Here is a 144,179-nt window from a genome sequence, read left to right as displayed (position 1 = left end):
TTTTAAATCTCTTTTCAGGGTTCAATAGGTGCCTGTTATAAAATTGTGCTTCCCCTGCTCCCAATTCACATATTGAAGCCCTAATGTCCAGTGTGGCTGTTTTTGTAGACCGAGCCTCAAAGGGGGTAATTAAGGTTAAATGAGGGGTGGGGGTGTCGACTTGAAAGATTAGTGTCTCTGTAAGAAGACACATGAGAGCTTTCTACCCAACACTCACACATTCCCCCCCCACCACCTCATGTGCCTGCACGACGTAAGGCCGTGTGAGAACACAGCAAGAAGGAACCTTCTGCACAACAGGAAGGGAGCCCTCCCCGGAAACCAGAGGGGCCAGAACTTTGGCCTGGACTTCTCCCACCAGACTTGAGCAAATGCATTTCTGTTGTTTTAGGCACCCCGTCTGTGGCAGTCCGTCTTCACTTTCTGCAGTTAGCGTGGTATTGTCTGTATATCTGGAGGTTGTTGACATTTCTCCTTGCAATCCTGATTCAGATATGCAGATGATACCAGTCTAATGGGAGAAAGCAGAGAACTAAAGAGCCTCTTGATGAGGATGAAAGAGGAGAGTGAAAAAGCTGACTTGAAACTCTACATTCAGAAAACCCGAGATTATGGCATCCAGTTCCATCATTTCATGGCAAACAGGGAAAAAAGCAGAAGCAGTGACAGATTTTTATTTTCTTGGGCTCCAAAATCATTGTGGACTGTGACTGCAGCCGTGAAATTAAAAGACGTTTGTTCCTTGGAAGGAAAGTTATGACAAACCTAGACAGCATATTAAAAAACAGAGTCATCCCTTGGCCAACAAAAGTCCATATAGTCAAAACTATGATTTTTCCAGTAGTCATGTACGCATGTGAGAGTTGGGCCATAAAGAAGGCTGAGTGCCAAAGAACTGATGCTTTTGAATTATGGTGCTGGAGAAGACTCTTGAGAGTCCTTTGGACAGCAAGGAGATCAAATCAGTCAGTCCTAAAGAAATCAACCCTGGATATTCATTGGAAGGACTGATGCTGAAGCTGAAGCTTCAATACTTTGGCCATTGATGTGAAGAGCTGACTCATTGGAAAAGACCCTGATGCTGGGAAAGATTGAAGGCAAAAGGAGAAGGGGGGCGACAGAAGATGAGATGGCTAGTTAACATCACTGACTCAATGGACGTGAATTTGAGCAAACTCCAGGAGACAGAGGAACCTGGCGTGTTGCAGTCCATAGAGTCGCAGAGTTGGACAGGACTTAGTGAAGGAACAACAAAAATGAATTAGCCTACTTGGAATTGGCTTACCTTAATGTAAACTAATCATTTGTGGATTTCTAGATTCCCTGAAATAGACAGAAAGGTTGCACTTTGAGGGGTGGACACACATGTCTACGTAGACTCTGTATGGAAGCTTCCGTCTAAACTGTGATCTTACCTCCCTCTCTAAAGGTCTCCACTGCTTTTAATACCAGACGTGTTCAGCTATCATGTCACGGTGCCTTGGCAGAGAGGTGAATTTATATTTGGAAAAAGCTCATGTGACAATCCTGTGATATGGAAATAGCCTCTATGTCATCAGAAGAGTCTGTTGGTCCGAAAGCCCATTTAGCAGCTGTATTGGGGGGTGGGGGTACTATTTCAGTATCTCTCCATCCACTGAAATTGACAATCTGTGTGCCTTCAACGTCTCTGTTAACTTTGTTTATGAGTACTGAAAAGTCCCTAAAATTTCAAATAATAAAGGAAGCAACTGATGCAGTGGAAATAATAGCTGTGTATTCACTAATAATTTGATAATGGACTTTTTTTATTTTTATACCTTGGTGCAGTGTTTCCAATAAAGCAATTTTTAATCAACTTCGTAACCAAATCTCTGTGTGTCAAGAAGTCCAATCCAGAGGAGACAGCTTTGCCATCTTCCATCTGTAGTTCAGTAAACTCTGAGCATGAAGAGTTCTGGGGGTTGTGGGGTGCCTACCCTTCCCTTCCTTCACCTGCTCCCCAAATGCAATCCTCTGAGTTCACTGGATCCTCGTCTAGATCCTCCCTGCACTGACCCCCACTCCTTAGCAGGCTTTATTTTTTCCATCGTGTTATCCCCATGTCAGGTCGCATGAACATTTTGCTTACACACACGTCCTTTTCCTTCTCTCTATTCAACTTCAGAGAAGTGTTTGCCTCCTGCAGCCTGAGAACAGAGCCTGCACGTCGAGAGCTCTCAGGACGTGTCTGCTGAGCAGATAAACACACGTTCACTGTTGGCTATGCATGCATGTTGTAACCTCTCCAGGCTGCCTAGTTACAAGTGAACAGGAAAGTTGGTGGATTCTAAGCCTTCTCCAGACCTGGGGTTTGGCTTGTCTTCTGTCTCCAGGCAGACACCCCTGATTCCCCTCTAGGGGGTCTCACTGGCCTGGTTCACTATTCTGAATCCCAGAGGTATAACATGGTTGGTGGAAAGTCTTGGTTCGAAGACAATATTGGATGCAAGTTCATTTACCCAAACTCAGACAGCCCGAGAAAGAGAAAGAGGTGTGAGTGGTAGCAGCTAACATTTGATGAGAAGCATGATGGATTCTGTTTAAATGTTCATGTTATTTTAACCCCCTCTCCTGCTTGCATGTAATTTTCATTACTGGTAGCAAGTGACACTTGCTGGTAAAAGCCCATCTGCTTTCTTCTGCCTTCCGGAGCAGCTGCTAGAGGAAATTACAAATCCAGCCACCTGGTTTCACTTTAGATTCACGACCACAGACCTGAACCCAGGCTCAGTGCAGCCTAGGACTCCTGTTCTGGATCTTCCACAGGTTAATGCTCCCCCAGGCAACTGCTTCAGACAGTTTCCTCTTTTCTAATGTATATATACTTGTTTCCCTGGGACTCCAGATGCCGAAAACTAGGCAACCTCCCCTTTATTTCTGCTACTGAGTCCATACACCTGCTGGGGTCTCTTCGTCCTTCCCGTCCTTCCTGTCATAGAAGTGACAGGAGAAAAAGTGTGTTTCCTTGTTATGGCCTGAATTAGTCCACCTCCACAATTCATATGTTGCAGCTCTGAGCCCAGCAGGTGACAACGTGACTCCTATAGGCTGACTGTTTTTGTCCCCCCCGAGCTCCCCCAGATCGCACAAAACCTAACACCCAATGTGATGGGGTTTGGAGGTGGGGCCTTTGGGAGGTGATCAAGTCATGTAGGGGGCAGGGTTGGGGGGTGGAATATTCCCCCTCCAGGCCCTTGAGTTCTGGAGCCTGGATGAATAATAAAGTTGACACACAACAGCTGAGCAGGAGAAAAAGAAACCGTGCGCACGCAGGTTCCATAGAAATGAGACCTCACGAGTGGCCACAGTAGGCAGCTTTATACTTTCTGGAAAAGAAACAAAACCCTGGTGAGGAATTGACAGGACAAAGAAACTTGGGTTTGGTGCCCAAGTGGTGAAGAATGTAAACAGACTTTGGGCTTGGGGTAGTTGATTAAAGAAGTCACAAGGCTTGTTCTCCCAGGCTTCTTGGCTGGATTCCCCATCCCTAGTGATAAAAGTTTCCTTCCACTTCTGCTTGCACAGGGGCCCGTTTCACAGGGGAGATTTATTTTCTGCTTCAGGGAAGCAGAAGGGAGAGTCAGAGTGTCCCTCTTGTGTTGGCTGTTTCTTGACTAATTTTAATTCTCAAATAACCAATATGCCATTGTACACATTTGAGGGCAAACTGCCCACGTCCCCAGACAGTCACGAGAGCAGAGTCCACAGGAATGAAATGAATGTTTTTGAGAAGAAACCCCAGGGAGCCCTTACTCCATGAACGAAGGAAGAGGTCTCATTAGACATCAGATCTGCCCGAGTCTTGATCAGCTTGTACTTGCCAGTCTCCAGAAGAGTGAGGAACAGATGTTGCTGAAGGTATTGAGTTTCTGGATGTTTTTTCAGGTGTGTAGATTTTATCCCCACAGAGACAACACCTGTATTTGATTACAGCCCCAACAGCGTCTAGACCAGTCATACTCTGTAGACTCTAGCTGTTTCATATTTCGAATTCGGGGTCAAAAATTCTGGTGAAGCTGCGATTATTTCTCATTTCTGTTACATGAAATGGATTAAGTTTTCCATTAGGGCGTTTTCCTCCCCAGGTAAGGAAGAAGAAAGTCACAGGTTTTTTGGGACTTCCATGGCGGTCCAGTGGCTATAGGACTTACTGCCCCCAGTGCAGGGGACCCGGGTTCCATCCCTGATCAGGGAACTAGATCCCACATGCCACAGCCAAATAAAAAATAAAAAGTAAATAAATATTTTAAAAAAGAAAGTCACAGGTTTTTCATCTCTCCAAGCCAAATTTAATTTTTTTTTTTTTTTTTTGAGTTCTCCTCTCTTTGGGGTTAATGGAGTCCTTGGCTTCCTACATCTTCCAGAACACTAAATGCTGCTGACATGTTCACTGTCTGAGTCTGGAAGTCTGGGAGCTCCAATAATTCTGAACTAATTTGATGATGAGATGTTTAGTAAAGCCAACCTCCAGGAACACCATGCACTTGTTCCCCTAGGGACATCCACTGTCTCAGGGTCCCATCTGGGAACCCCTCAGATCAGGTTCCTCCAGGCCCCCTGCTAGGCAACCCCTCCACCCACCTGCAGGTCTAGGTAGACTCTGCTAGACCATCCTCCAGGGCCTGTTTTAAAAATAGGGATATCCCCTGGATGTGCCTTCTCCGGTAGCTCAGCTGGTAAAGAATTCACCTGCAATGTGGGAGACCGGGTTCAATCCCTGGGTTGGGAAGATCCCCTGGAGAAGGGAACAGCTACCCACTCCAATATTCTTGCTGGAGAAGCCCATGGACAGAGGAGACTGGTGGGCTACAGTCCATGGGGTTGCAAAGAATCAGACACAACTGATACGACTGAGCACATAGCACAATCACCCTCTTCAGTATTCTAGGGCTTCCCTGGTGCCTCAGCTGGTAAAGAATCCGCCTGCCATGTGGGAGACTGGGCTCGATCCCTGGGTTGGGAAGATCTCCTGGAGAAGGAAATAGTTACCCACTTCAGTATTTTGGCCTGGAGAATTCCACGGTGTTACAAAGAATTGGACACGACTGAGTGACTTCCACTTTCACTTTCTGGATGTGCCAAGTGCTTCTTTAAATGCATTTGAGGGAAGACAAAGTTCTGGGAGGAAAATATCTACATTTCATTTCTTTCACTGGATGTTTAGTAAGCTTTTCAAATCAGGAAGCCAATGTTGTTCCTGACATAAACATTTCTTGAAATTTCTTATTAAAAATCTCCTCCTTTGGGACTTCCCTGGCGGTCCAGTGGTCAAGATTCTATGCTTCCAATACAGGGGGTGCAGATTCAATCTCTGGCCATCTCTCCAGCTGGGATCTGCTGCCCCCGGCCCCCACCTGCTACCGGTCGTCCCTTGTCTTTTCTCTCTGGCATCTCCTGCCTCTTGAATCACTCTCATCTCTTCCCTGCTTCTGATTACTCTGCATGCATGTAGACACCAGCCCGGATCCTGTGTGCAGCCACCTGTCCAGATTTCGAGTCTACACACACCACCTCTTCATTCATCTTTGCTGCATCAAATCTACCCTCGCTCTAGGCTCGGCCACACCCAACGCCCGTCTTGGTGTCTCGGTTACTCTTTGCGGTGGGAACTGGAGCCTTGTCTTGCACACTCTCTCGGTAACGTGAGCACAGCCAGGCTGTCCTCTCCCAGGAACTCTTCCCGGAGCTCCCAGGACCCCACCCTCTCCTGGTTTCCCTCCTACTTCTGTGGATCCTCCTTAATCCCCTCTCTTTTTGCATCTTCAGGATTAATCCTTTCCCCTTCTCTGAAAAAGCCTCTGAGAACTCCTTCTTCAAGAATAATTGGTGCCCTGGACTGTAAGAGATTAGCTGCCCACCACCATCACCTCTGCAACATCACAACTGGTATGAAAAACAAGACAACTTCCGTGTCTGGGCCCCCAAATAATTATATGAATACCTAATGTCATGACAATGTGATTCCTCGTTGGGAATAGGTAGACAAATTCTGGACAAATCCATGGACGTTGTTCTTTGTATGACGCTCTCTCTCATGAAGTGAAAGGCAAAGCCTAGCTTTGCCATAACAGCAAATCTCAGACTTAAAAGAAACACCTGTCTTACCCAGATCATCCAGAACTGGAGCCAGAAGCAAGGATTAAGTTGCTAAGCTTGTTTAAAGAGGTGCAAGCCCAGAAGGGTGAGGTAAGACTCAGGGGAGAGGACAGGCTGTGTGTGGGTGACAGCGTTTCACACCCACCAGTCCATGCAGGACGCTGAAGCGGCCACAAGGGGATGGGGGTGGGCAGGATGAGGGGTGGTATTTGCCCAGCTCCCTCCACCCAGTCCCATTCCTCCCTGTTCAAGGCTCACTCCCAGGCCCTAGGGAGTGAGGGCCCTGGGACTGGCCCCACCCAGACATCTAGCCACAAGGAATGGCTCCCATGTCACCTAGAGCTCTACCTGAGTCTGCAAGTGGAGGGACTCAGCCTGGGAGGGACCCCAGCTGACCGGGAGGAAGGGGCAGTCAGGGTGCCTGAATAGAACATCCCGGACCTTCTATACTGCCTCCTCACAAGGCACTCATCCAGGCCAAAGTTTAGCACTTCCAGAATTAGCTCCTCCTTTCATCAGACATCTTGCCTTGAGCTGAAACCTGACTCCTGACGGCCAAGGTGGCCTTGCTGCCGCCCGTGCTCTTCTTTCTGAGTCCAGGCACTGCTCACGTGTCCCTCCCACAGCCCTGTGGGGTCAGAGGGCAGTCCCCAGGGCACAGAGAAGGAGCATGATGCTTAAGGACACCTGCCAGCAGGGCTGAGCGTCCATGGCCGTCGTGAGGTGAGCTGGACGTGAACCTGAGCTCGGACTGAGCCGGGCGCTGGACAGTCACCTGTCCTGCCCACTGGCCCTTAATCCCAAAGTGGAGACACAAAAGCCCTGTTTCCACAACTGTCCTGGGAAGCCTCCTGGGTCACACAAGGTTCCCTGAGGTCACCTCGGCTCACATCCCGCCATTTCCATCCCTCCATTTCCACCCCGCAGTGCAAGCGAGGGATGAACAAAGTCCTCTTGGTTTCGAGCTTAATGTGGTCTTTCTCCAAGTAACATACACATACACACAGACACACACAAACACATGCACCCACATAACACACAAACGCACACATATATACAAATACAAACACATACACACATATATACATACACACTTATACACACACACACACACACACACGCATACACAAACTCCACCCCTAAAATCTTCCCCCAGGCATCTGGTATGGAACCTAATAAAGGGAATTCACAGCTGCACTTCACAGCTTACTTTTCAGCATTTAGAAGTGTTTTTTGTTTTGTAGCAGAGTTATCAAGTGTTACCCTATTGAATTCATTTACAATGTTTCTATTCTGTTTCCAGAAAACTCTAATTTCTCAAGGACTGTGTGAAAACTGATGCAGAAAACTGACTCACTTGAAATGACCCTGATGCTGGGAAAGATTGAAGGCAGGGAGAGAAGGGGACGACAGAGGATGAGATGGTTGGATGGCATCACTGACTCAACAGACATGAGTTTGAGTAAACTCTGGGAGTTGGTGATGGAAAGGGAGGCCAGGCGTGCTGCAGTGCATGGGGTCACAAGGAGTCGGACACAACTAAGCGGCTGAACTGAACTGTGTGAAAACTAACTGCCAAACCATGGAAAGAGAAAATTAATATTAGGATACTATTTTTGTTCTGCAGTTTTTATTTGAAAAGTTGTGCATTCTGCATGTCACAGTGTTCACTGATGAAGTCTCTGACAGGTGCAGGTATTAAGTCACTCAAGGTGGAAGCCCGGGGAAGCCTCTGTTGACAAGAGCAGCATGAGCTCGGTTTCTGGGCAGAAGGTGTTGGGGATTTGTCAAAGGAGACCTGCCATATGGAGGCATGCACTGTCACAATGCTCTTAGGGATGGCAGACTCAGAAAGTCCCCGCTGAGCACACAGCCCGCTCCCTGGGGCTGGACTGTGCACTCAGACCCCAAGGGTGGGAGGCAGGGGGTACCCTGTCCAGGCTGCTGGCCTATCCGGGCAGGAATGAACTTCTGGTGTCTCCTGGCCAAGGCTCCAGTGCACAGTGTCTGAAGGGCTTTGACTCCCATGCCGGACCTTTGGCCCAAGTGCAGGGTGTCCCAGCACAACTCAGGTCCCCTCCTCCCCCTGCTGCCTGCCACTCGGTGTCCCACTCAGAGATGTGTTTATTGGTAAGAATGACATTCCCAGTCTCATTTAGGGCAAAAGGGGTAGTTGTTTCTGACTCTGTGACCCTGTGGACTTTAGCCCGCCAGGCTCCTTTGTCCAGGGGATTCTCCAGGCAAGAATACTGGAGTGGCTTGCAATTTCCTCCTCCAGGGGATCTTCCCAATCCAGGGATCAAACCCACGTCTCCCACATTGCAGGAAAATTCTTTACCGTCTGAGCCACCAGGCCAACAAATAGGAAAGCGGCCCACAAAATGAGGACCAAAGTTAATGTCTCAACAAACACATTCTGCAGGGTTTTAGTGACTGATCCTCCTGCCTGTGAAAGGTAGAATGCTTGATTCTGAGACCCTGGTGTTATACTGGGGGAGGAGGAGGGGGCAGGAGGGAGAAGAGGCGCGGAGAAGATGGAAGGTAACCAGAACCGGATCTCAGAGCACACATCACAATGAAAAGAGGGGGTCTGAAACCCAGACCTGCTTGAAGTCCCATTCACCCCATTTAACCTTATCTCTATCAACTTCCTGTTTCATTAAACAATCACCTCCTCTTATCTAGTCTGTGTTTACCCCACCCTGGTTAAAAAGCGAACTTTATGTACCTGATAGCTGACATAAAGGAAGATCTTTATTAACATATATGAGCCTTGGCCAAAACTCATGTAGAGGTAGGGCTGGGTGTGTCGTCTGATCCACGATGCTGGTGTCTCAGGAAGTCAATGCTTTACTTGAGGTCTGCATGGAAAGGAGAGGTGGGGGAGGTGTCATCTGACCCACCAAGAGGCAAAACCTGGTAGCTATCTCTTCTGTCTCAGCCGGAACCTCCCTCTGGAGGCGGGCAGACCCAAGGCCATCAGTGTCCCAAAGCGCTGACAGTGTAAACATTTAGCTTTAGAGTTCTTTAAAGGGGATTTGGCTTTTTCAATGAGCTAATTGAAATGGGAAAGTGAAAACAGGAAGAATATAATTTACATTATCCATATAGTATACAAAAATGCTGTCCTCTTGTGGAAATACTTTAAAGTCTCATCTCTGACTGATACATCCTACAGTCGATGCACACTGAGGAAAGAAACTAATAAACTAGTACATAAACAAGTAACCTTGGACACAGAGTCTACGGGAAAGCTTTGAAGTTGTCCCTTAGCCAGCCCACTCAAGTAGAACATGAAACGAAATGTTAGGCTGCTACTTGGGTTGTTTCAGCAGCACTGAGGGGCCAGGAGCCATGTGGAGTGTGGTTTTTCCCTCCAGTATAACATTCACCGGGAGGAAGGACCAAAGATCCAGGGTGATGTGCAGGCAGGTGCTAACAGCTGCGGGGCCTTTGGAGCATTTTAGCCCTTTAAGCAAACATATCTCCTGGGCAAAAGCCTCTCTTACCTTCTAAAGAAGCCCTTTAAGAACCATCAGAGTGTTTCAACATCCACTTTGCTCTAAATGGGTGCTCAGTCGGTCAGTTGTGTCTGACTCTGGTGATCCCATGGACTGTAGCCCACCAGGCGTCTCTGTCCATGGGATTCTCCAGGCAAGAATACTGGAGTGGGTTGCCACTTCCTTTTCTAGAGGATCTTCCCCACTCAGAGATCGAACCCCGGTCTCTTGCACTGACAGATGGATTCTTTACCACTGAGCCTCCTAGGAAGCCCTTTAGCTCTAAATGGCAAGAAAAATTGATGGAAAGCTTGTCAGAGACCTTAGTGGAAGAGAGCTGGCAACAGGGGAGCCCAGAGCTGTGTGTGGTAAGGATGTATGACCCCAGTGTTGCTACCAGGCAGCACGATAGGAATATCAGTGGTGATGCACTCACCATAATCATCGCTAAGGCTGGTCAACACACTCCTAATGCAGTGACCTCCATGGACTCCCATCCAAACACGCTGTGTCTGAAGCTGCACCATGACATGAAGCTTCTAGTGCTTTCAGACAGGCCTGGTGGGCACTGAAACGTGATTTATGCAAGGAGAAATCACATCCAAATATGGGTGTTGTAATGCTGGATACCAAGTGCTTATTAATTTAAACAGTCTTTGGAAATTGTTGGCAATAAAATGTTAATAACTTGTACAATATTAACATTGAATGCAATTAATTTGCTAATAAAATTAGTATCCTGAGTGACTGTACATGAAAGAATGTAAAAATTTTGGTTTCAAAATATATTAATGGTGCTACATAATATTTTAAGATCGTAAAAAATAAAACATGAGGTTGGAGAGAGAAGGAGAAAGTATACGGTTAATGATTCTGAATGTAACTCAGTCTACAAGCCACTACACGTCATGAGGATATTCTCTATGATGAACTGGATTTTCTGCCCTAGTGAGTTCTAGAAATAGCATCCTCAGTATCAAGAACAAGAACCAGGCGTGCTGGTTGCATAACTTCACTGAGGAGGTGAGAATGAAAGGAGAGTTTGGAAATGGAAAAATAAGGCCCCGAGAGTGTGAATGACTGGTTCAAGTTCATGCAAGGGTCTTGAAAACAAGTCTCAGACAGGTGCTGGGAACCTTCGGTGGTGCCAGCCTGGCTGCGATGAATTAAATCGTTCCACTTGGAGACACAGCTGGGGAACCCCGCTCTCAGTGAGGAGCCAAAGCAAACAAGTGACACAGGGTGGAGCAGCGGCCGATGTCTGGGACACCAGCTGAGTATTTGTGATCTGACTCCCATTAGAATATTTTCACTGGGATTTTTAAAACTTTGACTTCAACCATGGCCCACACCCAATATTTGCAAATCATCTATCTGATGAGGGATTAATATCTAGAAGATATAAAGAACTAAAACTCAACAACAGCAACAACAAAAACCCATCAACTTAATTTTTAAAGGGCAAAATTCTTGAATAGATATTTCTCCCAAGAAGACACACAGGTGGCCAATAAGCACAAGAAAAGATGCTCAACAACATTACCTATTAAGTACATGAAAATCAAAGCCACAAGGAGAAATCACTTTTCATTAGGATGGCTCTCATGAAAAAATAAAAACAGGAAGCTGCAAGTGTGGGCCAAGATGTGGAGAGACTGGAACAGTTGTGCATCAGTGGTGGGACTACAAAAAGATGAAGAAAAGTAGAAACCTGTATGCCAATTCCTCAGACAAAATTTTTTATTAATTAATTTATTTTGGTTGTGCTGAATCTTTGTTGGTACAAGAGGGCTTTCTCTGGTTGCGGTGAGAGGAGGGCTACTCTCTCATTGTGGTGCATGGGCTTCTCTTGTCGTGGAGCACCGGCTCTAGGGCTTTCAGGCTTCAATAGCTGTGGTGCACGGGCATTAGTGGTCCCATGGCACGTGGGATCTCTCCTGACCAGGGGTCGAACCCGTGTCCCCTGTATTGGCAGGCAGATTCCCATCCACTGTACCATCAGGGAAGCCCCCATTAGACAAAATTAAACATAGAATTACTATGTGATCCAGAAATTCCACTTCTGAGAAAGTACCCTGAAAGAATTGAAAGCAGGAACTCAGACATTAGTTAGTACACCCAAGTTCACAATAGCATTAATCACAGTGGCCAAGAGATGGAAGGCAACCTAACGATCATTAGGGATAAATGGGCACACAAAAGGCAGTATGTACTTACAGTGGAACACCAGCCTTAGAAAGGAAGAGGGTTCTGAGACAGGCAAAGACATAGCTGAACCTGAGAGTGTTATGCTGAGTGAAGTGTCTGTCACAAAAAGACAAATATTGTGTCTCACTTGTGTGAGATACAAAGAGTAGTCAAATTCATAGAGACAGAAAGTAAATGACCAGGGACTGGGGAGGTGGAGTTAGCATTTCACGGGGACAGAGGTTCAGTTTGGGAAGATGAGAATGTTCTGGAAATAATGGTGGGAATAGTTGCCCAACAGTGTAAAATATACTTAGTGCTACTGAACTGTACATTTAAACATGGTTAAAATGGTAAATTTTATATTCTATGTATTTTACCACAATTAAAAAAAATCATACAAAGTAAAAAGAAAAGACCTAATACAATTCTCTTTTGAATATTGTAATAACAAATAGTGACCAGGAAAGAATGAAAATGAGGTCTTATGCAATATGAAAGGGGCTTCCCAGGTGACTCAGTGGGTAAAGAATCTGCCTGCAATGCAGGAGACACCGTTTGATCCCTGGGTCACCAGGATCCCTTGAAGGAGGGCATGGCTACCCACTTCAGTATTCTTGCCTGGTGTATCCTAAGGACAGAGGAGCCTGGTGGGCTACAGCCCATGGGGTCACAAAAAGTCCAACATGACTGAAGTGACTTAACACACACACACACACACACACGCAATATGGAAGATAACAATGAGTTCTAAAAAGTTTTGACACTCACAATTATTTGAACAGAAGACTGTCCATTTCCTGGAAAAGAATTCCTTTCTTTAACTTTTAAAATACTTTAGCCATTTCAAAACATGGCTTTCTGCCACATTATTACAGATGCTGTGGGAGAAAGATCTCTTAGGGCCCTATTCAGGGACCTATTTGCTATGTCCAGACACTTTTTTCTGTTAAAAAAGTCTTTCTTCTATTTAAACCAAATGTCTCCCATTGCAATTTAGCCTCATTTCTTCTTTTTTCAATCTCCAGTGGATTTGTTGTATTTAATTTATTAGAGAGGATTCCATTTCCACATTTATAAACAATGCGGCAATTGAGCCATCTTTCGGGAAGCAATCTACATCTTAGGTTTTCAAAAACTTTCATTTCCTTCACAGGCAGAAACAGTGCCGGGGAGGGCCGAGCTGAATCCCTGAGACTGAAGCCTCCTTTAGGAGCTCCAGTCCATGGCAGCCACAGTGGTTTGGGTCAGTCCCTGTGATGTTAGTAAAAGAACAAGGACCATCTGCTCCCAGCCAGCAGTCCATCCTGGTTAGGGAGCTGTGTTTACTGGTTATATTTAATTAAGTAATAGGTTTAGCTTTCTGTGACCAATCCATTCTGTAATCAGATAACTTGCTTTCTTGATGTACTATTTTTTTTTTGGATGTACTATTTTTTAAAATTTTTTATTAATTTTAATTGGAGGCTAATTACTTTACAATATTGTGGTGGTTTTTGCCATACATTGACATGAATCAGCCGTGGGTGTACATGTGTCCCCATCCTGAACCCCCCTCCCACCTCCCTCCCCATCCCACCCCTCTGGGTCATCCCAGTGCACCGGCCCTGAGCGCCCTGTCTCATGCATCGAACCTGGACTGGCGGTCTATTTCACATATGATAATATACATGTTTCAGTGCTATTCTCTCAAATCATTCCACCCTCGCCTTCTCCCACAGAGTCCAAAAGACTGTTCTTTACATCTGTGTCTCTTTTGCTGTCTTGCATATAGGGTGATGTACTATTTAATTAATGAATAAAAGATAAAGAAGAGGAGAGTTTTCGGCCACAAAAAATAAAATAAAATAATTCCATTTGGAGCAACATGGATGTATCTAGAAACCATCATACTAAATGAAGTCAGACAGGGAAACACAAATATCATGATGATATCATTTATATGTGGAACCTAAAATATGACACAAATGAACCTATCTATGAAACAGAAACAGATTCGTAGACATAGAGAAAAGACCTGTGGTTGCCAAGGCGGAGGGGGTGTGGGGGAGGGAGGCTCTGGGCATTCAGGATGAACAGACAGAAGTTTTTACATACAGAGTGGATAAACAACAAGGTCCTACTCTATAGCACAGGGAGCCATATTCAATATCTTATGACAAACCATAAGGAAAAAGAGTATGAAAAAAAAAATATATGTAATTGACTCACTTGGCTTTATAGAAGAAATTAACAGCATTGTAAGTCAACTATACCTGAATAAAATAAATTTAAAAATAAAGAATGTTAGATAATGGGGGAAAAATGGATTTCATGGTTCCTTCACCTAACTCCTACCACATCTCACACACACACACACACACACACACACTAGAGGTTTGAAAGTTAAAAATATGTATTTTTATAAGTTTTCCTTTTGGAATTCTCAATCACAAAGTATATCCAATAGAAGCTTTTAATATCATTGCAAATAAAATAAACTACACCAATAAATCTGTATTTCTAGGATAGTTTCTCTCTGGTTAAATATTTGCATAATCCAGAAACTGGAATAAACATTCAGTACAGAACTGGAGGTCAAGCTTTTCCTGCTTCTTATCTATTTCCTCATTCCCCCAAGTAATGACATGCTGCTAAAATTTACAAAAAGAAAAAGCAGAATGCAATCAGTACATTTTATAGGTAACTTCATATTTTGATCCATGAATGAGAATATAAAATGTTTCACAGATATATTCTCAGCAAGGAGGCTGTTCTAATTCGTGGGTTATCAGCATTCATTTCTCTTAGTGTAAATCATTCTTTTCCCCATCTTTTTAAAGCTTAATAAAAAGTGACTTAAGAAGGCAGAACTAATTAGGTAATATGTGTGACCACTGAACTTAGTGGCCAGAACTCCCGAATAAAATCACCCACAGTCTGGAGGTGCTCACAGAGTCTGGGCCTTCATGCTGTTTCATTTAAAAGCACCTCTGTCACCCCCACTTACCACTGCCTCTGTGCATCTTCTCTCTCTCCTCAGATTATTTTATTTTTTATCTAATTCATATACATTTTAATATGAATGATCTATGATGATCTTTCTTTTTTTCTTTATTGCCACTCCACATGTGGGATCTTAGTTCCCTGACCAGGGATCCAACCAGCTCTCCTTGCATTGGAAGCTCAGAGTTAACCACTCAGCTGCAGGGAAGTCTCTCAGACTGTGTTAAACAAGAGGGGGTCACAATTTCTCTCTGCCACACAGTGTGACGCTGTGGTTGCTTTCACACACACTCCTTACTATCTGTTATTTTCCTGAATTAATCCTTCTAACAAGGGAAGGATGGTCTCAGCTTACTAGAACAAAAGAAACTGTAAAGGCCTGTTATGATTTAGTGGAAGACAGAAAGATGATTTTCTTTTCTTTTTTACTAAAAGGCATTTCTTTACTTTAGGAAAAAATATTTCAAGGAAAGAAATATTGACTTTTTCATTAGTACATTCCTTCTGGTTTTCAACAAAGACACAAGGAGGGTGCTGGGCTATAACACATGGTGACTTTGAGCATTTCGAAAAGGCCAGAGCTTTCACAATCCATTACCAGAACCCAAAGTCCCTGTGTGTAACCACCTACTGGCCCATGGGCTTATCTGAAAAGGCACAACTTAGAAGGAATGTCGAAATTTAAAAGACCATTGTCCTTGGTATAGACAATGACTTCCTAGAATTCAACAGTCCCGTTTCCTGTCATTTTCATCTTTGGGAAAGTCATGATTTCTGTGAGATATGACATTTATTTGTGGTACTTTTTAAAAGTGTTTCATATGAGTTATTTTCTAATAATTACATAAGGACAAAGTTAGAGGTTGAACTTCAGGTAAATTTACCCACAAACACACCCACATTTATCGATTCAAAAAAAGCACAAAACACTCTTTCATGTACTATTATATAACTTATGGCTAAAAACATTTATCTTAAAAGCATGATCCATCATGAATTATTTTTCTTATTTTTGATATAACAATTTAAAACATTGTTGGACTGTCTTTCATGCTGATTGCAAAGCAATGAACAAAATCCCAATGTACAAAATTGTACTCATTGCAAAAGACTGACAACTGGAATGCATGCACCTCAGTTGTTTGAAGCTTCTCAGTCAATTACAAAACAGATGAAGAATTCAGGACTCTAATGTGAAATTAAGGAGTAGGTGAGAAATGCTAAATAAAGGAATCTGCTCCTATTCAAAGAACATTTTGCACATTTTGTAAAAATGTGCTGCATTTTATAAAAATCTAGCATCACTAAGTTCTTTTTTCTCATCTCATCTAAAATGGCAAAGAATGAAAAACTTCAGGTACTTTATTCAATTAAACTGTGATATATTTTAAAAGTTCTGAGTTTGAAATTTAATAAGGGACTAGACCCTATTTCTCAAAACTCTGATCCTCAAACCATCTGCATCAGAGTTATCTGAGTTGTATTTTTCTCTTAAGGCCTTCAGCTGATTGGATAAGGCCAACCTACCTTGTGGAGGGTTCTCTGCTTTCCTCAAAGCCTACTGACTTAAATGTTCATCCCATCTTAAAAATACCTTCACAGCAACATCTAGACTGGTATGTGGCCAAATATGTAGGAACAATGATCCAGGCACTTGACATTTACGATTAACCATCATACAGTGGGAAAGTAACATTGAATTGATAAATGCTTTGTCAATATATAAATATTTCCATTTTTAATAGAATGTCAGAGTTGGAAAGATGTTTAAAAATGAAGCATCTTGACATCAGAGATGCTCAGATCACAGTTGACAACTATCAGAATCACAAAGAGCTGTGTCCTTCAGTTATCTGCTGCTTCCCTAACGACAGACACAATCCTGGCACTCAAGGATGAATTAGTGAATTCCTAACACATGCAGCACCATCACGTGTCAGGCGCTGTTTCTTCACAAGCATCATTAAATCCTCATGACTGTTTTGGGACATGGGTCCTCTGTGACCCCACTCTACAGATGAGGAAGCAAAGGCGCAGAGACACTGAGGATCACACCCAAGCTCAAGCTGCTGCAGGAAGCAGAGCCAACACTCACATCAGCCACTGTGACGCCTGTGCACGTTTGCTGAACTGACTAATCTAGCAGTCCCGTGAGCCCCCAGAGTCCCAGAGGAACACAGCTCTCTATGCAGCTCAGAGCCCCTCCTTTGGGGAAGTGGTCCCAGCAAACACCAGCTCTTCCCCCAAATTCTCCCTCTTGCCTCTTCAACCCCCACCCAGAATTCCTCAGCATCCTTCATGCTGCCTGGGGTGGGTGACTTGTTAGTGTTGGGAGAACTCACTTCACAGCATCTGGTCAGTCCTTGGGGAAATGTTCGAGCACCGCTTTTAGGATCTGACAGTCCTTGACATGTGTTTTATAGTTTACTATTTTGAGTTCTCTGCAAAGCCCAGATAATAGTGAAAGTTGTATTGATTAATATCATGGGGTCTTAGCAAGGCTTACAAGACCCGTGGTTCAGTGTTAAATTGAAAGTTCTGTGAAAAAGACATAATTTCATAATATTCATTTAATTCTGTCTGCAAAATGTGAAATACTTCTTCTCTGTCTACTCATTTCTTCCCAACTTAATTCGAGTCCCAGAGTCAACTCCTATTTATAGAGGTGTTTTCTCAGACCAGAGTAGGCACCCAGGGATCCCTACAGAATGAGATCCTAAAGAGCTTTTGATGAGCCTTGATTGCAGAAGTAACTCACATGCGTCAGCTCAAAGAAATATGCTCAACATAAGAGCTGTGAGATGTTTTATTCAAGGTCTTATTGAGAACTGTGGGCTTCCTTGGTGGCTCAGATGGTAAAGAATCTGCCAGCAGCGCAGGAGACCTGGGTCTGACTCCTGGGTTGGGAAGATCCCCTGGAGAAGGGAATGACAACCCATTCCAGTGTTCTTGCTTGGAGAATCCCATGACAGAGGAGCCTGGTGGCCTACAGCGGATGAGGTCACAAAGAGTCAGACCCAGTCGAGCAACTAACACACACACACACACACACACACACACACACACACACATTGAGAACTGTAGCCTGAGAGGCAACCTCTCAGGATCTCTGAGAAGGAAGCTCTCTGATCCAAAGAGTGGGAGTGGGAGGTGAGCTTATTAATTCTTTCAGCTGGGGAATACATACAGGCAAGTCTACATTGCAGTAAAAGGTTACTGACAGTCACACAGGTATCTTAAGTTAATGATTTTAGTTCTTTTCTCTGATGGGAAGATGCAGAACTCTGGGTTCATCACCATTCTTTCTGAGACACACATCTTACTTTCTAGTGGCCTGTTTTTCTCACACCATCGCCTTAAGCCCCTTTGGCTGAAGCAGAGGGCACAGGCCTACAGTGAATCGGTCCTGGCACAGGCTGGGTTGTGAGCCAGCTCCCCATACTCCATTTAAAGCAGGCTTGCTTAGAACTGGGATTAAGACCCCAAGACAGTACAAGTGCCATCTCAAGAAGACAGGCAAAGGCCCTCTCAAATAGCTTGCCAGGGGCCCCAGGTGGGCAAGTCCTCGTTCTCAGACAAGAGGAAGGTGAGGTTCAGGGGCTCCATCCTGGGACAAACGGGAAGGTGGATTCGAGATGTTTGAGGTAAACTGATCTCTCAAACAGCCTCTGACTGAGTCCTGGTACACTTGTTTCCTGTGTTTCTGGAGAAGAGATGCTGTGGGCTACATTCCTTTGGAGGAAATTACAGAAAAGTGTTAAGTAGTTAAACAGTAAAACAAAACAACAGGGTCTCTCAGTTCTTGCAGCCACAGATGTACTGGCACAAAGAAGGGCATATGGTCGGCCTTGGAACACTGTTTCCACTGAATGATGCTGTGAGCTTGTTAGAAATGCAAACCCAGGAGGCCCATTGAGATCTTCTAAATCAGAATCCCCAGGGATGGAGCCTGCCAAGCTTCAGCTTGTGCTGCTGGAAAACATAACTTGTTCTACACCAGGAGGCAGGAGAGTGGATGGTGGTGAACACCAGCCACCCTCACTGAGCCAGCCTGCTGCAGGCACTGCCCGGATTCCGGACACAGAAAGATAGAAGGCCAAAAAAGTGCCTGTGTGCACAGAGCTCACCTTCTATAGCGGTTTCCCAAGAGGCGCTAGTGGTAAAATCCCCCCTGCCAAGATCCCCTGGCAAGACACCCCTATCCCAATACTAATGCCTGGAAAATCACATTGACAGAGGAGCCCAGTGGACTATGGTCAATAGGGTTGAAAAGAGTCGGCCATGACTAAGTGACTTAGCACTCATGGACGCACCTTTTAGAAGGGTGAGTTTCATAAATGCATAAATGGCTCGATTTCCCATGGGGATGAGAGCTACAGTGAAAATAAAACAGGGTCATAGGGTAGAGAGTGACTAGCACAGGCCTAGAGGGAACCCGGCTCTGAGAAGTGGACATTTGGATGAGAAATAAGAGATGGCAAATGAGACAGTAAACTGTAAGCTGCACAAATGTGTTATAGTCTGTGTGTCCACAATAATTATGATTATTAAGATTCGGGGGAGCAGATACCCATAATTAGTAAAAGAAGACTTTTTGGATTATGTAAAACCTGAATCAGGTATTTTGCCTGCCCTGCAAGACATTCTTAGAGGTTAAAGGAATTTATTCATAGAAAATGAAACCTGGAGTGACTGGAGGTACAAATGCCTGAGAACAGCTTAAGTCACCCCTGGAGGATCAGCAAGTGTGGAATAAAACCAGGAAGCAGGTCCACTGGACCCACAGAACGAGACCAGGAAATCCTGCAACAGACTGACCCAGCTGGCTAAAGCTCTCCACAATTCTAAATAAAGAGATATTCAAAGCTCACTTAGAAGAGCCAATTAAAGCCCATTAATCTATGGTATGCAAAATTTGTGGCAAGAAATTATGCATGCTTGAACTGTAAACTACACAATCCTCATTCTCTAGTCATTCTTCTCATTAAGTCCTTTTTTGAATCTATGGTTATAAAGTCCCAGGTGGAAGAACGCTTCTAATTTCACTATCATTATAATTGTATTACAAATATAAAAAAAATGATAAACTTGAGAGGTCGCAGAGGTTGTAAACTGGGAAGGGAAGAGGTGCAGGGTCAGTGGAAGGAAGTACGAGGCTGCAACAGGAGACGAGGGCTGACACAGATGGTCCTAAAGACGGAAATGGTGGTAGGAGACATAAATGCAAAAGAGTAAACGCATGGGAGCAGCAGTGAGGTAAGTGAACCATCTCCATGTCTGCTGTCAGGAGAGGATAACAGCGTCTGCCTGTGATCATCAATGAACAGCGGTTTATGTGTGGTTTTAGAAAAAGAAATGAGTGCCCTAAGCATTTTTAAAGGAGTGGTGAGGACAGTGGGTCAGGGATAAGGAAGGATGGGTGAAGGAACTGTTGATGTTTTCAGTTCTACAGCCAAGATTTGGCTCTTATTCACCATGACACGCGTGACTTTGATACAATTGAAAAATGCAAATTATAAAAGCCTTTCCAGAGACCGTTATAGATGAACCCCTGGGTGAGGAGGATCTGATGATGAACTTCAGGGCGGCTGCCACGCTCCGATGCTCACAACGAATGAAGCGCAGTTCTGGGTTCAGACTGCCGGCTTCTTTGTGTCCTCACACGGCAGGCAGGAGGCTGAGGGAGCTCTGGGCTTCCTTGGTGGCTCAGATGGTGAAGAATCTGCCTGCAATGTGGGAGACTAGGGTTCAATCCCTGGGTCGGGAAGATCCTTTGGAGAAGGAAATAGCAACCCACTCCAGTATTCTTGCCTAGGAAATTCCATGGATAGAGGAGCCTGGCAGGCTACAGTCCATGGGGTCACAAAGAGTTGAACGTGACTGTCTAACACTTTCACTTCTTCATTAGCTAAGTTAGGGGCAATACATATACATTTACGCTGGATGCATTTCTGTTTCATGACTTTTTTTGTTTTGTTTTGTTTCATGACTTTTATTGTTCCGTTCTCAGACTGAAAGGATCTTGAGTCATATTTTCAATTTTTTTTTTTCTTGTCTGCTGCTGCTTCTTTAACCTGTTCAGTGGCAAACAAAAACTTAAACCCTCTTATCTTGTCTCTGAGAACTGGGCCTGGGATCCTCATAAGAGCAGCTGTTACTAGAATTGTGGTTTAGCGTGAAGGAAGTGGCTAAGAACTCACCTTCCCATTCGAGAGCACATTTCTCAGCTTCATAACACAGCAGTAAACAGGATTCCTGGGCTTCTGGCTTGAATATCTAGCAGGGAGACTTTTCACACTCATATTCTGCTCTTTTCTTCTTGGAAAATTACTGCCCCCCATCCACAACCTTTGCCAGTAGCTTGAGCTGTGAGAGTAATTCTGGCCAGCAAGTTGGATTATTCATCTGCTGGCATGAGACAGCTGAAGAGCTCTCTCTCGCCATGGTAAGGGTCGTGCAGAGCATATGTTGATATGGTGGGGTCTGGAGTGCTGAGCCAGCCCACTGAGGACAGCGACCTGGAGCTCACCTGATAGACTTGTGTTCTGGGAGCCAGTGCAGTGTTGTGTTGTGAGAGCGGCCGTCTCCCCTGTGCAGCTTAAGAGTAGTAGAGAGGGTTTTGTATCAGGGAGCTACACAGTGTCTCCTCCATATCTGCACACTTGACCATGAAAGGGTTCTCTACTAATAACCATGATGGAAGGACAGTCATCACCTGGGACGGCCACAAACAGACCAGGATGTATGGTTATCTTCAGCCTGTGGCCTGAGAATGTCTGACCACCAGACAGCTGCCCAGCAACATTCTCCAGTGGTATGCTGGAATGCAGTTCAAACCGCAGCAGATTGTGCAATTTTAGAGCCTGAGTTAAAACAAATATTCTTTCCTAGTCAAGTGAATTTTGAGTGTGAGCTGATAATCTCTGGAACTACTGAGAAATTTCAATTTGAACTACACATTCAGATCTCCTGTGTCCATAAAGGGGCTTCCTCGGTGGCTCATCGGTGAAGAATCTGCCTGCAATGCAGGAGCCACAGGAAATGAGGGTTTGATCCCTGGTTAGGGAAGATCCCCTGGAAGAGGGCATGGCAACCCATTCCAGTATTCTTGCCTGGAGAACCCCATGGACAGAGGACCTAGCAGGCTACAGTCCATGGGGCCACAAAGAGTTGGACACAACTGAAGCAACTTAGCATGCATGCACATGTCCATATAGATGAAACATTCTGGGTTCTTGGTGAGGTCAAATCCTCGAGGTGGCTCTCCTGGTCGGGGGCCGTCATCTCACAGTGCTTTCTGCCAAGATGCCCATTGTCCCTGCTGGTGTGGACCCTTCACTCCTTGAGGTTCTACTGAGTCCATTCTACCCTACAGGCATGAGAAAACGTAGTGAAGCTGGAAATGTCAAGCGTAAAAGACCAGCCTCTCTAGCTATACTGTGCATCCATTTCCTCCGAGGTCTTGTCCCCTGCTTGGTAAAAAAGCTTTTGTTTTGTTTTGCTGCTCACTGGACCCGGGTCATCTGTTTCATTCCCATCTGGGGAAGCCTTGTGGTGTAACTATTATGCAAACAAAATCATCTTTCTGTCCTGCCAACAACTTCATCTCTGCAACAAAGTGAGGAGCCACGTGACTTGGCTACCTGCTTAAACAGATCAAGGGAAAAGGAAAAGATGCAGAATAAAAATACAAACCAGTATCAGAGATGTATTTCATCTTTCAGCCATTTAAGCAGACATTGAAGGAAGCTCAGAAAACAGAAAGCCCTCCTCCTGTAACCTTCTGTAGGGGCTTACTACTGAGATTGAAGTCCTCTGTGATTAGAACTCTGTTAGTTAATTCCTTTGTAAGGATTCTAGCTTTTTTCAACAGTTGTCTTGGTAAAAATACTCCTGGAAGGAAACCAAGTTGATTTTTGTATGTGAAGCATCTCGATGTGAATCCCTTTATAGTAAGTTTTTTCAAACACAGTGCTAGTTCTGGGGCCAACAGGACATATCATGGAGAAGCAGAGGGAATATCAGGTTAAAACATCACACAGTGGTGGAAGGTGTGGACAAGGCCAGGGAGGCGTCCACTCTGGGTTCTCCCAGTCTCGGGCAGTGTGAGGGACCAGGTGGAGGAGAAGAGCTGAGGTGCTGCTTGTGTCATGTACTGGTTTATGTCTCATCCTGGCAGGGGGCAGTGGGGGCCATGTGATCCAAGCACCTGTGCTTTTGGACTGCCTCCGTCACCTAACCGTGACCTCCAGATTGGGCTACACTGAATACTCGTCCAGAGTGTTTGGGGTGGACCAGACTCTGTAAGTATCTCCTTGAAAAAGCATAGAATTTAAATCATGTTCTGATTTATCTAGCATTTTTGCTAAATGGAATAGGTGCTTGATGATTATTTAGGCCCAGGCCTTGTTTTAGGATTTTTCACTTAAATTCTCTGTTCTGCCCTAATAATGGATTTGTTGACATAACCCATATTTTCAGTATTATTTTTAGCAAACTATTCCATCTAATGACATTTTTAAAAACACTCTGTTCAAAGGCCAGTTGGTTCTAGTCAATTCCTCCTAATTACTGTGTTCAAGATTATCAACCTATTTAGAGCAGGAAGAATCTATAAATACTAGTTACCACTTCAGTGCCTAGACTACTCATTGCTATGGTTCAGTTTTGGTCAGTAAAGATAGGCTTATTGACCAGGGAATTTATCCTTTTCTTTTCAGAATTCAGATGCCAAGTCTCAAACACACACACACACACACACACACACACACACACACACACACACTTTGTTTTATACTGTGACTCACTGAGGCAAACTCTCGGATGATAATAAACTCTCAAAGCAACAGTGACACACAGTAGACTTTTTAGCTCTGATGGGAGGCTCTGGGGTCAATGGCACATAAAGAAAATGAACTTGGCTCTTTGTGACTGTGAGAATCTAATGACACCAAATTCAGCTGCAGTCAGACTTAGTCCCCTTACCCCTTTGTACCCTACGTTCAGATGAGACAATCTCTGTTCTTCAGAAGCACACCATGAACAACCTGTTAATATTTCAGTGTTACTCTATGTTACCCTTTGTCCTAAAATAACCATTCTCATTATCTTTGCAGTGCAAAATTCTCTCAATTTTGGATTTTTTTTTTAATGTTATTATGCGGCTCTTGACTGATGTTGTTTTTAACTTTTCTTGGCTGTATAGCTTCTGGGATCTTAGTTTCCTGACCAGGGATTGAACCAGTGCCCCCTGCATTGGAAGCATGAAGTGTTAGCCAGGGAGATTCTTTACTGTCTGAGGCACCAGGGAAGCCATAATTGGCTATACTTCAGTGCAAAATAAAAAGTTTAACAAAAAAAGGATGAGGGTTAGATTTCTCTTCTCTTAACGTTTAATGAGCTCTAAAAATGGAATAACTTCCTGTTTCTATTTATTAGTGCCTGACTGCCACAGTAGAAAAGATGGTGAAAACTTGTCTCCTTGGAGAAAGAAGGAGAGGAAAAAGAGCTGAAAGTTTTCATGGAAATAGAGTATCTAAAGTGTTATTTTTGTCAACAAAAATATCTTCACTATATTATGTTAGTAACTTAAAATATATAAACCTATGATATAAAGTTAGCTTATTATGGCAATTTCTTCCCTAAACTTATCAACCACATAATGATACTTGAGTTCCAGAAAGCAGCCTGTTTTGCAAATTTTGAAACTAAGATAAAATGTAAGTATTTGTCATAAGGAAATGATTCTAACTTCTGTAATTCAATCTATTAGAGAGGGGCCAAAATCTGATATGTGGAGGAAGACAGGTTCCAAGGAAAGTGAAAAAGGAGGCAAAGATAACTATACAGTCATTAAATAATTATCAATTGTTTAAGATAAAGCAATTTATGTCATCACTTCAAAATAGTTATTTCATCTATTTAAGTGTTTATGGTAATAAACTATTTTATTCATCAACATCTTAGATCCATGACATAAAAACATATGAGCATAAATACAGCAATATCTTAGGTGATTTTAGAAATGAAATTTGCTCCTTAACTTGGCTCTCAATTGTCCTTTTTTTCTTATTCTTATTTTCACTGAATCTATCAATTTACTTATTAATAAAATGGATACATCACTTTAAAAACCATCTGGCCAATTTAATATTACATAGTATATAATTAGAGAGGTAGGCATATGCAACAAGATAGGTAATCCTAAGACTTCTCAGTTTGGGTGGTCAAGGGGCTAGCTGCATAGCTTTCTTTGAGTATAAAGACTTCCAAACCAACGGAAAAGAGAAAAAGTGTTGATGTAGGAATCAGTAGTCCATTATCAGATAAGTTATTTTCAAGTAAATTCTTGAAAATTTGAGCAAGGAGGCCTAAAACAATCATTTAAATGTCTTTGGTATTTTTATGTATTGTCAGATAGAATGAAAGGCATCTACATATAAAAGCAATGTAGCACAAACACATGTTGTGGCTTAATATAAGAGATTAAATTTCTAATTAAAATTCATTTCTATTTGGATAGTCTGCACCAACAGGTTTCATTCTTAATATTAAATAGAGCAGAAATGTTGGAAGTGACTTTGGGAAGGTATTTTAATTGCACATACAATTCCTTTATTACTTGGATTTCAATGGTTACTGAATTTGAGAAGCTAAAAGCAACTTTTCTGCTTTTCAAGTATTTTGCTATAAATACTTCTGGTGCAGGCAGGTGGGTGGACAGAGCAAGGTATGTGTTTTTACATTTGTTGTTTGGTCTCAAAAGAATTAAATTCCTTACTGTTCCAGGTTTTTTTTTTTTTCTTTAACACGATCATAAAGTAACTTTACATAAACTTTGTCAGTTTTTTTTTTTTTTTTTAAAACAAAACAGTAAGAAGTTTCAGAAAATACAGACTAGCTTTGAAATGCTGGGAAACTAATGGAGTCTGAAGATCAGCTTGGCATTCTGCGTGGGTAGTTCAGAGGGAAAAATGAAAAATAAAAAACAGTCACTAAAGGTTGGGGCCCCCAGAAGCAGCAGTGGTGCACAATTCCGGGTGACTTTCCTGTCTGGAAAGGATTGTGGGAGAAGTCTTTCCTTTCACACCCTCAGTCACGAATAGCATCTTTGAATGTGAACAAGAGCAACAAAACATCAGATCATGGCTCAAATGACTGAGAAAGCCTCATGAAGGAAGAAACCCTTGGGAAGGTCCATGAACAGTAGGTACAATTTCCTTAGCCATGTGATTTACAAACATTGGGAATACCAGGAATGGAGAGTTTTCACCAAAGCAAGTCTATTTCCACCCAGTTTCATATCTACGAATTATATGTAATTTAGGGGGGAAAAAGTACTGAAAAAGTGTATTTTCAAGCTTTCAGCATTGACCAGAATCGCCCAGGTGACTTCTTAGCTTGGGGTGGGGCCCCTTGAATTTGCACTTCTGGGAAGTGCCCTTAAGATTTGATGTCTCTGGGCCCAGACCACAGTTTGAGAACCACTAATTTAAACAAAGTCTATTTCACTTTTTTATTAGAGGATAGCCACCTAGATTGTCATAGAGAAATCCCTAATTTTGACTATGATGTTTCTTAGGATGTGGAGTTAAGTAGTCTTTAGTGACTATGGTGGGACATAACACCAAGGAGATGCCTTGTAGTAAGTGCCGATGGCTGTAAAGACTGTCACCAAGTTCAAAGTTCCCCTTTCACCTCTGTCAGCTCTGAAGATGTGTTATAGTTCCTCAATTTGTAAATTATATAGATATCATTTCTCAGGAATGTAGGGTTAGATGCTTTCTTCACATTTAAATTTAGTTCTGCTCTAGAAAATATTGCCATCTTCCCAACGAACTACATCAGTATGGAAATGCCACTGTGTTGCCCTTGTTTTTCAGGGTAAAATAAGTACAGTTAAACTAATTCTCTTTTATTAGAGAGCAAGTATTTATTTTTATTGTTTTTTTTTTTTTTGTGGGGGGTGGGGAGAAGGCAATGGACTTGTAACTGTACTGAAAATAGTACAAGGAAATAAAATTGCAGAACAAAACAGTTCCATATTTAATAGGATTTACTTCTGGATTTCCCCCAGATATTGCAGGTCAAATGAAAGATAGAAGGAAATTCTTCCAGGCCTCAGACCAGACTTGGCACTCATTATAAATCATAACCAAGGCCCGTTATGCAACAGAGGTGTTTGCAAATGACTAGGTGATTTAAGGTTAATCTGGGCAACCCACAAAGACCTCCAATTCCCAGGCTGAAGAAAACAGGCAACAACTCTTGTCATGACTTTGGGAAATGTGAACTTCTAGGATGGTTACAGTAGTTTGTATTCTGAATTTGATTTCGTTTAATAAGCATTTGTTGAATGCTTTGCCAAGTACAAATTGGCACTTGCCATCTATCTACTTCTACAAAGATTAAATCATGAGCCCTTGCAGCTGCTGACCTTCAACATCCCCTGAAAGGAGTTCAGGGTGGAGATCAAGAATGAGCAAACTTGTGCTCTGGGAAGAACCCGTAGAACTGGTCTTCAGACAGATATTTTCAGAAGATTTTATAAGCCCAATTCCTATATCTCCCCATAGCTAGAAAAGTACTAAAAGCATCAGTGATGACATCTGCTCCTTGTGATTAGCAGCAAGTCTGCCAAAATGCCTATGTACCCCATCTTCACTAAAATTACATGCAACACAGACCTCCATCCCTACCACTTTGGAGTAGTTCTTCAGAGCTAACTGAAATGCTGTCTCCTGGGCTATAGCTCTCATTTCCTCGAATAAAACTTAACTCACAATGCTCATGTGGTGCTCCCCCCAGTCAACGGCCTCATGTGTGCAATTAGAAATTTTTTGATATCACAAGGCTCCTGCCTACCCAGGGTTCTGTATTCGCAGTGTATTCACTCTGGTTATCTTGTGCTTAAAGTTAAAACTGAAGCAACCTGGTGTGAAGAATTAATTTATGAAGGCAAGGGAGCAAGTGTTACTTTCTTGTTTCCAGGGCCAGACCTGCTGCAACTACAAGCCAAGAACTCTAGGAATAAACTGTCTTGTGGGAATCTAGATTAGTAAAGTCCAAATAAACTTCTAAATAATTTCAGATGATGGGATAGTTTAAAATTCTATTAACCATTCAACAAAGGCAGAGCACCAGTCTTGCAGGAGACCCTGCACTGGGCGCTGAAGAGCAGCAGAGAACGAAGAGGGCCTGGGCCCAGACTTTGGGGATCACATAGCAGTAGTGTTAGGGGAAGCACACTGATTGAAACCGCCCACCCTGGTCAGGTACCATAGTAACCATTTGCATGAGTTGTTTTATGGCAGGAGATCCTGATATGGAATACGGAACTAATAGGCCACCACCAGCCGGAAGAGTTCGGGAAAGATCGAGAGGAGACACTACCTGTCCGTCCACTTCCCAGAATCCCTCTTGCTAGCATCCATCTTGGCTGAGCGATGCGTGCGCCACCAGGAAAGACTCTGAATTAGAATGATTGGCCAAAGACCACCCGGAAACTAATCCCATCACCATAAAACCCAAGACTGCGAGCCACGCGGCAGAGCAGTTCTCCTGGGTTCCCTTACCTACTGCTCTCCACCCGGGTGCCCTTTCCCAATAAAATCTCTTGCTTTGTCAGCATGTGTCTCCTCGGACAATTCATTTCCGAGTGTTAGACAAGAGCCCAGTTTCGGGCCCTGGAAGGGGTCCCCCTTCCTACAACAACTGGCGACCACGAAGGGACATCTTCTTCGCTGAGACTGACGTCCTGACCACTCGGGGTTCTCAGGGGCCAGCTTGCCTGCCAATGGACCAGACCCAGCGGCCGCAACTGGGACCCTTTTGTCCCTGGTCTCCTCCTGACGCGGACAACTGGCCAGAGTGCCCCGACCGGTAAGGAACAAGAGACTTTATTGACCTCCCTCCTCTTCCCCCTCTCTTTCCTCTCCTTAGCCCTTCCTATCCTTCCCGTTTTTCTAGTCCCCCGGTCCTGGACGCAGGAATCTGGTCGAAGGGCCTCAGCTTAAGCTGAGGATTGGAGACTGATCACCTCCTCTTGGCAGAGAACTCGAATTCTGGTTCTGGTAGGGCCGAGTTCCAGTCCTCCCTTCTCTGGAAGCCCAGGGAAAAGTCCCGTAACGCCTGGGTGTCTGCAGGTGGCAGGAGACGTCTGTAAGGCCACCCCTTTTTTTTCTCTCTCTCCCCCACTCCTAGACCTTCTGTCTCGTCCCATTCCTTTTCTCTCAACCTGGCCCTCTTCCCTCTCTTTAAAGACCCAAGTTATTTCCGCTTACTCTGTCTGTCAATACTTGGACCTGAAGTTCTGGGTCTTTATAAGAGATTTTCAGAGAGGCTACGCCCTCTGCTCCCCATCAACTGTGCTTTCTGTTCCTGGGGAGACGATCGGGCGTTAGAAGCCCTCCATCGGGTGCCCTGTTTCTATAAATTCAGCCATTTAATTGCGCATTTGGCTGAGTGCTTCCACGTAGAAGTGATTGACGGGGTTCAGTATAGTCGCACCGGGTCTTGGGTGAAAATTAACACCCTAGATACATCCTTAGGGGTTAATTTACCTTTTGGGACCAGCCCTACAGCCCCATTGATTGTGCTTACTACCGAACATTTCCTTTGGTGCTTATACAATCAGGCCCTTTGGGACCAGGAGAGAGCTTACAATCTCTCTAGAGTCAGATATAGAGGCATCCGCCCCAGTACTGGTCCCTTGGGAACGAGATATAGGCTATACCGTCGCTAAAATGGGAAATAAGCCTAGCTTCCCTCTAGACACCCGCTCGGTTGTCTTTTGGCCAACTGGGAGGGACACCAACTGGGAGGGTTAAAAAAAAAAAAAAAACTTATCAAATACTGTACTCAGTACTGGCCTACTTACTCCCTGGGAGGAGGGGAAAAATGGCCCCAGTCAGGATCACTTGGACACAACACCATTTTACAGCTCAGTCTATACTGCAAACGTGTGGGTAAATACAAGAAAGTTCCCTATGTTCAGGCCTTTATGGCCCTCTACCAGGATTCTGAAAAAAAGGGAAAATATAAGCTTGAGGACTTCGATAAATGCTCTTCCAAAATCCTTTTAGCAAGGCCTGAAACAGAAGATCCCCTTGACCTTCTCTTGACCTCCCCTGCTTCAGCAGAGAGGCCACGAGGAAGGGAGGGTCAGACATGCCCGGAAGTCAAGAGCCTGGGCCCGGAAGACATGAGATCAGAAGGGGAGTCACTCCCAGTCGCCTCGGCTCCTCCTCCATATGTCCCCTCCCCCATGGGGTTACGATCAGGAAGTAAGCTTTGTCCTCTACAGAAAGAAAGGTCATCCTCAGACAAAATCTGCCCCCTAAGAGAGGTACCAGATGGGGAGGGGGGAACTATGCACGTTCATGTTCCGTTCTCTATGCAAGACATTACCCAATGCAAGGAACAATTGGGTTCATATTCCGAGAACCCCCAAAAATTTAAAGATGAATTTGAGCGTCTTAGCCTTAACTTCTCCCTCACCTGGAGGGATATAATGGTCATCCTCACCCGGTGTTGTAATGATGAGGAAAAAGCTCGAATCCTAGATCAGGCTAGAAAAGTGGCTGATGAAAGACAGCGGGTAGATGTCAGTCTGGCCCCTGCCGAAGAGGCAATTCCCTCGACAGAGCCAGACTGGGATCCTAATACAAGGGCAGGAAAGGAATCCTTAAGACACCTCATTACTTGCCTACTACAGGGAATGACCCAGGGTGTGCGAAAGGTTGTTAATTATAATAAGATAAAAGAGGTTACACAGAGAGAGAATGAAAATCCAGCTCTTTTTTTGGGCAGACTCACAGAAGCCTTTAAAAACTTTACCGAGACAGATTTAACAAGTATGGAAGGACGAGTCCTGTTGGCCCATTCCTTCATAACCCAGGCAGCTCCAGACATAAGAAAAAAATTACAAAAACTAGAAAAAGGACCAGAGACCCCAATTTCCGATTTGGTGGAGGAGGCAAATAGGGTGTTTTTGAACAGGGACCGGGAGGAGGAAGCAAGAAGGGAGCAAAAAAAGTCCGAAAAGATAGGAGAATAGAGAGGCAGACCCAGGCCTTGGCCCAACAACAGGCTAAAATCCTGGCCTTGATTCATCCTGCCACTATGCGAGAGTCCCGGGGAGAGCAAGGAGGAAAAAAAGATCTTAACAATCCACCGCGGCTGAGCCGCACCCAATGTGCCTACTGCAGAGAGGATGGACATTGGAAAAGGGAGTGTCCATATCGCCCTAAGGGAAGGCGTATGGCGACCCCTACACCTGCTCCCTCTGTGTTAGTTCTGGGCGACCAGGACTGACGGTGCCCAGCGGCTCGAGAAACCCCCGCGAATGGTGAGATCCAGATCACTCCTCTCGACCCTTGGGTGACTCTACAAATAGAAGGTAAGGATGTGAACTTTCTTCTAGACACGGGGGCTGCCTTCTCCGTTCTTCCTTTCCGATTAGGACCTTTAGACTCCCAGACTAAAATGGTGATAGGGGTAGATGGAAAACCCCAAAGCCGGAATTTTACTAAGCCCCTCCATTGTAAGGTGGGAAATTGGCAAGGAACCCACCCCTTCTTATACATCCCTGGTTGCCCTGCTCCCCTACTGGGGAGAGACCTTCTTTGCCGCCTCCAAACCAAAGTGACTTGGGGAAAGGTAGAAGTCGATAATTTTCTTTGCCTAGTGTCTGAATATTTACAGTCAGAGGTAGAAAAGGAAGAGTCTGTCCCTTTCCTAGATGAGGTCAATCCCCAGGTGTGGGATGTCTCCAGCCCTGGTTTAGCCATAAATGTTCCACCGGTAAAGATTTCTCTGAGGCCAAATGCTCCCTACCCCTGGAAAAGACAATATCCCTTAAAACCAGAAGCTCTTAAGGGTCTTAGACCGTTAGTTAACAAATACCGAGATACTGGAATTCTAATCAGCTGTGAGTCCCCCTGCAATACTCCAATCTTGCCCGTTAAAAAACCAGATGGATCTTATCGATTCGTCCAGGATCTAAGAGCTGTTAATGAAGCTGTGGTTCCCATCCACCCCATAGTCCCAAACCCGTATACCCTCCTATCCCAAGTCCCAGGAAAAGCCAAGTACTTCTCAGTCTTGGATCTTAAAGATGCTTTCTTTTGCATTCCTCTCCATCCTGAATCCCAAAAACTCTTTGCTTTTGAGTGGCGGGACTTGGAAACGAGGGAGACCATACAACTCTGCTGGACTCGACTACCACAAGGGTTTAGGGATAGCCCTCATATCTTTGGGACTTCCTTGGGGAGAGAACTAAGGGAATTAACTTTAACGAACAGTAGTCTAATACAGTATGTGGATGACTTGCTCATAGCTAGTCCAGATTTTACCAGCTCTCAAATGGACACTATTAAAACCCTAAATTTCCTATATGAAAAGGGTTATCGAGTATCCCCCAAGAAGGCTCAGATTAGCTTAACCCAAGTAAAATACCTTGGATTTATAATTACAGAAGGAAAAAAAATGCTTGACCCCGAGAAGAAATCCCTCATCTTAAATACCCCGTACCCCCAAACAAAAAAACAGCTTAGGGGATTTTTAGGAATGACCGGGTTTTGCAGGATCTGGATTCCTAATTATGGCAATCTGGCCAAACCCCTATATAAAAAGTTAAGGGGAAAAGAGGAAGAGCCACTCGACTGGGATGAGACCTGCAAGGTGGCCTTTAATGCCCTAAAAGAGTCCATCACTACAGCCCCAGCTTTAGGCCTCCCAAACCTGGAAAAGCCTTTTAGACTCTATGTTTCTGAAAGGATAAGAACTGCTCTTGGGATGTTAGGGCAGATGATGGGGCCCGTATTACAACCCGTGGCTTATCTCTCAAAACAACTAGATGAGGTGGCCAGAGGGTGGCCCACTTGCCTCCGGGCAGTAGCAGCCACCGCTCTTATGGTTAAGGAGGCATCTAGGCTGACCCTGGGTCAGCCCACCACAGTGTATATGCCTCACCAGGTGCAAGCAGTCTTGGAAACTAAAGGGGACAGGTGGATGACAGGGGGAAGGATCACCCAATACCAAGCCCTCCTCCTTGACACTCCAGAAATAAGGTTGAGGGTCTGCCAGACTTTAAATCCAGCAACCTTACTGCCAGATCCCCCTACTTCCCCTCTGGATCACCAATGCATACAAATCATAGACGAGTTATACTCTTCTCGCCCGGACCTATCAGAGACACCTTTATCTGACCCAGAGGAAAACTGGTACACAGATGGCAGCAGTTTTGTACAAAAAGGAGAGAGGAAAGCAGGATATGCAATAGTGAGCCTAGAAAAAACTAAAGAAAGTGGGTCTCTTCCCCCAGACACCTCAGCCCAAAAAGCTGAACTTTTTGCCCTGACAAGAGCTTTGGAGTTAGGAAAAGGAAAGAGGATTAATGTGTATACGGACTCTAAGTATGCTTTCCTCATTCTGCATGCCCATGCAGCAATTTGAAAAGAAAGAGGGATGCTCAGTGCCCGAAGCTCTCCTATTAAACACAAAGAGCTCATTCTCAGGCTCCTGGAGGCAGTCAAACTTCCTGCAAAATTAGCTGTCATCCACTGCAAGAGTCACCAAAAGGGGCAAAAAAAGAGGCCCAGGGAAATAGGAAAGCTGATCAAGAGGCAAAACGAGCTGCCAAAAAAGCTACCTCTGCCACTGCTATCTGCCCCCTTTTCCCCAAGAAAACCCTGACTCCAGATTATACCCCAGAGGAACATTCCCGATATGCTGAGCGGGGGTGGGAGATTGGGTCACATGGGTGGTTTCAGACTGATCAGGCCCAAATAATACTCCCTGATTCTCAGGTTTGAAAAATTACTAACTCCTTACATAAGAGCACCCATTTTGGAAGAAATAATCTAAAAATCTTGCTTAAGTCTATTCTCTACCATCCCCAGTTAGCTAAGGTTGTTAGACAGGTCACACAGAATTGTGATACCTGTCTAAAAAATAATCCAAAAACCAGACCCTTGCCACCTCCTCTAATTAAACCTGTCCAACATAGGGGATTATACCCAGGAGAGGACTGGCAAGTAGATTTTACAGCCATGCCAAAGACCCAAGGGTTTTCTTATTTGCTAGTCTTTATTGACACATTCACAGGATGGATCAAAGCGTTCCCGACTAAGAGAGAGCTACAAAAGTCTGTAAGGCTCTGCTGAAGGAGATAGTGCCTAGGTTTGGGCTGCCTCGGTCACTTCAGAGTGACAATGGGCCCTCATTTACAGCCACGATATCCCAAAACCTAGCCGCATGCTTAGGCATAAAATACCGGCTCCACTCATCCTGGAGGCCTCAAGCTTCAAAAAAGGTAGAGAGAGCCAACCAGACTCTTAAAAGGGCTCTGGCTAAGCTATGCCAAAAAACACATAATAAGTGGACACACATAAAAAAAACTTCATGCCTTGGTACCAGCAACAACTGTCTCTATTTACCCCCTTGATGACATCTGCAATCCCACCTGAGCCCTTATTTTCTCTCTTGTCTATATCTAAAGGAAAAATGCTGTTTTTATTATAACCAGTCTGGGCAGGTCCAAGAAGATATCAAGGGGCTTTTGGAACAGGCTACAAAGATCCGGGATTTAAGTTCAACAGGTGTATGGAGTTCTCCTTCTTTCCCTTCTTAGCTCTTACCATTCATGGGTCCAGTGATAACTATCCTATTAGGCCTCCTATTTGGCCCTTGTATACTCCAACTCCTTACGAAGTTTATCTCCAGCAGACTCCAGCAGTTCCAGGCCAAATTAATGTTACTACAAGGGTGGGAGCTGGTTTCAAATATAGAACACCCCAACTTAGATCAGGTAGAGAGAGACTTCTGCTCTGCTAGGCAGGCCTACGCCCCGACACAGCAGGAAGAAGTTACAGAAAAAAGAGACCTCCGCCCCAATTCCCAAGAAGCATCTTGAGTATGAAGTCTCTCAGGGGGGAGTTGTTAGGGGAAGCACACTGATTGAAACCACCCACCCTGGTCAGGTACCATAGTAACCATTTGCATGAGTTGTTTTATGGCAGAAGATCCTGATATGGAATACGGAACTAATAGGCCACCACCAGCCGGAAGAGTTCGGGAAAGATCGAGAGGAGACACTACCTGTCCGTCCACTTCCCAGAATCCCTCTTGCTAGCATCCATCTTGGCTGAGCGATGCGTGCGCCACCAGGAAAGACTCTGAATTAGAATGATTGGCCAAAGACCACCCGGAAACTAATCCCATCACCATAAAACCCAAGACTGCGAGCCACGCGGCAGAGCAGTTCTCCTGGGTTCCCTTACCTACTGCTCTCCACCCGGGTGCCCTTTCCCAATAAAATCTCTTGCTTTGTCAGCATGTGTCTCCTCGGACAATTCATTTCCGAGTGTTAGACAAGAGCCCAGTTTCGGGCCCTGGAAGGGGTCCCCCTTCCTACAACAGTAGGAACGCACACTCACCAGAGGGAAATCACGAAAAGTGCTAACTGGAGGCATACTCAGACATGGTCTGAAGATGGAGAACCCTGGGAAGACCTTGCGCTCTCCCCCGATCTGCTGTCTGCTGTCGAACACCTCACCCACAAGAACAGCACTGGGTCCTGTTTGTTAATCCTCACTTACTAGCAGTCTTGTTACAAACGACCTGTGGTCAGCTTTCAAGCAGTTGCGAAAGAAGAGAAAACAAAAAAAGAGGTCAATTACTCTGAGAAATTCCTATAGTAGACTGCAGAAAGTAAACACAGAAAGAAATAGAAAAATCAGAGAAAATGCTCTGGCAGGTGTTTCATGATTTCAGCAGTTTTCCTAACCTGACCATTTTTAGTTATCTAGCCCATGGGAGGAGATTTTCGGGTGCTGAAATTCCTGCTTGGTATGGCAGAAAGGGAACCCTGCGAGACTGCTACTTGGGCCCGTCACAGCTGGGACCTGGGGCCGGGCGCCGCAGATGGAGCGATCCTGCAAGAGACCCAGGAGGGTGGCCGCTGGGCCTGCATTCATGCTCCGTCCGCTGCAAATATAGCAAACGGGACAGCAACCGCTCTGCTCGCTTGCGCTCTCGCTCCTCGTTCTCGCAGGTTCTCCGCCAACAGTATCTGACTTAAACGCTTCCGTACACGGTCAGGGCGGCATCCCGGGAGCCCCAACTAGCCGCTCACCCGGAGACCTACAGCAGGGAAGGCGCACAGCGGAGAAGGCCCGCGGACACTGTCCGCACGTTCGCAAGGCCCGCAGCTGGGACAGAGCCCTTCCGCCGGGCAGCCCTCGGTCCCGCCTCCGCTCCCGGCACCGCCCGCCCTGACTGACGTACAGGCACCCACACAGCGGCGGGCACCGCGGAGCAGCTTCAGCTAGCGCTCGGGTCTCGGCTCTGGGACCCGCCAAGGAGGGCTAGGTACCAGCGGCATCACAGAAGCCGCTCTGGCGGGCTCCCTCTCTCTGACGCTGCGTCCCGGGACCCTCGAGACGTCGCGTGGTTTGGGCCTGGGGGCGGGGCGACCCGAGGGGCGGAGCCGGATGGAGCGTCCCCGGGCCTTGTTGACATCGGCGTACTCGCGCCCGCCGCCGTCCGCGCATGCCCGGTCGCCGCCGGCTCCGAGGCCGCGGCTCTCGGGCTTCCCCCACCTGCGTCCCGGCCCCGCCCCTCCCCCCGGCGGCGGTGGCGGCGGCGGCGGCGGCTGCTGCTGCGGCGGACGTGTTGTTTTGGCGGCGGCGCTGGCTGCTGAGGAGCCAACCGAGACCCAGCGCCTCACCAGCACCGGCTGCGGCGGGCCCACCGACCGCGTCGCCACAGGTAAGGCCTCCGTCGAGGGCTGAGGGCGGGGGCGGGGCCCAAGGGTCGAGTCCGAGGGGCCGGAAGGGGAGATGGAGGCTGCAGGGGTGAGTCCCGGAGGGTGGTCGCGGGCCCGGAAGCTGAGGGGCGTGAGGGAGGTTGGGGGTTGGGTGGGTCAGGGCTGGGGAGTCGAGAAGGGGGATCGGGGGTCTGGGTCGGGGTTCTGGGCCAGGCCGCTGAGGTCGAGGGGGCCTGAGGGCCGGGGGTCCAAGGAATCGGAAGGGTCGTGAGGGCCGGGGTCGGGGGCCGGGGGCCGGGGGCCGGGGGCCGGGGTTCGGGTCCGAGCCACTGAGGTGGTCGAGGGAGCCGGCGGGTGGAGGGAGACTGGAGCCCGGGGGTCTGAGGAGTCGAAAGGGTCGCGGGGGCCGGGGCTCGGGGCCGGGCTGCCGAGGGACGTCAAGGGGGCCGGGAGTCTAAGCAATCGGGAGGGTCGCGGGAGCTGGGGTCGGAGGCCGGGGGTCGGGGCCCGGCGGCTGAAGAGGTCGGGGGGACCGGGGGGGTGGAGGGAGACTGGGGCCCCGGGGTCAAAGGAGTCGGAAGGGTCGCGGGGGCCAGGCGTCGGGGCCGGGCTGCCGAAGGGCGTCGAGGGGGCCCGGGGTCTAAGGAGTGGGGAGGGTCGCGGGGGCCGGGGTCGCGCCCGCCGCTGGGCACTTCCCCGCCCCCCTGACTTTGTTATTGTCTTGGAGGAGGCGGACCTGCCCGCTGGGGCCGGAGGGGAGGGGGTGTTGGGGCTGAAGCGGCGCCGCCTGTTCCCACTTTCGGTTTTGGGGTTGGGCGGTTACTCCTGTGAAGTGCGGGCTGGTCCCTAGGGGGTTTCCAGCGCCGGCGTCGAAATGGCCCAGGAATGGAGCAGCAAGGGGGGGAGGATTGTACGAGTCCACGGCTATCCCCCACCCCAATACTGTGCTTTCATCTGTCGTCTTTAACATTTAGAGAGCCTAACTGTGTTTTTTATGTTACTTATTAGAATCATTTGGGTATGGAGGAGGTATAGTTTGTGCCAATAGGTTTTTTTCCTCCTAGTTTTTAATTTACCTTTATTACTGAAGTATTACATGCTCTTTGAAGAAAAAAATTTAGCAGCCTAACCGTACAGGTACAGAAGTTTCCTCCCTCCCCTCACCCCCCTCACTCCCACCCATTTCTCCTCCCTTCCTTAATACCCAGGGTAACCAGTCTTAAAGTGTGGTGTTTAGCTTTTAAGGATTTTTCTTTGCATATTAAACTTATTGTAAATCGACTGTACTTCAAGCAAACAAAAACAAAAACCAAAATGGGATCATACATAGCACATAGTTTTTATTGGTCAACAATATCACAATTATTTCTGCTTTTTTTTTTACATACCTCATTCTTTCAATAAATTACAGAGCTGTATATGTAAATTTAATTGCTGAACATTATTATTTCTATAATCTAGCTTTTACTAAAGTCTACAAAGTGATACTTTGAAACATAATAAAACTCCTAGAGTGTCTGAGGCCAGTTGAGGATACTTACATATTAGAAAATTGAGTAATATGTTTACATAGAACTTAATGGCAGCTTGCAGGAGGCTTGGATGACTTCACAAAGCAGGTTACTGAAATAGTTTATTTTTTGGTTTTTTTAAGTGTACTTTTCAGAATAAACTTAAATTCCATAGGGCCAGTTGAAAGCAAATTCTGTCCCTCAAAGGAGAACTGGACTGTGTATAAAAGGAGGAGATAGGATAGAAGGCCGGCGGCCCACAGGTTCGTGTTTCAGGCCCGTTTAAGAGGTAAGCTCTTAAGTGGAAGGGTGACCCTAGCTGCTTACCATTCAGTAAGATAGAAAGCTAGGAAGTTGCTGTTAAGTTTTTAGTTCTGTGTGCAGACGCTGGAGGCTTTGGTGATTTAGTCACTGCCCTGTGCTTATTGGAAATGTGTAGCATGTTCATCTTGCCTTCCAGGGAGGACAACTTTGGGAATCACAAGGAACCACTTGATTCTCAGCATATGTAGCTTGCTATCTTAGGCCCAGCTGTGTAGCATTTTATTATTTGGGGAACTATGTTCAGAAGGAATCAGAAACATCCGTGGCATTTTTAATTATTGTGGCTGATAATAGAAGCACTCTTTCCTGTATTTCTCACAACCTAGGTGGCATGCTGTTCAGTCTATGGATTTTTAAAGAGAGGCTCTCAAAGCCAACTCTCAAAACCCTGTTACCTTTTTACTGGTAGTGGCTAAATTAGACTTGGGCATGCTTCTTGCTCCACACATGCTGCCAAGAGCCTGTGGTTTGCTCTGCCGTGCTGCCCCGCATTAGTGAAAATTACCTTACAAAATCACTGATGTCTGAGTTTCCTCCTCCTTTTTGGCTTGGAAATGTTCCTTAAGAGTAGAGACATGAATATAATTGTGTGCATTGAAAAATAATCTAAAGGATAATTAGTGTGAATCTCTAGTGATATCTTTTTAGATGGGGTTTCTGATGGTGTGTTATTAAAATATTGAATACCTTGGAGTGATGCCATTAACCGGGAAGATGGGAATTGTGTTACTTTAGTCTTTGGTTACTCCACTAGATACCATGCTCATTTGGGCATCATAGTAAATTGTAGCTCTTACAGATACTTTTATTCTGTTCCTTAAAGACTAGTCTCATTTCGTTTAGCGTTTTTTATGAACCCAGTTACACTCTTTGTAAACTAATATGATGGAAAGAATACAAAGAGGGCCCTAAAAAGATTGATTTCCATATTTATTTTGGTCTTCTAAAACTGCATCGTGACCGGCAATTTAATAGCATCTATGTCATAATATTATGGTTATTAATCTGTTTTGGTTTTCCAGCACATGTGAAAACTGTGGTTTAAAGAAATATGGCAAATACTGAAGTTAAAGTGTGATCAGTTGTAATATATATGTATTTGAGAAGAAACCCACGTATAGGAAAATATTTGAGCTTTTATTCCTGGCAGTTGTTAAAGGATGTAATTATATGCACATTTAAGTGGCTAATCTGCCATCGCTTGTCTCTTGGACTACTCATGCTGGATGTAAATGGGTTTATAGTTGTGGGATATAAACAACAATGCAGCACCAGCAAGATGTCTTTAGGATACGCTGGTACTCCCAGCCATTGTAGGATGGGGAGTCCAATACTGTGTGTGCATATTCTCAGAAATTAGTAAGAGAGTTCTTATGACTGGTGGGTAGGAATAAAAAGTTTTCCAGTTTAGCCTAAAAAATCGTTTCTGTGAGGGGAATGCATTCATGAGTAGCCAGAAATCAATAAACTTTTACATCCTATGAATGGTAGCAGTAGCATCAGCATCACCAGAGTTTAAAATCTAGATGGGATTTAAAAGCTAAGTATAAAACAACTCTGGACTTGCTGAAAGGACCTGTTCCCTGACAACTTTGTTTCTAAGGAGAAGCTAGATCAGATGCAAGATCTTGAAGCCGGAATTAGAGGGGAGAAAATCTGAGAGTTGGCCCTCAGCGTAGACAGAAGGGAGTCAGCTATGTGGATGGAGATCAAGGGAAATAAGAATGTGAAAGTTACAGTTCTCTGAGCTTAGAGATACTGAAAAAAAGTATGTCTGGGGGTTGAGATGAAATAATTAACACTATGTGGTAACCTGCAGGCTCTTGTAAACCCGTAATGACCATATTAGCATGAGTCAGTTGAGTGTGTAATCTCAAGTGCAGTGGCATCTGAGAATTGTGGGCCGTGAAGTACCCTGAGGCCCTTGTCTTCTCTCTTCTCCTGGCCAGCATCTCGGATTCCTGGGCCCTGTGACCTTTGTTTTCTCACCTCACTGAGGTACAGGTCACCTGAGAGGGCCTCCTCATCTCCCTTTGGCAGCTGTTTTCTCCCTTTTGGCCACCACAGGCCCCTTGTTCCCGCTGTTCTTTCCTTCTTTGTGAGGCCCGAGTTCTGCATAGCTTCATTTTCTTTCCAAAGCTTCAGACTTGCCTTTAACTTGGTTTTCTTGAAAAACTTTTAAGTGGCTGTCATTTTGTTTCTTGAATCAAATACATTCAGAACTGAAGTGTTTTGTTTGCAAATTTAATTCTTTTTTTCTCCATTTACTTGTTTATATTAATCATCACATTTTCTTAGTCATCTGGACTCAAAGGACATCTTTGATTCCTCGCTTTCCTTTTTTTAGAAATGATTTGTCATTTTATTGCATATTGTTCCTGATTCTCCTGTCTTGCATATTTGCAGCAGTGAAACAGTTCTAATCCCTTTGCTTCAGCTGTCCTTAACAGGGGACAACCATAATCTCTTAAGTTTGTGCCATCCATCATGCATACTGCTGTCAAATTAACTGTGCAGCCCTGATCATTTTTTTCCCTGCATGGGAACAAAGCAGAGCTCCAAATTTACTGTTTCTTCTGACAGTCACTGTGCTGGCATGCTTTGTCTCGTTTGGTCCTCATGATAGCTTTTTGTCTTAGGTACTATTGTGCCACTTTACAGGGAAAGAATTTGAGACTTCATGAACCTGAAGGAGTTGCTAATAGGTGGAAGATCTGGAGTTTGAATCCGAAGCCTGTCTTCCAGTTCTGTGTTCTTGCAGAGTTCTGCACCTCCACGGAGTGGCTCTTGATCAGCTCTGGGATACGGTCCCTGTTCTTCACCTTTGCCTTTCAAAAGTGCCTTACCTGGCCCCAGCACTCCTTCTCACATTTGTTTCTTGTTTTATTCAGGCTTTTGGTTTCTTACACATTTTCGTTCAGGATTTATTCCCTTTCCCATGTCTGCTTTTCAAGGAGGTCCCTGTGCAGAAAGGCTAGCTGATGGGCTGTATTTCCCTCGGGCTCCTCTTCCCTGTCTGCTAGCGAGGTCTTTTCTCATTCATATAGTTGTTAAGCTCTTGATGAGAACCTTCTACTCTGAATTTTGAGTACTCTAACAGTTGTAATTGGATTATAAAATGTTAGAAAGCAGAAAATGTGTTGTAGACGCTTAGGAGATGTGTGTGGATGAAAATGATCTCTGGTCACCTGCCCCATTAATGGTAATTTAAGTAGTTTTTTATTTTAGTTGGTGGATGACACAGTAGTTTAATGGAATTTTTAATTTTGTGTATGTAATAAAACCGGATTTCCTTGTTGTAGGCTATCAAATGAGTTAAATTTTCAGACTCATTTCTAGGTAATTATGATAAGTAATTTATTTGTAAAACTACTTATAAGGTTTTTTTTTTTACATGCACATGTCTAACCTTGATTTTCTCATGGTTAATGGTTACCATGCAGAGATTAAAATTTTATATTTCTCTATATTGCCTTTTGGAGAAGGAAATGGCAACCCACTGGTATTCTTGCCTGGAGAAGTTCATGGACAGAGGAGCCTGGTGGGCTACAGTCCATGGAGTCACAAACAGTCGTACACGACTGAGTGACTAAACAACAACATATTGCCTTTGCGTCTTGTATTACAGTTTAAGTATTACATTACTGTAAGTACTATATTAATGTAAGTATTTTATTAAGTAATATGTTTTTGCTTTGTTATATAAAAATATAATCCTTTCTGGTAGAAGTTAAGAATGTAGGCTATCTCGGTGATGGCATTGGAGTTTAATAAAAGTGTTTATATAAGTTTGTAAAAAAAAGTGTTTAATAATAAAGTGTTATCGATTCTCAGACTAATCAGTTTGTCAGTCTTCCAGCTTTCAACTTTATAAAGGATTAAAATAATCATAAATACTTAACTGAAGATAAAAGTTTTAAGCAAGTTTATAATAGTTAATTGATTTTAAAAACGTATAGTCACGTGGGTCAAGGTATAAGTGTTATAAAAAGTTGATAGACTGAAAGTGACTCCTCCTCCACCTCCCATTTTCCCCACTGAGAGGTAGTCACTTATCTCTGGAATGATATAGAAGAAGCAGTTTGTTTGTTTACAAGTATATTTGAATAAATATTTTTCTTTCAAGTTATGGTGAGGTATAATATATTGCAAATAGTTTCACTTGCATTTTTCACTCAGTGTTTCTCTGATATTCCATAACAGTAGATAAAGAATTTCTTCATTCTTTAAAATTTTTTTGCAGCCTCAAAGGATCAGCTGTATATCGTTACATATATAGATTATATAGTCATTTATTTAACCATATTCCCTACTGATGGACATTTAGATTGTTTCCCATTCTTTACTGTTACACACATCCATTGAGGCAACTGTTTGAAGGAAGAGAAATAAAAACTGGAAGATCTTTCTAGAGAAAAATAAAATTTGAAAGCTAAAATGGCTGTTTCTTGGTAGAGAATCAGATGGATAACTTTTGAGGCTGCTGATGGGTGAGTGAATGGAGAGAAGGAGGGGACCATGTGAGGATGCTGGGAGCTGTTGACAGCCTAATAGGAACAGGGGGGATGGCAGTGGTGAATGGCAGCAGCTCCTGGGACCAATTGTCTGCTCTGGGCGAGGCCAGCTCTGCCTGTGTTTACAAGTTCTGTGCTCAGAAATGATTCTTGATATCTGGAAAGTCATCTCTGGGACTGTGGCTTATAGTAGTATATCTAACTTAGGAAACCTTTTCAGGGAATGGAATAAGATATCTGGGTGTTGTCTGGAAGGAAGTGTCATGACCAACAACACAATATATTTTATGAGATCATTAACTTTCTTACTGTAATATTGTGTGTTCAGAGATAAGATTTAAAGTACTGAAATAAATGAAGTTAAACAAATTCCTCCTTCAGCAAACCTCTTGCCATCCACATCTGTTCCTCATGGGTTGCTTGGGTAATAATGATGGCTTTTTAACAGTGTGGTGTGAGTCCTTTCAGAGTTTATGTATAAACAAAAGTAACATTCATGCATCTTAGACATGTCAGTCAGAATCCTACTGAATAGCAAGTAATGGTAAGACTAATGAAGGTCAGAATTGTATGGATTAACAAGTGAGCGATGGTGGGTACCAGCTAAACAGTGAGTGCCCCATGATTCCTTCAGACCAGGGGTGCTCTGAGTGCAGAGTGGTGGTGTACAGTGCATGTCAGCTGCTGATGTGGTGCAGCTGTCCTACCAGGTTACTCCTAACTGGGCCAGGAAGTGCTGTGCGTCATCCGTGGTGGTGGTGTAAGCATGGCTTACTGAACAGGGTTATTGAACATGATAATAAAAGGTCATTTATTTTTGTTCATCCATGGACCCCTGCCACATATAATAGCTGTAAGAATTCACTGTAGAAAGACTAGAAGATAAGGATAAAAAGCAAATAGATCGTTGGGAATGCAGTCATTGGGATGGTGTCTCCTTTAGTTAATTCTCAGAGATTTCTGTATTAATGAGAACACCAGCTAGAAAAGCCCAGCTTTATAAATCCTGCTGTCAAATAAGACATATATTTATTTGGTGATAGAAGTTTGGAAATTGTGATCACTTGAATCTTCTCTGACCTGCATGCTCTGCCAGGTAACCAGGACTGTGGTAGGGTCTCGGCTCAGCCGTCAGGTTGTTTGTACACATATGTGGTCAAGTGCCGAGTGGTGTAGCTGTTGTGAGGGAGCCCCATGTGTCAGTGGGTGTCAGTACGCTCCTCTGTTGCTGCTCCTGGGTTAATAGTTCAGAGATCTTACTCTGATAACAAATCATTGTATTTTTGTAATCTGTCTTTAAAATACTGGATCTTAAGTGCCTTAGGAATATTTAGAAATGCCATAGCTCAAAAAAAAACACCAAAAAAACCCCCACACAAGTGAACCTTTCTTTGTCAGACAGTGTTTAGAAGGAGGGTGTATTTTATCACACTCATTAGTCTCCTGTTTGCATTGTAGTCTCTTGATGACTAGAGTAGATTTTTAAATTCAGAGTCAGTCATCTCAATACTCAAATATAAGAGCAAGTTTTGGAATACGTGAAGGTAGTTACTACAATTTTACTTTTAAGAAAAAGCCTGGCAGTGGTCTGTAGTGATTTAACATATATTGTAAAATAATACATTGTAAAAGAATTACTTTAAATACTTCTAAACCATTTTAATGGTTTAAGGGACTTGACTTTTCCTGCAAATAGAGTGATTTTGAACCTTTATTCTTTTTTGAACCGCAGAAATTAGAAATGGAAGAAGAAAATTTAGGCTTTTCTACAGTAATTGATGTAAATATCTATATTGTAACTGTTCCTGAAATTGGTTTGGTTCTGAAGGAAAGGGAGGGAAGTCAACATGGTCCTAAACTAGCTCAGTTACCTCACTGTTGATGGCAAAAAAGCTTTCTGCAGGCTTTCTTCTTGTTAAGGAATTGTTCAGTTGTCACTTTATTTTAATAACACCTGGTTTTATCGTGCCTCCATGGTACATTTTATATGTGTGTGGTCCACACTTGACACGGAAGCATGCCCGAATGCCCTGTTTTCACAGACACCATTCCCTGTGCTGCCTCAGGAAGTCTCACAGGTGTGTGGCTGATGCTCCCTCGAGCTCTGCATGTGCACTCAGTCGTGTCTGACTCTTTGCAATCCCTTGGACTGTAGCCCATCAGGCTCCTCTGTCCATGGGATTCTCCAGGCAAAAATACTGGAGTGGGTTGCCATTTCCTTCTTCAGGGGATATTCCTGACTCAGGGATTGAACCTGGTCTCCTGCATTGCAGGCAGTTTCTTTACCGCTGAGCCACCTGGAAACCCTATATGGGAGCTGTGCGGTAGGAGATGCTACTATTTTGATGCTTTAACATTTTCACACTTTCATGTAACTATTTATTTAATCTTTCCAACAGCCTTGTCAAAGAGGATCTTGTCTGGTGAGTATCACTAGTCTCATTTTTATAGATGCAGGAATTGAGACTCAGAGTTACTTCCTTGTCCTGAGTCTTGTTTTCTTTCCTGTGAAATGATCTGCAGTCTTCAAGGACAAAGGACTTGATATAAGAATAGACCTTGAACTCAAAGCCTTCTCCTGAGCAAGTTAGGTAACCCTTTTCCTTGGAAGTAATACTATTACACAGAGTTTTGAGTTAATGTACATAAAAATGCCAAAACTTAATATACAGTAAGTGCTCAGCTAATGACAGTTGCACTAATGATAAAGATAATAATGTTTTAGGAGTGACATGCTACATTTCAAAGATTATGGGACCTCACGCGGTGGCTCAGTGGTAAAGAATCCGCCTGCCAGTGCAAGAGACATGGGTTCAATCCCTGGGTTGGGAAGATCCCCTGGAGTAGGAAATGGCAGCCCAGTCTAGTATTCTTGCCTGGGAAATTCCATGGACAGAGGAGTCTGGTGGGCTACAGTCATGGGGTCCCAAAGAGTCGGACATGACTTAGCAGCTAAACAGTAACAGGAGTCATACGCTATTCAGAGATTATGGGACCTCACATAGCGTAGTGTCCATTTAAATGAAAGGCCAGGCGTGGGAGCAGTCTCACATCAGTGTTGTGTGGGTGGAATCAGAAGTGAAAGGAGAGAGAGCCTTGGAGGAGCCAGGGAGCCAGGAGAGCGGTTGTTCTGGAGCCACATCAGGTCACATGGTCATGTGTAAAATAGCAAATTTGAGTCATCTGGTCAACAAAAAACAAGAAATTCCCACAGCGAAAGGGAAAGACAGAATTCTAAACTGTGGAGCGTGTGTCTGCATGCGTTAGTCCCTGAGGTGTTCCTAACATACTGTTGTCACTGATGTTTTTGGTAATGATTTGGGACCATAAAGAAATGTTGACTTATACTGGATATTTTCTAAGATTGTGGAACTGTCACACTGTAGGAAGACTTTCATCAATTTATTTCACTCTTGAAAGAACTATCTTTCAGTTATCTGTAGCATTAGTTCTTTTGGCTGTCTATGGTGTTAGAGAAAATGAATTTTATTAAATTTGAATATGTACATTTTATTTGATTCTTAAAACAGAGTATAGTTGAGAGTAAGGTTCATAGTCAGTGTTCAGGTAAAGGCCAGGAGTTTAGACCTTCATAAATATGTTTGATTCTGGACCTTTTTCTCACTTAGTCCAAAGCTTATTTATAAAGTCCAGTGTCTGGTTGCTTCCTTTTATATCCATTAATCACTCTGTTGTGCAGAATGTTATTAAAATCAAGTCCTGCTCCTAATTGTCTTAATATCCCTTTTGCTCACGCATCTTTCCATTCATTTTTAGTGACAACACACAGAGCACCACCTGCGGGGCAGTGTGTTTTTAGTGTGTTGTTAAAAGTGTGCTCCCTCTTGAGGCCAGCCTGGGTCATCCTGCATTCAAGTTTGGACAGTTTTGAATCTGCTGCAAATATCCTGAAAAGTACCAGCAACTGGGAAAAGGTGCCGACTCTCACATATGGGGTCTTACTCATGCTGCCCTCACTTTCTGTCAGCACTCAGAATCTGTGTAGTGGCTTCCCTTCCCACTGTCCTAAAAGCAAGGTCAGGAATGAAGCAGATTGGTGCCCTAAGTGGTTTTAAGCTTGAGTGCAGTTTCTCCCAATAGTATACTATATTAGGAATGCTAAAATTTTTTTGTGATACTGCTCAAGGTTTAGGGCTGGGCATACATTGTCTTTTATAAGAAAAAAAATGATACATGGCTCAAGAATAACCAAAGCAAAGTGTTAATGGTTTTATTTGTTGTAGTGTTTACAGTTAGTACATCAAGTTGAATTTCAGGGTCACTTTTAAAGTCCTCTTGCAGTTAGTGTGTGGTATAGTTGTTATTGTTTCAGGGGCCTTTAGATTGTCTTCACGTGACCATGCCTTATACTTAAGTGAATTCCAAGTTCTGTCAAGGAACATGAGCAAATCTCTTGCCACTGATTATACTGTGATCTCTTGTTTCTTTTCCTGTATCTTGGGTGAGTAATAGGAGAGGTGGTAATGGATTCAGTCCCCAAGTATCCAGATTTAATTCCCCATGGAGCAGTGTTCTACTATAGAGTTTGGGTGGTATGGCAGACAGGTAATGCCTCCTTCCCCAAGATGTTCGTGTGTTAGTTCCTGGGCCCTGTCACAATGTCATCCTGTATGGCCAAGGGGAATTAAGGTTGCCGATTAGCTGACTTTAAGATGGGGAGAGTATCCTGTATTATTCTGATGGGCCCAGTGTAATCACAGGGTTCCTTAAAAGTGGAAGGAGGAGGCACAGTGAGCACTCAGCCTGACGGGGCTGCTTGGAAGACAGAGGAAAGGACCATAAGCCCAAAGAAAGCAGGCAGACAGCAGAGAAGTTGCTGTGGTGCCTCCTTGATGAAAGCTGCCAGAAATCTGCTTTCTGGGGTGCCAGGCAGAGATGTTCACAGAGAGGTGTTTCACCAGAGGCTGCTTTCCACCAGATGCTCATGGGGGTTGCTGAGGGAACTGGGTGCAGGGACCCCTGCTGAGCTGTGGGAGCCTGCCAGGAGATGACTGGACTATCCAAGGTTGGGAGTCCGCAAGAGGAGTTAGGCAGAAGATTAGGGTGAGGAGCTGAGAGGAGCAGGAGAGCATGAGAAGGAAGCATTACTTGTGGGGCCTGTTTGATTTGGGAAGAGAGTGGTCCTGATACGTGTCAGCAAACTGACCCATGGGTTAAACTGGGCCAGCAGTTATGTGTAGCCTGCAAACTAAGAATGGCATTTACATTTTCAAATGGTTGGGAAAAAACTAGAAAAAGAGTAATATTTTATGATGTGAAAATTGTATGTAATCAGGTTTCAAGTGTCCATAAATAAACCTGGAACACAGCCACCGTGTTTGACTTAGAAGCTGGTTGTGGCTGCTTTGCTCTGGAAGCACAGTTCAGAAGCTGTGTTGGAAACCGTGGCCTGCAAATCTTAAAATACGTGCGGTCTGACCTTTTATAGGAACTCAAGGCCTGAAGGTTAAGTGCAGTGGTGAAAGGGTCAGTGATTCGATACAAGACGTGGTTGGAAAATGAGATGAGGACCTGGAGGGGCAGTGGGAGCAGCTCCTCAGAGACTCCGACAGTGCAGTTGTTGGGGCTTTGGAGTTTGAACAGTTGTGAGGGTGCCTAGGATGATGGTTAGGTCTGGCAGCCGAGGACCTGCAGCTCAGATGCCAGAGTCCTTGCTGATGACAGGGCCTGGACCCTCAGGGCCCTCAGTGCAGATGGGGAGGTCGACGGAGTGAGAAGCAGTCATTGTCAATGTTCTAGGCCTTCATAAACGAGGGTGTGTGTGTGTGTGTGTGTGTGTACACATTAAGTAATGTAAACGCATATCACGTGTTCACATTGATTCCTCCAGTTCCATCCAGCTCATAAGATATACCCTCATGGTGTGTATGTTAAGAATTTTATATGTAGCTCACTATTTACTCTTCATAACTTGATGATGCGGTTATTTTTCCCATTTTATAGACAGGGAAACTGAAGACCATAGGTTAAACGACTGGCCTGAGATGCATGGTCAGTAAATGACATCAGATGCTTTGTTTCCCTCTGATACAATCTTTCTTTGGAACCAAGAGTCCAAAAGGCAGGAAGAGGAGGAAATGACAGGTTAAGGAGAGGGAAGGAGAGCTGAATTGAACATCTTTTCAGCTGAGAGAATGGGAAGTTCTCCTGAGTGAGAGGTCGAGAGCCTGTGGGCCAGCTGTTGTGTTTCACAAAGGTTCACGGCTTGACAGACCGGATTTGAGTTGTGGCTCAGCCCCTGCCAGCTGTGAGCTTGTCTTGTGGTCTCTGAGCTCTGTCCTCCTCAGTAAAATAAAGTTGGTGCCTCTTCATAGGTATGCTGAAGATACAGACTCCAGCGCTCGGTAGGTGCATAGGAAATTGCCCATGTGTATGTTACCATTGCTGAAACAAGGGTAAGGTTTATATTACCATTGATGTAGAGTTAAGTGGATATTCTCAGCACTGTTTGGCATGGAGTACTGAACCTTAGCTTATCCTATTCTTTTTCTTTCTTTCATAATTCTTTTTTTTATATTCCCTGATACATATTTGTTGTCATTGAGGAAGGTTTTCCCCTGTGCGGTTGCCTCTGTACTCGAATCAGCCTTGGTCCATGGCTCCAATGACAAGGTCCTTGAGGGCCCAAAAAAGAAAGGTCCTTTGTTCATGCCCTCAGATACTGTGTTCTGCTTTGTGTGGGTCACTCATTTTCTTCCCCCAAAGCTGGGTGCGCTCTGTCCCCACCTCTGCAGAGAGAGGCGCACACAGGAGCTGCCATTGGCTGCTTGCCACTGGGCCAGGAGGGGAGGGAGGAGTCAGTGTTCAGTCTGTTCTCTTCCCCCTTCACGACATCTGTCTGCCATCTGCTTGCTTCCCACCTCCTTTGACTTGTCTTTAACCTTCTGTAAAACATCCCCGAGCTGCCTGAAAGACAACATAATATTAAACTGTGCCGCCAGTGATTCTTCCCCTCAACCAAATGCATTCCAGTCACAGATCTGATTTTGAAAGAATAGCAAGCACCTTTTGGAGCACTTAGCAGTCACGTCAGGTGAGTTGCTGTGAAGATGCCCACTGTTCTTCCACACCAGACACGTCCCGGAGAGAAAAGGCTGCGGGGTGAGACTGTGCTTGAGGAGTAAAGGCTGCCGCTTCCTTAACCTGTTCAGTCCTTTAGTCTGCATTTTGTCCTTTTCTGCCTTCATCCTTTCTTCTTGTTCTCAGAGCCCTTATTTTGCTTTTATGTTTAATGTAGGACTTGAACACCCTTAAAACTTTTTTTCTGTGTTACAGAAAATGGCAGGAGGGGAGCAGAAAAAATTGTGATTGAAGTAACAGAAATGCTGAGACAAGCATACTCATTCCTAGATAACTAAAACTCAGTTGTGTTCAAATGCAGGTTTAACCGATGCCCAACTAGCAGAGAAGTCAGAGCCCTGGGGAACCTTAGGAATCAGAGAATTTAGCCTCTTCACTTCACAGGTGAGGAAATGACATCCTGGAGGGATGCCCAGAGCCATACAGCAAAGTTGTCACTGGGGTCAAGGCTGGACCTTGGTGTCTTGACTTGTGTTTGGCACTTTGCATGTTTGAGATGGAATTACTTCAGACAAATGGCAAACACATCCCATGACTTAGTGCTGTAATTGGTTTTTAAACTACTGTTTGCTTTACTTATAAAAATGAACTGTATTTCAAGTTAGGGGATTATGGTTGAATTATCAAAATATTCACTACAGATTTAACTTGCAAACTCCTCATACGTACATTGATAATAATCAATTTACAATCTCTTGCTCCGTAGTCAGGGGATTGGTTACTTGATGCATCTGTCTGGTGGGATATCATGGCCTTGGATTTTGCAAGTATTTTTGATGGCATGAATAAATAAGACATATCAAGTGAAAATCTGAAATATATATACAGTATAATATCAACATTGTGTTAAAGAAACAAGAATATTGATGCTTACAAAGTAAATAATAGTGGCTCTTTGAAGGTTAGGATTATCAGTATATCTTTATTTTACTTGGTTTTCAAGTTTTCTGTGAATTTGTATACTACTGTTATAATCAAATCAGTGAATATTATAAAATGGAATTTATAATAATTATGCATATTATTTATATGTAATGGATTCATATTTCACTTTTTTTTTCAGAAAAATGTTATAAAATGGCATCTTTGAAGCTCAGTGGTGTAAATTATTTATATTATGACCTTTTCCGGTTCCTTGATTTTTCTGCTGTATACTTTTATTTAGTGTATTTTTATTCCTTAGGAAGTTACTGTCCATGAGTCTCTGTTGTACGTCATCTGGTCTAAATAAATCAATACCGCTCTCTTTATCTTTACCTTGTCAGTTTTGTTCACATAAGGCATGCACACAGTTGAGAAGGTTGAGTGACACTGCAGGCCTTGACGACAGCTCAGCGGCTCCCGGCTCCACCTGTCCTCAGCCAGGAGACTGACGCCAGAGGGAAGGGGGCGGCATGGAGCCGCCACAGGGAACACTGCCTCCATGGTGCACAGAGAAATTGTGCAGCGTAGACAGCTTTTACTGTCCGTTACAGATGGAGGCTTAGCTCCCATGCCCCTCGAAGTCTTTCCTCTTATTCCCCCAGGGTGGTTAAAGGACTTTTCAGACGAATATCAGCAATTATGTTTGCACTGGTACTACTATGTAAATACTAAATATTGTCTTCCACAGACCAAATAATGAGTTCGCATTCTAAAAGTCCCTTTGTTTTCTGGTGGGTGTTGGTTTTCCCTTAACATCCTGTTTTAGTCCCTTAGTGTGCCCTGTCTGTCTTTGAGCCTTCCCTGGCAGTCTGAGGCCCAGGCTCTGTGTCCCGGGGCCTGCCGGCTTGCCTAGACCCTGGGTTCTTCTGGCTTCAGCAGCACTGCTTTCTTACCCAGGCTTAGCTCTGCGGTGCTGTGCCTTGAGTGGGCATGTGGCCCCCATCTCTTCTACATCCCCAGACACCTTTCTTTCCTTCTGCTGTCTGTGCTTCTCCAGGCAACTCTTCTGATTCTTCCATCCCACCTGTGTTTGGGCTGGGTGCCCTGTAGCACCCTTGTGTAACTTCTGTGCTCATCTGATTTTGGAATTGTTTATGCCAGTTGTTTTCCACATGTGGTCTGGGGTCTTCGAGGTCTTCTGAGAGCTTTCAAGGGCCTGAGAAGTCTGTCCTGGGTTTTCTACTGTAACCTCTGAAAACACCTTCTGTTCTGCAAAGCAGCTGGGCTTGTGGGAAGCTTAGCTTTGGGTGTAACATTGAAAGCCTGTGCAATCAGCTGTACCAGCAGAAACAACAATCTCAATAAAATTTCTAGGGCAGCTGTCTCTGCTGAGGTCTGGACCTGGCTTTAGTCAATCCGTCCTCCACAGTCGTAACCCCCAGTGTTCATGGTCCTGCTTTAACCCTGCTTTGACATTTTGACATTTGACCTGCTTTGACATTCAGGCCCTGGATATCATTTTACTTGGAGACAGATGTCATTTTTATTTATTAAAATAAAAAAAATCTGAACCTGGTTATAGCCTTCATTAGTCTGTTTTAATTCATGGAAAGTGTCTTAGTGTTTTTTCATCTGTGTGCACAGTCCCCCAGATCACTTGAAGACACTGTCTCATTGTCTTACAGGAAGGTACTCTGTTCTCAGCTTTTTGTTTAAAGTTTTCATAAGCTGCTGAGGTGTGCCTCTAAAGTGTGGAAGCTTGTCCCTTCCTGTCACTTCAGAACATGCACATATATTGTGACCACCACACCTTCATCTTTATCTCCACGTCATTACTCTGTATGTTGAATGTGAGCTCATTTTGTGTTGGGATTGTCTGGTGGCTCAAACGGTAAAGAATCTGCCCGCAATGCAGGAGACCTGGGTTCAATCCCTGGGTCAGGAAGATCCCCGGGAGAAGGAAATGGCAACCTACTTCAGTATTCTTGCCCGGAGAATTCCATGAACAGAGGAGCCTGGCGGGCTGCAGTCCACGGAGACAGTCCACAGAGACAGTCCACAGAGTTGCAAAGAGTCGGACATGACTGAGCAACTAAGTAACTTTGATTTGTGTTAAAGAAACATGCATCATAGCAGGTCGTACCTTATATTCCAGGAAGCCTTTCCCGACTTCCTCCTGCATTACCCTTTGAGCTTTCTGTTCAGATCTGTTTGTCTTTCCTACCAGACTAGATGGAAAGGAGTCAGGGAAGTCGGCTTCCACAGTGTATGGTGTGTCTGGCTGACAGAGTGGTGTTTTCGTCAGCCTTCTGAGGCCTGTGTCTCAGGCCTGTAGCGGTTGATTTGAAACACAGATGCCCTGCACTTTCTAAATGGAGATGTAATTTCCCGTGTTAATACTTGACTAACTGTCACCTGTAAGGGCTTTTCTGGTGGCTCAGACGGTAAAGTGTCTGCCTGCAATGCTGGAGACCCGGGTTCGATCCCTGGCTCGGTAAGATGCCCTGGAGAAGGAAATGGCAACCCACTCCAGTACTCTTGCCTGGAAAATCTCATGGACAGAGGAGCCTGGTAGGCTACCATCCATGGGGTTGCAACGAGTTGGACATGACTGAGCGACTTAACTTACTTACTGTCACCTATAGTAGATGTTCCTAAGCTGCAGTGGACTCAGGGGCCTCTGGGAACTCAGGAGCCTTCTGAAATTGTATGCAGAACTTCCAGTTTGTTCATTTTTCAGTAGAGAGAGGGGAGTTTGTCATCAGTCTCAGAGCGGGGGAAGCAGGAGAAGACAAGAGGGGCTCAGGCAGTGGGGCAGCCTGGCGGCGAGGGGCCCTGCTCCTCCCGCTGCTTTTCCTCCAGTTCCTGGCCGGAGTGGGCATCAGGAAACTTGTTTTTGGCCATGGCTATTTCATTTCTCACTTTCCCCCTTGGCTGATTTATTAATTCAGAATTTAATTGACACACGAGTTTGCTTACTAACTTATTGAATAAAGCTTAAATTGTGTATTCAGTATCGAAATTCTTATTTTAACAATTTGTACTTACGTTTCCTTTCAAATATGCTGAGTTTGTTAAAGAAGTTTGTTGTATGTGTGTGTGTATAACTTATGTTCTAGTGCTTAAACTATTAAAAGTTGTTAACAAAATTTGTGGTCTCATCATGACAGAATTTACCAAACAAAATCTTAATAGGTGTAAATGTATGTATGTATATATATTGATTTATATACACACACATTTTAAATATGTGAGTCTGTTTTTAAGTTCCATTTTGTATTCAGTGATTAGGTAATATATTATTCTTTATGTTAACATTTTGAATTTATGTGGTGTATTTAGGAATTGTTAGTGGATTGTTTAGGAATTTTAAATGAAGTAACACATGCATATTTATCTAGGCTTTCCACACTGTAGAAGTCCACGTGACTCAGTGATGACGAGCATGGTCTCTGAAGTCTGGACCACCAGGGACCTCACCCCAGCAGCATCACCTTCCAGAGCAGCGTTGTCCATTGTGGCAGCCACTGGTCACATGGGTCTGTTCAGCACTTGGAGTGTGGCTGGTGTGATTGGCTGGATTTTTAGGTGTATTGAGTTTAAATCAGCCTATGTCTAGGCAGCCCTGTGTGACCCATGGCTGCTATACTTTGCTTCACAAGATGAGGTGACTTAACTCTTCTGTGTCCCAGGTTTCCTCTCTGGAGAGATGAGATCACACTTAAGCTGCCCTTAAGAATAAATACTATACTTAAGGAGCCTAACTCTGTGCCTGGAAGAGACTATGTCCTTGAGAAGTGGTCGTTAGTTATAATGACTATTATATATTTAATAAACTAGAGTTACCTTACTTTTGAGCATTCATTTAAACCTGTTTATTTTTATTCTTCCCTTTCAGGATTAATTTATTTTTGGAAATCAAGTGCAATATTAAAAGGAAAACAAAACCACACTACATTATTGGAAGCCATTTCTGCTAATTTTATTACAGTTTAAAATTTATGGTTTGATTTGAATACTATCATGGGAGGAGCTGTGAGTGCTGGGGAAGATAATGATGACTTAATTGATAACTTAAAAGAAGCCCAGTATATCCGCACTGAAAGAGTGGAGCAAGCCTTCAGAGCGATTGATCGCGGAGATTACTATTTGGAAGGCTACCGAGACAATGCGTACAAAGACTTAGCCTGGAAGCATGGCAACATACACTTGTCAGCACCTTGCATTTATTCTGAAGTTATGGAAGCCTTGAAACTTCAACCAGGATTGTCTTTTCTTAACCTGGGAAGTGGAACCGGATATTTAAGTACAATGGTGGGCTTAATTTTAGGTAATTTTATTTTTGTAAAATTCTTTTTTAAAAAGTAAGCTGGGTTTGTACTGCTGTTTCTAATTTACAGGGTTTATAACTTTGTATACAGCATATGATTGAATGTATATTCTCAAAGTAGTTACCTTCCTTCCTTAAGGTCAGAGTAGTCATCTTTTCTTATTTTCAGCCCTGACCCCCATAGTTAACTTTGCCTTCAGTGCTAGACCTGAAAAGTTCTTGGAACTGTTTTTGATCCCCCAACCACCATCTGTACTGTACAACTGAGCAGTTGGCAGCTGGGAGGCTCAGGAGCATCTCGTAGCCTACTTGGGGTCAAGCATCCTGACAGCGGCTGGGAGAGTTTGGTGGGCCCTGGTGTCCTTTGCTGAAGGGGGGGTGGTGCTGTGCTGGTTAGGGATCCAGAAGCCTGTGGGGGGCGGGAGATGGGGCACTGCTGGGGCAAAGCGCAGGACGCAGGGCGGGGAAGAGGGGGAAGAGTGTGGGTCATTACGTGTCTGCCAAGCGTTATTTCTAAAGCAAGTGTACGGCAGTAATCAGAAGGGACAGATAGCGCTGCCTTCACGAAGCTTTCTCGTGCTCACGATGAGGGCTTGGCATTGCTGAAAGCACTTGACATGGTCTGGTAACTTGTTTAGTTTTCCCAGTAACCCTGAGAGGTGTGTATTGTCATGGTTCCTGTGTGTTCAAACTGAGTCACGTCCACTGACTTGCCTGTGGTCCCACAGCTAGGAGCTGAGAGCTGTGAGGTTGAGCCTGTGGGTGGACAAAGCATGCCAGGGGAGAAACTGCTGAAAGACACGGTGACGTCAGGCGGAGGATGGACCTCGGCTGTCACCGTGCCCCTTGGTGTTTGCTGGGCACCACCGTGTGACAGGCATCAAGGTGCAACACCAAGGCCCCTGTGACACAGACTTGCCCTGGGCTTTGCAGACTAGATGGGCGGGGGTGGAGAGACAGGAAGTGAGCGGTTCTTATCCCATGTGATGTGTCCTGTGGCTGGGGTGTCTTCCCAGGTTACAAGGACGAGGCTGTGGCTTACAGTTCACTTTGGAGCGCTGGGGAATCATTGGAGGACTTCAGAGAAATGACTGTGATCCCCCTGTGACTAAGCAGTCCTGATTTTTTTCGATTATCCTAGCGTCAGTATTAGTAATGTCCTTTTCTTTGCCAAAGTATCCCAGTTTGGAAAGTAAATTATGTGCTCACATAGTATGGCTTCAGTCGTTTTCAAGCCTGAAATCCCATTGCTCTGTGCTGGCTGTCTCCATACTTTCTCTCCCAGTTGTGGAGCCTGCAGTTGTTTCACCTGAAGCCTGTTTATCCCACTAATGAGTCAGTTCCTGATACGTAGTAACTGGTCAGAAAGGTGACATTATTCAGTTTTGCCCAGAGAGAAGTTAAGCAACTTGCATTTATGTTTGGTGATCTCTCTGATTCTGAGATAGCATATTCATCAGGTTGGGAATCCCAGAAATCCAACTGTTGTATCATGAGAGCCTCTAGAAAGGGGATCCAGGGTTTGGGAGGGTCTCCAAATCCAAGGAGCAGAGGGGAGTGGTAGAGAGAGCTTCTTCCCAAAGTGGGCTTGCTGTCCTTGAGCCAGTGTGCTGCTTTACCAGCTCTGGCCACTAGGGCTGGGGTCCAGCTTCAGATGAGTGTTCTGCTCCTCCAGCTGGTTAGCTGACTCCTGCTGCAGGCCGGAGTTTTAGCCAAAGGCCTGGCGGGGAGAGAAGGAATCAGCAGTCTTGCTCACTCAATCCATTCCTTAGTCCTGGTCCCTAAGAAATGGGCTTCCTGGGGCTAACTGCCTTTGTGGGCCAGCTGCCATCTTTATTGTCTTTTTTTTTAATTGGAGGGAAATTGCTTTACAACGTTCTTTTGGTTTTGCAGTACAACAGCATGAATCAGCCATAATTGCACGTATATCCCCTCCCTCTTGAGCTTTCCACACTTCATCCCACCCCTCTAGGTTGTCAGAGCGCCAGGCTGGGCCCAGTGTTACTCAGCAGCTTCCAACTAGCTGTCTGTTTTACACATGGTAGTGTGCGTATGTCAGTGCTGCTTTTCTTAGATTGTCCCACCTTCTCCTTCCCCTGCTATGTCCACAAGTCCATTCTCTATGTTTGCATATCATTCCTGTCCTGCAGATAGGTTCATCAGTACCGTTTTTCTAGATTCCATGTATGTGCGTTAAATTTATTGTGTCTGGAGTGTTTCCTCCTCCAACCTGAAGCCAGTGTGGAAACACAGACCCTTGTGTGGCAATCCACAGGGAGGACATCTGCTCCCAGGCTCCAGGGAGTCACACGTGTTCAGTCACAGGCATGACTACCCTTACTTTATATTGTTGGGGGATTTGTCTGTGTGTGTTCCTGCAGTCAAGATCAAGATATAATTTCTCTCCTTTTGATGGGGAAAGTGTTTGATGAGAAAGATAAAAACTTTTAAAAAGGAAAGAAAGAACAGAGCCTGTAAAACTGTGATTACACTTAATAAATCTTGGATTTCGCCAGCTTCTGAGAAGCTAATCATTTTCCCCCTTCTCCCCTTGTTTGGTTTGTGTTTCCTGAGCATTTAATTAAATCAAGGAGGGGACACATCCACAGAAATCACTTAGCACTCACTCTAGAGGAGGGTGCTTACATGTGCCCTATAATTATTTGAGTGTGGTGCCTCAGGCTGGGCCCCAGTGCTTCCCATGACCTTGTCTTACTAAGTTCTGCTAGCACCCTGGCGCTCAGCCCTGCACTTCAGTCACAAGACAAGGGTTGACAGGTGCTCCCCGGCAACAGAGGCTCTCATCCAGGGATGTGCTGGTGTAATCTGGGGTCCAGGCTGAAGCGGGGAGAGTGGGGGTCTGCGGAGGAGGCCTCTTGAGGAATCTCCACCTTGCAGTCTGGAGCGCTCTTGTTCGGTGAGAGGAGTTAGGTTTATTCTCACTTCAGGAGATTTCTCATGATTAAAGTACACTTGAAGCAGTTATTCATAAATGGAATTTATTTTTGCCCCACACAGAGAAGATGGATGATTCCAAGTTCTAAATTATACCTCATTTCAGATAACTTGTTTAGTTTCCAGTTGAAGATACATTCATATTCTAAGAGTCTTCCTATGAAGAACTGTCACAGAGAATGTAGTCCTTCATTGATGAAGGTAATCCATTTTGAGAGCCCTTCCATCACCCCGTGGATTCCCTCCCCCAGCCCCTCGCAGCTGCTTGCCTCTTTTCTGTGTCTCGGTTTTCCTTTTCTGTGCATTTCATGTCAGTGGAATCATGTGGCATGTGATCTCTGTATGATTTCTTTACCTGAGCGTTAGATTTTCAGGATTCATCTATGCTGTAACATGTATCATTGCTCCCTTCCTCTTGGTGGCTGAGTAACATTCCGTTGTGTGGGTAGACTGCATTTGTTTGTCCTTTGACCACTTGATGCCTGTTTTGAATGATGCTGATGTGAACATTCATGTATAAGTCTTGGTGGAGATGTCCATTTTCATTTCTCTCAGGTGGATTCCTAGGAGTGAGATTGCTGGACTGTTTATGGTAAGTTTGTGTTTAACTTTTTAAGAACTTGCCAAACTTTTCTGGAGTGGCTGCACCATTTTCTATTCCCACCAACAATGTATGAGGTTCCAGTTTCTCCATATCTTCACTGGTGGTGTTTTGTTTTATTTTAAATAGCATCTTAGTGGGCATAACATGGTATCTTGTGATTTTAACTTATACCTGTGTGATGACTAATGATGTAGAGCATATGTTCCTGTGACTTTTGGTCATTCCTCTATCTTCTTTGGTGAAATGTCTGTTCAGCTCTTTTCTCCATTTTTAAATTACATTGTTGGCATCCTTATTATTAATGAGTTGTAAGTGTTCTTTTAAGTACAAGCCCTTTTTCAGAAGTATGATTTTCAAATCTCTCTTCATTTCCTTTTAAGCACCCCTTTAGAAAACTCATGCCTCCCTTGAGGCCTGAGAGTGAGGGAGATCCAGAGGGGCCTCCTTTCCCCTATCCCTTTTTTTCTGGACAGAACACAGTTCTGCAGGTTTCCATGGTTCTCTCTAAGGCAGATTCTCTTCTCTGCATTAAGCCAAACTTCAGTTTTCCCTCTATCTTTTTATCCTACTTTTTTTGTTAAAGGAATTACAAAGACTATTCTTGGTATGTGCTTTATTTTGGGCTCTGAGTAAATCTGTTTTGAAAAGAACCCTTTCCTTTAGGCTGCTAAGATTTTCTGAAATCAGTAAAGCTCCTTACTATTTAAACCGTTTCTTCTTAGTCCTAGTTAGGCTTCTGTGCATCTTTTTTCTGTCCATATACCCTGTATCAGGGACTTCCCAGGTGGCTCAGTGATAAAGAATCCATCTGCCAGTGCAGGAGCTGCAGGAGACTCGGGTTTGATCCCTGGTTTGGGAACATACCCTGGAGGAGGAAATAGCAACCCATTCTAGTATTCTGCCTGTGGGAAATCCCATGGACGGAGGAGCCTGGTGTGCTATAGTCCATGAGATTGCAGAGAGATGGGCATGACTGAGCATGCAGACACACGCACGATACAAGTTTTAGAAATTTTGCAAATTTTTACAGTAATTTGAGTATATTTCCTTAGAGGTTGAAAGGCAGTTCCTTCAGTGCTGTGAAGAGTGTCAGGTGGATCTCGTGGCATCGTGAGGCGTCTTGAGTTTTTACCTTCAGGCTTAACTCCCCAATTTGCATTATCTGTCAACTGAGAACAGTTGAGCTGTATTTGTGAATTTGCTTCCTTGCTGAAATGTGTCTGTAACCCTCACATCAGTATTGGTCATTGGTGCATGTGTTTGGGGAGGGGGGAAAGAGTGAGTAGTTCTGTGGGCATGGTACCCCTGGGCCGGGTCAGGGGGGCAGTCCTGCTCGTGCCTCAGGGCAGTGGCCAGAGGATGCAGTCACAGCGTGGTGCAGACAGCTCTGGTGCTGGGCCAGTTTCTTCTGGAGCTCATTTCTTTCATAAAAGAAAACAGACTCTTCTAGGGTGAGTTCTTAGGACTGAACATTGCTGTCTGTCTGAGGTAGGTATATAGGTATAGTATATGCACACTACTCCCCTGAAGCCACTGGGTGGTGCGGCATTTGCTTATTGTGTTTTTGGACTTTATAGAACATAAGGTACCACAAATAATGAGTACTGACTGGATGCTTCAGAAAATGACTAAACCTTTCTGAGTTTGTGTGTCTGTGTGAAATAATTTGTGAATCTCCAGCTTCTACTGAGTCACTACTCTGGAGTGGGCATCCGTGGCCTCGGCTCTCTCCTCAGTCTTTCCTGGGCTGAGATGTGCTGGACTAGCGCCCATGTGAGCGGCTCACCTGTGTCGCAGGGCTGTGCCTGCACCGGCCTTCACACCCTGTGTGGGCGGCTCCTGCAGCATCAGCCTGTCCACCGTCCCATGCCTTCTGCCTGCAAAGATTCATCTGATGGATTTCACTCCTGTTTGCGTTTCCTTTATAGACACTTACTTTAGCCTGTTGTGGAAGCTTCTTTGCCTTCAGCCTGTGGTGAAGGGTGGCGCCTCTTCTGTCTTCAGGTTCCTTCCACGTGCAGAGGATTCACAGGTTTCCAGCACCAGGTCTGTCTGCGGAGCTCTGGACACTGCATCTTCCAAGCTGACCAACAAACTGGATACTTAATTTGCTGTGCTTACTGCATATCTCTTCTTCAGTGTGCACGAGATTCTGAAAGTTCAACCTGTTTCCACCTCAAGTGACCCTTCCTCACCCTAGCCACACCAGAGCAGTTGAGGTTGGCTTCTGCCACCTGTGTATCCATTTTGGTGACTCAAGGCAGAAACCTGAACACCACTCTTTCTTCTCTTTAATTATATTTGGTGGAATAGGCAATACATTCACAGAGTTAAATAATCCAAAAGAATCAGAAGGCATACTTTTAAAGACTTTCCTTACCTGCCTCTCCTCCACTTTGTCTGGTTGCCCTCCCCATTTGAAGAGCAACGTATGGAGCCCTGGGAACACCTCCACTCCTGCACAGACTCAATTTAATGTTTATAGGGATGATAGTTGACTTGAAATCAGAAGAATTTTCCTAGGTACATGAAGGAAAATATGTATTGCATCTTAGAAGATTTCTAGCAAACTGCTAAAATTAATAAGAAATTTATTTTGAATGGAATATACTTTTCTGTGTAAGATATACTTCTGTACAATGCCTCATTCTGTGATGAAGTAGATGTGACACATGGTTTTTTGCCAATATACTTATAAAGACATGAAAAATACACATTTTTATGCTTTGTATATGTCACTGACCTCAGTCTTACTTGTAAACCTTTCTAAATTTGGGACCATAGCTCCCTTTATGTACTTTTATCTTTCTTCAAAGAGTATTTGCTATGTGTGCCTTTGTGCGAGCTGTTGAACATAGAGCTGTGCAGAAGGCATCCCACATACCATGTGTGTTATTTCTGAGCCAGCAGCAGGAGCATTGGGTCAGTTTTTTGGCTGTTCTTCATTTAGGTCAGGAAATAGTTGTTGAGTATCGATGTGTTTTGGTTACTTGTGACTTGATCACATGCATTGGCCCTGGAGTATCTTTCGCAGGTAAATACACAGTGCAGTGAAAGAGCTGATAAAATGGCTTCCAGGGAAAGTGGACTGATATCAAACGCTATTTACATTACCTTTTAAACCATGTTCTGTTGTGTTATAGTTGAGCATACCTTCTCAGTTTACTGACTTTGCTTTGGTGTAATGTTCCAGTGTAGACATGTGAGTTGCAGTTGTAAATTACTCAGCCACATTAGACTTGGGTATTATCAGCCCACTGGGTGGAGGTATCTAAAGCAGCTGGTTGTGATGTCTGTTCTTGATAGTTTGACATTTTAGGAATGCATTTTACTTTGGGCCTTGGGCCCGTGGTCCATAACTGTTTAAACCAACCTTTTCAGATTTCGTTAAACATATTTCTAAGATTTGAGTGTTGTTTAGTCACTAAGTCTTGTCCAGCTCTTTTGTGATCCCACGGACTGTAGCCCACCAGGCTCCTCTGTCCATGGTATTTCCCAGGAAAGAATATTGGAGTGGGTTGCCATTTTCTCCCCCAGGGGATCTTCCTGACCCAGGGATTGACCCAGGATCCTGACCCTGCAGTGGCAGGTGTGTTCCTTACTGCTGAGCCACCTGGGAAACCAGCACTTCTATCCATAAGCTGAGGGAAGCCCACGGGACTGCAACTTCCTCATTAATTGCAAAACTTGGCCTCACAAGACCTTTCCCAAACCTAGAGAGCAGGTTTCTAGTCTTAGGTGTGCCCTGCTAGCCAAAGAATTTGAAGCTTTAGTGTGGCAAGATTGAGTAAACGTTTGACAGTGCTTTTGTTAATGTGCTTTTTTAGCGTCATATAATCAAATGGAGAAACCATAGGAAAATAGGTGTATCTTAGTAAGTTTCTCTTAATTTGGTTATTGGTTCCTTAATCTTTGGCTGATTCATCTTCTTCCCCATTCCTTTATCCCCGTTTGTATTGCTTAGTCTCTTTGCACCACACTGGCAGGGTGTTCTCAGAAAGAGACCTCATATCTGCTCTCCGCCTGTTACTGCTGTCTCTGAATCCTTATAAAGTTACTCCTGAATCTTCCCAAAGATGCCTGGAATTAGTAAATGAAGTATCATTGCAGTTTATTTAAGGGTGTTTTCCTGTATATAGTTGACCTTCTGTATCCAGGGTTTGAGGATTCACTGCCAAGCAAAACTTGAATTTATTACATGCTGGCAACTGTATACATAGCATTTACATTGTATTTACAACTGTATTTACATTGTATTGGGTATTGAGTAGTTGAGACAGTTAGGGGAGGATATACAGATGTGCAGGTCATATATGCAAATACTTCTCCCATTTATACAAGGGACTTGTGTGTCCACAGTCCATAGATTTTGGTATTTGTAGGGTCTGGTCCTAGAGTCAGCCCCCCCGCATTCTCCCCTGACCCCCATATACCAAAGGATGACTGTATGTTTTAATTCTTGCTGAGAAACTTTGCACTAGTTTCCTAGAAACCAAATAACTGGTTCAGCTACTCCCTCTTGTGGTAAATACTTAGTTTTATCCTGATGCTTCTATTTGTGGTTGTTATCTCTCTCTCTCTCTTTTTTTTTTGTGGTGGTTATCTCTCTATGTCATTTTACCCAAGAAAGCACAGATCTGATAGTCCAAAGAGATTTAAACACACATTTAGGTTGGGCACTGCAGCAATGAGGGGAGTGTGGATAGTGTGGTCAGTAAAGCTGCCCGTTAGGGTCACCTGCGGTGCCTGGGCCTCTCCTTGAGGGACTCCCTCCCTCAGTTCACAGTTTAAATCAGAATAAATTTAATCTACTTTTAAATTTAATTTAAAAATCTCCAGGTTATTCTAACGTGCAGTCACGGTAGAGAACCACTTATAAACAGGCTGTGGTTTTCGTGCTATGATTAACCAGTTGTGTATTTGCAGAAAGAGCACACTTGAATTTCTGGTGATTTGTAGCTGTCTTGTATTTTATGGTATGAAAGGCTCTGACATCATTTAGATGATTTCCCACAGACCCATTTCACATGGTAGGAAGGACCTCATGGGGAACGTGACTGGTCTGACTGTGCAGCTGTAGGGGCCAGAGTTGGAAACAGGCACCGGCCTTGAGCCCTCTGTGTCTCCCCTGCACCCACTGCCGCTCCACCCCCTGCCCAGTGACTGAGTGCATCTTTAGGGCTCCTCTAGTCACGTACCAAGTGCTGTGAAGTGGTCTTGCTATGGCTGTTCCCCAGATTAGCTCTCCACACAGGATGGAGGGCACAGGCGTCCTTGGCTCATGCAGCTCTCAGGTTCCCGCACCTACCATGGACAGCCTTCCACCTGCACGCCACACTCGGTCCTTTCTGGTACTTCAGAGAGGAGTGGAGTAAGGGATATATAGCTGAAAAATGGAGATGTTGATAGACACCTGAGACACCTGAGACACCTGATACCTAGACATAAAAATCGGCGACCTTTATGTATCAGTTCTGATTATTGACTAACTGGAAGGTGATAAATAAGCTAATTCAAGTACCACAAAAGAAAAACATTCTCTAGAGATTATTATTATATTGACATTTTATTGTATTTGTTACTGAACTTTCGCCAGCCTTAAAAATAATTTCTAATATAGGGTATCTAGGTTCTTCTAATAACTGTATTTGTCTTAATAAACATTGACTTCTGTGTAAGTTTCTCTTTCAGTATTTAGCTATTAAAGATAGTGGTCAACTGTTAGTACTTTGATTTTTTTTTTAAAAATTGTATGACAAGGTTTTTAAAGTTAAAAAAAATTGTATGACAAATTAAACTTTTATTATTTCTAGAAAGATCTCTTTCCATTGGCACAGAATAACGTTGGAATCTGTTCAGTGCAGTCAGATTCATGCTGTGTCTGTTAGATGATGTTAGGAAGTCTTAGGCTTTGCTTTTGCATGCCTTTTTCATTTTCTCCAGTGACAGCTTATACCTTTGTGTTAGAATTATTTTGTATTATTTATCCATTTCTTTGAAAATCGTGTACTTAAAAAAAAAAAAAATCTCTGACTAGCACATCATTTTTTGGTTGAAAAAGTTGTGCATGCCTGTGTTGACACACTTTAGACAACAGGGTGTAATGATGGAAATGTCTCTTCCCACCCAGACCTCTTTGTCCCCTTCCTTGGAAGCAGCTGCGTATTTTTCAGTCTCCTGTGTTCTATTTTTCTGTTCTGTTCAATACAGGTGTCAAATGAACTGTAATAAAAAGCATCACATACACTTCTATCATATCCTCGATGTGTTCTACTTGTATATCACATTCTAAATAAATGAGACGTTGGTGACATTGCCATATAAGTTCTGCCTTCTATTAGTGCATTCTTTTCAGTATATCAATTACTGTTTAATTCATTAGCGATAATAAAGATATAGCTCCATGTTATTTTAAAATTAAACAAGTCCATCCATTAAATCATCAGTGGTGTTTGTATCAGAATTAATGATAGTATGTACATTTATCTGTCAAATCCATTGTATGTTAATGAAGTTGTCTTTATTTTGTGTCAAGCTGATGTGAAAAAGTTAAATTTTCTTAGCAAACTTTAAGTCTTATTTCTAAAACTTGCCACTTTGCTTTTAGATATTATATGAGCAGAAAACAAGAAAAGGAAAATGAGACCAGAGCTGTCTTAAGTGACAGCATATGTAGTCCCTTTTGATCCAGAGCACTCAAGTTGACTCCCTCTGCTAGTAAAGCAGTTTGAAATACTGAATAGCAGCCTAGATTTCTACATTCTTGACACCTTTCTTATAGTGCTTATTCATTCAGTTCTATTGGAAACTTCAACCCCAGAAATACTGACCGTGATCTCTTATCCATACAACTAGATTCTTAATAGTTAATGAAAATATAAGTGTCTCTTAATGTTTTACATTCAGTGGATTACTTTAAAAGGGTAAAAGAAAAATTAAGATTTCCTAGAGCAATATTTTCCTTACTATATATATATATAATGTTAAATACTATATATATATAATATATATATATATATAATGTTAAATAATTGTAGTGTAATTTGAGGTTTTTAAATGAGGAAAACTATTCATAATCATTATTCATCATTGACTCAATGGACATGGATTTGAGCAAACTCTGGGAGATGGTGAAGGACAGGGAAGCCTGGTGTTCTATATAGTCCATGGGTCGCAAAGAGTTGGACACAACTGAGCAACCGAACAACAAATCAAAACTATTCAGGGTTTCTTAGCCTCTTTTGTTTCCTTAAGGAAGTCCAAGTTTTCACACTATTCAAGATTCAATACTAAATTAAAAAGTGATGTCACTGTATGTACTTCTCTGTTTAATTTTTTTTTTTTTGCCATTTTCATTTCTTTTAAAGTCTAATTTTTGTCTTATTTGTTAATAATAAGGAATTATAAGAGATCTTAAATAATATTGAATGGATGCTCTAATCTGCAGATAAAGGCTTATGGTTTGATGAAACAAAAACCGAGAAGTGAAACATTTAAGATTACATTGATCAGAATAACTTTAAAAAGGTATAAAAGCATTGCAAAGGAATTTAATGCTCTCTTTTGTGGTATGATGGATCAAGTACCTTTTTATTTAATCTTTCTATCTAAATACATTTTTCAAGTAGCATCAGTTTTTTTTTTTTTAAGCAAATCAATAGAAATATAGTAGGTTTATCTGCTTTCAACTTGAAGATGGTATCTGAACCATCTTAATTAAATTAAACCATTAAATTTTGGTTTAATTTTTGTAATTAGGTAATTCCTAGATTACAAGCTGATATTTTCATACCCCCTTTGTACATTCAAAAATGTTTATTTAAATGTAAATGTGGTTTCTTGGCTATTTTAAAGTCCTTTGAGGTCTATAGCACTCCCATATATGTTGTGTTTTTAATGGCATTCAGTAGGGGCACATTCAGGTAGTTCCAAAGATATGAACCAGATAACCAAAAAATAACACACCCATGCGCAACCATTCCCCCCTCCCCCCCACCCGCCCCACTGGGAGACCAATTGTGAAGTAAGATAAAAATATAACTAAAATTTGGAAAAAGTAGAGTGGAAAACCTGGTTGGCTCAGTGTCAGAAGTCTAGGAGGAGCCAGGTGACTAGGTGAGATGGTATGTCACTGTCGGGGGGTTGCAGGGTGGGCAGGAGGCAGAGCCGCCTTAGGAAACAGGAATCCAGGTGGTCATGTTCTCGGCCAGGACCAGGGTTGGGGAAGGAGCCATCCCGGGACTGTCTTCTGCTCCTCATTCCTGGATGGTCACCCATCCTTGGCTGTGTGCAGGAAGAAATACCAAGTGAGAAGTGCACTGGAACAGGAGCATCAACCAGCTTTGCCCAGTGACCACACTCCCCTGGACACTGGGAGCTCCAGGGACAGAGGGTGTGATCTCAGCCCTGGAAGAATTTAGTACTCACTGGGCAATGGGGTGCTCACCTGTGTCAGCCCATGGATTCAGACATTTGAGAGTTAACCAAGTTTTTTAGCAAGTGATAAATAATGGTAAATTATGATGGTGAAATGGAAAACATAATGGCAAATGACTTAAACTTCATATGGAAATGTGATTATTTCTTTGGCAGTATTGTCCTGACAGATAAACTACACTCCTGAGAGAACTCTTTATGACTTCCTTTTTTTAAAGCAATGTAAATAGATTTCCATATAGCTTTATAAGTCTGTGGCTAGTAGATACATTTTGAGTTCTCTTTAAATGCTCCTGTGAGAGATAAATGAACAGAAATTAAAAGAGCTCTGTAAAGGCATTCTTAATATTGTTTATAAATGCTGCTGCTACAATTGCAGGTCCTTTTGGAATAAATCATGGGATTGAACTTCATTCAGATGTGGTGGAATATGCCAAGGAAAAGCTGGAGAGCTTCATCAAAAATAGTGATAGCTTTGATAAGTAAGTATTCGTATCTATGGTTTTGCTCTGAAAGCACTTGATAAGTAGATATGAGTGACATCTGTGTTCCTCACTACTGTTAGTTTATTGATCCTGGCTTGACTGAGTGCAGCAAAAATCAGCATGTATAAAATGCAAGAGGAAAGTAAGTTAGAAAACTGTGTTCTAATTCTTATTCTCTGTAAACATATAGTAGACTACAAGTAAATAACTTTTATGTTTTAATTATATGCTGTTGTCACTTTATTAGTAGGGCATTAGTAGGACATTCATTAAATGTCACACAGGTACCTTTTCTCAAGATAGAAGGTAAAGATGTTCCTGGCCATAGAATCTTTGGCAACTGTGTTTATACCTTTGGGGATAGTAATTTAATAAGAGTGATCCTTCATAGCATATGGAGGACTTTTTCTTAAAAACATAAAATTACTTAATAATATAGCTAAATAAAATTATCATAGAAATATATCACTATATCCTGTGAGGGCTGTGTTTTGAGAAATCTGTTTATACAACCATTGTTCTGAGCTACTTTCCCTTAGGAAAAATACTGCACAGGCATTGGTCCTTGTAGGGAAGTCTGGTATGTCATGTCCCTAACATTCAGCCAGCAGTGATAGTAATTTGGATAGTATTGTGAAACTGAAAAATTTAGATGGCATTTCTCTCTCAGCTAGTCATATTTTCAAAGAGAGAAAGGCTAACAAAGGATGAGAATTGAGCTTAGAACTTAGTCCCTTGACATGACAAGAGTTGGTCCAGAGTTCCAACCCAGCTTATTGGGTGTGAGCCTTCCTCACTCGGCTCTGATCTGGCCATGGCCATGGCCACAGAGGTGAGAGATCTACGAGTGGGCCCGGATCTGAGCTGGAGGTTGTTTTCTGAGTTCAGGCATCTCCTGGCATGTCTCCCCCATTCTCCTCCCTTCTCTGCCTCCCACACCCTGGTAGTGGCACTTGGTGGGCTGAGGAACAGAAGCCTGTGCTCAGTACAGAGGGAGGGCTGGCGTGTGCCGGAGGGGTGTCCAGACCTGAGAGCGAGCCGGGAGAGTGCACATGCTGGGGTTTGGGTTTGTTCTGTAATCAGTCCAATGAGTGTGAGCAAGTCACTGGAATTTTCGGCACCTGTTTTCTGAACACTGTCCTTTTATCTTATTCTGTCTTAATAAATAGTTAACCTTTAATTCACATTTTTGAATCATTTTTCAAGTGCTTACCATGTTCTGTTTCCATTTCCAAGAATAACATACTGTTTGGCAGAAATAAAATAGATTTTAGTCCAAGTTATTTTGTAAGAAATTGAGATTCAATTGTGGTACCCTTTGTGTCTTCATCATTTCTATCTTATAATTAGTGATATGGTAAGTGCTTAAAATGTGGGCATGGATATTTTCATATTGTTTATTAGAACTGTGGAATTCTGTGGAATTTATTGAATTTCTATTCTAAGTATTTGTTTTGATGTTGAAACTTAATTACACATAAGACCATTTGAATACAATTAAACTTAGAAAATATGAAAGTAATATTAGTAAAAGCAAATGTTTAAGGTTTATCTTAATATATTAGATAATAATAGATTTCAGGTATTAACACATAAAGGCACAGATAATTCACTTTTGGGTCATTAATCAGGCAGAACAAGCTCAAGGAAGAACTTTGAATCATGGAAGCACCTCTACAGTATCTATGGAGACAAGTCTTGCTGACAAGGGCATGGTCCTGGCAAACAGTAAAATATGTCATTCTTTAAAGTCTTGCTTTTGTTTTAAATTAATTTATTTCAATTGGAGAATAATTGCTTTATAAGATCCTGATGTTTTTTGCCATACATCATCATGAATTGGTCACAGGTATACATGTGTCCCCCCAGCCCTGAACCCCCGTCTCGCTTTCCTCCCCACCTGTCCCTCTGGGTTGTCCCAGAGCACTGGCTCTGTGTCGATGTAATTTAAATGTTGAATAATCTAGAACACAGTTAAGTTTGAGGGCTATTGTATTTAAGTGTCTCAAGTTAAAAAATTTTTTCTAAAATTGTTTTCATGTAATTATGAGATATCAAATGTCCTTGGCTTGTATTTCTTGAGTGTTGTTAGACTGTGTTATACAGGTTTGTTATTCTTTTTTTTTTTTTTTTTTTTTGGTTTGTTATTCTTAAAATGGTGAATCATCTCAAATATGGTGATACGACTGATCTAAATGTTTCTTCATAACTTTTAATGGTCTTATTTTAGTTAAAATAATCAGACTTTATTATATGGTTGTTTCTGAAATGTTGCAACTTATTTTTAAAACAGATTCTTCTGTTAACAGACTATTCTTAAAAAAAAAAAACAGTTCTGGAAATGTTACCTATTTCGGTTTTCAGGTAGCTTCTGAAATAGTAATTGTGTACTTCAGATTATAAAGGTATCTTGCTTACCAAGGTAGCAGGTACTGGCAAATGCTTCGTTTTGCATAAAGTCTTGACTTGGTTGGAAGTTAAGTAGTCAAAGCTACTTAAGGTCATTTAATGGACTCCTTTTGGGATCATTTATCATTTTAATTTTGGTGATAGAAATGATAAAGATGTAGCAGTTTTCTTCCTGTCTTTATGTTTTGATGATTTCTTTGTAGTTTTTCTTGGTGTTTGTGGAGAATATTTCTATTTACTTTCAATTTTTAAATTTGAAAAACTTGCCATGCAAAGTGATTTTTAAAATTCTATTCCTAAGCAATTTTACTATATTTAGTTGTATACAGGTCATCAAAATACTTGTTTTAATTAATAAAATATAAAGTAACTCAGGAAACAAAATTGCTATTTATGTATCCCTTAGTACTTAGGACCAGGCTACTTTGATTGTGTGTAACAGGAAGACAGTAGAAAGCTAAAACCTAATATTTATCCAGTCTTATTTATCCTCTTGGTTTGGATCTTACCAGTTCCTTTTTCAAAAGTATTATCATATCACTTATGATTTAAACTGTATCTTTGAAGTTTTCTTGTATGTATCTATTGGAGATCATAATAAACTCCCAAATATAGTAGGTGAAGATAGAGTCAATACTCAACATTAGACTGTATCATGTGAGATACAGATGAAAAAAATGCAAGTGTATGTTTTTGTGTATGCTTTATAAAGGAGCCTTGGCTCCTGAGTCTTGAAAGTACTACTTCTTCTTTCAGAAAAAAATATCCTTAATACAGTGTTAATACTTGTAAACTTTGTTTCTGTGTCTTAGTTCTGTATCAGCAAATGCGAAGATTTGGTGAGGCTACTCTGAGTTTACTGTGCTTGGAGGCAGGAGAGAAGGCAGGTTCTCCTGTGTGGTTTCTGCCTGTGCTCTGCCTCTGGTATTCCCAGACTCACTGACCTTCCCTTATGAACTGACACTTGATTTCACAGGTTCTCTAAAACACTGGCAAACGTTTTCAGTGAAGGAGCAGATAGTAAATATTTCTGGCTTCGTGGGCTAAGTGGTCTTTGTGGCAGTGCACAGCCTTCCTCAGACACTCCGAGCAGGGGTACGCGGGGGGTTCTAGTGACTTCATTACCAGAGCAAGCAGGTTGTATATGGCCTGTTGTTTGCAGTGTGCTAACCTGTTCTGCTCTTCACACACGTTCTCCAGGACGTCTTTACTTTAGCCCATTCTGTTGTAAACAAGTCTTCCAGCCCCAGGTTTAAAGGCCCTTGGGTATCTGGCTTTCATGGGGGAAGGCCAGATCATCTGAATCAGTTTTGTGCTTGTACCATAAGCAAAACAGTCTCTCCAGCTGTGTTTACTTGGAAGAGGAGGTCAGATAAAAGGAGCCTGGATTATACCCTGTAAGTGCTTTGTGAGTTGATAATTGGCATAGCATTTATGCACAACTACATGTATGTGTTTGTGTAATATGTGTACATGTGCATGCAGCTGACCTGACTGCTTGGAGGGCATGCTTTGGGGTGAGCTGTTGCCTGTGAGACAGTAGGTCCTGTGTCCTCTCCCCTCCAAGGACACTGTACCTTGTTTTGGAAATGCTCTCCTGCCAGAAGCCACATGAGTGCAGCGTTGTCTGCTTTATTGAAGATTTTCATTCTGTTTGCATGGAGGACCATTGTTTCCTGTAGTTTGTTGTATAAATGAGTCACAATGTGGTTACTGAAGACAGTAATGAAATGATGATGAAAATGATAGCAGCTAATGTGTGTCGTCTGCACCATTCTGAGCTGTACCCACAGTTCTAGAGGCAGTGTTGGTGTCCATGTTTCCCAGATGGGAGGACAGGATCAGACAGGCTGAAACTTCAGCCAGGCCTGTCCTTGTTGTTTAGTTCTGATTTAGCTATAATGATGTAAAAACTGATTTATTCTAATGTTCTTCCCAGCAGTAAGATTGCCAATGAATTACAGCTTAGCCCCAGATAACAGAGGTTGAAGCGGCACCTTTATTTCCATCATTTGTTTATTTATTTTTTTCCATCATTTATTTTTTCCTAGGTTAGAATTTAGGAAGTGCTCTTAGTCTGGTTAAATGCATGATAACCTTTTTATCACAGAGCACACCTGCCCTGTTCATTGAGACTTGCCTCTGGGGTGGATGACTCGGGGTCAGAGATGAGCTGGAGAGGCCGTGCCTTCTTCAGGTGTAGTCAAGGTATAAATTCTAAATTAAATTCAGGATTAGCGCAGTCATTTGCATTTTAGAAGATTTAATGGCTGTGTGGCTGGGTGTAGTGTCCTAATTTTATTTTTGATTATAGGCTCCTTTTTCACATAATTCATGTTGGATTGAAGAAAATGAAATGATACTGTGTTCTGTCACCTTTATCACTGGAGCAGTCCCACTTCATCTTGAAGAGAATTGGGGCATACTTGAAGAAGTTTTGTTATCTGTAGATACATAGTCAACATTATTTTGAACTCTTTCTAAGACAGTTGAACATTTGGGTATATCAGTCATGTTCAGATGGTAGTTTTATGATAGATATAGGTTTTAAATATAGGTTTTAATCATGACAGACATTCAGTTGGTGGGACAGAGAAATGCTTAAAAATAGTCCTCTAAGCTCTCAGTTATGTATTTTAACATCAGTTAGAAATGGTATGGGGGGAGGTTTGGTAGCTTCTGACACATTATTGGGCAAAGAAGAAATTATTGCAAGAATAAAACACTGACAGAAATAAAAGTTTGTAGCCCAAGTTATTTTATAAGAAATTACTGTTGAAATATGAGGGCTCGCTTTCATATCAGGTACCAGTCACACTTCTTATAAAATGTTTAGAGATTGTTTTTGGTCCTATGGAGTTTCCTAAAGCTCTGTTCAGTGAAAAGTCTGTGTATTTACTCTTAACACTTTGCTTTAAATAATGTTTCAATTATTATGAGGTGAGTTTGGTGCAGTTGGAAGGGAAACCTCTTATAAAGGTAAAGTCTTTGTTTTTTAAATTTTGTAAAATTCAGTAGCTTAATTCTTGGTTACAAGAGTTTTTGAATGATTTAACTGTATTTGGCAAAGAAGAGATGATTATTTCCCTGAGTTTTCTTCCCGGTGGAAGGTTGTGAAGTTTGTCTTGTTTCAATGAAGTTGTCATGGCTGTCACAGTTCAAAGTGAACATTTTGACAAAGTGTTTTAAGAAAAAGAAGTATATGTGATTCATTTGGCAGGTTGTTTTGGGTGAGGTATGAGAACACTGTAGGAGTCTTTCCTGTGTCCCTGAAATCCTTTATTGCGCTGGAACGATAGTCTAAAATGTTGATGACAGCATCCTGTGGCACGTGATAATCTAGGTGTGCAAATTTTCAGCCCCGATTTCAACAGTGTATTGAAGGGGAATGTTGTTTTTTCTACTCTCAGTCAGCTCCTAGACCTAGAGTACCCGTCTAAGAGGGAAGCTGCAGGGCAAGGCTAGGTCACCCTGATCTCCTAGCAGCTTATCAGAGAATTATGTGGGCACGTTGGCAAGGTCCCTGCTGTGAATGGAGCGTCTGTGCATCTGGAGATGAAGATAACCCAGCGTGCACCTGTAAAGGAGACCCCTGCCGAGGTAAGTGATGGAGTCGGTGCCCTTTTGGCCAAGCGCTCATGTCGTAAACCAAGATACTTGTGCTCTCGGTTTTCCCACAAATATTGTTTGTATGTTTTGTTTTAGTAAGCGTATGTCAGATACTCTCCCCTTTCTACGTAAGTCTAAAAAGCCATTAGGTTTTCAGGTTTAAATCAATAAATGATTATAAGCCTAAAGTGATTGAATTTGTAGTTATTACAGTTCAGAACTACTTTTTTGTATACAGATAATTTACATGGTTAGGAAGTATAACGTGGTGGAATTCAGGAGTGTAAGACATCTGTACCTGGAAATTATGTTTTGGAAAATTTCTTCAAAGAATAAAAATGATTGCTAAGTTTCATGTTACTAACAGGCAAAAAATTTTAATGAGCTGCCCTAAATAAAGTATGAAAACTAGGAGAGAACACAAGATCAATACTTTTAGGATTAAAATTAGAACCATAGAAAATATCCTTTTGGTAGCCCTCTTGCCATTTTAAAAAAATTTTTGTTGTTTTATTTTCCTTTCTTGGGTTCCATTTATGTGTAGTTGATGTGAAAAGTGGAATTTAGATTTTCTCTTTCACTGTTTTCAAACCTAGATTTTATGTGCAAATCTACAAATAGTGAAAACCTCTGGTTAGTTCATTAATGCAGACTTCTGGATTATACAGAATTGTGTTTATGGTATAAAATGTGTCCTTTGCCTACAGAGGTTTGTGGAGACTTAGAGAAGGTGCAGCTTTCAGAATCTAGTTAAAGCTAAAAGGAGGAAACTTTTATTTTCCTCTTTATGCTGGAAAAATTAATAGCAGTTGTAATTTACCCTGACCACCTGGTAGCTGTCATTCTTGCCTCACATCAGTCAGTTATTCTTTATACATATATGAGCATATCCGTAAACATTTGCCTGAAGAATTTTAATCATTGACTTTTGGAAAAATATTGTTAGCAGTAGAATTTGTATGAATTTATTTACATGAAATGCTGTTATAAAAACAAGCCATAATTTCAATATCAGAATATAAAGTGTCTAAGTAAGATCTTCGTCTCTACCTAGTCAGGAATGCTAACAGTCATCTCCAAGTCCTTATAGGAAGGATCATCTTTAACCCATGTATGTATTAAAAAAATAATGTTGTAAGTATAGGCAGTTTGAGAGTTGTTTTGTTTCCTTTACTATCATGAAGGGCTCCCTTAGTATTGGTGGAGAAGGTGAAGCCACAGCTGTGGATGTAATCAACAGTCCCCAGATGAAACACTGTCTCTGCTAGGCTGTTTCTTGTAACTATTAAGTCATTGTGTTTTAGTGTTTATATTTTAAAATGCCACACCTTTCTCCCTGATTATGTCCTTGAAACTTTACTATTTTGTATCTAGAAATAGTCTAGTCCTACTACTCCTTTTGGAATGTTGCCTCAGTTCAGTTAAACTTTCAAATTTGAGTGTGCTGGTAAAGGAAATGAATTTGGTACATTAAATGAAAGGGTCTTCACACTTTTGAAGACCCCATATACATGTTAGAAATTATGTTCCATTTGCATTAGTAGAAATCATTTGTAAATGTAAAGGTCTAACTTTTCTCTGTAATGATTCTTTGTAACACTTCCTAAATGGAAGAAGATAGTATACTTGGCTCAGATCTGCCTTGTAGGGGAAAAGCCTTTGTTTCCTACAATAAATAAGGGTGGCTTATTTAAGATCTTCAGAAAGGCCACTAAAAAGCACCTTTAAGTTGGGGGACAGTTGGTTTATTAAAGGCAAGGTTTTGTTTTGGCTTTTTTACTGTTTTAAGTTTTGCTTTTTTTTTTTGGCACTTTGGGGGAAAAATCATGTGTTTTGTAACATGAAACTACAGCTATTTATAGTTTCCAATTTAGTAAAGCAAGAACCATCATGTTGATTTAGAGGGTGCCACAGGCACGTATTTTTTTTCTGTAACTGTTTCTGGGCAAATCTCTAGTCCTGAGATTCTTGTGATTAGCATATTTGTCAAGTTTGAGTTCATGTTCAAAGTTGGTAGGTGGAAAAGATGACAAAACAATTACACTTCTTAGGTTTTTCACTTACTAAATGTTTCTTGAGGACTGTAAAAGGTGATGGAGATATAATTAAAGTTCAGAAGAAGTGTTCTAAGAGATTATCAGGGAGAGCAGGAGAATGTCCCAGAGGAGAGGTTGTGCTCAGGAAAAGTATTTGAAGCTCCTGTTCACAGCTGATAAAGCTTTCAGTTTATGTGGCTGTTGAGATACACACACACACTAACACACACACACGTATCTAAACGAGATCCTGAGATACTTTACATGCTAAATATTTGAGATACTGAGATCTCGTGTGATTTTTACCCTTTCTGTGCATCTCATTTGCCACCAGCTGCATTTCAGGGCTCCTGTCTGCACAAGGCTGGTGGCTAGCGGGGCTGATTGTCCTGTCTCACCTTTCAGATCCCAGCTCGCCGTTTCTTGGGGAGCCTTCCTCAGGCTCTCCAGCCCTGTCAGTTCCCTTGCATCCTCAGTCATACTTATGGAGTGGTGTTCCTTTAGAGCATTTATCATACTTGTAAGTTCATCTTTAATTGGTGAGATTGTTGTCTCTTTCACTGCATTAGGCATGAGTGCCTCCCACTGTATATCCAGTCTTTACATGCAACTGGGGCTCCCAAATAGTGTTTGGAGTGAATTGTGCTAATTGCTAGTGTCAGGCTACTTGACCAGAGTCACATTTGATTTTAGAATCAGGCACTCAGTTCTTTTTAGTCCATTTTGCTGGGATGAGAGTATATAAAAATATCACTAATTTGAGAAGCAGTTTTAACTCTAAATTGTTTACTTGTAATGGTGTTTTTGTAGATAATAGTTCTGTAAGCTATTATATTTTTAACTAGTAGGAAGCTTTTAAACTATAAGCATATTTTTAAGTTGATTTAACAGACTGAATGATAAAAGGTTTAATAATTCAAAATAATTTTACTTAAATTCCTTGCTCATGTTCATCTAGAAAATTTTAAGAGTGGCTTAAATTATTGTAAAATTAAGTTATTAGAATAAATTTTTATAATAATGAGGGTTTTTAGATTGGAAATACTAGTCTTTTTTCAAAGAATGCTTACTGTAACTTTGAGATGATTAAACCATGTGATCCACAATATCTAGTTATTTAAAGACCAAGAGATTGTTTTGGCTGTATTTTAGACAGTCCTAGGTTGTCCAGTAGTCTTGAGTATAAGAGAGAAATTAAACACTGCCCGTTACATACATAAGTTTATACTTTCGTGAGTGTTATGCAGGTAGAAAGACTGAGATGTTCCTGAAGAGTTGGGTAAGAGTGCTTTGTGTAGTGTGGCTCGTATTTGAACTGTGTCTTGAAGGGATGCCGGGCATTTAAGAAGCAGAGAGGGAGGGGCCGTGCAATCACAGCAACGACACAGATGCAGGGGACACCTTGTAGTATTTCCTCTAAATGACTGGGGGCCTGTAATTCCACCCATGGCTATAGCAGTGTCTCTGGGATGGGGCAGAGCCAGGAAGGGCCCCATGTGGCCTCTCAGAGGTGGGAACCTGTCCTCAGCAGCTGGGCACAGGGTGGCGGTGGGGGTGGCAGACCCCCAGAAAGTGTGGGCACTGGGCAGTCATAGTAGAAGGAGCTGGGGTTAGGACCACCCTCCCCTGTGGGTGTCGAGAGGAGAGGGCAGGGCCTGCGCTGTTTCCCACCCCACTCCCCACCCCGGAACAGGAAGCTGAGGACTGGGCATCATTCTGGGAAACTCTTCTTTAAATATCAGTGACCACGGGGTGTCTGTATATTTAGTGAATTTAATGGAAACACATTGTGTAAAAAGTCTGTGCTGTGCTTGGTTGCTCAGTCATGTCCAACTGTTTGTGACCCCATGGACTGCAGCCCGCCAGGCTCCTCTGTCCATGGGATTCTCCAGGCAGGGATATTGGAGTGGGTTGCCATGCCCTCCTCCAGGGGATCTTCCCAACACAGGGATGGAAGCCAGGTCTCCTGCATTGCAGGTGGATTCTTTACCATCTGAGCCACCAGGGAATCCCTGGTAATAAGTCTGTTAATTACCAAAGGGCAGGATACATTTTACAAAATAAAAATTATTTCAGAGATATTTTTCACTGCATGCTGAGCCTTTTAATGCAAATTATTTCATCCTCAGATGATAACCTGACTTTGCTGTGTGGTCATATTAATTTCAATCAACTTAAAATTGAGAGGGTATTTTCATGAATTAATTTCTTAAAGTTACCGTACATGTTTTATTAGTGCTTTGGGGTTTTAACTATGTATGTTAGAGACTGTTTCAGGTTGTCAGTCACAAGAGTGTTGTGATGGCTTTTCACTATACTCACCGTCTGAGCCTTAAGTAAGGTTTCAGTGTGGGGGAAAAATAGGTTGATGTTTTGGAAAAATGTATACTGTGTCATTGATAATAAAACAATATATTTGATCACTGTTAGATTTCATAAATATACATAATTCAAATTCAAATTTTATGATATTTTATCCTTATAATTAATTTTGGTAACTTCACTTTCAAAGAGTTGGATTATGTTAATTTTTTAGGTCTCATCTTTTGTTTAAATGAATTAAAATACTTTTTATTTCTCCATACAGGTTTGAGTTCTGTGAGCCTGCATTTGTGGTTGGTAATTGCCTGCAGATAGCATCGGACAGTCATCAGTATGATCGAATCTACTGTGGAGCTGGGGTCCAGAAAGACCATGAGAACTACATGAAGATTCTGCTGAAAGTCGGGGGCATTCTGGTCATGCCCATAGAGGACCAGGTAGCGGCCACTGTCATGCTTGATGGTGCGGGAGACACACTCAGTGTAGGATGGGGGCTGTTACGTCAGTGAAAGGTGCACTGTGACTGTTAAGTAAGAAGTGCCCTCCACACAGGTATCTGTATAGAAAAGCACTGAAATGGACACATAGCTCTTAACCAGAGCAGGTGTGGAAAAGGCCCCTTACCTAGGGAAAGACGAGCCAAGCTGAGCTCTCCCGTGTGTGGTGTTGGCCGCGTTGCCCTCCACACACACCCCTCCCCGACCCGCCAGTGTCCTTGCTGTTGAATGTGGTGGCCTCTTCTAGCTGAAGGGATGTGGTTGGAACTACTTAACTCCATTTCAGAAACCAGTAAATTTTTAGATCTTTTAGTACTACAATGACTCATTTGAAACTATTTTTCACTTTGCCTGCCTTTGATTTGGAATTATTAAGTATAATAAACATGTGAAATAATCTATTCAGAAAATGGGTGGATCTTTTACTTTGAAAATTTATGAATATACATTTCAAAAACTAGCTTTTATGTTCATGCTAACCTGAGTCTGAGATATTACAACACCCTGTGGTCTGTAAGTGGGAGCTTGACTGTCCCAGATGACTGGACCTAGAGTGGTCGTCTTGGCGTCTGAGAGTCCTCCACTTCCACAGCGTGTGAGCTGCAGGTTGGAGGACTTCATCACACTGTGTGTGTCAGTTATTAAAAAGAGAATATAAAGCATTCATTAACATATGTTCTTGGAAAAACATTAACTTGAATGCTTCCAGAGTTGAGACTCCCAGATTAATCATCTTTTTCCTGTTTTCCTTTAAAGATATATTTTTAAAGATCTAAAATATGCTTTCCCATTGGTATTTTACTGAATATTTCTTATATACATTATGCTAATGTAAAATATAATAATGGGTTGACTTTTATAATATAAATTGATGATACTGATTTGTCCTGATCAAGCCATGTACTGCTGATGGGTGTTTGCTGAGTGGGAAAGCTCTAATCCCTTTGTGACTAATTACATTTATTCATGAAGTTGGGATTAGAATCTGTATTTTATTTCCACCCTGGAAGACTGTGAAGTTGACTCATTGGTTCAGTAATCAAAATGTGTTTTTACTAATATAACACTTTAACTACACAACTGTGTGAGATGTGTGTTTTGGGAGCCAGTGGCAGGCATGTGTTAGAATAATACCCCTTGATGACATCAGACCCCCATATGAATATAACCTGCAGAGCCATTTGTGTGCATGGAATATGTTGTGAAACCAGTACTTGGGATTCTTCCTGTATTAGTTTATGGTAAATATTTAAATGAAGGTAATTGGGTGCATTCAAATACAGGTGATTATAGAGCAATCTCTGCTATTTTCTGTTAAAACAAACTTGTGAGTGTAAGGTGGTCACACTTCCCTGATTGAGCCATTCTGTTTTTTTTTTCGCCCTCTAAATAGTTAACACAAATTATGCGAACTGGACAGAACACTTGGGAAAGTAAAAACATTCTTGCTGTGTCATTTGCTCCACTTGTGCAGCCAAGTAAGAATGACAACGGCAAGCCAGACTCTGTGGGCCTCCGTAAGTAACCTTGTGGGATAAACAGAGCTGACGTGTATGTGTGCTAGAGAGAACCTTCCTTGTAGTTGTGGCCTCAGAGCTTCAGTTCACAGTACAATTCTATAGCAGTTAGGACTTGTATTGTCTGGTCCACTGGATCTTCTTATGACTAGGAACCAGGAGGATGAAAGTACAGAAAACACTATTTTTGAATAATTAGGGCTGAGAATTGTCTGAAAGTTTCTGTATTATCAGAAGAACATTTAAATGTAGCTCGTGTGGAAGCTCTTTTAGGACTCGGGAGTGTTAGAAGTGGCTGAAGCAGGTCTGAGTCCTTTTCCACTCTGGGACCGTTGGGTTCTTCTGAACTTGGGCTGCTGTGACAGGTCATTGGCAGTGTTGGCAGGAGAGGCAGACAGTGCAGGTGTTGGAAGAGTACCCAGAGTGCGGGGGAGTCGGGAGCAGAGCCATCAAGAAGAGGGAGGTGTTTCTTGGCATCTTTGTAACTTCTGAAGCTCTTTGCTGGGTGATTCTCCAGCCCACCTACTGCAGCAACCCCTCCATGTTTGCCTCCCCTGTCTGCCCCCCTGGTCTTAGCAGGTCATGGTGGGCTGACAGTAGGTCATGGTGAGGTGATGTCACCCCCATTTCTATCACCAGCCCTGCCCCTGTCCCTCAGACCCCTGACTACCCAGTTCTCCTGTGCTCCACCTGCTGTGAGTTACCTGTCCTTCCCAAGAGGGTTTATGCACATGCCTTGGGCTGTCTGTGCCCATGACCCCTTTGCCACCCTGTCCGCTGGCCTCGGTGCTGGAGTGATCTGCACGAAGTCAATGCTCTTCACTGAGTCTGTGTTTGATGAAAGTCAAAGTTTTTACGTGTCTCTGTCTTCTGATGCTCACTGAAAAGTGAACAGTATGTAATGTTTCACTTTTTATGTTTTCCGTGTGTTTTTAGCCCCCTGTGCTGTCAGGAACCTGCAGGACTTGGCTCGCATTTACATCCGACGCACACTTAGGAATTTCATAAATGATGAGATGCAGGCCAAGGGGATTCCTCAGAGGGCTCCGCCCAAAAGGAAGAGGAAGCGGGTCAAGCAGAGGATTAACACTTACGTCTTTGTGGGCAACCAACTCATCCCCCAGCCTCTCGACAGTGAGGAGGACGAGAAGATGGAGGAAGACAAAGAGGAGGAGGAGAAGGAGCCGGGCGAAGCCTTGAAGCCAGAGGAGCCACCCCAAAACCTGCTGCGGGAGAAGATCATGAAGCTGCCCCTGCCAGAGTCTCTAAAAGCCTACTTGACATACTTCAGGGAGAAGTAGCTTAGAGCAAGAAGAAAGGATGCCTACTGATAATTCCTTGCGTCTTGAAAATGTAGCATTTGTTAGGAGTTGAAAGAAAGAATTCTCTTTTATCAGAGTGAATTTATAGTGGAAAAAAGTATAACTTGTTTCTGTCTTAGTAATAAAAATGATGTATTCAGTGATTAAAAAGAATCCCTTTTATAAAATATATTTTTCTTTAAATCTTGGAAAAATTGCTGTTTTAACTCAGAGCAGCTTCAGGAGTGGAACTCAGCCGTAGTCAGGACTGGGTCTGCAGATCCCCGTTTGGTTCCTGACAGAACTAGTTAGTAGTGGTGAGGGCTGGACTTAACTTCCCTCAGGGAGACACAATCATGAAGCGCACGTGATCGGATTTGAACTGCAGTCGTGCGCAGTTCCTGCATGGGAACTGTCTAGCAAGGAAGGCAGACGCTTTGCAGACCCCCTACTTGCGTTGCAGTCCCCACTGCCAAGTTGCTGTAGACCTACTCCGGGCAATGTATGAGTGCAATAACAATGCAGATACTGAATAATTTAGCTTTAAAAACCCACGTTTCATGGAATTCAACAGCACCGCTACTCTCGCTTTTGAATCTGTTGCCAAAAGACATGGGGAAAACGTTTGCTTCTCTCATCAAGATTTTAAGAGCACATCAAGTGAATATCAGAGTAAAACATACATGCTTAATGCAGCTCTTAGTTTGTATGGACCCTTGACATTTTCAGTATTTAAACATGATGAGGCTGTGTTACTCCGAAGTTTTAGAAGGTAGTGGTATATTTAGGACTGTTTTCCCTGTCGTCCACTGTATAGAGTATTTGGTTCAGGAGAGGCATAGTTCTGTGTGACTGTCGATGGCTCGTGGGTGAGTTAGGCTGGAGCGGGCTGGCCACAGGTGCACTTTAGCAGAGGGAGCTTCTGGCTGGTTGCAGGTTTGCCCTGGGAAGGTAGGGCAGAACAGCCTGCCCTGGTCTGAAACTCACCTCTGTGGTGTCGGGAGCGTTCACAGAAATGACGTGTAGATGCCTTTTGCTTTGAAAATCCGGAATCATAGTTTAATCTTGGGACCTGCATTGGGCTCATTTAACTTCTTCCCGTGTTTTTATTTTGTGGTTGTTTCTTGTGGTAAAATAACAGTGATTTTCGTTTTTCGCTTAATATCACATACTTTATTCATTATTTGAATGTCAGTGGTAAAACAGGTAGTAAATGCCATTCTTAGCTTACTAGGGCCTGCAGAGTCCTTCCTTGCTTAGGAAAGTAAACAGTGTAGCCTATTTACTGTTTAGTGTTCTGATGGGTTATATGTATTTATAGAAGGAAGAATTTTGAGAGTGTCACTGCCACCAGCATCACTGTTACAACTGTTGATCAGACATGCTTGAGGAAATGCAGTCACAGTGCAGTTGAAGGACTATGATGTTCTGCAGAGGTTCACACATGGATGGTTCCAAAAACACCTCAGTTCTGAAAACTCTACACATGTAAAAACAAGTGTTGGAAATATTCTGAGCATGAATTATCCCAGGATCCCTTTAGTAACGTCAAAGATGATTTCATGGAAGCTGTTGGTTTTATACCAGTGACTGAGCTGGGGTTTGGGGGTATAGTGTCTCCACAGGGTTTCTTAGATGACTACTAAGCTGTAGTTACTGTTACGTGCCCATCTCATTTCTGTCAAGGAAAAACAATTGTTTCATACAGTTATCATATTAGAAATGGTCATTTTATTTTGAAACAAATGTGTTTTAGGAGATTACTTGTACCTCCACCCTAGCTTTGTTGATTTTGAAGCAAGTGTCCACGTATGTAAAGATAACCTTTTCTTAAATGATTTTACTATTCATGAGGGAAGTTTTTGTTAAGGATATATTTGAAGATTGACTTTTTCTTTCTTTTTTTTTTTTTTTAAATTTTTATTTTTTTGGCATGTGGGATCTTAGTTCCCTGACCAGGGATTGAACCTGTGCCCTTGGCGTTGGGAGCACCGAGTTCTAACCACCTGACTACCAGGGACGTCCCGAAGATTGACTTTTTCATATCAGCTTTCATTCTGTTGGCCTTGGCAAAATGTACAATAGATTTTCATAATCATTGCCTATTTTGGTCATTGAAATGTATCTTTTGTGTTTTTAAATGCATTTGTTTTACAGTTGTGACTTTACTGTTGAAGAAGTAGAAATAAAAAATGAAATTTTAAGTGAAAGCCCTTTATTAATGGGAATATATTAGAGTGATTGAGGATATTTTGGGTGTTTATTTTTTAATGAATCATGTTATATTTGAGTGTGAATAATTATGCTTTATAGGTGGAGAGGTTGCAAATAACGATGAAGTAATTGGAAGGTGATGAGCAGTGCATTCATGGGGTTTTACAGCGGGATAAGCTTTATTTATTTTGAAGAGAGGAAGTAGGCCTGAAGGGGGGAGCAACACTTCCCTAAGTGAGACTTCCCTAAGCTGGTTGGAGATGGCGTGAAATACTGTCCAGCATCTGATAAAGTCCAAAAACTGCCAGCCACACTGTAACTACCAGGAAGGTCATTTAAATCTGTGCTGCTTGTTGGTTGATATATCTTGGTTCTAGTATTAATAAAGATGTCATTAAAATAGCATTCATAGTTAAAATACAGAAAATGTAAGCATTGGTTTCTAGCTGTTTGAGAGGATAAAAGTGAAGCAAAAGCTGTTAAATTACAGGAAAACTTGGAAAATTATTTTAAATAAACACTTGCATATAATTAAGCATCACTGTCAGTGGCCTGCGTTTTCTTTTTTCCTTTTCAAGTTTAGAGAAGCTCAGTACCTGTGGATGTATGCTGAATTACAGCACAGAGGTGTCTGTGTCTGGACATCTCATTGCCTTTTGACTGCTGCCATGTCTGAAGGCTGTGGGGTTCTTAGAAGTTAATTTTTATAAACTATTTGAGTAGATATGAGGGATATTTATAAGGTGCATGTGAAGTCTAAGGACTGATTGAATGTACATGTAAGGGCAGGCATCTGGCTTTCTGCTGTGGTTTTACACACACTTGTATCTCTAAGTGATGTGAGTGCACCCTATGCATTCCTGTGCACTCACTTTTCACTGCACATTGTCTTTCTGAGCCTGGTCCCTGTTGTCTGTAGCGATGCTAGGTCACAGCTTGGTTACCTGTTCATCGTACTGCTGATGGACTGCCCCCAGACCACTCAGCATGCCTGTACCTGTATATGCCAGAGTCCTCAAGCACCTGGCCAGGAGCAGGAACCACTGCCCAGAGGCCGTGACGATGTCCATCTTTCCCAGATGGTGCAGAATCGTGTAGACTTGTGTCTCTTCCAGCAGTGTTTAAATGTTCTAGCTATTCCGTATCCTCACCTACATCTGACACTGAAGTGCTGTTGGGCTTTGTCACTTATTAGAGAGGTTTTGCATCTTTTCAAGTGCTTCTTGGTTTCAGGTTTCCTTTTGGTAAAATTCCCATTAAAATTTGGTAGAATCTGAATTCACCAAAATCCTTTTGGTAAAATTCCCATAAAAAAATGAAATTAAAAGATGCTTGCTCCTTGGAAGAAAAGCCATGACAAAGCTTATGACAAAAGCTAGACAGTGTATTTAAAGAGACATTACTTTGCCAACAAATGTCCATCTAGTCAAAGCTATGGTTTTTCCAGTAGTCATGTATAGATGTGAGAGTTGGACCATAAAGAAACCTGAGCACCAAAGAATTGATGCTTTTGAGCTGTGGTATTGGAGAAGACTCTGGAGAGTCCCTTGGACTGCAAGGAGATCCAAGCAGTCCATCCTAAAGGAAATCAGTCCTGAATATTCATTGGAAGGACTGATGCTGAAGCTGAAGTTCCCATACTTGGGCCACCTGATGTGAAGAACTGACTGATTAGAAACGACTGAAGGCAGGAGGAAAAGGGGATGACAGAGGGTGAGATGGTTGGATGGCATCACTGACTTGATGGACATGAGTTTGAGTAAGCTCCGGGAGTTGGTGATAGACAGGGAAGCCTGGTGTGCTGCAGTCCATGGGGTCACAAAGAGTGGGACATGACCGAGTGACAGGACTTAACTGAAAATTCCTGTTCAGGTCTTTTGTAAATTTTTTTTACTGATAGTTTCTTTTTAAAGATTTTTTATTTTCAACCTTCGTTGTATCCTCATATCTTTACATGTGTTTCTCACTGACTTCACAGGCTCTGCCCTCAATCTTTTCCAGCATCAGGATCTTTTCCAATGAGTTGGCTTTTTGCATCAGTTGGCCAAAGTATCAGGACTGGAGCTTCAGCATCAGTCCTTCCAGTAAATATTCAGGGTTGATTCTGTGTCTAATTCCAGTATCTGAACTCTACAGTGGGCTTTTTCTCATGAAAGCGAAACTACTGTCAGCTAGCTTTCATGAGCCCTGTTTCTCTTGTACTTTCTGAGCGCTGCTGGTTCACTGACCTCTTTTAAGTCCTGGATTTAAGGTTTTCACACCACTCAGGGAGAGTGGCATGAACATCCATGGCAAAGCGAATCTGGGGCATGTTGCATCTTCAGGGAAACTTAACTCCCTTCCTCCTTTCGAATAGAAATTTTGAAATAGGCAGTTTTCTTTGCCTTCTCTGGGAGCTGGGGGTGGGTAGGTGGATTATTTTTAGTTCGCCATTACTGAACTTGATAGGGATGGAGATTCTAGCCAAGACTCCCCATTTAATTTAGGAAAGGGCTTTTCTCCTCTTCCCGTGGCCCTATTGCCCTAAATCTGTAGTTAATATGACTTGCTTAGTTGCTCAGTTGTGTCCAACTCTTGTGACCCTATGGACTGTAGCCCACCAGGCTGCTCTGTCCATGCAATTCTCCAGGCAAGAATACCAGAGTAGGTTGCCATTTCCTCCTCCAGGGGATCTTCCTGACCCAGGGATCAAACCCAAATTTTCACTTAGTTAAGTAAATTCTCCAGCTAAACAAGACTCCTCCACCTTGCTGACTGCATTTTCCACGACGCAGCTGTGTCATTCATAAGCTCCCTGGGTCCTGCAGTTCTTAGCCTTATATTCATGGAATGCAACAGTAGGTTTTTTTCTCTTTTTCTCATTTAAACATCAGCTTAAGCTTTTAAACTAGAAAGTTTTTAGTCTTTCCTTCCAGAAAAAAATGCCCTACGAATACAATGTAATATTTATGGTATTTTGAGCTGAAAACGGTAACAAACCTGCTCCTCTCATCCAAGTTATCTAATAAATTGCAAACATCAGCAAGAGCGTCGGAATGGTAGCAATCGGCCTGAAAGGAAGAAGCCGACTTTGTGGCTTATTGATAACAGATAATAAAAGACACATGAACAATGTCAAGCATAGTTCAAGGTTATTTTAAAATAAATCGTTCTTGTTCATGGAGACGAGTTTCTTCTTTTTTTATATTAAAAAAAAACAAACCCACCTACTTAAAAAGTTCGAACATTCTGCCAAAAGAGGGCAGTATTCACCTACAGTAGAATAGATAGTGACTAAACAATAATGGCAACCCACTCCAGTGTTCTTGCCTGGAGAATCCCAGGGACGGTGGAGCCTGGTGGGCTGCCGTCCGTGGGGTCGCGCAGAGTCGGACACGACTGAAGCGACTTAGCAGCAGCAAACAATTACTGAGAGAAGACGAATGAATTTGTTTCCCCTCATACTCATAAGGTAGACAAAATTTGACAGAACGTTCTCCACTCACCATCTTTGTCTCCCACGCTGGTCATCTGGAACTGTCGCCTAAATTGACCAAGTTTTACTTTGTTTTTCTGTTTTTTATTTTTTTTAAGTTCTACTTTGGATGAGAGTTGTTTGAAGATTTCAGTCTCTAAAGATAGAACCAAGAACTTATACATACCTGCTTACCGAGCGACCGGAAAGTGCACGCTGAACCGAGACGCGTTCACTGCAGAAGCTGCTCCTTCCACGGGTGCCCGTGCGCGAAGCGGGCAAGCGCCCGGTCTGCAGGCGCGGGCCCCCCGGGGCGCTCCGCGCACACGCACGTCCGCGGGCGAGTTTGCGCCGGGGGCGCGGGGGAGGGGGGAGGGGCAGGAGCGCAGGGCGCACACCGTCCTGTTACATATTCAGTAGTCGAGGAGAAATCAGAAATCACTGGCCCAGTGTCTGAGGAGCGCAATACACAGAAAGAAAGGAAACCATCTTTTGAGAGCAGACAGGAGTACGGGGTATGTGCACCGTATACCTAGATAAGCCAATTATCACCACACCTGCCCGTTAGGGTTTGAAATGTTATCGGATAAAAAGAAGAAAAGCTGACCTGCGTGGACGAAATAACTAGCCACCGCGAGCTCCGAATCCCGCCCGGCGGCTGAGACGCTGGGTTCCGGAAACGGTGCCGCGACCGCGGGGGAGGACGCGCGCCTGCCCGGCGGCTTTGGCGGGGATGGGTCCTCGCCCCGCGCCCCCGGCACGCCCCAGACGAGGCCGCCGGGCCCTCCCCCGCAACCCCCGGGTCCCGGCCCAGATGGTGGTCGAGCCGGCTTCGACCTTTCCTGAGACCCCAGGCCTCCGCGCTTAGACTGGAAGGAAAGTGCGAGCAGTGAAGCGCTGAAATGAACTGGTGCGCTCCTGGGTCCGTCTCCTTTCAAACATCTTCCAGAAATTTCCACGGAGAATTGTCATCTTCATTCCTTTGGTAACTTTCCTGCGCAGATTCCCAATTTAGTCCCTTTATCATTCCCACTCCCACCCCACCCTACTCCCATCTTTCCTACTCTGAACTGAATGAAAGGGGTCTGTCTGTTGCATTTGGAAAATTACTCACGTAACCTCGCGCGGGGCTCGCGTCCACGCCGCGTACCGCTCCAGCTGGGCCTCGCCCCGCATCCTCCGGTGGGCGATGCTCCGAGTTCCCCCAAACCACTCTCACTCCCGCACCGCCCGCCACCAGGCCAGGAGTGCAGGGGCGGGGGCCTCTGGGCACCCAGTTCAACACCCAGGGGCTCCCGTAGCCTGGGAGAGCACACCACGTCCTGCTTCCGCGTGGGATGTGGAGAATCATGAAATGAGGGTTTTTAGCTCGGTAATGAAAGTTGACACTGGGGGTTGGCTGTTACACATAGAACATATATATTCGGCCCATATGTCTTCATCGTAATTTTTATTAAGTGTTTTGTTAATTTTGTATGCTCCTGAATATGGAATTGTCTTATTAGAAAAACTCACAAGACGGATTCTTAAGCCCAGGGCCGCTTCCCGCAAGGTGGATGCTCTTCCTGGCTTGTCAAGTCTCTGGACCGTAAATAGCACATCTCTGCATGTTTTTTAGAAAGTAAAAGAGCATACTTTTGGAACAGAATACTTGCAGAAACTGAATCATAAATAAAATATAACTTCTGGCAGGAATTGGGATGCCAAGAAGAAGACGTAAGGGCTATTTTAAGAACCGTCCTGGTCTGTCGTTTGCAAGTGAAGGCGTGAGGGCTGCACACAGGAGGAGCTGAATTCAGCGACCTGGGTGTAAAGCGGGCTCTGCCTGGTCCGCCCTGGAATCCAGGGCCAGATGCTCAGCCCCAGAGAACCTGTTCCTTCCTCCGCAGCAACAACAACATCTGACTTGCAGACTTGTGGGTCTGGAACAAACAAGGATGAGGAAGTGCCTCGAGGGTGCCTGGTCCCCGGGAGCCACGCAGTGGGTAAATCCTGTGTTGCTTACAGATGTGTGTAGAGGAGGTCACGAGGGTGATGTGTCTGAGCCTCTCCGGGAGCAGGGGGTCAGGGCGAGGAGCAGAGCCTGCCGGGATGGTGGACACCCGCCCCCCTCCCACCCCAGCCCGCGGTGGTCACCTGAGTGAAGTCATCCCAGGGCCTCGCCACCGATGGTGTGGCTCACGGCTACTGCGGAGAAGCGATTCAGGTCCCGGGTCTGTGAGTGTTGCTCAGATCTGGACTCTTGTTTGCGGCCCCGCATCTCTGTTCCTTCCTCGCTTCCTGTCACACCCCAGAGGACACTCTCACTATCCCCCACCCCCGACTCCAGCTCACTTTATGCAGCCTATCTGCTTGGCATTGACTAAATTGCGGGTAAAAAGGGCACTTAATTAGCAATCTGAGAACTGAAGGTGAGGCTGGGAGGTGCCTTGACCCCTGTTCTGCTGAGGGGGGGTGAGCGCTCACCTGGCACCAGGTGCTATGGGAGCCCTGCGACTCTGGCTGCCGACGTTTCCTGGGGATCATTGCTTCTGGAGCCCTTGCGGGGTGCCGGTGTCCTGGTGCTCACACCATCCTCTGTGCTTGATGACGATGAGGTTCCTACCACAGGGATGTGGAGGGGTGCTTGCAGGGGTACTCTGTCCCCCTCATGGGTAAAAGGGGGGAATCGCGTCTTCCTGCCGCAGAAGGGAGCGGTGATGACAGAAGTTCTAGGCTGTTGTGTCCTGTGTACACGTGGGCAGGTGGCTGTGAGACTGCTCCGAGGAAAAGGGAAGTTCACACATCTTATTTACCTCACTTGGCCTTGAACGTGAAAATGTTGAAGGTTTGAGCCACAACCTGTGAGCCTGCTGTGAAGAATTTAGCCACTGACAGAGGTGAGGACAGCCCGGTGTGGTGGGCTGACTGTGCCTGCCTCTGTCTGAAGGCGACTGTGATGGGGGATGCAGACTGGGGTCTACTCTGAACAACAGCGGGGCTTACAGCCCAGGAGGGGATTCGGGGTGGCAGGTGCGAGATGACTGGCCGGTATGAGATGACTAAGAGGAGACATGGTGGTGGTGGGGGGGGGTCTCTTGCTGGAGGTAGAATGGGAGGATCACACCTCGGGGTGGTGGGGTCACTCCACACCCACCTGGCAGATAGAAGACGGGCTGCTCCCCCCTTCCTTTGAACGATCGTGGGTGGAGCAGTGTATTAAGTTACTGTTGGTATTTTTCTTGATGGATTAATTTCATGATAAAGGGAATAAATATTAGAACCACTGATTTTCTACCTTTTATCCATGTAGCTTTTTCTCTGTTGAGGATACAAAATTTCTCTCCCTTTGTTCTGCCGAGGTTTGCAATCATATCAGCCTGTAAATTTGCACCAACACGCTTTGTGGATGGAGAGTACTAATTAGTAAGCCAGCCACCTATGTAAATAACTAGTGTATAAATTCATGTTCAACATAGTTTATGGGAGAACAAGCCCTATAAAAGCTATATTATTCTTATGTACGTATTTAATTTTGGAATAAAATGAATCACTGTGAAACAAATTTCAGGAGCCCTTCCTTGGGTAAATTGTATGCAGAATACAACTTCACAATGGCTGAAAATAGCTTGCGTATCTTACTCTAAAGTGTGAAAATGTCATGATAATAGACACATTTTTTGATCTTTTATATGAATTTCATAAAATAATATGGAAGAATTAGGTATATACATTTTCAAATTATAGTTTTTTTTTTTAGAAATAACCAATGTCTGTTCTTTTGTATCTACTCTATTGACGTACTTTTAACTCATTCTTTTAAATCTCTTTTGTGAACTTACATATTCAGAAGATATATGATTCTTTTAACCATTTAAATATTAACAGCAATCTAAAGTTGTTAATACTTATATCTTCCCACCATAGATAATTTAGAAACAGTAACATTGATGACATTTCTCTGGAAAGCAGTAAGGAACAGCCTTTGAAAATTATGGTTAGTAAAGCATTTTTTATTCCAACTGCCATTGGAAGTTACATTGATTTTAATCTTTTGAAGTTCGACACTATTGTTGAGTGGGGAGGAAAATTCTGATCTTCTTCCAGAACAAATTGTTGTTCAGCTTCGTCCGATCCTTTGTGAACCCGTTGACTGCAGCATGTTAGGCTTCCCAGCCCTTCGCTATCTCCTGGAGTTTGCTCAAACTCATGTCTATTGAGTCGGTGATGCTAACTAACTATCTCATCTTTTGCTGCCCTCTTCTCTTACCTTCAATCTTTCCCAACATCAGGATCTTTTCCAACGAGTTGGCTCTTTGCATCAGGTGGCCAAAGTGTTGGAGCTTCAGCTTCAGCATCAGTCCTTCCAATCAATATTCAGGGTTGATTTCCTTTAGGATTGACTAATTTGATCTCCTTGTTGTTCATGGGACTCTCAAAAATCTTCTCCAGCACCACGATTCAAAAGCATCAGTTCTTTGGCACTCAGCATTCTTTATTGTCCAACTCTCACATCTGCACATGACTACTGGATAAACCATAGCTTTGACTATACAAACCTTTTTGGCAAAGTGACATCTCTGCTTTTTAATGTGCTGTCTAAGTTTGTCATAGGGCTTCCCTGATAGCTCAGTTGGTAAAGAATCTGCCTGCAATGCAGGAGACCCTGGTTTGATTCCGGGGTCAGGAAGATCCTCTGGAGAAGGGATAGGCTACCCACTCCAGTATTCTTGGGCTTCCCTTGTGGCTCAGCTGGTAAAGAATCTGCCTGCAGTGCGGGAGACCTGGGGTCGATCCCTGGGTTGGGAAGATCCCCTGGAGAAGGGAAAGGCTACCCACTCCAGTATGCTGACCTGGAGAATTTCATGGACTACAGTCCATGTGGTCGCAAAGAGTTGGACATGACTGAGCAACTTTCCCCTTCACAAGGTTGGTCATAGCATTCCTTCCAAGAGGCAAGTATGTTAATTTCATGGCTGCAGTCATCATCTGCAGTGATTTTTTGAGCCCAAGAAAATAAAATCTGTCACCACTTCCATTTTTTCCCCATCTGTTTGCCATGAATTGATGGGACCAAATGTAAAACATAGACTTCACTTTGAAAATTCGCTTTAAGTTCTGAATATTATGAAGTGAAAGAATCCTGTTGTTTCAGTCACCATTAAACCATTAAAATTACAGAGATATTAAACAGCTTTCCTATAGATTATACATTAATGGATTAAATAGGACACTCATGTCAAGGCACTGCATTGAAATTACACTGCAATCAGTATTTGATGCTCTTTTAAAATCATATTCTACATAGTAGTCATTCCTTCTTATATCAATTTACATGTTCCCTAAGATTTTCTTAACCATGACTCCCAGGAGCAGGGTTCTTTTGGGGAGAGTGTTTCCTAGAAAAGGCAAGGGCTGCTGCAGAGGATTGCAAGCCACTTTTCATGTTGCACATAAAGATTCAGTTCAGTGGAGCAACCTTGAATAACTGGTAATAAAAAATGGACCACTGCTGGAAATGGCATAAATTGTATATGCTAAGTGAAAGGACTTTTCAATGTGAAAGACTCAAGATACACTGTTTCTTAGCAGAATGTTGAATTTGATAACATGGTAAATAAAGGCATGGGCTTCCCTGTTGGCTCAGTGGTAAAGAACCTGCCTGCCAATGCAGGAGATGAGGGTTCAACCCCTGGATTGGGAAGATCCCCTGGAGGAGGAAATGACAATCCACTCCAGTATTCTTGCCTGGGGAATCCCATGGACACAGAAATGTGGTGGGCATCCTTGGGGTCACAAGAGTCAGACAAGACTTACAGACTAAACAACAAATAACAAACAAACAAAGGTAACCAATGTGGTCAAACTATAGCAAGTAAAAGTGAAAGTGGCTCAGTCATGTCCGACTCTGTGACCCCATGGAATTCTCCAGGCCAGACCCGAACGCCTAAAGAATCTCAAGCAGATTCTTTACCAACTGAGCTTCCCTGGTAGCTCAGGTGGTAAAATGTCTGCCTGCAATGCAGGAGACCCAGGTTTGATCCCTGGGTTGGGAGGATCCTCTGGACAAGGGAATGGCAACCCACTCCAGTATTCTTACCTGGAGAATTCCATGGAGAGAGGAGCCTTGTGGACTGCAATCCATGAGGGTCACAAAGAGTTGGACCAACCAAACTATAGCAAAGTGATCTGCTATACTGGACCTCCAAGAGGAACCCCAATGCAGAATGCAGGCTGGAAAGGGGGGCCAGCTGGATCTGCCCCAGGGTAGTCTGGTCTACCCTGAGGGTCCCAGCCTCCACCACATCCCTTCTCAGTCTTGGGTTCTGCAATTGGGATACAATACCAAAAGCACAGTGACAAAAGAAAAAGTAGATAAATAGTTCTTCACCAAAATTAGCAACTAGGATGCCATTAAAAAATAAGACAAAGAATTGGAGAAAATTTTCAGATCATATATCTAATAGGAGTCTTTTGTAAATAGAACAAAGAGCCCATCCATCTTGACAACAACAACAAAACAGGTAACACAGTCAAAATTGAGGAAAGTATTTGAAGAGTTGTTTGTTGAAAGAAAATACACAAGTATCCAATAAAGCCCATCAGAAGATGCTCAACATCATTAGTTACTATGGAGATGCAAATCAAAGCCAGAATGAGCTACAACTTTAACCCTTGAGAATGGTGAAAATAAAAATATAAAAACAAGTGTCAGCAAGGACGTGGAGAAACCCTGCTGATGGAATTGTGAAATGAACCACTTTGGAGAACTTCTTGGCAATTCCTCAAAGGCTTAAATGTAGAATTACCATATGACCCAGTAACCCTAATCCTAGGTAGAAAACCAAGATAAACAAAGACATGTTTCCACACAAAAGGCTGTACAGGGATGTTTACAGTAGTGTGTTGTTCAGTCACTAAGTCGCGTCTGACTCTGGAACCTCATGGACTGTAGCACGCCAGGCTCCTCTGTCCTCCACTATCTCCTGGAGTTTGCTCAGATTCATGTCCACTGAGTTAGTGATGCTATGTAACCATCTCATCCTCTGTCACCCCCTTTTTCTCCTGCCCTCAATCTTTCCCAGCATCAGATTCTTTCCCAATGAGTCAGCTGCTAGTGGTAGCATTCATCAGGACGTGATCCCAATGCCCATCAGCAGATAAGTGGATAGAGACAATGTGGTTTGTCCATTCCCTGGAACATCCTTCAGCAGTAAAAGGGCAGTACTGATTCATGCTACCGTGTGGACAATACTCAAAAATGCTTTGCTTAGTGAAAGGAGCCAGTCACAAACCAGCATATATTGTATGGTTTTATTTGTATAAGCATCTAGAATAGACGCATCATGAGGGTGATCTGGTTTTGACATCTGCCACCTCATTGATCACCAGGGTTGATTTGGCTGATCTGGCTGGTTAGGTGGGTGCCCCTTTCCTCTCTCACCTCCCCCTGTGCATCCCTTCCGAAGCTGCACGCTCAGTTGAAGAGGACACCCATCCCTAATAGAGGAGGACTGGTCCTTGGTCAAGGGCATGCAAGCAGAACCCTGCTAGAACCTCCAGCAAGCTCTTGGAATAGACACCTTGTAGAGACAGTGATGTAGGGGCCATGGAGTGGGTGAGCCCACAGGAGGATTTCTGCTCGTGAGAATGTGTGATGAGATATATGAACGCCGGACATGATGATGTGTTTTGGGTTTTTGGGGTGATGAAAATATTCTAAAAGTAGATACTGGTGATCGCTGCACAGCTCTGCCAACACACTAAAATCACTGAATTGCGTACTTTAAGTGGGTGAGATTTTTGGTGTGCAAATTCTATCTCAGTATGGCTGTTATACAGTTTTCCCCTTGGCTTTCATTTTCTCATTTGAGAAATGAGAAAGTTAGGGTTGATTTTAGCCTCTTCTAGGGCTTCTGTGGTGGCTCAGATAGTGGGACGATCCTTTGGAGTAGGGAATAGCAATCCACTCCAGCATTCTTGCCTAGAGAATCCCATGGACAGAGGAGCCTAGCAGGTTACAGTCATGAGGTCACAAAGAGTCGGACTCGGCTAAGCACACACACACATCCTGTAAGGTGAATCTTATTTGAGTCTCAGTTCAGTTCAGTTGCTCAGTCATATCTGACTATTTGCGACCCCATGGACTGAAGCATGCCAGGCTTCTTTGTCCATCACCAACTCCCGGAGCTTCCTCAAACTCATGTCCATCGAGTTGGTGATGACATCCAACCATCTCATCCTCTGTTGTCCCATCTCCTCCCATCTTCAATCTTTCCCAGCATCAGGGTCTTTTCACATGAGTTAGTTCTTTGCATCAGGTGGCCAAAGTATTGAAGTTTCAGCTTCAGCATTAGTCCTTCCATTGAATATTCAGGACTTATTTCCTTTAGGATTGGCTGGTCTGATCTCCTTGCAATAGCATTTGAGTCTATGTCAGTGTATATGTTTGTCTCACACCCTGTGACAGATTTTTAAATGAGGATTCATGTTATTTCTGTACTCTGAAGGGTCTGTTAAACAACGTGTATATTTAGTACAAAATGCTGTTTATTGCACTTCCACCGTAAATAGTGTTTTCTTTTTTAACAGCTCAGTAAGCCATTCTAACTTTATGAGCTATAGTAACTTCATTAACTGTCTTGTTCCCTCCCACAGGTCCATAATCTTATTAAACCAAACCAGCAGCTGGAATGTGGAGTTAAGGAATCTAATTTAAAAATTAACTTCCCTTATACTTGTTAAGGATGAGAGATTTCCTAATTAGTCCTGACAAGGAGTCAGTTTTGATGGACTTTTTAATTTTAATAACATATTAGCTTACATATTTGCTTGTCAGATATGTAGAGCAGCAGGGGTATCTTGAATTCCAAACTAATTGTAAAGAAATTTGAGCTTTTTCCTTTTTCTCCAGGGAATTAGTCCAGAGCTAAGAGAGAAGTTGGAGCTCTGGACTAGAAGAATCCCCAGGGGCAGCACCCAGTGGGTGTTGGGAGGGGCTGGATTGAGCAAGCTTTGCTCAGGGTTTGTGTTTTTTGTAGCCTCGCTCTGATGACTGCGTGCTTGGGGGAGCAGTCACCTCTCATTCTGGACAGACTGATTTTGGTGTGGGAAGACCATGACTGAGTGTGGGTGAGAGGCCCTGGCTGGGTGGGGATGGTGGTTCTGACTCTGGGGGCTGCTCCGTGTGTAGGCTGTATGCAGTGCCGTTGGGTGGGGACGATGTTGATGAATGCAGGTCTCCTAAGGACCAGTGCTCCGTCTGCACAGATGCAGTCTACTGTGGAAGAAAGAAAGTGAAAGTGTTAGTCACTCAGTCATGTCCGACTCTTTGTGACCCCATGGACTGTAGCTCACCAGGCTCCTCTGTCCATGGAATTCTCCAGGCAAGAGTACTGGAGTGGGTTGCCATCCCTTCTGCAGGGGATCTTCCCAACCTAGGGATCGAATCTGAGTCTCCTGCATTGCAGGCAGATTCTTTACTGCCTGAATCACCAAGGCAGAGTCTGCTGGGACCACCTACTGCTTTTCCTTCTATGGGCGATGTCGTAACTGCGGGGTTTTTTCGGTAACTGGTCCAGCTTGTGGTCACCTTCATGGTGGTGATGTCACAGGTGTGGGTGTGTGGGTGCCCATGCAGTGGCCGTGGACCTGGGGTCTGGAGGGCGGGCCCTTGTGGGTCAGCCACAGCTCCTGTGCCCGGGGTGCTGGCCAGCCTGCAGCAGTGCTGGGTCGGGAGCCTGAGATGAGGGAGCAGAGCTGTTGTCTGCTGGGGAGCACAGAGCAAGCCAAGCAGGCTCTGGGGCTGGGTGTACCCCGGGGCGGAGTGCTGGCAGCTGTGGTTGTGGGCAGTGTGACAGAAGTACTGTTGGGGTCCCCGGTGGCAAAGGCTGCCCGGGCCCCATCAACCGGGCCACAGGCCCACAGTGGTGCCTGCTGCGTGGCTGGTGTTGCTGGACTGCCTTCTTCTTTGATCCTCGCTGCCTCTAGTGTATTTGCTGAGCTGTTCTCCCCATCGGTCCTTTCTGCGCAGTTTTTCTCCTTCATTGTTCCACCGTGTTACTATAGGTTCTTAATTGGACTCTTCAGCCCTCCTAAAGCTATTTTCATTTGTGAATAGCTGTCTAATTGTTTTTTGTTGCAGGGAATGAAGGCTGATATCTCCTACTATGTCATCTTGCTCAGTTTAGATTATTTTTTAAAAAAAATTATCAAAATACATATGAAAAATAATGTGTTCAGTTCTGTATATTTAACTTGGATTCTTATGTGTATATATTCAAATAGTCTTTGGATACAATCATGTTTTAAAAATTCTTTAGACCACTGAGAAACAGTACATGACAAGATAGGGTTGGAAAAGAAGACACAAAAATAGAACTCAGAAAAAGGGAAAATGGCAGCAGAAAGGTAGTGTTTTAGAAGCAGTCTGCTTAAATTTTTAAAAGCTGATAATAATGAAAGAGCAGGTTTCTGCCATTCATGACCTATATAAAATCTGCAGAGTTCATGACACATTTTTCGGGTTTAATTACTGATCACAACAATAAAAACAAGACAACTGGACATAGCAAATTGTTTAGATTTTTTTACTACTGATCAAAATAATGAAAATGAGCAAGGAAATTATTCTCATCAAATCCACAATTTTATCAGGGCTGATCAAACTGATAAAACTACAGTCTTTACCAAATGAAGCTTGAATTACTGATCAAAATAATGAGAACAAATGCCAAAAGCATTTACATCAAATTCCTAACCCAGAAGCACAGATGCAATTCTTGTCCAGCATAAGATGATGAAGAAAATGGCTTCCCAGAATGGGCAGGTTGGAGGGGGTGGTCGGGACTGGGAACCCCACTGTCTTCTGAGAGCTGATCCTGGAGGGTGGCCCTGATTCCAGGAAACAAGGCAATCTGGGTTCAAGATGAAGAACCTTTTCATCAGGTGAAGAAGAAACAGAAATGAGCCTTTACATTCACAGATAGTGTATAGCTTGTAACTATTTTTCTGTGTTTTCTAGTCTTCTATCAGTTATTCGTGATGGAAGCATTTGAGTTCTTTATGAGGAGAATATTTAAAAAATCACTATTACAGAGAAAAACACGCATAATACAATGGCTAGAATTGAAAAATTCTGAAGGAATAGCAAAAAATTGGTATTTAACAAGGAGAGTGAAGTCAAAGTCACTCAGTTGTGTCTGACTCTTACAATCCCATGGACTGTAGCCCACCAGGCTCTTTTGTCCATGGAATTTTCCAGGCAAGAATATTGGATTGGGTTGCCATTTCCTACTCCATTAACAAAGAGAAGTAATAGTAAAAAAAAAAAAAAAATTGGTATAATGTTCTAGAAATACTTAGTCAAACATACCGATGCTTTATTTATTTATAGGGCTTCCCTGGTAAAGAATTCAGTGTGTTTTCCTTGACCATGAATATAATTGGTGATGGAGATAACTGGAGATTTTTTAAAATTATCACTAAATTGGATGATCATTTATAAATAATTAGGAACAGTTGATTTCTTATTAAAACTCATCTATTAATTTTTTCAAGTATCTTAATTTCATTTTTGGAGGCTCTATTCTGAAATGTATCCATTTAACTTGTTATCCATTTGGTTACCTGCTAATATTTAAATTTATCCAGAATCTTTATAAGCAAATCCATGAAGAAATTTAGAATGTAAAAATCCCTGCATGTACATTTAGCTTATAATTATAGATATGATTCATGGTTACTTTTTTTAATAGAAATATACTGGTTGTGATTGTTAAATCAAATATATCTGTTTAAATAAATATGTATTCTTGAATAGGAAGACTTAACATCATAAAGACAAAATCAGGCGTGTTCAGGGTAGTGTGGCTGTAGACTGGATTCAACATCATAAAGGTCTTTTTTAAAAGTTAGCTTTTGCATTTATTATAGCACAATAAAAATACCATCAGATCTTTTTTCTGGAATGAGATAAGTTGATTATTAAGTCCACCCAGAGGAAAATATAGGTAAGAACTGCTAGAAAAATTCTAAGGGCAACAGGGCCAGTAAGAAGCTCTAGATACAGCAGATAATAAAGCTCATGACAAAGCTTCTCAGAAAAATAATAAACTGGGAAATTCTAGTAAGGTTAGCAGATGAGATTAAGGATGCCCTTGGGCTTAATTATTACGAATGTATGAAGAATCTACTCTTCAGGGTCAGAGGTTTTCCCCAGCAAAGGACTGCAGCATGAGCTGACAATTAGCCTGTGAATAGTTGGCCTCAGAAAGCAAAGAGAAACTGAAGAGTCTTTTGATGAAAGTGAAAGAGAACAGTGAAAAAGTTGGCTTAAAACTCAACATTCAAAAAACTAAGGTCATGGCATCCAGTCCCATCACTTCATGGCAAATAGAGAGGAAACGATGGAAACAGTGACAGACTTTATTTTCTTGGGCTCCAAAATCACTGCAGATGGTGACTGCAGCCATGAAATTAAAAGACGCTTGCTTCTTGGAAGAAAAACTATGACCATCCTAGATAGAATATTAAAAAGAGGAGACATTACTTTGCCAACAAAGGTCCGTCTAGTCAAAGCTATGTGTTTTTCCAATAGTCATGTATGGATGTAAGACTTGGACTATAAAGAAAGCTGAGGGCCAAAGAATTGATGCTTTTGAACTATGGTGTTGGAGAAGACTTTTGAGAGTCCTTTGGACAGCAAGGAGATCAAACCAGTCCATCCTGAAGGATCCATTCCTGAATATTCATTGGAAATACTGATGCTGAAGCTGAAGCTGCAATACTTTGGCCACCTGATGTGAAGAACTGACTCACTTGAAAAGACCCTGATGCTGGCAAAGATTGAAGGCAGGAGGAGAAGGGGTTGACAGAGGATGAGATGGTTGAATGGCATCACTGACTCGATGGACATGAGTTTGAGCAAGCTCTGGGAGTTGGTGATGGACAGGGAAGCCTGGCGTGCTGCAGTTCATGGGGTGGCAAAGAGTTGGACACGACTGAGAGACTGAACTGAACTGATAGGTTTATTATAGTCAGAAAAATACTGTACACATTTATACATAATATTGAGCGACTGAACTGAACTGAATTGGCCTTAAACATGGTTTGGCTCATTCCAGGTGTAGACCAGTTACAGAGGAGAAACTAGAGAGCCAAATGAATATACAGAGAAAAATTACAAATCTGGTTCATCTCATTTAAACTGTGCTGCATAGATAGGATATGGATGACACACACAGGCAGGGGTGGTTTGGGTGTTGATAAGATTAACAAGTGGTAAGTTTTGATGGAATTGAGGAATTTATGAAGTTGAGGAAGTACAGAGAATAATCCTTTTCTGTCCTCAAGGAGTTCAAAAGTTAGTGGGCAGTTAAACAACATACACACAAACACACATGCAAAGACACATAAAATCTAAGTATAAACAATTCAGATGGCATTCTGAGATCCTTTATGTAATTGGAAATTATATATATATATATATATATATATATATGTATATATATGTGTGTGTGTGTGTGTATGTTTTCTTGATGTTAAGGATATAATTAAATGTGCTCCTGTAAACCACCCTTATGGCAGAAAGTGAAGAGGAACTAAAAAGCCTCTTGATGAAAGTGAAAGAAGAGAGTGAAAAAGTTGGCTTAAAGCTTAACATTCAGAAAACTAAGATCATGGCATCTGGTCCCATCACCGCATGGGAAATATATGGGGAGACAGTGGAAATAGTGTCAGACTTTATTTTCTTGGGCTCCAAAATCACTGCAGATGGTGACTGCAGCCATGAAATTAAAAGATGCTTGCTTCTTGAAAGAAAAACTGTGACCATCCTAGATAGACTGTTAAAAAGAGGAGACATTACTTTGCCAACAAAGGTCAGTCTGGTCAAGGCTATGGTTTTTCCAGTGGTCATGTATGGGTGTGAGAGTTGGACTGTGAAGAAAGCTGAGTGCCGAAAAATTGATGCTTTTGAACTGTGGTGTTGGAGAAGACTCTTGAGAGTCCCTTGGACTGCAAGGAGATCCAACCAGTCCATCCTGAAGGAGATCAGTCCTGGGTCTTCATTGGAAGGACTGATGCTGAAGCTGAAACTCCAATACTTTGGCCACCTCATGCGAAGTGTTGACTCATTGGAAAAGACCCTGATGCTGGGAGGGATTGGGGGCAGGAGGAGAAGGGGACGACAGAGGATGAGATGGCTGGATGGCATCACCAACTCGATGGGCATGAATTTTAGTAAACTCTGGGAGTTGGTGATGGACAGGGAGGCCTGGTGTGCTGCGATTCATGGGGTCGCAAAGAGTCGGACACGACTGAGCGACTGAACCGAACTGAACTGAAACCTCTATTAATCTCTACTGTAGGAATATACATGTTCAGTATAAGTGTGGCAGAGCAACTTCATGATGGCAGAACAGTGTGAACAGAAAGTGTAAGACTGTGTGGACATAGCCTAGATGATGACAGCTTGAAGTCTTTCCAGGGTTGTTTTCCCTTTAAAACTTTGATAACAAAAGTAGTCCTTTTGGTTCATGATGGCAGATTGATTGCCTTGTATATTTACATTTTACTAGGTTCACTGATGTGACCGTTAAAATTGACTATTTGTTAAAATACAAATTGACTGTTTGTTTCACAATGGCGACTAGATGAACTTTTGAAAGCAGTTATATTTACATTTTACAGGATCTGCTATCCTGAACGTTTGTCAGTATAACAGGATCCACCTTTGACACTTGCTTTTAAGCAAAAACCAAGAAGAGCAAGTTTGAAAGTGTGTTTGGAGGTTCTGAACAGAGCATCATGTCTACCCGGGAAAGTTCTCTCAACGAAGCAGTACGTGTATGGAGGATGCACGTGAACAAACACAGGAAGGCCTGCAGGTCTGCCAGACTGAGAATCTCAGCCTCCACACTGGAGCACCCTTGTTACTACGTGAGGTTTCAGAAAAATGGATCGGGTGGGGAATGGTTTGTTTATTACAGCAGGAATGTGGCTTTATAGCTGAATATCAGAGAGGATAAGAAGTTGGTATGTTGGTTCAGAAAGACTGGTAGATGATAGATATAGGTGGGTATGTAGATAGGTAGGTAGGTGGCTAACTGAACAGTGGCTGGTGCTTGGTAAGTAATATGTACATTAGTTTTGGTTATTATCTTTGACAAAATCCATCTTATTGTCTCATTAATTCAGGTCATTCGATAGTGGCAAGTACCCCATTTTTTTTTTCAACGTGAATCAGCCATAGGTGTACATATATCCCCTCCCTCCCGTCTCCCTCCCCATCCCACCCCTCTAGGTTGATACAGAGCCCCTGTTGAGTTTCCTGAGTCACACGGCAAATTCCCGTTGGCTGAAAATACAGAACACTTCACGAATTTGTGTGTCATCCTTGTACAGGGGCCCTGCTAATCTTCTCTGTATCATTCCAATGTTAGTATATGTGCCGCTGCAGTGAGCACAAGTACCCCATTTTTAACATAAAAGATAAAATCTGAGTTTTAATAGTGCATATTTTGTTGGGTCTCCAGAGGTGTTGCTTTGTGACAGAATTTGGCTGTAGAAGACCTGAATTTGGGCATGAAACAGTGAAATCCTAATTTTCTCATTATGTGGGGAAGGGTCAAAGATTGGCGTATTTGAAAAAAACAACCTTTAAATCTTGGATAGTCTCTTTGGTATGTCTAGTTTTTTTAAGAAGAGGGTGATAGAATTCCAAACCATAGTGCTTCCCCGAGTGTACAAAAAAATCAATCTAAATAAATATTTTAAAGACAGCCAGTTATTGGACTTGAGCCATAAAACCATTTCCATGGTGGGTTTTCTTTTTTTCTTCTCTTTTACCATCGTGACTGTAACTTGGTACTTTCTTCTCTCTGGCTTCTCAGTTTGGTTTTACCTCTAAGTAACCCTGATCATGTACTGCTATATAGTCTTGTCAAAAATTTTCCCTCATCTTCCTGCTCTCCCTCCAGGCCATAGTGTATAACCTGGGCCCTAATGTTTTGCAATAAAAATTGATTTTTCTCCACCAGAAAGAAATCATTATATATTTAATATTTTATACTTATTTCCAGTTGAGATGAATCTTGAGGAGTCTACATAGATGGTTGTGGAATGACAGATGAGTCAGCATGATTTGACCTACTTGGGATTAGCTTGAAGATTCATCTGTTTACTAGTATTTGTCTTTGTAAATATTTGATGGTGATGGTATTTAGAAGTCATAATAGTGTTTCATAATTTATAGGAGTAACATTTTAAAATCCGATGTCACTTTTCTCCCCCTGTAGATGAGTCTTCTCTTGTTCTAGTCTTTAGTATCTTAAGCAATAGTAGTATTAGTCGCTCAGTTGTGTCTGATTCTTTGCAACCCCATGAATGGTTGCCCACCAGGCTCCTCTGTCCATGGAATTCTCCAGGCAAGAATACTGGAGTGGATAGCCATTCCCTTCTTCAGGGGATCCTCCCAACCCAGGGTGAACTGGATCTCCTGCACTACAGGCAGATTTTTGCTGCCTGAGCCACCAGGGAAGACCTTAGTATCTTAAGGATTCTAACAAAGTTTCCTGATGAAGCAGGTGGACTCACTGGAAACAAAAATACTGAATGACTCAGTGAGGGTGAGGGTTATATGCAGGAGCTTGTCACTCTGATTCAAAACTAAATATCCTTTCTACTGTGTCAGACCTTCTTGGGTATGCCAGTTATTGTTCAGATTTCTCTATACTTTATTATCTTTGTATCTTCTAGGACTTTAGAATATATCTTGAATGTAGTGAATAACTTTTGTAAGAATTATTTTTAGGTTTTAAATTAATTGGAGCTCATGGTAATTATTTACTACTTAACATTTAAAATGTTGGTTATTTTAAAAGATATATTAGGGAATTCCTGGTGGTCTAGTGGTTAGGACTGTGCGCTATCACTGCTGAGGGCCTGGTTCCATCCCAGGTTGGGAAACTTAAGATCCCACAAGTTGCATGATGTGGCTGAAAAAAAAAGTTGTGTTAATGAAACAGACACACAGTAATGGTGGGCACTGGTCATCTTACAGGATAAATAATTGTTTTATCTTGACTCATTCAGATTCATGTTCAAAAGGACTTTCAGGCTGAGGACCCCCTTGGCTATGTCACATTCCTGTGTTGGATTTTATTTTAACAATATTGGCTCTGCTTTGAGAAAAGGGCATAGTGTATTAGAATGACATGGTGACATAAAATAGGCTTCTAATCACCCTCTTCTATTTTTTTTTTTTTCAATGCTGGCAATCATCTTTTTATTTTTTAGTGCCTGATGGCTTTTGAAAATGTTATTTCTATTCAGTAGACTGAAAACAATACTCTTAGTAGTAGTAATGTGAAAATGCAGAATTCAAAGCCAGTATTACCGAAATAAACTTGGTAATAAATACTTCTGTTGTGGCTAAGTTGGGGGAAGACACCTGACCACACTAGGCCTTTTCTCCTCCTCTGAGACAGATGTGTGCCTGCTTCTGGGCCGGGCACCCAGGACCCACTTGCAGAGGTCAGCCCCCAACATAGCCGCAGGGGCTGGAGGCCCTGAGCCGTCCCGAGGGGCCTGCAGGTGTCTGGGTCAGGTGTCTTCGGAGTCACTTCTGGCTCAGCTGATGCTCCTGGGCTGGTAGGAATCAGGCTCTACAGGCAATATGAAGATTTAGAGGGCTTCGCTGATGGCTCAGCAGGTAAAGAATCTGCCTGTAATGCAGGAGACACAGGAAATGTGGGTTTGATCCCTGGGTTGGGAAGATCCCCTGGTGGAGGAAATGGCAACGCACTTCAGTATTCTTCCTTGAAGAATCCCATGGACAGAGGAGCCGGGCGGGCTACAGTCCATGGGGTCATAAAGAGCTGGACACAACTGAGCACTAGAATATAAAAGACAAATACACATCTCCTCAAGTTTGCGCTAATGTTTGGTGAAAGGGTGTTAGGTATTGTTTTTTATCCTGAATTTCAGTAGAATCTCTCAGAAAATTTGAATATGTCTCCTTTATGAAAAATAAAGCAAAAATAATGTAAATGACAGTATCCGTAATCACTTAATCAGAACACTGCTCAGAAAACATTCCATTCATTAGAACTGTAACAAAGGTATTTTGATGGAAAGCATAATGTTTGAATAAACCTTGACAAGAGATATGTACTTGTGATTGGAAAACACGTTCAACTATGAATCATTTTAATGGATTTGTTTCTTGTTGGCAATAAAAATATTTCCAGGAAAACTTGTGAGTTAAATGTTTAATCGCATACTTTATTATTATTATGATTTTTAATTGAAGAATAATTGACTTACAATGCTGTGTCGATTGCTGTATAGCAAAGTGATCCAGTTATACATATATGTACGCTCTCTTTCATGTTCTTTTCCATTATGGTTTATCCCAGGATATTGAATATAATTTCTTGTGCCATACAGTAGGACCTTTCATCTGTTTATCTGTTCTGTATATAATATTTTACATCTGCTAATCCCAAACTCCCACTCCATCCCTCCCCTACCCCACCCCTCGGCAACCAAGAGTCTGTTCTCTATGTCTGAGTCTGTTTTCTGTTTCATAATATTTTATCTTATACTTTAGAGTATCCACACTCATATTGAATTATAATGTTAAAGAAATAAAAACAACTTCCATGCAATTTTTAGAAATTTCACATTTTATTTTTGCCAAAATCTAGATAACTGTATAAGAATATCCAGAAACAGATGTCAAGTGCATTTATATACTGAAGAAATATGAATTACGCTAGGTAGTATCTTTTCCTTTCTCAACTGCAGTATTGGAGGAGAATTAGGAGTAAGACTGAAAGGCATTCTTTGTATGGAATGAATCAGTTTCTCTCCTAGGCCCCATCCTTGGGAGAATTATGAAAATAATCAAACTGTTTCCTGCATCATGTGTTTCAGATGAGACTGAGAATACAATGTGTACAAGATCCCACACGTATACACACATCACACGTGCAGACCACAACTTACATTATGTGCATAAGCAACATGCACATATATGTACATATATGCACGTACACACATGTCTGCAAATGTGTTTATAGACATATACATGTGCATACATACATACACTTCTGCATGTGTTGGTACGTGTGTTTAATAAAATAAAATATGGGAACAGAATCGTCATTCTTTAATTAGAAATGTTGGTATGGTGGTAGAGTTGGGAATTCAAGGAAGAATAGTAATGATTTTTGAACATTAAAGAGATTGTTCAGAGAAAGAGATGTGACAAATTCTCTCAGGAGAAAGTTAGCGTCCGGGGTTAACTCGACGTGGACTGGCCACGTGGCTTTCAGCCAGCATAGGAGTTCCTGGAACACACGGAGGACTGTGCAGTTTACTGGATCATTGACTAGAGCTGGGAACAGTGCATAAAGAGGGCCATTATCCCTGTATGGCATCAGCTCTACTGCAGACCATAGGTTGGCTGGCCTGCCTGCCAGCCCCAACGGCCAGAGCACTGGGCAGTCGTAAGTAATGAGAAGTGGCCTTGGTGCTACAGGTGAGGTGTCTGTGGCTCTAGGTTCTGTTTGGAGAATTGTGGCTGAATCTTTAGGGCTGAGAGGTCAGGAGCTGTTGAGTTCTGGACCCTGGCGGTCTGGGTAATTGTGTATAATGACTAAAATAATCACCTGCTCCATTAACCAGCACACTTCTGACATATTAATCCATCATCAAAAAAGCACAGAACAAAGATTTTAAAATGCACTATAAATGAACCCTCTAGCATTGACGCTGGCAGGAGATTTTAGAAGTTGTGCTTTTTGTAGCTGTTATAGGATATTCAGAAACATGTGTGCCAATCCAATTAGCTGACTTTCCCTACACATTTAGACCTGGCACAATCATTTAACTTTGAAATTTTAAGTGTTTTTGTCCAAAACAATCTGTACTTCTCATTTGCCCGAGTACATTTCCCGAAGCTTTCCAAGTTGCTGAAAGGTGACTTTTTGGTAACTTGTTTGACTGTTCAAACGCAATTTATTTCTGCCACCTGTTATTTTTCTCCCTGGATTTTTGAGAAGTTGTTTCTGGACCATTTGATCACCCCATAAAAGCCTCCCCTTCTGTGTGTAGTTGACTCTGGGTTTGACAGTTCAGCAAATGCACAATGAGAGTTCACTCAATGCCAAGAGCTGTGCAGTTTATTTTTTCAAGGAAAATGCTTAAGTTGAATGTGTGTAACTCTCCATCTGTTTATTGAAGAATATGCTCCTTTGTTAGCACGACCATGGTGATAATTTTCATTTTAAAGGATAGACTTCAGGAAAACAAGAATGTTTATAGTACTCTTTTTGGGGTATTTTAGGGTGATTTAATTAAATAAAAATTATTTTTGAAATGTCTTTTGTGATAAGCTGGAAAAAAAAAACCTGAAGTTATTCTTTTAAAGAGAAGATGTTATCCCAACGCTTTTGCTCACATTTAAATTGTACAAAGATCATAGCATCCTCCTGAGTCACTAGAATTCACATCACACCCTAGCTCAAGAGCTTTGCAGCCTGTCATGTTCACCTGGAATATCCCAGGCTATTACACATGGCCTCCCCACAACTCTTCATCTCTCAGTCCTAAAACCTTGGTTCCTGTTTAGAATCAGCCCCTTCTGTTAGTTCTCCTAATCGTCATGACCAGTCCCCATGTGTTAAAGGTCGTTAAGGATCCCTTGAGCTTCTAGGCTGGTGCTGTGGGCGGTCTGCTTCTGACCTCCCTGTGTCTCACCCTGGTCCTGGGGGTCCTGGGGTGTAAGAAGTTTCTCCCCAACAGTAAAGCAAACGCAGTAATAAACAGTATGAGACAAAGTACTTTATAACTTGTAAATAATGGTTTATAAAGAAATCTTGTTACTAGTGAGATACTCAGAACCCTAGCACAGTGACAGCTGTCAGTGGGAAATTAGTTTTGAGCAAACTCGGGAAGGTAGTGGAGGACAGACGGGCCTGGCAGGCCGCAGGCCACAGGGCTGTGAAGAGTCAGACGCGACCGAGCGCCTGAACAACAAACAGCTTTGGATCCGATGAGTGACCAACGCTGCTTGGGGCTGGGTCAGTTACATGCGCAAGCGCTTCGGACGCTCCGGGCAAGAACAAGAAAAAGCTCTTCACAGGACTTGGGAACAGTGCTCCTCTAATTACATCTGGAATCCATAAAGTGATCATGATCTCATCACTTATAAGCATTGAACAATTTAAAAAATATCCACTGGGCAGAAACGGTTAAATGGGTTTGCAGGTGGGAGATACACTGAGCCTCATCGATGGTGTTTAAAGAGGAAATTTCTTCCGTACTCAGATCGGTGAGTCTGTTCTTGGTGTAGCTCTGTTTCCTTGGTTCAGCTTCTTCTCCAAATTACAGCTTCTTCCTCCTTCTGGCTCAGCTTTTGCATCATTGTCTCAGGAACTCCTGCTGCTAAGCACGGCTCCATCTGCAAATTCACCTTCTTGGGTCGTTGACTCTGTCCTTGTTAACTGAGCATTAACTGGCCTTTGCCATCTCTCTTCTCTTCAGTCTCTGGACTTACTTGGAGTCAGTCCCGTTCTGCTTGCAACGGCTTGATAAAAAGAGATTCACTTTCACAACGTTCACAAAAACCATAGAGATTTAGAGAGGAGATAACATTGCGATCCTCTAGTTGAAGAAAAAAAGGCAGAGAAAGTGCTCACAGGTGATATGATTTGTCTCCATCCACTTTTGGGTTCAGATGAGTTACATCGTTATCTGTAAATCTCAGTTTCCTTTCCTACAGATTTTCAGCAGCAGCCACGGGAGAACTGAAATATAAAATCCATCTTGTGGTTCTGTGATTATGTTTTCTTCCCTGTCTGCTTGAGTCCTATGGTATTATTTGCCAGCTTTGCAATATAACTCACAGTTCAATATATTCAGTGTGATAGAAAGGATTTAGAAAAATAATTATCATCAAACTTTCATTTTCTTAGAGAAGTTGCTACCTTCTATGAGGTCAGTGCACGTGACTTCATTAGTCAGAATTTCTCCATGACCACTTGAAGTTTTAGAGGCTAAGATAGTGATTCTTAATTTTTGGTCCAGGATCCCTTTGGAGCTCTCCCACACAGACTATATATTGATATGAAATCAAAGTTTCCCTCTATTTTTAGGGAATCTATTAAGACCTGGAAGCTCCTTAGGTCCACTGTAGTTTAAAATGTCCTGACTGGGGACTTCCCTGGTGGTCCAGTGGTTAAGAATTCATCTTCCAATGAGGGGGACATGGGTTAGATCCCTGGTTGGGGAACTAGATCCCACATGCCATGAGGCAGCTAAGCCTATGTGCAGTGACAAAGCTCTCGCATGCTGCAGCTGAGGCCTGACGCAGCCCAAAAGAAATCATTAAAAAGTACTGATCTAGACATGTGGTATCTATGCTAATTTATAGTTTAATGACATTTTATGTGTTTTCCAGGTGCCTCTACAAGGATGAAATTTGTACACGAGAAAAGCAAACATTTAAAGGACTGAGGTTCTTGAAACAGTTGTAAGTAAGAAAAACTTCCCTATTGTATCACTGATGTTATGGTTCAAATAGAAGCTTTGAAATGCCACTTTTGGTAAGAGTCGAACCATTATGTTAAGCTTTGTCCTGCAGCTTGAATGAGTGAGTATTCTGTTATCTGTTGAATAAAACCAGAGCTTGCGGTCAGGTCAGCATGAGGGCAGGAAGATAGACGACTCAGATGGAGCCCCCGCCCCATGATGATTGATTGTGCATGAATCACAGATCTCTGAAATGAAGACAGTTTTCCTGGGGACTGAGATGTTGCCTGGAGGAATGAATTTATTGCTTGACCCCAAATTGGCATTTTACTGATGCTAACTGGTGGTTGTGATTATTATTAATTTATGAAACTAGCTCATAGACTTTCAGCTGATATGGGAACTTCCAGAACACAAGATCTAAGCTCTCATTTTACAGTTAAAAATAGAACTTCCCTATGATCCAGCAATCTCACTTTTGGGTGTTTATCCAAAGGAATTGAAATCAAAATCTTGAAGAGGATCTGCACCCCCAAGTTCATTGCAGCTTTATTCACGATAGCCAAGACATGGAAGCGGTTTGTCCACTGACAGACATATGGATGAAAAAATGTGGTATGTACGTACAAGGAAGTATTATTCAAGCTTAAAAAGAAGGAAACACTGCCAGTTTTGGCAACATGGATGGATTTGGAGGATATTATACTTAATGAAATAAGCCAGATACAGAAGGACAAATATCTCGTGATATCACTTATATGAGGTCAAAGACCTAGAAGCACAAATAGAGTAGTGATTGTCAGGAGCTGGGGGAGAAGAAATGTGAAGGTATTACTGATCAAAAGGTGCAACATTTCAGTTATTTGAAATGAATAAAACCAAGATATCTACTACACAAAATAGTGTCAAATCACAGTCTGCTTCAAGAATACAGGATTTTTTGTTATATCATTTTCTACATGTTGGTTATGTAAAGAGAAATTTTGTAATTAAACACAACAAAGGCTTAGACTAAAACACAAATGTTATTTTAAGCATTAATAAGGCGTAGCTATTTATTCACCATGATTTGCTCTTATAGTGATTGTGTCAGGGCTGTAAATAGTGTGTTGTTGTTATTGTTTAGTTGCTACATTGTGTTTAGTCGTTAGCTGCGACCCCTGGACTGTAGCCCTCCAGGCTCCTCTGTCCACGGGATTTCCCAGGCAAGAATATTGGAGTGGGTCGCCGTTTCCTTCTCCAGGGGTAGCTGTTGTAGGGGGGAGTAATTATCTTTTCTAAGAGCTATAACCATTGAATTTTTATGGAGGAAACAGAATGATCACATATTAGAAGAGTGTATATTAAAATGAAGAAACTTGTGAGAATGTGATGCATTTTTACGAAATGTAAAGACCATTGTCTTCGATATAGTTTTCTGTTTTATATATAGCTAAACACCCTGATAAGGTGGATAGCACCTCTGAAGCACATCTTTTGCTCCGCAAATGACATAGAGAGCCCCATCTTTCAGAATAAGAACAGCTGGTGTGTTCTTTGGAAGCATAGTTTAACATTTCTTGTCTTATTAGTCTATCAACCTGCTTTCCATTCTTTTTCAGCTAAAATTTCTGTCTGACACATTTTCATTGATCATATTTTCCTTTGCCAATGAATTTTCCTTTGTCCTTGTTTGCTTCGTAGGACCCGAATACCTTCAAGCCGTGTTCCTCATATGACGATTGAACTAGAAGGGATGTTATTCATTTTAATCTGTCATTATTTTTTAACCTGCATTTTCTTGTCAACGCACAACTTTATATTTCTTACTGTTCCTTTTGTTTTGATGTGTATTTATTCCTAAACGGGATATTTCCCTCTGGAGCATCTTTATTAGGTCATAGCAGGCTTTCATACTTGCATTAAACTGTTATGAGTAGCTCTGTGTCTTAAACATGAATGTCTTATCCATCATTGACTGCAATTGTGGAAAGAGGCAGTACAGGGTTGCTGAGAAGCTCATGTGGAAGAAGTCAGACTGAACTCCCTTTGATCTGGCCAAAAGTGAGTGTTACTTCTTAGCTATTTAATCTTGAGCATCTCATTTAAGAACTCTAAGCCTTAGTTTCCTTTTATTGTTTTAAATGAGGATCATCATGGCGATTTGCCCGACTGACCCCGTGACCTGGAGATGGTACACATGGAGCACTTGGGAAGAGTAAATCCTGAAATAATAATACTTAAATATTTATTATATTTGTTGCCATTCTTATCATTATTTTGTAATAATTATTTCCTGATTACTTTCTGTACAACTTCTTTAAAGAAACAGCTAATTTAAAATGGTGTGTTTTTAAATACAAAATTACACTTAGCCAGTGATACAAAGTATCATTAACTTTATTTCTTTGACTTTTCTTGATCTGTCTGGTTTATCTTAAAGGACTTTCTAATTTTATTTCTTAAGCCATAACTGGCTGTAAATGCTAAAGATTTAAACTTGTAAATATTCTCTAATTATGAAGTTAATATTTCAAGGATTTTATTTAAGCATCTTGTTTTCTTCTTCAGAAACCCAATTAAAATTCTTTAAGAATTTAATGCTACAGGGGATGGCATAACTAGCATTTTGCTTTTGAATTTGTAGATACTTTGAAAATCTAAAAATTTTGACTGGAGCAAAAGAACACATGAGTGAACTGTAGTTATGGGAAGCAGATCAGTGATTTCCTGGGACCAGGCATGCACAGGGGTAGGACTGGATGTAGAGGGTTTGAAGGTATTATTTGGGTCATGGAACTATTCCATGCTATAGTTGTGATGTTGGTTAAAAGACATATATGTTTATCAGAACTAATTTATTTGTATACTTAAACCTGGTGAATAGTTATTATACCTAAATCATACCTCAATAAGGCTGACCATAAAGGACACATACAAATATCTCATTATTATTTACCAGATATTTCTCTGAATTTACTCTCATTCCTGTTTTAATTTGCCATATCTGTCTTCTTCTAGAGTGGCTGATAGTAAGCCTTGAAGTTAGACGTAAAATGCCTCTGAGTTCTTCTTTTAAGAAATTGTTTGCATTTCCATATATATTTTAGAATTAGCTTGTTTATTTCAACCCCCCCCCCTCCTTTGAAGCCCTCTGAGATTCTGATTGGAATTACATTGAATTTGTGGGTCAATTTGTTGGGACGTCTGTCACCAAACATGCCGTGCATCTATTTAGACCAGGCAGAATGGAATGGGTTACTCACTTTATTGAGATAGTGCCTTTAGCTTTCTGTTGTTTTAGAGTACAGTTGATTAGCAATGTTGTGTTAGATTCAGGTGTGCGGTAAAGTGATTCAGATATACTTAGACATGTATTCTTTTTCAAACTCTTTTCAGAAATGGGTTATTTTTGGTAGGACGTTTTTGTCGCATTAACAGTTTGGGTGAAATCATAGTCCATCTTCCACAGATAGCAGCATCGCCTGTACCTTGGGTGCTGCAGTTGGGTGACCATCCTGGACCTGAGGCTTTTGGGGGCTAAAGTGCAGCTTTGGGGACTGCACTTTGATCCTATTTCTGAGCATGATTAAAATTCAGTTTCTTAGCTCCTCTCCAGGAATAGTTTTGCTCTTGCATTATTTGTGTCTTTCCAACTGGCTCTGTAAGCAGGTCTGAGATACACATTTGATGGAAAACAGCGATATTATGTTTCCCGTGGTTCATACCGGAGCACCTGGCTGGGAGGCAGGACTGGTTGCCCACTGGGGCAGTGTGGCAGGGTTTTTCTGATCAGTCTTACAGCCTCATCCTTTTTCCTCACTGACACGCCCAGCAGGAGCCTTACTCTGGGAGCCATTTATGGGCACTGCATGAAAGGAGGCTTTGAGGACCTTCCATCTCTGCACCATCCCAGACAAAATCTGTATGAGATAAAGAATAACCTGACTGTGAAAATGTCCAAGTGCGTTCTTCAGTAGGAAGTGGATGTCAGGAACAGAGTCGTTCTCTGATACCCCTGGGCTCTCCGAGGGCTCCTGGGGGAGGCCAGACTCTCACACTGAGAGCTCGTCGGTGCCGGGGAAGGAGCGTCTCCCGACTGTGGTCACCGTGCCCGCACACGAGTGCTGCGGCCCAGGGGATCAGCGGGGGGCAGGGCTCTCTGGGGCTTCAGGCAGATGTCTGAAGGGCAAGAGTCAGGGGTCTGAGTAGGTTTTGAAGTCATTCTGTAAACAGCAGTTGCTGTTTACACTTCACCTACATTTGAGTTTTTTATCTTACTTTTAATATTTTATTTCTTTATATATTTTTTGGCTGTGCCAAGCCTGTTGCTGGGCAAGCTTTCTTTAGCCGTGACAAGCAGGGGCTACTCTACTTCTGGTACGTGGGCTTCTCACTGCAGTGGCTTCTCTTGCTGTGGAGCACGGGCTCTAGGCACATGGACTCAGCAGTTGCGGCGCCCGGACTATAGAGCATAGGTTCAGTAGTTGTGGTGGACGGGCTCCGTGGCTCCGCCGCACGTGGGATCTTCCCGGATCAGGGATCGAACCCAAGTCTCCTGCACTGACAGGCTGATTCTTTACCTCTGAACCACCCGGGAAGCCCCGCATTTGAGGTTTTAATGGGATTTCTTTTTCTGACTTCCAATTTAAGAGGGTAGTCTGTGGATTAGTATTCTTAAATTAAAACCCTCATCTGCTCTGCAGTGAGCCTGGTCATGCCAAAGCAGGACTCACCCAGACTGAATGAGGTGAGTCACCCAGCTGGACTCACCCAGCGTGTTGGGACCATCTGGCAAGCTTGTGAAAACAGCACGTCTTGCAGCAGTCCCCCAGGACATCAGGGTTGCAGGCGGAAGGTGCTGGTGGGGACATCCTTTCTCCCTTCATTTTTTGTTACATCCTTAAGTGCACCCATTGACATCTTTTTGGCACCAGCTGGCTGAGCTTATTTAATCCTCATTTCTGCCTCCTCGAGTCCTGTCCTTCGTGGTCCGTCACTTTCAGCCCTAGGGCAATGATCTTAATAACTTAAAGAAGAGTTCAGTGACCTTTTTTTTTTATTTTTTCCTCCTTTTCTTTTTTTTTTCCATGAGTATGTACTATTTTATTTTATTTATTTATTTTTGGGTTTTGTCATACATTGATAATAGACCTTTTTTTAAAAATTAATATTTTAATACACTCATGGCCGTGGTATTGCAATGGCTCTGGTGTTTCCCTTTCTCAAACCACCTGGCACACAACCACCGATCAGATGCAGGGGCTGGGCACTCATGTGTCAGCTCCTTGGCCAGGATCTGACGGCCAGGGAGCTGGAGTCCAGGTTCAGATTTGTGCTTCCAGGCTCTCCGAATACTGCCTTCTCTGCATTGCCACCTCTGTCCAAAGCCAAGGCCAAGCTGCCTCTGTCTCTCCCCCTGGGCTCCCTCTGTGTCACTCTCCCGGGGAGGGCTCTACTACCACCTCCAGGTTGTAAGGATCACGGGGACCTGAGTTTACACTAACGACCACGGTTACTACTGCGTTAGGCATTTATGTGCAGAGACCTCTCGGCCCCTTAGACAGCTGTTCTGAGCCGTGGACCAGAGCATCTCCTGGTGATAAGGGTGGTATTTCCCCGCGAGCTGCTGTAAGGAGTAAGCAGGGCGATGTGTATGAAGCGTCTGGCTGTGCCTGGCAGACAGTACGTGCTGCAGAGGAGTTTGTTCTTACTGCAGTTCTGGGGACACTCTTAGAGGAGGGAGTGTGCACCAGTTACGGACTGGAATCCGAGGGTAGACAGCAGGGCAGGGGAGCACAGCAAGCAGATGGGAGCACGAGGGCACCTGTGAGGCCAGGTGTGGGGGCTGAAGGGTGGTGGGTTGCGGGCCTTCAGAACTGCCTCATGGCAGGCTGGACGAGGTGTGAAGTTCTAGATCCAAGGGGGCCTAGGTGGTGTGCTAAGGTGTTTTGTTGATAAGGAGGCGCTGAGAAGTGATTCAAGAAAGTCTTTGGTAGCTATATAATAAATGTTTGCATGTGTCCAAAGTGAGAGGTAGGTAAAGGAACTAGTTTTAAAAAAGATTCAGAGTGAAGACAAGTGCATTGCGGATGGAGTGGGGGGGCTGGAGGCCACAGGGTCCCTGAGTGGGCAGGTGTGAACGAGGGCGGTTGGCGGAGTGAACAGTGATGCTGAGCCTTGGGTGAGGCCCCAGCAGGGCTGTGGGGGCACCATGCTAGGCTGGGCCGGAGGGGCCTACAAGACACCTTGGTGGGGCAGTGCTGGCAGGCAGCTGGAAGCTCAGGTGTGACCTGAGAGGACACGGTGGGACATCGTCAGCATAGGTGGACATGGGTCACGTGGCCGTGATGGTCACCGGGAGCCCCGTCTTTACACAGCACCTACCCGGCCAGTGCGGTGTCCATTCAGTCTTGTGCTGGGGGAGACTGATTAGCACGGCACGTGTGTTTGGAAATGCAGATGCAAATGACAGGAGGTGTAGCTGGTCAGCAGCAGAAATAAACGAGAAGGACGGGGAGGAAGGGAAGGGGAAGACGGGAGGGCGGGGAGGAAGAGGAGGACAGGCTTGAAAACAAAGACAGACACCTTCCTTTCCTCACATCTGTTCTAGATGGATCTGCAACCTCAGCTGCTGTCAGGTAATGGCTTACACAGTGTTGGCTCTCCGGGCTGAGTGTGAACAAGGGCATTACCCCCGTAACCGTCTCCCACCGTGAAATGATAGAACCTCCAGATTCTTCATCAGGCTTACTGGCCGGGCGGCCCCTCTGGGGCGTGGTTATTCCCCATCTCTCCTGCAGGTGGCGGTGTTTCCTCACAGTCCACACCTGCCCGCCTGCCCAGCTCCGGCACCTTAGCGAGATCCCAAGGACGTGTTTTAGTGAAATGAGGGTGGCATTTATAAATTTTTGGTGACATTCTTAGTTTCATGAGGAGGATAAACTATATATGGAGTAAAACTTCAGATGGAGAGATGTCTGAATTTTTGGTAACTCCCCCCATCTGCAGGTTTGTAGCCACTAGTGGGCTGTCTTATTTGAAGCAGTGTACCTGGGTTGGCTTTCCTGTCTCTTATTTGCACAACTCTTGCCCTGGACAGGGAATCCTGGCATGCTGCAGTCCACGGGGTCACAAAGAGTCAGGCATAACTGAGCGACTGAACTGAACTGAACTTCCCTGGTAGCTCAGCTGTTAAAGAATCCACCTGTAATGCAGAAGACTCCAGTTGGATTCCTAGGTCAGGAAGTTCCCCTGGAGAAGGGGTAGGCTACCCACTCCAGTATTCTTGGGCTTCCCTGGTGGCTCAGATGGTGAAGAATCTGCCCTCAATGTGGGAGACCTGGGTTTGATCCCTGGGTTGGGAAGATCCCCTGGAGGAGGGTATGGCAACCCACTCCAGTATTCTTGCCTGGAGAATCCCATGGACAGAGGAGCCTGGAGGGCTACAGTCCATGGTGTTGCAAAGAGACAGCCACGATGAGTGCCTAAGCACAGCATTAGGCTGGATACATATTTCTGAGTATATTTAATTATAGAGAAAAGCAGAAGGATGGCAACCCCCAAAATGATACAGTTGGTAATTACCGGGTGGTGAAATTTTTAGAGTTTTTTTTTAATGTACTTTTCTGTATTGTTTGAATTTTTCTCAAGCTATATGCCATTTTTTAACAGCTTTGTTGAAGTATAATTTACATACCATAAAATCCACCCGTTTAAAGCAGTATGTAATTTTTGCAAAAGCCATGACACCATTAAAAATCATGGGCGGGTCAGACCAAAAAAAGATAGGCTTCACAGAGCATGCCTTCCTGTACTTCTCCTCTGGTGGAAAAGTGGTGCTTGTGGACGACTTTTAGAAGATTTTTTTGGATGACGGTGACACATAAACTCAACCAACGATTTTGAAAAAACAAAAGCAGCATTTGCTTTAAAATTTTTCCTCTTTCTCAACCTTCTGGGATTGCACTGTATCAAGAATAGTTCAAGCCGCCTTCATTTCAATAAAGCAGGGTGTGCAATTCAAAAATTTCAGTGTTTTCTGGAATGGTTTGGAGCTTTTGCATTTGTAACCTTAAACTTTTTCAAAGATTCCATAAGTTTCAAGATTGCAGCCTTGGGTTGGAAAACTCCCCAGAGCAATTTCCTATGAAATTGTGCTGTTTCTATTTCAGGAGAGAAACAGTGACCACATGATAGAATTTGATGATCTCCTATTCAGTAACTAGGCACAAACTGAAAGTAAGAGCAGCATTGCAAGAACACACACCAACTGTCCAAATGATACCTTTGGAAAGACAAGTAGTGAATTAATTGAGGAAAGCGTTTTTTATTAACAGCTGTATTTTTTACTTATTGGTTGCATCAGGAGAAGAATTTCACGTCCACAATGAAAGTGCAATGTCACATGTTTGTATGATGTCCTTGACTCCACTCCAAGTGGGAAGTTTTGCCTGAAAGCTGAGAATTGTGCTGCCGCTGTTTAGTTGCTAAATTGCGTCTGATTCTCTGGTAACCCCATGGACTGTAGCCCGCCAGGCTCTTCTGTCTGTGGGATTCTCCAGGTAAGAATACTGGAGTGAGTTGCCATTCCCTTCTCCAGGGAATCTTCCCGATCCAGGGATCAAACCTACATCTCCTGCTTGGCAGGTGGATTCTTCATCACTGAGCCACTTGGGAAGCTCAGTGGTGAGAGCCAACACGATCTTTGAAAAGCCTAGAGAAAGAGATTTGAGGAGGTTTTTTTTTTTTTTTTAAATTGAAATATAATTGACTTATGGTATTATGTCTGTTTCTGGTGTACAACGTAGTGATTCAATATTCTTAACACATTACAAGTGATCACCATGATATTCAGTTACCATCTGTCACCATGCAAAGATATTAAAATATAATTGACTGTATTTCCCACACTATGCATTTCATCCCCATGACTCATTTATTTTATACCTGGAGACTTGTGTTTTTCTTCATCTTCCCCAACTATTTCATTCACCACCACCCTCACACTTCCCACTGGCAACCACATATTTGTTCTCTGTATCTATGAGACTGTTTCTGTTTTATATTTGTTCCTTTGTTTTGTTTTTTAGATTCTGTATGTTGGTGAAATTATACAGTATTTGTCTTTCTTTGTCTGACTTATTTCACTTAGCATACTATTTTCTAGGATCATCCATGTTGTTGCAAATAACTTCCATATCAAGATGTTATCATTTTGTGTGGTTGAGTAATATTCCAGTGTATCCATGTACCATATCATCTTTACCCATTCCTCTCTTGATGGGCACTTAGGTTGCTTCCATATCTTGGCTATGGCAAATAATGCTGCAATGAACACAGAGGTGCAAACATCTTTTCTAATTAATGATAATGTGTTTTTTATTCTTTATTTATGTGGTGTTTCATATTAAGTGATGTGAAGATGTTGAACCATCTAAAGACGTTTTTTTAAAAGTTCATATCATAACAGTTCAGATGCATTGCCCTTTTAGAGAAAAGCAGCCTACTAGTCCAATTGTCCATGACCTGCCAGCCATTAATAAAAATAATTTCTAAGTTCTATGACATGTTTCTCAGGGAGAATAACTTTGATTTAATAATAGCTAATATTCCCTAGTGGCTCAGCGATAAAGAATCCATCTGCCAGTGCAAGAGATGTGAGTTTGATCCCTGGATCAGGAAGATCCCCTGGAGAAGGAAATGGCAACCCACGCCAGTATTGTTGCCTGGGGAATCCCATGGACAGAGGAGCCTGGTCGGCTACAGTCCATGGGGTTGCAAAGAGTCAGGCATGATTGAGAGACTTTTGCTGAGCTCAGCAGCATTTCTAGCAGAAATGTATAATCTTGGAGATTTTCCTGTTCCAACCTTTATTTTCATCTGTGGAACATCAAAGAGTTTTCTGATTTTCTAGGATTAAAAAAAACCACCAATCAATCTAGCCTGGTCTTTTTCAGTCTTGCATTGATTTTAAATTCACCACCTTTCCTTGCTCAGGCTCCCTCTTGGCATGAGGGACCTTCTGTGCAAAGAGGGCAAGCTCACATGCTCTCACCTTAAACTGTGACTTATTTGTACTTAGAAAAGATGAGCATGTTAAGGAAACCTGTGACAAAACCCAGACAAGCCATACTGCCTGCAGCCTCCAAGAAGAGCTCTGCTAAGAGACAATCTGTGGCCTTAGAGATGTTTGCTGGGGACACAAACGTCCCCTGCCGTGATGGGAAGATAAAAGGAGGAACTCACTACACTGAGCAGAAGCAATCTGCTCACAGTAACCCAAACCCACACAATGTTTCTTTTCATTTTGATCTAAACTCTACAGGAGTAGCATGGAGAACAAAAACAGCTCTTTGCCTTTAGCTGTTCATTTCCAAGGACTCAAAGCATACAGTCATTAATATATTATTGATTAGATGCTGATTCTGGCATGGTGGAAGCAACAGTTACAGTTTTCCAGAGGACAGTTAATCTCTGTTCTTCCTCTGAGGCTGGTTGAAAGCTTGTCACCAGGTAGGAGAGGGAACAAGTTTGTGTAAAAATGTTCCTGGTAAAACATAGAAAGAGCAATTACACATATAATTATATTATCACTCATCTTTGATGTACCACACAGAGCTAGTATGATGAATTTTTTTCTGCACTCACATTTTAGAAAGAGCAAATCTCTGGCAAAGAAGCTAGACCAAGTCTTAGGAACCACAATGGAGACAAAGTCAAGTCCATCAGAAACTAATAGGGAAGGGTTTTATTAACTGATACTCTAGTTTTCCGAGCCATATTATATATATATTATATGCATTGTTGATTTTAAACTAGTCTTGGTACAATAAAAGCACTTTGTGTTACATTATATAATTCACACTTGCAATTTGAAAAAGAATAGATACATGTGTATATATAACTGAATCATTTTGCTGTGAACCTGAAAGCTAACACAACATTGTTAATCACCTATACTTCAATATAAAATAAAAAGACAAAAAATTCACATTTGTTTCAGAAAATACTTAAGTATATTTAAGCAAATTGTAGTCCTAGTGTGGATTATATTTTGTTGGTTGTACTATGGTGGAGGCTTTCCTGTTGGGTCAGATGGTAAAGAATCCACCTGTAATGCAGGAGACCTGGGTTTGATCCCTGGGTGGGGAAGATCCCCTGGAGAAGGAAATGGCAACCCATTCCAGTATTCTTGCTTGGAGAATCCCATGGACGGAGGAGCCTGGAGGGCTCCTCCGTCCATGGGGTTGCAGAGTTGGACATGACTGAGTGGCTAAACAACACAGCTTATTGTGGTAGAACAGTGGTTCTTCACTGGAACTTTTATAAGAATCACCTGGAGAATTTGTGGGGCGGGGGAGGGGAGTGGAAGCAATAACCATATCCCACCAGCCCCAGTTAAGTTAGGATCTCTCAGAGTGGGAGCCTCACATCCACATTAAAAAAAATGTTCTCCAAACAATTATGATGTTCAACCAAGGTTGAGACTTAGTGATGAAAGGTTACATGGAGTTGAAGTGACTTTCTAATATTGTTCTACTTACTTTTGTATATTTTTTCTCCGAAGGAAGAAAAGGATGGAAAATTCTAAAACAAAAACTCGAAAATCAGAGCTTTTTAATAATTGGAATAAATAATAGGAGTTCGCAGCCTCATGCTCTATGGTTTTGATAGCTTCTGATTCTTTTCTTTAAGCTTTGGTTTTTAAACTAAGGCCTTAGCAGTACTTTCACTCCTTTAGGGCACTGGATGTCCATTTAATACATAATTTGTACAGGTTAATTGATCCCCAGTGTTGTGAAACAGTTAAAGCCCTTCTGACAGCATTTACTACCAGCAGCGACTTACAATTCAGCCAGTGGCATGAACAGGGATGGATGTGTGACTTAAGGCAAATTCTGTCATTTCTTTATATTTCTCACCTCATTTTGGCAAATGAGAGTAATACCGTAATTGCTCAGGAATGCTAATATGTTAAAACTAATTTTATATAGAAATATACTGGAATGGAATGTCAATTGAAAGTAAAATGAAGAGCCATGAAAAAAATTCCTGTTATTTATCAGAGTGGATTTTCTGACTATCAATCCTTTTACTTTGAAGGAGAAATATAAATGAAAGTATATTCTTGGAAGGACTGTAATTTATGTCTGTCAAAGCCAAGATTCTCGGGGACTCGGGCTTAAATGCCGGTTTATCTGCTCTATGGGCCAAGTGAAAATCAACTTCCTTCTAGGGTTGACTTGAACTTACATTTCTAATCAGAAGTGGCTCTGCAGTATTTTAACCCGCAGAGCTCCATTGTGCACCATGCTATTCCACGTAAATTGAATGGAAGAAATAAGACCAGGTTTTTGAATTGTGTGATCCTGTCATTTATCTCAGAAGGATTTTTGTAAATATAAAATTTACTTTTTAAAACTACATAATTTTGTTTCAGAGAAAGCTTTAATAATATCCTTTCTGAGTCAGAAATAGAGAAAGAAAATCTACCTAAAGCTGACTCTATAGCCCTTCAATTGTTTTATTATTGAAAAGAATAGGACATATTATACCTCAGTTATGATTCTAAATTGAAGTTTCACATCCAGGTGGCTTAAAAAGTTACTGGGTTTCAAAAACTGTTGTATATCTTTATTAATATAAAAACTTGAACCACATGAGTACTTCAAAATCTCACAAAATATAAAGTGAGGGAAAAGGGAGGAAGTAATAGAAATATGATGTCAAGATGGTCACAGATTTTAAGTGTCAGTCTGTACTGTGTGTCTGTGACGATATAAATTATGTTTTATTCACCCTCATTGAACCTCCAAAACATTATTTCCACTTGTCACAAGCAAGGGTGCTAGATCTCACAGAGTTTTGGTTTTGTACGAGAGTGACACAGATTACGCTGGGATCATAGCCTTTCTCTGTGGGGGACTGTTCTTCTGCAGCCCTGCGTTAAATTTTTCAGGGAGGGAGGGAAGAGATGAGCAGAAAGAGAAGGAGAAGATGGTGTTTCCTCACGACTCCCAGGGATGTCAGCTTTGGAGCAGGGAGATGAACATCCCCAAAAGCTTCTCTGCTGGGACTGGATAAATGTTGGATGGATGTGTGCATAAAGTGCCATGAAAACATCTATGCCAGGCACCCCAGGGTGTCACCTTCCCGTTGACTGTGCTCCTTGCCTTTGACCCTCCCTAGGGGGTGTCCACCTCCTTGCCCATCTTCCCTTTTTATCCCCTGCCCACACTCCCCTCCACTGTGCCCCGGAGGACTGTGTGGCTTGGAGACCTACTGCTTCCATAGCTCCAGGCTTTTCCATGAAGGAACACACTCCACCTTGAAGAGACAAGCTGCTGGAATTGGGCTCTGCTTCTCCAAGCCTGGTGTTCTCCACCCCTGCCTGGTAGAGCTTGGCTCAGGTGAGGATGCAGCCTGCTGCCAGCTCCGCGTGGCTCTTTCAGTTGATTTCGTGTGATTTCAGGTCTGACAGTTTTCTTATTTTTTACTGTGTTTGTGTTTCTTTGTCTGAGATAATATCATGGTGAAAGTGAAAGTGAAACTCGCTCAGTCGTGTCTGACTCTTTGAGACCCCATGGACAGTCCATAGAATTCTCCAGGTCAAAATACTGTAGTGGATAGCTTTCCTTTCTTCAGGGGATCTTCCCAACCCAGGGATCGAACCGAGGTCTCCCACATTGCAGGCAGAGTCTTTACCAGCTGAGCCACAAGGGAAGCCCAATATCATGGTGCTTCCGACCAATGTTTCTCAAAGCATGTTTTCTCAAAGTGCATGCTAGCAAACAGGAATTTTGCACATAGCAGCAGTGATTTAGAGCAGAAAAGGAACATTGACTTTTCACAAATGCATCTCTTCTTCACTACTGTTGGCTTCTAGAAATCAACGTGGGCATGTAATTTCCCCCCATCTTCTAGGACTGTGTTTACTGGGACTGCAGGTCCTCCACAGAGACCTGGAGCTTCTTACACGCCTGTACTCTACTTGGGGTGACGCCCTGTATGGGGGCAGTGCCCACCCGTAGGTGGAGGCTGTTTGTTTGAAGTGTTAGATCCTCATAGGCTCAGCAACCCATGTTGGTTTATTTTACCTTCCTTTATTACTCCTCTGTATGGGAAGGGATTTACATGGTTCTGTTGGAAAGGGTAACCTGGAAGGCCAGTGTGTTACAGATAAGTGTATAAAAAATCTCTCAATGATCAAATCATATGAATTTTCAAAACATAATATTGACTATACCTAAGAGGGTCTTAAATTTTGCATTTGGAAAGCTCCCTCCAATGACATTCCACATTAAGAAATCTGACACTTTCTTCTACATTTGGAATGAATGACTTGACAGTAACAAGGATTATAATTTAGAGATAAGTCACATTGATGATTGAACAATTGAATCATTTTTGCAGTTTTATTCATTAACTATTTCCTGCAACCACTGTGTGATTTTGGTCTTCATATATTTTCCTATCCTCTTATCTTTTACATGTTAAAAGCTTATCCACTATTCATTTACTTCTTAGGCTTCCATCCAAGACAGAAGCAATTGATTCTTAAAGAAGTGCTAATATTCCCAGGATTTTAAATAGCGGCAAAGCCTCATTGGTGAAGAATACAGCTCTGGGTTCTTTTCCAGTTGTGGTAAGTGCTCTACTCTTGGTTGACAGGCGTTTTGTAATCTATATGTGACTTAAATCCGGAAACGAAATATAAAATGAAGCCCTTGTTATGGGCAAAGAGGAAACAGTATCTATTTATGGGAAGCTTTGGTCAAAGGCATTTCTAGCTCCCTCTGAGGTGTAAATCCCCACGTGGTAATCAACCGTGGTCGGAAATTGGATTTAACGGTTCAGTTGAAAGTGTCTTCCAGCCCAGAACGTTGAAAGAATTGTGGAATTTTAGAGTTGGTAAGAGTCTCATGGAACAGACTAAAATCTATTGCTATAGATGCATTTGGAGAGTGAATTTGGGTTTCTGCAGCCAATTTAAAACCAAAGGAGGCTGGCTTTGGTTTGGTCTGCATCACATGCGGACAATTACCCATAGTGTGCTATTCTCTCATTGTTGGAGCAGAGATGTTTATAGCAAATTTATATATACTGTGCATCCAGCGACCTGTGTTGGTTTTTGAGGATCTTTTTATTATAGCCTCGTCCTGTTTTCTTCTGAAGAGTGTTGCTGTGGGTGTAGTGGTCACATGTCATAGTTGGATCTAGTGGCGAAAACCAGGAGGGTGTGTTGGTGAGGACTGAGGGTTCTCTGCCAATCCCACCACCCCAAGCCTGACTCAGCACCCCCAATCCCTTAGCCGAGCCCCCAACCTCACCTCAGGTTATTTCAGCTGCTTCTGAAGTGAGATTCAGGGAAGAGAAGGGACAGGGCCCTGGAGCTGGGGAAGGCTCAGAGGCTGGGGCAGTTGGATGCTGGCCTCCTGCGCCTGCTCTTCACTCCTGTCCTCAGAGCTTCTGCCCTCTAATCTGACCCTTTAGGTGGGGGACAAGGCAGGATTCCCAGGGCCTGGAGTGGCCGGGAGCCCTTGGCATCTGTGGCCCCAGCGTCCTGCCACCTCACCTGTCACCTGTGACTCTCCCTGTCGGCCGGAGTCCATTCTGTTTAGACAAACCTCAACTTCCTGGTGCTCCTCTAAGACTGATTTTATCTGCATGGAAACTAGAGGCTTAGGAGAAGGAGCTCCTCCCACGACAAGTGGTCCTGACCGCTTCCAGGATGCTTGTCATCGCCTTAGGTTCTGAATCGCACATCTTTCTCGTCTACACTGTCCGCACAACATGCCTACACTCTGGAATGATTTCATCCTTTTTGATGGCTGAGTAGCATTCCACTTTGGCCACCTGATGCAAATAGCTGGCTCATTAGAAAAGACCCTGATGCTGGGAAAGATTGAAGGCAGGAGGAGAAGGGGACGGCAGAGGATGAGATGGTTGAATGGCATCACTGACTCAATGGACATGAGTTTGAGCAAGCTCCGGGAGATGGTGAAGGACAGGGAAGCCTGGTGTGCTGCAGTCTGTGGGATCACAAAGAGTCAGATACAAGTGAGTGACTGAATAAATATTCCACTGTGTATATGTACCACATCTTCTTCTCTGGCACCCTTTTAATTGCTTCCTGTTCTGTTGTTTTTTTCCAGGCTCAGAAGCAGCCATCCAATCTCTGGCACCCTTTTAATTGCTTCCTGTTCTGTTGTTTTTTTTCCGGGCTTGGAAGCAGCCATCCGATCCGACTTCTGTGTCACCAGAAGTCACCACCATCCTTTTCTGTTTAAAGATCAAGCCAGGCTCCAGCTCAGCACTTTGCTCCCTGGGTATGTGGACAGATGAGCCATCCTGCAAGTGTGGGACTCTGAATGACCTCCTGACCTCTTCCCATGAGATGCCCATAGTGCCATCAGCTCTGGTTGTAACCAACAGCCATAGCTGCCCATGTTGCGAAATGTCCCTTGTTCCTGAATTGAAACCACTTGTCTAGCTTGTGTGTGTATGTCTCTCTCTTAAGCTAACTTCCAATTTTTTCACACTGCTACCAGAATGATGTTTTTATAATGAAAATTTCATTAAGGAATTCCCTTTCTTTAGGGCTTCCCTGGTGGATCCTGCCAATGCAGGAGGCATGAATTCGATCCCTGGTCCGGGAGGATCCCACAGCAGTGGAGCAGCTGAGGCCATGTGCCACAACTACAGAGCCTGTGCTCTAGAGTCCAGGATCTTCAGCTAATGAGGCCCACACACCCTAGAGCCCATGCTCTGCAAGAAGAGAAGCCACTGCAGTGAGAGACCCTCTCACCACAAGTAGAGAGAAGCCCATGCAGCAGCCAGAAACCAATGCAGCCAAATAAATAAATTTTAAAAAGAAGTTCCTTTTCTTTGAAACTTTCAATGTGCCCCGATGACTTTCAGCGTTAAATTCAAGCTTCCTTGTTGAGCACAAAAGAGATGAGTGGTCTCCCCGCCCAGCTTATCATCCTGAAGCTCTGAAGCTCTTAGGCCTCTGACCCATGCCTTCTGTTCTGTAGGAGTCATCGCCTCCCTGTCTCAGTGCCCACATAGACTTGTCTTCCCACTTCTTAAACTGTCTTTCCTCTTTCACATCCAATAAGCATAGCTTGTCCATAAAAACTAGCTAAAGAATCCTATTCTCTACACACCTTTATCTTTAAATCAGACTCAAGTCCTCTGTCCTCTTGTGGTCTTCTTTGCATCCCATTATCAGAACACATATCTGTTAGATGTGATCATTGATTTCTTGTCTTTTTCCTCTTGCCAGACTCTAATCTCTGAGAAGGTCAAGATCTTGTCTCACACTTCACAGACACTCAGTATAGCTCACTAGTGTCTAATATGCTGGAGGATCGAGGCGAACTGAAGTTACCTTTGGCATGAGCAAACATCTAGCTCTCAGTGGAGAAAGTACCATTTGAATTGAGCCTAAATGCATGAGAAAATATTTTAAGCATTAAACATTGTAGAAAGAAAAGAGTTAGGTAGATTCAGAGATAGGCATGTAGACATTTTGTTAGAGCAGTCGTTAGACCATGAGGGTTGAGGGGAGTCACATGTTGGCACTAGATCTTAGGGACCCTTCACTCCAGTGGAAGATGTTGGGGAGACATTTGTAATCCTAATGAGGCCATGGTATCATGAACATGTGTTCTGCCAGAGTTACCAGATAATCCAATATGGCAGACGGGGAAGAAGAGATGGTTCAGATGGACCATTTATAGCTATTCAGTTAGTCAGTTCAGTCATTCAGTTGTGTCTAACTCTTTGCGACCCCATGGACTGCAGCATGCCAGGCTTCCCTGTCCATCACCAACTCCTGGAGCTTGCTCAAACTCATGTCCATCAAGTCAGTTACAGCTATTAGTTCAGGCAAAAAAAATATAGACTTGAAGTAAGAGTTTTACAATTCTCAATTGGACTATAGCTAAGTGTGTTAGAATCATGACTTTTTTGATAACTATTCTGATATCGGATTGAAGTAAGTTCTTGAGGAGTCCAACTTGTGTGATTTTTAACTGATGTTAACTATTTAATCATAAACACAGTCCTTGTAGGATACACCTTGGTAGTATCCACTGTCATTGATTCTGGCACAGCATACAAAGAAGATACTAGAAAGCCTTTCTCTTGAACCTAATGGATAATGATAATTCAGTCTATTTTTCCTTTAAAATCACTTAGAATAATTTACTGTGCTCTGAAATAAGGATCTCCATTCAGAAGCCTAATTAACTTCTAAACTGTATGAATAATTTATTGCTGTAACACATCGTTCTTACTTGCTGTTGTCCAGTGAAGCTTGAAAATGCATATTTTAATGTTACCTGATTTGTATGGAGACTTGGAGTCACAGGGCACATCCAGCATGTGGATGTGGGAACAGGACACAGTGGATCCCCAAGTCAGCTGCCACCTCAGTGCTCCTTCTCAGAGACTTGGTTGTTCAATCTCTTAATCAGTGTCTGACTCTTTGTGACCCCATGGACTGTAGCCCGCCAGGCTCCTCTGTCCATGGGATTCTCCAGGCAGGAATACTGGAGTGGGTTGCCATTTCCTTCTCCAAGGGATCTTCCTGACCCAGGGATTGAACCCATGTCTCTTGGGTCTCCTGCATTGACAAGTGGATTCTTTACCACTGAACCCCTGGGAAATAGGATGCTGAGCCTATATTAATTTTTTATTAAGGTTCATAAACCCATCTTCTGTCTTATTCCATAGGATGTGGCTAAGAGGTCATGTTTGTGAAGCTGAAGCTTGTATAAAAACACTGGCTGGTTATTCATTCTCTGTAAGCCGATGGCTGTCTACTAAGCCTGTGCTAAGACCCTGGGGATGTGGAGATGAGCTTACCCCTGGCGTGGCCTGTCTTCATGGAGCTCAGAATCTAGCTGGGGGAGAGAGATGGGGGTCAGAGACTCGCTCAGGTATAATAAAACCACAACTGTGTGTTGCTATGAGAACCTGGAGTAGGGGGACTTGATAAGTGCTCAGGGAGGGCTTACCGGAGGAGAAGACACAGCTGAGACCCACAGCCTGGGTAGGAATTCACCGGGCAAATACGGAGGGACAGGTAACCAGGCTGAGAAGACAGCTGTGCAGAGTATGGCAAATACAAGATTGGCAGGCCAGGGTGGAGTGGGAAGAGGCAAGAGACGCTGGAGAGAAGGCTGGAAAAGCGTGTTAGGGCAGGATTATGAAGGGACTTGGGCTCCATCGAGGAATTAATTGTACCTTTGTTATAAACTGAAAGCTTTAAGAGCTTCAAGAAGTGTTTGCACAGGAGAGGGGCACAAGGATATGGTACCAATAGGGCGGTTCTTATGTCACAGCACCCAAGGGGAAGTTTGGTCTAGATTGGAAGCAGTGGGTGGGAGGAGACTGGGATGCATTCAGGAGATGTGTGGAGGCAAAACCAAAATGATGTGGAGCTGAATAGAACAATGGAGTGAGGGAAGAGGTGGTGATGCTACTTTTTCATTTGCACATGTAGCTACATGGTGGCTCCATTGACTAGACAGTAACAGCTGAGCAAAACAGGTACTGTGAAGAAGAATGATGACCTGGTTTTGGACACACTGGGTTTGAGGCACCATGGTAGGTATCCAGGGAAGATGGAAAAAGCTGTTGACTGTATGAATCTAGATCTTAGGGGTTAATCTGGAGATGTAGTTTGTGTGCCTGCTGCATAGAGGTACTAACTGAAGCCGTGGGTATAGATGAAATTATTGAGGAGGCTATATTTGGAAAAATAAAAAATGACAACAGTGATGACTTTCTGCCTTCCCAGGTGGCTCAGACGGTAGAGTCTGCCCACAGTGTGGGAGACATGGGTTCGATCCCTGGGTCAGGAAGATTCTCTGGAGAAGGGAATGGCTACCCATACCGGCATTCTTACCTGGAGGATTCCATGGAAAGAGGAGCCTGGTGGACTACAGTCAAGGGGATGGAAAAGAGTCGGACACGACTTAGAGACTCACACTTTAACTTTCAAAATTATATGACTGATGGCTTTCTGCTTTCAACATATGAAGAAATAGCTACTAATTCATTAATGTCTAGATTCTTTGAAATGATTTAAATAGATTTCAGATTCTTTCAAGTCACCATTTACATTTATCTACTTGTAATGTATGCCTAGAAATGTCAGGATTTTCAATGGCACAGTAAAAATAAGGTTACATAAGAGGGTAGGCTGGCTATGTTATCAAGTTGAGAAGAGACGGAAAACTGAAGTTAAATCTCTCCTTACTTGACAGGGCTAAAGCCATAACATACGTCAAACAAACCAAACTGGAAATATCATATGCAACCCACTTCAGTATTTTTGCCTGGAGAATTCCATGGACAGATGAGCCTGGTGGGCTACAATCTTTGGGGTCACAGAGAGTAGGACACAACTGAGTGACTAACACTTTAGAATTAGTATAAAGTAATAAAAATATTTTTTGAAAAAATTTTGTTAGAAATTTGTCAAATTATGTGGACAAACCGTTTAAATACGTCTGGTTTATAATCAGATAGAACTCTCTGGGTTGTCTTATTTCCCTGCTGGGAACAAAATCTGATTTTGTGCATTTTCCACATTCATTAGTAGTGAATTCAAACACTAGTGGCATATCCTACCGTGTATGAGATTGAAGTCCAGCAGAAAGCATTCAATCTACCAGCCATCCTGGTAGGTGAGTCTGGAACTAGGGAGATTTATTCCAGGGGCACATTGGAGGAAACAAATAGGCTGTGATTAGCAGGTTCTTAGTAGGTCTGTGCTGGAAGAAGTTATGCATTCCTTATGAAGGACTTAGTATAAATTGCTCATATAAAATATTCAACTGTGAAAGTTAATATTTGTCGATTCTTTTCATTACTGTGGAATACAATTCTATTGATGAGAAGTGTAACTGTATGACTTGTTCTTGATATCACGGTATGATATCAAATAAAACACTGCATGCTCTTTTAACCCTTCCATTGTCTCTGGCCCTGCTTGTAGTGGGCTCGGTGTGTGAGGTACCCTCCCAGCAGAGAGCTCTACTGATTTTGGGACCTTCTGTCCGGGGACCAGGTACCCATGCAGACCACACAGGGTGCATGGCTGTTGGTGGTGGAGAGAATAGTGCTAATGAAAAGTACCTCTGCTAAACTTCAGTTTTATTTATGGTGACAATTCTAATAAAGAATTTGTTCAAAAGAAGCTTAGAAAGTGGGAAAGAGGAAAAGCAGGCCTAGGTTATTCGTAAACCAGAATATTCGCTTTTACAATCTGGACGAGGCATTAAGTGGTGACTCTGCTCGAGTCCTGAAAATATGGCATGTCTTCCAAAAAGAAAGCAAATGAAGAATTACACAGCTCAACTTAATTGGAAATCTATCTAAATTAAAATAGATCTGAAAAACAGTGTGAACTAGTAGTTTGAAGGTTTCTACAAGGATGTCCTTTAATGTTAATATACAAAATGGTAAAATTAAAAGCTAGTTAGCCACTTCCTCAAGTCTTTGTTCCAGTCATGCATGTTTGCATAGAGAAGCAGAGGAATCATAACGCATATAATCACATCCTTTAGTTTAAAAATTTTTTTTATTTTTTAATTAATTAATTTATTTTAATACACTTTAGTTTTGTTTGTCTTGCTGGAGTCCTGTGATGAAGGGTATGGTCCTGGGAAGGGGGGGGCATGTCAGCTGTGTAGAAAGGAATTTCCACATAGGGATAGAAAGCAGTGAAACAAATAGAGTGTTTATTGGGAGGAAAAGGGTACAGTATGTATGGATAGACACATGGGTGGACTCAGAGTCTTGCCTAGTTTTCTTCTGTCTCTCTTGGCCTGTCTTTGTCCTGGTCCTGACTAACCTGCTCTTTCTTGCTCTCCTTGGTTGTCTATTCATAACTGAAGATACTGGGGAGGTGGTCTGAATGTCTCTTGCCCTCTGTTAGGCAGGTCTGTTTTCTTACAAAATTTCCCCTTGGTGGGAGTTTTAGTTTGGATAATTGGGTGGGAAAATGGCAGATTTCTCCTCCCAACATACTAAGAGGGGATTTCTCTCAAGTCCAGCTTCATCCAAAATCCATTACTTTTCTTCTGTCAGTTTGTTTAGCTTCTTTAGAGAGGCATTTATACTAACAATAAGGATTATATATGTATATTTTCCTACTGGGCTTCCCTGGTGGCTCAGTGGTAAAGAATCTGCCTACAATGCAGGACACTTGGGTTTGATCCCTTGGGTTGGAAAGATCCCCTGGTGAAGGAAATGGCAATCTGCATTAGTACTCTTGCCTGGAGAATCCCGGTGGACAGAGGAGTCTTGCTGGCTACAGTCCATAGGGTTGCAAAGAGTCGGACACTTCAGTCGGACTGAAGCAACTGGGCATGTACATGTATTTTCCTGTCAGCAGCTGGGGTTCTTACAGGCTTTCCAGGTACCAGTTAGCTGTATTTCTCTACCAAGGGCTTTGTGAGCCCCTCTGCAGTACCCCCTCCATGCCTGCCCCCACCCTCGAGGGCGGAGTCTCTGCCCAGACAGTCAGGTGCTTCCTGCCTCAGGGCTCTCTGAGCAAGAGCATCTCATCCATTTCATCTGTCAGCCTTCTCTCAAGAATTTCATGTGTTGCCAGAATTTGCTGAAATCTTCTGCCTGTTGGTGATCTCCCCCATTCTGGCCTTTTGATTGTTATGTGTTTATCTATTTGCGTTGACCATCTGGGCTGTTATTTCCATGGAATCTCGAAAGAGAATGAGGCGAATTGGTGTACACAGCTCAGCTTCAAATCAGAATTTTTTCCCCCTTAACTTTGAAATTGTTTGTTGAAATAAGACGTAAAATATTAAAGTAAAATTATTCTACTAAGGTATTTCTCAGTTCAGTTCAGTCGCTCAGTTGTGTCCAGCAGTTTGCAACCCCGTGGACTGCAGCACACCAGGCTTCCCTGTCCATCACCAGCTCCCAGAGCTCAAACTCATGTCCATCGAGTCGGTGATGCCATCCAATGATCTCATCCTCTGTCATCCCCTTCTCCTCCTACATTCAATCTTTCCCAGATCCAGGTCTTTTCTAATGAGTCAGTTGTTCACATCAGGTGGCCAAAGTATTGGAGCTTCAGCTTCAGCATCAGTCCTTCCAATGAACTGATTTCCTTTAGGATTGATTGGTTTGATCTCCTTGCAGTCCAATGGACTCTCAAGAGTCTTCTCCAACACCACAATTCAAAAGCATCAGTTCTTCGGTGCTCAGCTTTCTTTATGGTCCAACTCTCACATCCATACTTGACTACTGGAAAAACCATAGCTTTGACTAGACAGACCTTTGTCAGCAAAGTAACATCTCTGCTTTTTAATATGCTGTCTAGATTTGTCATAGCTTTTCTTCTTAGTATGAAGAAATTCAGGATGACTCTGCCTGTCACCCCACATCCTCACATAACTAGTTTAGCAGCAGCAGGATACAGAGACTAGGTCCTCATTGGTGGGACTTGATGGAAGCCCTGTGGGACAGTCCTGTGACAGGTCCTCCCCCTCTCCCCCGCACTTGCATGGGAACAGCGTTCTAAGCGAGGCAGGAGGCCCACACAGGCAGCACAAAACCCCTGTTTTCATCTTCCCTGTGAACAGAAGGAAAGGGTGGAAAATCCTGGAACTTTACCAAAGTTAGGCTTTTCTCTGGTAGATAAGCTGTATCTTCAAGCATCATAAACTATTTTTTTTTAAAGCACATTGCCAAGGAAAGGAATCTCTGCACATTTGCTGGAGCCACATGGCTTGAAATGCTCAAGCAGGTTTAGAGCTTGATGCACACAGGCAGGAAATTGCAGGAAGGCCTCTGCCAAACTGCTCAGGATTCTGACGTTTGGTCTAACTCCCAACTGATACTAGGGACCCTGACAGCTGGGCTGTTCTTCTCCAATGGCACCTGCGGTTTGCAGATTGGTGAGATCTGGGCATCCTTGGTTCATCGGCTCCTTGTGTTTATCTTGCATGTGTATCCTAACCTCATCAGGCCAAGTGTTTTGCATGCTTTTTTTTTTCTTGGGGTATGTACTTTTATTCTGTTTTTGATACATATTTACATACACTTTCATTTTTATAAAATTGAAACAATATTGCTTTAGTGCCCTATTTTTTCTTTTTTTCCCCCTCTCTCTTTATTGGAGTATGGTTGCTTTAGAATGTTGTGTTAGTTCTTGCTGTACACCTGTGTGAATCAGCCATATGTATACTTATATTCCCTCCCTCTTGAGCCTCCCTGCCACCCTCCCCCCTCTGTTCCACCCCTTTAGGTCATCACAGAACACCGAGATGAGCTCCCTGTGCTACATAGCAGCTTCCCACTAGCTGTCTTTTTTATGCATGCAAGTGTATTTATGTCAATGTTACTCTCCCTATTCATCCCACCCTCCCCTTTCCACCCCCCTCCATGTCCACACATCTGTTCTCTACATCTGCATCTCTATTGCTGTATGCTTCTTTTGGAATCTTTAGTGATTCTGTCTAAAAAAGTTTAAAAAGTAAAACATCAAGAAGAAGAAGACCTTGGTATTCTGTGTCCAGAAGGAACACTGGCTGTGCCTGCAAACACCTTGATTTTGCTGCTTTGGAGAGAACAGACTCCTAACCACGTCCTGCTAGGGGTTTATGAAGTGGCGTGGATGGACCCAGAGCCGCAGCCCAGGAGATGACTTCATTACCAGGCATTCACCTTACCAAGGCCGAGGCATGTTTAAAGAGGCTTTCTCAGGGAGTCTTAGCTGAGTATGAAGTTTTCTCTCCTTCTCAGAAGTCTTTTTAATTTCCAATGGGTGCTTTTTGGAACGTTCACCTAAAATTCAGGCCGAAGATTCATTTTTCTCTCCTTCTCAGAACTTTTTCCTAAGAAAACTCATTCACAGTTTTCCTTTCTTAACATGTATGTTTCTGCCCCAGGAGAGTGGTCAGTCCTTATATTAATTTCCAGGCAGAGGATGTTGCCAAAATATTACTTTTTTGACCAAGTATCTTTGACAGATGACATCAGCAGCAAATAATTACACAACCCTCCCAATACAGGAAGAAGTGCTCTTTAAGTCTGTGTTGGGAGTAAAGCAATCAAAGGAAAGCTTCTGCAAGCAGAAATCACCAGAAACATTGCAGAAATGTTCTGAAGAGTAACTTCAGGAAGCTGGACAAAAGAAAGAAAAAACAGAATACAGGCATACATTTTTGCATCCCTGCTAAACAGACTCCCAAAACAATATTACTGTTTTAGTGCTGTTGCTGAGATAGTAGTATAGGGGGTAAATAATAATTATTATTATCATATCATGTCCCAATTTTATAGAAAAAGATACTGAGACTTAAAGAATGATCTTTAATCTGTTGGAGACAAGCAGTTACAGAATTAACAAGTAGAAGTAATCTTTGATTTGGGGAACATAATAAAGTGTATGACACAGACTAATGCTGAAATAACGTGAATTTGGAACATTTTGTCACCATTTACATAAAATTAAGAAAAGGTTTTGACAGTGATTTTTCAATATTTATATATCTTGATTCAAAATCAGTAATGATGGAAATGCTGTGTTTTTTTTTCTTCCTTGATTTGTTTTGCTGGATAAAGAGTTAATTCTGGTCTACTGTCAGGAGACCTGGGTTTGATTCCTGGGTCGGGAAGATACACTGGGGAAGGAAATGACAACCCACTCCAGTATTCTTGCCTGGAGAATCCCATGGACAGAGAATCCTGGCAGGCTATGGTCCATTGGATCCCAAGAGTCAGACATGATTTAGTGACTAAACCACCACCACCCACTGTCTCAGAAAGTAAATAACATCTTATTCTCTCTGATTATTGATGCAATTTCCAGCCTTTTAAAGATGGTGAGAGAATGAACAACAGTTATTTTTCTGTTGTTATCACATTGAACTACACTAATTGTAAAATAATGAAGTGAGCTTGTAGCCTGGCAAAAATGAAACATGCATAAATTGTCCAAATGATGTGGCTTTCCCCAGAGTTGAGCCACAATGTGCTATGAGCTATTTCTCCATCCACTGTTGAGATTCTGTTCCAGTATTCGCTAAGATAGGGTTAGGGTTTGTGGTGGGGAAGGAATTTCATGCACATCTTCCCTAACCTAACTGTCCATTGCTCTTCTCCAATCATTGCTTAGGACTTTGGTGAATGGGGTGGGGTGGGGGAAGATGAGTATAAGGAATCAAAATAGAAAGAGTCAGGGAAAAATGTTTATTTACTCAGCTGTGCATCATGTCTCTAAACCCATAAAAAGAATGGCTCTGGCCGCTGCCCTTCACCTTCACCTCTAACAGGTAAAACAGCCAGAGTGAAGCTACAGGCAGAACACTGATGAGTGAGCGTGGTCAGATGACCTCACTTCATTTTGAGGCGGGAACACTTGTTGTGAAGGAGGACTCAGCGAGAAGTTGGATGTTGGCATCTCCTAGACATGTCTGAGGGTCTCTGCTCCCATCCTCCAGGCTCCACAGGTGAGTGGCCTGGAGTTGTCTTTCCTCTGTGCTGTGGAGACTGCTGTCTCCTTTAGTCCTGTGATTTCTGTAGAAGATGCGTTCACTGGTGCTGGAGACCCAACAGTCCCTAGCTGATTCCAGTGCAGCCATAGTTTTTCTGGCCACAGCAGGGGAAGTGGGATGGCCAGACGGTGCAGGGATGTCCGAGGAGCAGAGAGGAGGAAATCCTGTGTTCTGTGTTCTGGGTCTCCACTACCTTCAACTTTCTCCATCACTTCTTGGTGGAATCTGACTAGGGAGAGGAAGCCTGGAGGCACCCTGGATAGCATAACCAGGGCCGGGAAGGGACTTGGAGGGACCAGAGACCAGGGCTTGGAGGGACCAGAGACCACAGCAGCACCAGCTGGGACTGTAGTTTAGTAAAACGTCAGCTGGCTGAAAGCTGAAGTGCACAGGGTTGCCATCCACCACGCTCCTCTGCAGCCTGCTGCATCATGAATGTTTTATTGTGCTGTTCTTTTTGATGAATACACCATCCATCTTGATTTCCTATCTGTTTAAAACCTTATTTCTGTGAATTTTTCTTCAGCATTTGTGATCTCTAAATAAACAAAACAAAAAACTCAAAGGAGCAAGGAGAAAATATCAAATAGCGAGAGATGAGTACATGTAACTCTTTAAAACAAATCCTTGCATAGTTGACATTCTGCTTTGTTTTCACCCTTTCTCCCCCAAATACTTTTTTGTTGTTGTTATTGAATTTTTTTTAATTATCAAAGATTATAAAGGTACAATATTGAGAAGTATAGGACAATACTTTTAAATGTATTTACGTTCATAATTAAGTGAAAAAAACTTGCCCCTTAAACTCATCATTACTCAGTGGTAGCTAAAAGTTATTTTTCATTTTTCAGATTTTCGCATAATAACAAATTGTCTAACATCCTGCTGGGAGCTCTTTTCACGTGGACTCATTAAAGAGATTATAAGTGAAAGCAAATGCATAAGTACAAAAACCTATGATTTTCTCCAAAATAAATAAATCCCGGTCTATGGTGTGCCTTCGTCTCCTTTTGCCAAGAGAGGTTATTGCGAGTCTGGCGCATTAGGTAGAAAGCTTTTGTTGTGAGCTCCAGATTCACGCAGGACCCAGATCGTGCACTGCACTTTCATGTGTTCTCTTAGAAGTGACTTTCAAAGGGAATGGTGAAGACAGACATTTTCCTCGGTTCTCAGCAATTTCCTTGCTGATAAATCTAAAGATTCCCAAGACTTCCTTTTTCTTTAACTTTTTATTAAAGAAGAGATGAGAGACATTCCAAAGACAGCCTGACCCTCTGGCCAAGCCGCGAAGCTTTCCTCGTCTCTCATGCGATGTCAGTTCAGTTCCTTTCTTCCTTCGTTAGGCAGACTGAACGAAATCCCCATCCAGGCCCCTCATCTCACAGCTCTGCCAGGTGACTCTGACTCCTCTCCTCTGATCTGTCCTTCACCCCATCTGTGTGTACGCTTAGCACTCTTGGTGTCTTCCTGTTTGTGATTTTTTCCTGCACACCAAAAAAACACAAATTATCAGGTGACGAACAGAGTCTTGCTCCCGATGCCAGCTGCTGGGCACCATGTGGAAGAAGTGAGCACAGGGGGCATCTCCCACCCAAGTCCACTCTGCTGCCCTTGCCCTTAAGATGCCGTATGCCCAGATCCAGGACCATTAGTACATGGGTGTGAAGGTGGTTGTTCTTCAGCTGCTAAGTTGTGTCCGATTTTTTGCAACCCCATGGACTGTAGCATAACAGGCTTCCCTGTCCTTCGCTATTTCCCAGAATTTGCTCAAATTCATGTCCATCGAGTTGGTGATGTTATCCAACCATCTCATCCTCTGCCACTTTCTTCTTCTCCTGCCCTCAGTTTTTCCCAGCATCAGGATCTTTTCCAGTGAGTCAGCTCTTCTCACCAGGTGGCCAAAGTATTGGAGCTTCAGCTTCAGCCTCAGTCCTTCCAATGCATATGCCGGGTTGATTTCCTTTAAGATTGACTGGTTTGATCCTGTTGTAGCCCAAGGACTGTGAGCAAGGGGAGGTGAAGATTAAATATTATAAATCAGACACTGGGGTGACAGCGTTTCTATTTAATTGGTGCCTGGAAATAGTGCTCGGAATCTTTGTGTTTAGAGGATCATGAAAGATCTCGGGGACCATCGTTCAGTCCTGGCCCATTTTTCCAGGTTTATGCTCCCTCTCTTCTTGGTTGTTGTCACTGCCTCAGGCTTTCCTCCTCCGCCTGTCCTGTTGGTCTCTCCAGATGATCCTCTTTTTCCGCCAGAGTTTTCTCACTTGTCAGAATGGGTTGCACCACAGCCATGTGTGGTAACACACACACCCATTCTCATTTGTTCTGTGTTTGAATAGACTTTGTTTCTTAAACGACTTTTAGGATTGCAACAAAACTGAAGAGAAAGACTGAGATTTCCCCACCTGTGCACAGCCTCTCCTGTCAATGTCCCCATCAGCTGGCACACGTGTTACAAGTGATGGACCTACACTGACGTCATCCTCACCCAGAGGGTTCCTCACTGGGAGTCACACTGGGGTCTGCGTGTGCACCTGCCTTGGTTTCTCCACCTGTTCTCTATCATTTCTAACTCATGACCACTGTGTTCTTCACACACCTATGGGAAAGTTAAAGAAATGCTCTTTAAAAAGTACCTTGAGACCTTTAAGTGGAAGGGATTTTCTAAGTCAAGTGATATATTCCTCTATTTTCAAATAGAAGAGATTAATTTATCTGATGTTTTTTTTTTTTTCTTTCGTAGACAGAGGAGCCTGGCGGGCTACAGCCCATGGGGTCACAAAGAGTCGGACCTGACTGAGCGACTAACACTTTCATTTTCACTTTTTGAAATTGCCTGCTGGGCAGTGAAGAGGCCTGGTGAGTCAGTCTTTCTGTTCGGCGGCTGTTGACTGGACACTGTCAGAAGGCGGGTGTCATCTGTTCAGCACAGCTGGTGGGATAAGGATGCAGGAGCACCTTTAAAAGGCAAATGTGTGTTCATTTCATCTAAGTTGTCTATCTATAATCAGTGAACACAGTGCTTTACAAAAATCACATTAATATAGAAATGTAGGACTTCTCTGGTGGCTCAGTGGTAAAGAATCTGCCTGCCAATGCAGGAGACACAGGTTCGATCCCTGGTCTGGAAAGATCTCACATGTCTTGGAGCAACTAAGCTCGAGAGCGACAACCATTGAGCTTGTATTCTGCAGCCTGAGGGCTGCAACTACTGAGCCTGCACACCCTAGAACTCACACCCTGCAACGAGAGAAGCCAGCATACAGAGAAGCCCGTGCACTGCAACTAGAGAGTAGCCCCCACTCACTGCAACTGGAGAAAAAGCCCTTGAAATAATGAAGGCCCAGCACAGCCAGAAATACATAAATGAGTTAAAAATTATAGAAAAGAACATAAAAATATAGAAATGTGTCTACTCTGTTGAGAATATGTCGCCAGGTGAGCCTCTGTTTTTACCTGTTGATTGGTAACTAAAACTGGAGTCAAAATGCACAGAGAAGGTAAACTAGAAGAAATCAAATACTTTAACTCAGGAGATTTAAAATAAACATTGATAGTCACTTTTAACAGCTGAAAGCCTTGCATGCCAGCCCAAGCATCCAGGTTCAGGGCTGTAGTGTGACCATGACTTCCTGTGGCCGGGGGAGCTCACTGACACGGTGCCCGAGGTGGCCATGTGTGAACACCCCAGAGGACTTAACTGGCGGCTGCACCTGTTGGTTACAGTGGAGGAATTCAGCGGCAGTGTGTAATTTTCTTTGTGCCTGTAAAATGCCTTTCTTTGTCCGCATTCTATAAAGTGTGTTATATAAACTTTCTTTTGGAAGAGCATCATGTCAGAAATGATTTTTTAATGATTTAGTGAAAAATATGGTCAATTTCCTTTTCATCATCTGCATTTTTATTTAAGGAATTTTTTCTTTTTATCATCATAAACTGTGAAAACTGAGAGAATGCTTGAGGATCATTTAATCCAACTCCCAAGTTTCAGAGGAAAAAATCTTGAGGAAAATTATGTTTCAACAAGATCACAGGATATTGTGACCAATATTAAAAGTTTCATTTATAACTTAGTATCACTTAGTGCTAATAATTAATTATAGTTCCCAACTTTAGGTCAAATATCATGAATATTCATTGCTAGGAGAAACATCCAAGAAATCCATGTTTTCTTTCATGTAAGATAGGACCACAAATATCATTAAAGTATGAAAATTTGTTTTAATCTCACTTTGTATATTTTAGATAATGCAAATTTTGGGTTAAGCAAGCATGTGTTTTCAACAGCTTTATTTAAGCTATCAGATCTTTCTTAAAGAGCTGACTATTACTTCTTAGGATATTATTTGATTCTCATTTCAAGTTTTTAATATAAATTATAAATTATCTATCTACCTTTTTATATATTCTTATATGTAATATTCTTGCCTGGGGAATTACATAGATGGAGGAGGTTAGTGGGTTATAGTCCATGGGGTCGCAAAGAGTTGGACATGACTGAGTGGCTAACACATCACTTCATCTGTAGTTTTAAATATGAATCAACAAATATAAATGCATACATACGTACTTGTGTGTGTGTGTGTGTGTGTACGTGCCCATGTGTAGGTATGAGTGTGACATTTGGGATCTTTGGAAGCTTACTTGTATGGTAGCTTTTGATGGAAATTTTTTTTTCAAATGCTCCATTTACTTACAAGTCAGCATATAATCAACTATGAATTTTTATGCTTTTCTTTGTGTAATATTCTAAGATATATTATAAATAGTTTGTATTTTTTTGTATATAATTTGAATTTGTAATTGTAGTCAGAAACTCAGACTTGTTTGTAGAATGTGTTTTTAATTCTTACAAAAAACAAATGTAGGTTAAAAACAATTTGGCAAGAAGGTGATTATGAATACTATTAAATCTGGCATCTAGCCCAGGAAAAAGACTTCAATTGATAGAAGACTGCAATTTATTTCCATCTGGAGAGTGTTCAGGAGTGCCTGGAAAACAGAAATTGCTGCTTATAACATCCTAAAACTGCTTGCTCTGGCTTCTTATAGTTTAAATTCAGTCATTATGTGTTCAAGGTTACAAGGGCACTGACTAGTATTCAGAAAGGGACAAGTCAAGAATCATGTTGCCTGATGGACAGTAGGATGTAAAGGTTTTAAATACAATGAGTAAAGAAACTAAAATCATTAAAAAGGAAACCAAAACATTTAAAAGGAAGACATAAAATGAGGGAAAAGTGAAGTAGAAGTGGAAATATGTGTTAAAATACTAACCATGTCATATAGAAGAATTACAGGTGAAAGGGAAGGATTTATACCAAGAAATGTCTAATATCCAGATATCATCTTAACTTACTGTTATTATTGAGCATTTTTTTTCCATAGAAAGATAAAACATATACTGAAAGTTCATGAAAAGTCAAATATAGTGTAGAAAATTGTTATTGTTCAGTCACTAAGTCATGTCTAACTCTTCTGCAACCCCACAGGCTCTATAGAGCCCACCAGGCTTCTCTGTCCATGGAATTTCCCAGGCAAGAGTGGGTTGCCATTTCCTTCGCCAGGGAATCTTCCTGACTTAGAGATTGAATCCATGTCTCCTGCATTAGTAGGCAGATTCTTTACCACCGAGCCACCAGGAAAGCCATAGCAAATAAATATCTGTTTAACATAAACAGGTGGAAAAAAACAAAAACCACTGTCAATTCATTAGAAGCTACCTAATTCATTCATAAGTTACACTGTGAGTTCATTAGAAGCTTAGGGGTATGTGCTAAAAGCACTAGAAATACATGTGTCTCAGTAAGTAGGAAATTGAGTCCATAAGATACGATATGCAAGAAGCAAAGGTGGAAGCAGAAGCAGAGCATTTTTAAACACGTTGATAAATATGAATGAACTGAGATTAAGCACTGATCAAGTTTAAGTGAGGGAGGAGTGAACAGTTAGACCACACGAAGGAAACATTGTAAGGACAGAAGACATCACTAAATCATTGCCACGCCTCTTTTCTGTGGTGGAGAGTGATACTAACTCTGGATTTTGGTAACTTAGGATGGCTTCCTAAAAATTATGTAAGTACTAAAAAATAAGAAGAGAATAACGCTTCCATGCTAGGAGGGAGAGTACATAAAGAAAACTGTGTCAATCTAATCAAAGGGAAGTGTTAGTCGTTCAGTCGTGTCTGACTCTGTGCGACCCCGTGGACAGTAGCCCGCCAGGCGCCTCTGTCCATGGAATTCTCCAGGCAGGAATACTGGAGTGGGTTGCCATTCCCTTCTCCAGGGGAATCTTCCCAACCCAGGGATCAAACCTGAGTCTCCTGCCTTCCAGGCAAACTCTTTACTGTCTGAGCCACCGGGGAAGGAGAGAGAATTTTAAACTGATTAAGAACAGATATTGCACTTGATCTTGGCCAAAAGGCCAAGAAGCAATGGGGGTGGGGGAGAGATAATTTTAAAGATAAAGTGGTGTCTGATGTAAAAACGCTCAGGTTTGTGTAAGTAGAATTTACTTAGCAGCTTTTTTTTTTCCTTGAAAATATGCCAATAAGCATATTTGGTTTAATGAAGAATGAGCAATAACTTTTATTAAAGGCAGTCATCCTCTCAGCTACCTTTTCTTCATCAAGTCCCTAGAAGTTTAATTCTGACACATATCAGATTCTCTTTCTTTCTACCTCTGCTGTCAGGCACTCACTCCAAGCCTTTCTACCTGGGTTATTAGTAGCTTTCTCTGTGCTCGCCCTTCCCTTCTGCTGGCCCTTTATTTCTCTGCAGCAGCTTACACGGAAGCCTAACATACTGACGGCCAAGCAGTACTGTAGTCTTACAGGCTCCGTGTCCTGTCCTGTGTCCCTGTGGCTGCAGCAGGAGCATGTGAGGGAAGGTATTTGTGATCTTCATCTCTGTCCAGTATCCATCATTTTACTAACATGCATAAGGCGTTAATATTGTCAAAATCCCTCAAGTTTTTATTGCTGAAATAGGTTAAGTCAATATATCTCTACTCTTCAGTGTATATTCATCTCAGGCATTAAGGACTCCCCCAAACTTAGCCCCCCAAATTAGGCATTTTAACACTCTGCATGCGAGTGTGCATGCTAAGTCTGTTCAGTTGTGTCCGACTTTTTGCAATCCTATGGACTGTAGCCTACGAGGCTCCTCTGTCCATGGGATTCTCCAGGAAAGAATATTGGAGTGGGTTTTCATGCCCTCCTCCAGGAACTGTTTCCTGAACCAGGGCTTGAACCTGCGTCTCTTATGTCTCCTACATTGGCAGGTGGGTCCTATACAACTCGTGCCACCTGGGAAGCCCTTTAACACCGTAATAAGTCTTTAATTTCTGCTTGAAATTCCCAGAAAAGGTGAAACTCCATCCATGAGTCAATCTACACCTTATATGGAAATTGAAACTTAGGTGTTTTCAAGAATACTTGGTGAATCAATTTGCAATATGTTTGGCTGAGAGTAACTAAGAACTTGATTAGATGTCTTAAACGCATGGTGTGTGTGTGCATGTGTTTGTGTACCTGTGTGTCCATGTGTATGGTTTATTCATATGCCCCTCATAGTGCTAGGTAAGTCTGCTTAGAGTTGCTGCATTACCCAAGGTGCAGTGATATCTTTTCCTTATTCAGTCCCTTTCATGTTGGCCTCTTTTTCCTCCTCATAGCAGTTGCTTCTTGGCTATAAAGTAGCTCCTGTAACCCAGCTTCATGCCCACATCCCAGGTGCAGTACTATAACAGCCTGGATCAACTCACCAGTCAGTGTTTTCTGCCCTGAACTGTTTCTCAAAGCATCAATTCTCTGGTGGCTCAGCAGTAAAGAATCTGCCTGCCATGTAGGAGACCTGGGTTCAATCCCTGGGTCAGGAAGATTCTCTGGAGAATGGAATGGCTACCCATTCTGCTATTCTTGCCTGGAGATTTGCATGGACAGAGGAGCCTGGCGGACTATAGTCCATGGGGTTGCAAAGAGCTGGACACGACTGAGTGACTAACTCACACCGTAAGTAGCAATAGATCAATAATTTCTTGTTTCCATTGACATGTCTGAGTAAAGAATTGTTTTTCCCCCAGAAAT

General features: G+C 42.9%; 1 protein-coding gene, 1 long non-coding RNA gene, 1 other non-coding gene and 1 pseudogene across 8 annotated transcripts; 2 read left to right on the top strand and 2 right to left on the bottom strand.

Annotated features, from left to right (window-relative positions):
* Positions 1 to 19,902: 19,902 nt before the first annotated feature.
* On the top strand, positions 19,903 to 28,992 carry LOC133042580 (uncharacterized). 2 transcript variants are annotated; one of them, XR_009689521.1, is made up of 4 exons: positions 19,903 to 20,045; positions 22,969 to 23,092; positions 25,885 to 25,994; positions 28,103 to 28,992. It is a non-coding gene; the product is annotated as an uncharacterized LOC133042580 (long non-coding RNA). The 2 variants fall into 2 exon arrangements; XR_009689520.1 differs by lacking the exon at positions 25,885 to 25,994 and having other exon boundaries at positions 28,103 to 28,986.
* A 7,413-nt stretch (positions 28,993 to 36,405) lies between these two features.
* PCMTD1 (protein-L-isoaspartate (D-aspartate) O-methyltransferase domain containing 1) lies at positions 36,406 to 84,128 on the top strand. 5 transcript variants are annotated; one of them, XM_061123292.1, is made up of 9 exons: positions 36,450 to 36,560; positions 45,307 to 45,330; positions 46,685 to 46,842; positions 50,310 to 50,392; positions 54,771 to 55,202; positions 67,577 to 67,679; positions 78,324 to 78,495; positions 79,949 to 80,072; positions 81,009 to 84,128. In XM_061123292.1, the coding sequence occupies exons 5-9, from the start codon at positions 54,896 to 54,898 to the stop codon at positions 81,371 to 81,373; spliced, it is 1,071 nt and encodes a 356-aa protein (XP_060979275.1). In that variant the 5' UTR covers positions 36,450 to 36,560; positions 45,307 to 45,330; positions 46,685 to 46,842; positions 50,310 to 50,392; positions 54,771 to 54,895; the 3' UTR covers positions 81,374 to 84,128. The 5 variants fall into 5 exon arrangements, with proteins under 5 accessions (XP_060979278.1, XP_060979274.1, XP_060979277.1 ...); XM_061123291.1 differs by lacking the exons at positions 45,307 to 45,330; positions 46,685 to 46,842 and having other exon boundaries at positions 36,421 to 36,560; XM_061123293.1 differs by lacking the exons at positions 36,450 to 36,560; positions 45,307 to 45,330 and having other exon boundaries at positions 46,585 to 46,842.
* An 18,252-nt stretch (positions 84,129 to 102,380) lies between these two features.
* LOC133042959 (U6 spliceosomal RNA) lies at positions 102,381 to 102,487 on the bottom strand. The gene has a single exon (XR_009689652.1). It is a non-coding gene; the product is annotated as a U6 spliceosomal RNA (small nuclear RNA).
* Positions 102,488 to 142,456: 39,969 nt separating this feature from the next.
* LOC133042928 (U2 spliceosomal RNA) lies at positions 142,457 to 142,528 on the bottom strand (annotated as a pseudogene).
* Between the last annotated feature and the right edge of the window lie 1,651 nt (positions 142,529 to 144,179).

Source organism: Dama dama, chromosome 21 (genome assembly GCF_033118175.1).
Source record: "Dama dama isolate Ldn47 chromosome 21, ASM3311817v1, whole genome shotgun sequence".
In the NCBI taxonomy this organism is placed as follows: domain Eukaryota; kingdom Metazoa; phylum Chordata; class Mammalia; order Artiodactyla; family Cervidae; genus Dama; species Dama dama.
Note: the sequence above shows the minus strand (reverse complement) of the source record. Positions and strands in the feature narration are given on the sequence as shown.

Coding starts and splice junctions, on each gene's coding strand:
- PCMTD1 (XM_061123291.1), top strand. CDS start 54,896: ATGGGAGGAGCTGTGAGTGCTGGGGAAGATAATGATGACTTAATTGAT. Junction 55,203..67,576: donor AATGGTGGGCTTAATTTTAG/GTAATTTTATTT, acceptor CTACAATTGCAG/GTCCTTTTGGAATAAATCAT. Junction 80,073..81,008: donor GCCAGACTCTGTGGGCCTCC/GTAAGTAACCTT, acceptor GTGTGTTTTTAG/CCCCCTGTGCTGTCAGGAAC.